General features: G+C 40.9%; 1 protein-coding gene and 1 pseudogene across 2 annotated transcripts; both read left to right on the top strand.

Annotated features, from left to right (window-relative positions):
• Positions 1-2,618: 2,618 nt before the first annotated feature.
• LOC100061490 (small ribosomal subunit protein uS5 pseudogene) lies at positions 2,619-4,508 on the top strand (annotated as a pseudogene).
• Positions 4,509-68,762: 64,254 nt separating this feature from the next.
• SNX31 (sorting nexin 31) lies at positions 68,763-136,120 on the top strand. Of its 2 annotated transcripts, none has more exons than XM_070222419.1 (14): positions 68,763-69,013; positions 69,115-69,189; positions 78,921-79,035; positions 82,330-82,394; positions 96,184-96,294; positions 100,122-100,212; positions 101,204-101,291; positions 104,358-104,427; positions 111,410-111,502; positions 115,087-115,290; positions 121,866-121,979; positions 125,185-125,262; positions 131,509-131,565; positions 134,844-136,120. In XM_070222419.1, exons 1-14 carry the CDS (start codon positions 68,954-68,956, stop codon positions 134,934-134,936), a joined length of 1,314 nt encoding a protein of 437 aa, XP_070078520.1. In that variant the 5' UTR covers positions 68,763-68,953; the 3' UTR covers positions 134,937-136,120. The 2 variants fall into 2 exon arrangements, with proteins under 2 accessions (XP_070078520.1, XP_070078522.1); XM_070222421.1 differs by lacking the exons at positions 68,763-69,013; positions 69,115-69,189 and adding exons at positions 72,978-73,074; positions 75,852-75,926 and having other exon boundaries at positions 115,018-115,290.
• Positions 136,121-137,382: the final 1,262 nt, after the last annotated feature.

Genomic DNA, 137,382 nt, shown 5'->3' with positions numbered 1-137,382 from the left:
AAATATAACCTATCTTCAGTTAGATGATCCAATTGGTTAGATTTAAGGGTTCTTAGTTAACACTTTGATACATCTCAGGTCTTGCCCTGTCTTGTCTCCCACCTACTCGCAAGTGCTACGTATATACATGGCAGAATTAGAGTGTAACCCAATTTCAAATTTTACGTGTCGTCTTACTTGGTGTTTTATCTGTCCACAGTCCTGGCAAATTTGGGGGAAAAAAGATTGTCTTATCTACAAAGGTAGAAAAACATGCAATTTACTTACTGACTTTGTTAACTGACAGTATCCCCAGAAACCTTGAAACGACATGGGATATTCAATAGCCTGAACTAACATTCTGTAGAGAAAAAGTTCTTCACATTGGAAGTCAAAGAAAGAATATTTGTATTTTTTGCAAGGTCCCCTCAAAACATAATAACTGCTAATAAAGGAAATGTTTGCTATTTCCAGGCAGTCCAAGATGCTCAGAAGGAAGGAAAATAATCTGTTTTACAATTTAAAGCTCAGCCTGTTTAAAGACTTCCTTTTTCTTCTAAATAATGACTTTCTCTTTCCCTTAGTTATCCGAGATGTCTTAGGTTGATTTTCCACCCTGGGGGGTGGGAGGTGCAATGACACAGGTCTATCAAAGTGCGTGATAGTAAGGCAAAACAGATATGAGTAGAGGGATTTATAGTTGGTGATGGAGTTTTGTTTCTATGTACCCACCCCCAAGTAAAGAAAATGTACTTGGAGTATTTTATGCTCATTTTCAAATTGCCAAGTAGATGTGCTAGCCTGGCATTCAAATGCACGTTTATCAGCCCCCAAATCTTAATATTTCCCAAACTACTGAAATCAATCTAAGACATTTTAACTATTTCTTAAGTAACAGCATAAAAAGTTAAGTAAAATGAGTCAGATGCTAAAATGTATGCTCAACACACGTTCTTGTTCAATAGATCCAGTTTTTTATAAGTAATCACAAATACTGGTCACTGTTATTTTCAATACCAGTTGTGATGTACTGATAATTTGGTGGCATCGTAATTATGGCCCGCAACAAATATTGTGAAAAGAAAACAATGAAATGCCTGCTTTTGAATCAATAATTGTAACCGCTAATATTGAGAATGTACTACATGTTTATCAAGTGAACTCTTTACATGCACTATCTCATTTAATTCTTATAACCACCGTATGAGATTGCTTCAGTAATATAGTTCCATTTTACAGATGAGGAAACTGAAGTTTCAGGAAGTTTAGTGACTTGCCCAAAGTCACATAGTCAGTGGTAGTGAAGCTGGATTCTAATCCAGACCTCCAGGCTCTGCAGTTCATGCTCTCAAGCTTCGTATAAACTGCCTTAAGCTACAAGAAAGCAAAGTTTCATAAAATCTCAGTACTTGGGCTACTTTCAGCTGGTGGGGCAGGAAGCGGAATGACACAGGTATATCCAAGCGCATGATAGTAAGCCAAAATATAAAGATACTTTGCTTTATGCTTTTCTGTTGTCACATTTTAGGGGAATCAAAAAACTAAGGGAAAGAGAAACTCATTATTTAGAAGAAAAAGGTCGTCTTTAAACAGGCTGAGCTTAAAATTGTAAAATAGAATATTTTCCTTCCTTCTGAGCATCTTGGACTGCCTGGAAATATCAAACATTTCCTTTAGCAACTGTGTGATCATTTTTCTGAGCTTGTTCATCTTCCCATTCTAGTCTCTTGGAATTGGTAAATGGACTTAACAAAAGCCTTTTAATTATCATACGTGTTTTTATAAAACCTGTAGAATTAACCTTCTGACCCTGTATTACACTTCTGTGCCAATTAGGGAGATGCCAACATTTTCTCAACAGTTATTAAGAAATATGTTAGATAAAATGTCAATTGCTGCTGCTAAAGAGGAAATTCCCAACAGATTAGGTATGTTTTTATTTAAGTAACATACTACTAGTTAGTGGCAAAACCAAATCTAGAACTCCAGGCTCTCTGACTCCAGAGTCTGTGCTATTTAACTTTTGTTTTAGTTAAGCTTTTGTTTCTCTTGCTAATCCTTTATGCTGAAAAAGTGTAACAGACAGGAATTCTTTGTATTTTCTTTACCAATTATATTAATGGATAATAACTTATAAAAGATTTTTTTTTTTTTTTTTGTCATTTAAACTTAGCATTCATCTGGTCTCAAAGATGACCAAAGTGACATCAGAATCATGGCAGTGTAAGTCATCCCACTTTTCTCTCCCCTTTTATAACAACTAACTAGACATCCACAACCGAGAAAAAAGGCCGCTGCATATTACACCAAGGGAAACATCAGCCACCTGTGCACCCAAAAATAAACAAACAGGTCTTATGTAAGACCTGCAGATCCAAGGGATTTAGTGAACCTGTCACACACCCACTCACTGTGACGGAAGGAAAAAGAGCCTGGAGAGTGCAAAACCAGGCAGATACCCACAAGCCAGAGAGGATTTGTGGAAGTCTGGCCTGCCTGAGGGGAGATTCCAGCAAGCCACCAAAGCAGGATAGAGATGGAGAGAGACAAGTTTGGATGCAGAGGAGAGGAAGGAACTCGCCAGGGTGACCCCCCTCCCCAGGGTGACATTGCAAGGGGCTGGGCTTTTCGTGGCAGCAATGGCAACCTCTATGACAGAGGAAGTGGAAAGCGGTGACCTCTTCCATGGAGGAGGTGGAAAGCGAAAGTGAGTAAATACCCAGCGACCACAGCTGTGCCGGTGTCTGCTGGAGGAACCCGTTTCTCTCCAGTAGCACCCAGATTTCTGAGAAGGCACCCCCATGATTTGGGGGAGGAAGAAGAAAGGGAAGGAAGTAGATAAGAATATCAAAGGGCATTAAAGAGACATGGTTCCTGCTGACAGCTTCAGGACTTCAACAGGAAGTCCACCCACAAAGCTCTGGGAGTATCCTACTGGAGGATCCCCCCCCCACCAGGCTGTGGACACCCTCAATGCTCCAAGTGCCAAATCCACACCTCCCCCAACTCTGCTGCTGGCTCCTTGTGCACAATCCTAAGTGTATCCCAAGTGCCAGCTCCAGAAGACACAGAATGCCCAGATAATAAGCCAAGCCTGATGGGCAAGGGAGAAACCATAAACAAGCTATAGTGCCACAATCTGGAATACAAAAGAAAGGTTTCCAATAGCCAGCCTATTGAATTGTAAGAACAAAAGAAGACATAAAACCTTAGCTAAGGTGTCTGCTACTTCAAATACAAAAGCAGAATTGCATACCTACAACACAATGAAATTTCAAGGAAATACAGTATCACAAAAAGAAACTGATAATTCTCCAGCAACCAAACACAAAAGCATAGAATGTTGCGATCTAAGTGATAAAGAATTCAAAATAGCTTTTATGAAGAAATTCAACAAGCTACAAGAAAACTCAGACAATTCAGTGAACTCAGGAATAAAATTAGTGAACAGAGGAGTTCTTCACCAAAGAGATTAAAATTATAAAAAAGAACCAAACAAATTGTAGGGCTAAAGAATTTGATAATTGAGATGAAGAAGGCAATATAGAGCATTGACAACAGGGCAAACTAGATTGAAGAAAGAATAAGTGACTTGGAGAATAGGAATATAAAAATAATTCAGGCTTCTCCAAGAAGGCACCAAACGGCGGGTGATGTGGGAGGGCCTGGAGGCCCTGGAATGGGAGGACATGGTGACTTGCAGAGGCTTCAGCAGTGGTGTCCAGGGCTGAGGCTGCAGCTTGGGTTGGGGCCAAGGCTGCAGAACTTGCAGAGGCAAGGACAAGGACAAGGAGTGGATCCTTGTCACCAAGCTGGGCTGCCTGGTCAAGGATGTGAAGATCAAGTCCCTGGAAGAGATCTCTTTTCTCCCTGCCCATCAAGGAATCTGAGAATATTGACTTTTTTTCTGGGGGCATCCCTCTAGGATGAGGTTTTGAAGATCATGCCTATACAAAAGCAGACCCATACTGGCCAGCGGACAAGGTTCAAGGCATTTGTTGCCATTGGGGATTACAATGGACATATCAGTCTGGGTGTTAAGTGCTCTAAGGAGGTAGCCACTGCCATCTGTGGGGCCATCATACTTGCAAAGCTCTTCATCATCCCCATGCTGCAAGGGTACTGGGGGAACAAGATCAGTTAGCCCCTTGCAAGGTGACTGGCCACTGTGGCTCTACTGTGGCTCTGTGCTGGTGTGCCTCATCCCTGCTTCCAGAGGCACTGGCATCATCTTAGCCCCTGTGGCCAAGAAGCTGCTGCTGATGGCCAGTATTGACGACTGCTACACCCCAGCCAGGGACTGCACTGCCACCATGGGCAACTTTGCCAAGGCCAGCTTTGATGCCATCTCCAAGATCTACAACTATCTCACCTCCGATCTCTGGAAAGAAAACATGTTCATCAAGTCTTTTTACCAGAAATTCACTGACCTTCCTGTAAAGACCCACACCAAAGTCTCTGTGTAGAGGACCCAGCTTCCAGCTTGTGGCTACCATATAGTTTTATACAAGAAAAACAGAGTGAATTAAGCCTGTTAAAAAGAAAGAAAGAAAGGAAAGAAAGGGAAGGGAAGGGAAGGGAGGAAGGAAGGAAGGAAAGAAGGAAAGAAGGATTCAGTTAGAAGAGGAGAGAGAACTAAGATCTAAAAAGAGTGAAGAAATCCTATGAGACCTATTAGATTCAATGAGAAAGGCAAATATAAGCATAACTGGTATACCAGAGGGAGAAGAGGGCAGATAGATTGAAAGATTATTTAAAGAAATAATAGCTGAGAACTTCCCAAGCCTGGGGAAGGACTTGGACATACATGTCCATGAACCTAATAGAACACTCTATTATCTCAATGCAAAAAGATCTTCTCCAAGACACATTCTAATGAAACTGTCAAAAATCAATGATAAAGAATCTTAAAGGCATCCAGGGACAAAAAGAAAGTAATCTACAAAGGAACTCCCATTAGACTAGCAGCAGATTTCTCAGCAGAAACTCTACAGGCCAGGAGAGAGTGGAATAACATATTCAAAGTGTTAAAGGATAAAAAATGCCAGCCAAGGATACTTTATCAGGGAAAGCTATCTTTCAGATATGAAGGAGAAATAAAGACTTTCGCAGACAAACAAAAGCTGAGAGAGTTTATCACCACAGCCTGCCTATCAGACCTACCTTGCAATAAATGCTGAAAGGAGTTCTTTAAGCTGAAGTGAAAATACACTAATCAGAGACATGAAAACATACGAAAGTATACAACACATTAGTGAGGGTAAAAAATAGAATTAGAAAACTGTAACTCTGTATTAGAATGGTGTTTACTACTTCACTATAGTATAAAGGTTAAAGAAAGAGAGTATTAAAAATAAATATAGCTATTATAATTTGTTAATGAATACACAGCATAAAAAGACGTAAATTGTGACATCAAAAATATAAAATGGGAGGAATAAAAGTGTGGAGACTTTATAGGTGAATGAAGATAAGTTGCTATCAGCATAAAACAGACTGTTTTATCCATGAGATGTTTTATGTAAGCCTCAAGGTAACCACAAAGCAAAAATTTAAAGTAGATTTGCAAAACAAAACAACAAATAAAGGAGAGACAAAGCATACCACCATGGAAAATCACCAGTTTACAAAAGTAGGCAGAAACAGATGGAAAAAGAAACACTGGAAATACAAAACAACCAGAAGTCAAACAATAAGATGGCACTAGTAAGCCCTTACATATCAATATTCACTCAAAATGTAAATGGATTGAATTCAGCAATCAAAAGGCATAAGTGACAGGATGGATAAAAAAACAAGAGCCAAATATATGCTGCCTAAAGGAGACTCATTTCAGCCCTAAAGACTCTCATAGGCTCAAAGTGAAGGGATGGAAGAAGACATTCCATGTAAATGGAAACCAAAAGAAAGCGGGGGTAACCATACTTATATCAGACAAAATAGACTTTAAGCCAAAAATGGTAAAAAGACCAGGAAGTTCATTATATAATGATAAATGGGGTCAATATATCAGGAAGATATAACAATTGTAAATACATATGCACCCGTCAGAGCACTTAAATATATTAAGCAAATACTTACAGATCTGAAGGGAGAAATAGAAAACAATACAATAATAAGGTAGGGACTTCAATACACCACTGTTAGCAACTGATACATCATCCAGACAAAAAACAAAGAAACATTAGAATTGAGCCATACTTTAGACCAAATGGACTTAACAGACACAGAGAACACTGCATCCAACAGCAGCAGAATACACATTCTTCTCAAATGTACATAGAACATACTCCAGGATAGATCATATGATAGGACACAAAACAAGGCTTAGAAAATTTAAGATTGAAATCATACCAGCTATCTTGTGAGACCACAGTGATATAAAACTAGAAATCAATAAGAAGAAAGCTGAAAACCAACAAATCTGTGGAAATTAACAACAAATTCCTGAACCAATGGGTCAAAAAAAAAGAAATCAAAGGGACATAAAAAATTATTTCAAAACAAATGAAAATGGAAACACAACAAATCAAATCCTATGGGATGTAACATTTGAAGCAATAAATGCATATACTAAGAAATTAGATTTCTAATAAACAACCTAACTTTATACTTCAAGGAACTAGAAAAAGAAGAACAAATTAAGCCCAAAATTAGCAGAAGGAAGGAGATAATAAATATCAGAGTGGAAAGTGAAAGAGAGACAAGAAAACAATAAAAGGATCACTGAAACTAAGATCTGATTTTTCAAAAAGATAAACAAAATTGACAAACTTTTATGTAGACAAAAAAACCAAAACACAAAAATCCACATGGAGTGAAGACTCAAATAAGTAAAATTAAAATGAAAGAGGAGACATTACAACTGATACTACAGAAATACATAGGATTTTAAGAGACTACTATGAACAATATATGCCCAAAATTAGATAACCTAGAAGAAATAAATTCCTAGAAACACACAATTCCTAGAAAAACACAAGCTACCAAGACTGAATCAGAAATAAATAGAAAATCTGAACAAACCAATAACATACTAAAGAGATTAAATCAGAATCAAAAATCTCCCCAAACAGGCCAACCCAGTGGTATAGCAGTTAAGTTCATGCATTCTGCATCAGCAACCTGGGGTTTACTGGTTTGGATCCCGGGTGTGAACCTACACACCACTTATATAGCCTTGCTGTAGCAGGCGTCCCACATATAAAGTAGAGGAAGGTGGGCACAGATGTTAGCTCAGAGCCAATCTTCCTCAGCAAAAAGAGGAGGATTTGGCAGCAGATGTTAGCTCAGGGCTAATCTTCCTTTAAAAAAAAAATCTCCCAACAAAGAAAACCCCAGTACCAGACAGCTTCACTGGTGAATTCAACCAAACATTTAAAGAAGAATTAATGCCAATCCTTCTCAAACTCTTCCAAAACATTCAAGAGGAGGGGACACTTCCAAATTCATTATATGAGGCCACCATTACTCTGATACCAAAGCCAGATAAGGACACTACAAGAAAAGAAAACTATAGATCAATACCCCTGATGAATATAAATGCAAAAATTCTCAACAAAATATTAGCAAACCAAATTCAAGAGCACAATGAAAAGATTATACAACACAAGCAAGTGCGGTTTATCACTGGGATGCAAAAATGGTTCAACATAGGCAAATCAATAAACGTAATGCATCATGTTAATAGAATGAAAGATGAAAATCACATGGTTATAACAATAGATGCAGAAAAATACTTGACAAAATACAACATCTCATCATGATAAAAACCCTCAAGAGATAAAAGTATAGAAGGCACATACCTCAACATAATAGAGGCCATATATGACAAGCCCACAGCTAACATCACACTCAGTGGTGAAAAATTGAAAGCTTTTCCTCTAAGATCAGAAAAAACACAAAGATGTCTACTCTTACCAGTTTTATTCAATATAATACTGGAAATCCTAGCTAGAGCAATTAGGCAAGACAAAGAAATAAAAGGCATCCAGATTGAAAAGGAAGAGGTAAAATTGTCATTATTTTCAGATGACTTGATTTCGTATACAGAAAATCCCAAAGACTCAACCAAAAAGTGGTGACACTAATCAATGAATGCAGTAAAGTTGCAGATATAAAATCAACCTACAAAAATCAGTTCCATTACAAATAGTGAGCAAGATGGTGGTGTAGGTGGACTCTGAACTCACCTCCTCCCACAAACACAACTAAGTTGCAACTATTCTTGGAACAACTATCCCTGAGAGAGAACTGGATAAAAAGAACCCCCACAACAAGGGACAGTTCTGACTGAGGTGGAAGAGGCAGGAATTCCTTCTGGAGAGAAAAAAGCCATTTTCACGAGCCATGGATCTTCATGGCTGGCTGGGAGCAATCCTAAGGTACACAGACTTCCTTGGATGAGCGGGGTACCTGTGTGGGTGAGCATTACCACTATAAGCATCCTTCGGACTCAGCACAATTTAGACGAGTGTGAAAATGTATGGCTATGCTGGCTATTAACTACAATGGGGAATACCCCTAAAAACGCTATCAGACGTAAGTGGAAAAAAGCCAGCTCTTAAAGGGTCCATGCACAAATTCACCCATTTCAGAAATCAACCTAAAATCACCAGAAAGAAAGGTATACAGTCCTATGGTGAAAAGAGACTCACCTGATAGGCTCTGGGTGCATCTCGGTTAAAGGTGAGACCTCTCCAGGGACTGAGACATTGGCTACTGTGACCTAGTACAGGCATGCTGACACAGACACTGACAGACGCCATTGGAGTTCTTCCCGCAGCCTGTTAGCCCAGGGTCTGCCCCACTCACTAGAGCACTGATTTTATCCAGCTCAGCTAGGGCAGGCAGCCTGCCCTAGGGACAGGCCCCACCCAACAGCAAGCCCTTAGGCAACTTGTCAGCCTGCATAGACTGGGTGCCTGGATCCTCTTCAGGCAAGCCAGTGGGTGCACCTCTGCAGGGCAGGGTGTGTGTGAGGAGCAGGGGGAATATGTGGGGCATTGGTGGAGTGTGTGGGGGCCTCTGCAGTGGGGTGACTGAGTCTGCTTCAGGGAGTCGGGACATGTGCATGGGCCAGGACAGTGTTGATGGTAAGTATGGACCTGTCGGTCATGGGGCTTATCAGTGGCAGAAGGCCTGTGCTTCTCAAACAGCCACATGGGGATTGGCCCCACCATCCAAACCCTGAAACAACTGGATTCTCCCATGCCTAGGGCCAGCCCCACTCAGCTGCAATCCTGAGAAAGCTGACAAGACCCTTGCAGGCCAGAGGCCTATAGCAAATGTAAGCCCCTGAACCTAGCAAACAGCCACATTAGGGGTCTACTCACTTAAAAGGAAAACTGCAACAGGAATGTGCTATTAGGCCTTGCAGCCAACTGTGCCGGGACACCCCACACCTGACAAAGTGACTGAAGGGTCCATAGCAACCATATGCAGCTGAGCATTACAACCAGCCTGCCAGGGGGACAGCCTAGCCTCCAAGGACACCTGCAGCAAGAGCAACCCTGCCACAACAGAAGGACGCATGTAGCCAACATAGGGTTGACTCCGAGAACATTTGGAACTGGTGAAGATAGGGAAGCACACCGCTGGGCCTCATAAGGGATCTCTTACATAAGGCTACTTCTCCAAGTTCAGGAGACATAGCTGACTCACCCAATACATAGATATAAGCACAGAGAAACAGACAAAATGAGGAGGCAAAGGAATACATTCCAAGCAAGGGAACAGGTCAAAACACCAGAAAAAGAACTACATGAACCAGAAATAAGCAATCCACCTGACAAAGAGTTCAAACAAAAAGTCATAAGGATGCTCACTGATCTTGAGAGAAGAATGGATGAACTCAGAGAGAACATCAACAAAGAACTGGAAAATATAAAAAAGAACCAATCAAAAATGAGGAATACAACACTGGAAATGAAAAATTCACTAGAGGGACTCAATAGATGAGTAGATGATACAGAAGAGTGGATCAGCGAGCTGGATGAAAGACTAGAGGAAATCACCCAAGCAGAACAGATAAAATAAAATAGAATTAAAAAGAACAAGAACAGTCTGAAGGAACTCTGGGACAACATCAACGGCACTAACATTTCTATTATAGGTGTCCCAGAAGGAGAAGAGAGAGACAAAGGGGCAGAGAATCTATTTGAAGAAATAATAGCTGAAAACTTTCCTAACCTAAGGAGGGAAACAGACATCCAGGTATAGGAAGCACAGAGAGCACCAAACAAGATAAACCCCAAGAGGCCCACACCAAGACACATAATTAAAATGTCCAAAATTAAAGATAAAGAGAGAATCCTAAAAGCTGCAAGAGAAAGGCAACAAGTGACATACAAAGGAAATCCCATAAGGCTATCAGCTGACTTCTCAGCAGAAACCTTACAGGCTAGAAGGGAGTGGCACAATATAGTTAAAGTGCTGAAAGGAAAAAACCTACAGCCAAGAATACTCTACCCAGCAAGGTTATCATTCAGAATAGAAGGAGAGACAGAGTTTCCCAGATGAGCAAAAATTAAAGGAGTTTATCACCAAGAAACCAGTTTTACAAGAAATGCAAAAGAGACTTATTTAAGTGTGAAAGAGAAGACCACAAATAGGAATAAGAAATTTTTTTAAAAAAAAAGGCAAAAAAATCACTGGTAAAGGCAAAAATACAGTAACAGTAGCATATCAACCACCTATGAAGATAATATGAAGGTCAAAAGACAAAAGTTCTAAAATTACCTATTTCAATGATAACAGGATAATGGATACACATACAAAAAATAAGAGGTTAGATATGACATCAAAAACATAAAACGTGGGAGAAGGGGAGTAAAAGAGTAGAGCTTTTAGAAAGAGGTCAAACTAAAGAAACCATCAACTCAATGTATATTCCTATAAACGTAGATTATTATATATGAACCTCATGGTAATCACCAACTAGAAGCCTATAATAAATACACAAATAATTAAGAGAAAGGAACCCAAACATAATATTAAAGAAAGCCATCCAAACACAAGGGAAGAGAGCAAGAGAAGAAGAAAGAAACAGAGAAGAACTACTAAAACACCCAGAAAAAATTAACAAAATGGCAATAAGTATATATTTATGAATAGCTACTTTTTTTTTTTTTCCGAAGATTGGCTCCTGAGCTAACATCTGTTGCCAATCTTCTTCTTTTTGTTTTTCTTTTCTTCTTCTTCTCTCCAAAGCTCCCCAGTACACAGTTGTATATTCTAGTTGTAGGTCCTTTTAGTTGTGGCATGTGTGATGTCACCTCAACATGGCCCAATAGTGGTGCCATGTCTGTGCCCAGGATCCAAACTGGTGAAACCCTAGGCCCCTGAAGCAGAGCATGTGAACTTAACCACTCGGCCACAGGGCTGGCCCTGAATAGCTACTTTAAATGTCAATGGACTAAATGTTCCAATCAAAAGGCACAGGGTGGCCAATTGGATAAAAACACAAGATGTATGTATTTGCATACAAGAGACACACTTCAGACCTAAAGACACTCACAAACTGAAAGTGAAGAGATGGAAAAAGATACTCCATGCAAATGGCAAAGAAAACAAAGCTGGGGCAGCAATACTTATATCAGACAAAATAGACTTTAAAACAACATCTGTAACAAGAGATAAAGAGGGACACTACATAATGATAAAGGAAACAATCCAACAAGAGAATATAACACTTGTAAATATCTATCCACCCAACATAGGAGCACATAAATATATAAAGCAATTATTAACTGACATAAAAGGAGAAATAGACAGTAACACAATAATAGTAGGGGACTTTAACACTCCACTTACACAATGGATAGATCATCCAAACAGAAGATCAATAAGGAACCATTAGCCTTAAACAATACACTAGACCAAATGGACTTAGTAGACATATACAGACCATTCCATCCAAAATTGCATAATACACATTCTTTTCAAATGCACCTGGAACATTCTCCAGAATTCATCACATCTTAGGCCACAAAACAAGTCTCAATAAATTTAAGAAGATGGAAATAATACCAAGCATCTTTTCTGATCACAAAGGTATGAAACCGGAAATCAGCTACAGGAAGAAAATCAGAAAAGCCTCAAATATGTGGAGATTAAACAAAATGCTACTGAACAATGAATGGGTCAATGAAGAAGTCAAAGGAGAAATCAAAAAACATGTGGAGACAAATGAAAATTAAAATGCAACGTGCCAGAATCTATGGGATACAGCAAAAGCAGTTCTAAGAGGGACATTTATAGCAATTCAGGCCTACCTTAACAAGAAAAATCCCAAATAAACAATCTTACAGGGCAGCTAAAGGAACTGGGAAAAGAAGGACAAACAAAGCCCAAAATCAGTAGAAGCAAGGAAATAATAAAAATCAGAGCAGAAATAAACGAAAGAGACTAAACACAAAATAGAAAAAAAATCAATGAAACCAAGTGCTGGTTCTTTGAAAAATTAAGGAAAATTGAGAAACCCTTACCTAGAGTCACCAAGAAAAAAAGAGAGAAGACTCAAAAAAATAAAATCAGAAATGAAAGAAGAGAAATTAGAACAGACACCTCAGATACAAAAAATTATAAGAGAATTCTACAGAAAGCTATACACCGACAAAGTGGATAATCTAGAAGAAATGGATAAATTCTTAGAATTATACAACCTTCCGAAACTGAATCAAGAAGAAGTAGAGAACTTAAATAGACCAGTCACCAGTAAGGAGATCGAAACAGTAATCAAAAACCTCCCCAAAAATGAAAGCCCAGGATCAGATGGCTTCCCTGGTGAATTCTACCAAACATTCAAAGAAGACAATACCTATCCTTCTCAAACTCTTCCAAAAAATTGAAGAGGAGGGGAAGCTTCCAAACTCACTCTACAAAGCCTACATTACCCTGATGCCAAAAACAGACAAGGACAACACAAAAAAAGAAAGTTACAGACAAGTATCACTGATGAACATCAATGCAAAATCCTCAACAAAATACCAGCTAATAGAATACAACAATAGATTGAAAAGCTCATACACCATGATCAAGTGGGATTTATTGCAGGAATGCAGGGATGGTTCAACATCCACAAATCAATCAACATGATACACCACATTAACAAAATGAAACATAAAAATCACATGATCATCTCAATAGATGCAGAGAAAGAATTTGACAAGATACAGCTTCCATTTATGCTAAAAAAAACCCCTCTGAATAAAATGAGCATAGAAGGAAAGTACCTCAACATAATAATGGCTATATATGACAAACTGACAGCTAATACATTCTCAATGGAGAAAAACAGAAAGCTATCCCTCTAAGAACAGGAACAAGACAAGGATGCCCACTTTCACCACTCTTATTAACATTGGAGTCTTAGAGCAATCAGGCAAAAAAAAAAAAAAAAAAAAAAAGAAATAAAAGGGATCCAAATTAGAAAGGAAGAAGTGAAACTGTCACTATTTGCAGATGACATGATTTTATATATAGAAAACCCTAAAGAAACTACTAAAAAACTTTTAGAAATAATAAATAAATATGGTGAAGTTGCAGCATACAAAATCAACATATGAAAACCAGCAGCATTTCTATACACTAACAACAAAGTAGCAGAAAGATAAATTAAGAATACAATCCCATTTACAATCTCAAAATCAGAATAAAATACCCAGGAATAAACTTAACCAAAGAGGTGAAAGATCTGTACACTGAAAACTATAAAACATTGTTGAAGGAAATCGAAGACACAAAGAAATGGAAAGATATTCTGTGCTCTTGGATTGGAAGAATTAACATAGTGAAAATGTCCATACTTCCTAAAGCAATCTACAGATTCAATACAATCCCTATCAAAGTTCCAACAACATTTTTCACAGAAATAAAGAATCCTAAAATTTATATGGAACAACAAAAGACCCCAAATAGCCAAAGGAGTCCTGAGAAAAAAGAATAAAGCTGAAGGAATCACACTCCCTGATTTCAAAATATACTACAAAGCTATAGTAACCCAAACAAAATGGTACTGGCATAAAAACAGACTCACAGATCAATGGAACAGAATCAAGAGCCCAGAAGTAAACCCACACATCTATGGACAGCTAATTTTCAACAAGGGAGCCAAGAACGTACAATGGAGAAAGGAAAGTCTCTTCAATAAATAGTCCTGGGAAAAGTGGACAGCCACATGCAAAAGAATGAAAGTAGACCATTATCTTAAACAATATACAAACATTAACTCAAAATGGATTAAAGACTTTAATTTAAGACTGGAGCCATTAAATTTCTAGAAGAAAACATAGGCAGTACACTCTTCAACATCATTCTTAGCAGCATATTTTCAAGTACCACGTCTGGCCAGGCAAGGGAAACAATAGAAAAAAATAAACAAATGAGACTACATCAAACTAAAAAGCTTCTGCACAGCAAAGGAAACCATCAACAAAATGAAAAGACAACCTAACAACTGGGAGAAGATACTTGCAAACCATATATCTAATAAGGGGTTAATATACAAAATATACAAAGAACTCACACATTTCAACAACAAAACAAACAACCTAATTAAAAAATGGGCAAACGATCTGAAGAGACATTTCTCCAAAGAGGATATACAGATGGCCAATAGGCACACAAAAAGATGTTCAGCCTCATTAACTATCAGGGAAATGCAAATCAAAACTACAATGAGATATCACCTTACTCCTGTCAGAATGGCCATAATTAACAAGACAGGAAACAATAAGTCTTGGAGAAAATGTGGAGAGAAGGGAAGCCTCATACACTGCTGGTGGGAGTGCAAACTGGTACAGCCACTATGGAAAACAGTATTGAGATTCCTCAAAAAAATTAAGAATAGATCTACCATATGATCTGCCTATTACACTGATGAGTATTTATCCAAAGAACATGAAAACATGAATGCATAAATATACTTGCACCCCTATGTTCATCGCAGCATTATTCACAATAGCCAAGACTTGGAAGCAACCCAGGTGCCCATCAAGGGATGAATGGATAAAGAAGATGTGGTATATATACACAATGGAATACTACTCAGCCATAAGAAATTATGAAACCTGGCCATTTGTGACAACATGGATGGACCTTGAGGGAATTACACTAAGTGAAAGAAGTGAGAGGGAGAAAGTCAAATACCATATGATCTCACTCATAAGTAGAAGATAAAACAACAAATACACACATAGAAACAGAGAGTGGATTGGTGGTCTCCTGAAGGGAAGGGGGGAGGCAGGGAGGAGAGGGAAAAGGGTGATTAGGCACATGTGTGTGGGGATGGATTATAATTAGTCTTTTGGTGGTGAACATGATGTAATCTACACAGAAAATGAAATATAACGATGTACACCTGAATTTACACAATGATACAAACCAATGTTATCACAATTTTTAAAAAGTCAGTTGCATTTCTATACACTCATAGTAAAACATCTGAAAAAGAAACAAAAGTATCCCATTTACAATATAACCAAAAACAATAAAATACTTAGGAATAAATTTAACCAAGGAAGTGAAAGATCTAACAAAAACTACAAGACTTTTGAAAGAAATTGAAAAGAACCAAACAAATCGACATCCCGTGTCCATGGATTGGAAGAATTAATATTGTTAAAATGTCCACACTACTCAAAGTTATCTACAAATTCAACTCAATCTCTAACAAAATTCTAACAGCATTCTTCACAGAAATCCTAAAATTCATATGGAACCACAAAAGATTCTGAATAGCCAAAGCAATCCTGAGGAAGCAGAACAAAGCTGGAGGTATCACACTTCCTGATTTCAAGCTATACTACAAAGCTATAGCAATTAAAACAGGATGGTATTGGCATAAAAATAGACACATAGCCCAATGGAATGGAATAAAGAGCCCAGAGTTAAACCCTTGCATAAACAGTCAACTAATATTCAATCAAGGAGCCAAGAACACTCAATGGAGAAAGGATAGTCTCTTCAATAAATGGTACTGGGAAAACTGGATAAACATGCAGAAAAATGAAATTGGACTCTATCTTGCACCACTCACAAAAATTAACTCAAAATGGATCAAAGACTTAAACATAAGACCTGATACCATAAAACTCCTAGAAGAAAACATTGGGAAGGGCCCCTTGACTTTGGTCTTGGCAATGATTTTTCAAATATGACACCAAAAGTGCAAACAACAAAACCAAAAATCAACAAATAGGACTATGCCAGACTTAAAAGCTTCTATACAGCAAAAGAAATAATCAACAAAATGAAAGGCAACCTATCAAATGGGAGAAAATTTTTACAAACCATATATTGGATAAGGGGTTAATATCCAAAATATGTAAAGAACTCATATAACTCAATAACAAACAAACAATCTGATTAAAAAATAGGCGGTCCAGCCCTGCTGGCCTAGTGGTTAAGTTCAGCATGCTCTGCTTGAGTAGCCTGAGTTCAGTTCCTGGGTGTGGACCTACACCGCTCTGTCAGTGGCCATGCTGTGTTGGCAGCCCACATACTGAAACATAGAGGAAGATTGGCACAGATGTTAGCTCAGGGTGAATCTTCCTCAGCAAAAAAAAAAAAAGGGGGGGGGGCGGTGGAATCAGATAAACATTTTCCCAAAGAAGACATCCAAATGACCAACAGGTACATGAAAAGATGCTTAACATCACTAATCATCAGAGCAATGCAAATCAAAACCACAATGAAATATCACCTCACACTTGTTCGAATGGCTACTATCAAGAAGACAAGAGGGGCTGGCCCTGTGGCACAGCAGTTAAGTTAATGCATTCTGCTTTGGTGGCCTGGGTTCGTCTGTTTGGATCCCAGGTGTGGACATGGCAGCACTTGGCAAGCCATGCTGTGGTAGGTGTCCCACATATAAAGTAGAGGAAGATGGGCACGGATGTTAGCTCAGGGCCAGGCTTCCTCAGCAAAAAGAGGAGGATTGGCAGCAGATGTTAGCTCAAGGCTAATCTTCCTCAAAAAAAAAAAAAAAAGAAGACAAGAGATAATAACTGTTGGTGAGGATATGGAGAAAAGGGAACCCTTGTACCCTGCTGGTCGGCATGAAATTGGTGCAACCACTATAAAAAACAATATGGTTGTTCCTCAAAAAGTTTAAAATAGATCTGCCATATGATCCAGCATTTCCATTTCTGGGTATATACCTAAGAAAAATGAAAACAGGATATGGAAAAGGTATAGGCACTTTCATGTTTATTCCAGCATTATTCACACTAGCTAAAATATGGAAACAACCTAGATGCCCATCAACAGATGAATGGATAAAGACAATGTGATATATACGGATTGTTTAGCCATGAGAAAGAAGGACATCCCACCATTTGCAACATGTATGGACCTTGGGGACATTAGGCTAAGTGAGATAAGTAAGACAGAGAAAGACAAATACTGTATGATATCACTTCTATGTGGAATCTACAGAAGCCATACTCGTGGGATTCCAGTTCAAGACGGTGATGTAGGAAGATCCTGAACCCACCTCCTCCCATGGACACATCAAATATACATACAGAATAATTTCCTCTGAAAAAAAAAAAAAACCCAAAAGTAGATGAGCAACTCCTACACAGGGGACAAAGAAGAAAAAACAGATCAAAGCAGGTGGGAGAGGCTGAGGCACCATCTTGCCCTAAACCACCTCCCTGGCATGGAGACTGAATTGGGAGGGAGCTCAAAATTCAGAGCTTCTCCCTGAGGAGCAAAGGGTTTGAACCCCACATCAGTCACCCCAGCTTTTAAGACCTGCACCTGAGAGACAAGCCCATAAAACATCTAGCTTTGAAAAACAATGAGGATCACAACCACAAGGATATATCGAACTGAAAAATGACTCCTAAAGGGCTCATGTGCTTGGAGTCACCCGCCCCAGGGACTACGGCAGAGGCAGCCAACTGAGATGCATCCAGACTTTCTGTGAAAGAGGCTTATTTGCTTATCTTAAAAAATTGGCTTAAGGGGCAGGCATCTAATTTAACACACATCTAGGGCCCTTCCAGGATACTTTCCAGGGATGGAGGCTGGTAGGTGCCATCTTTGCACTCTCCATTGCCTCACTCCAGCTCACCAGTATCTCCAGGAAAGGAGCTTGTACCCTTCTCTAATGCTCTGATTTTTGCGGCTGCCACCAGTGGACACCTCCAGATCACCAGGAGTTGGTGGCTGGCAGGGCTATGCTCGTGGGTCCCACAGGACTGTAACCAATGGATAGTGTTCTTTTCTTTTCTTTTCTTTTCTTTCTTAAAGATTGGCACCTGAGCTAACAACTGTCGTCAATCTTTTTTTTTTTTTTCCTGCTTTATTTCCCCCAAATCCCCCAAGGTACACAGCTGTATATCTTAGTTGCAGGTCCTTCTAGTTGTGGCATGTGGGATGCCGCCTCAACTTGGCCTGACAAGTGGTGCCATGTCTGCGCCCAGGATCCGAAGTGGCGAAACCCTTGGCTGCCGCAGTGGAGCGCATGAACTTAGCCACTTGGCCACGGGGCTGGCCCCTAGATAAAGTGTTCTTAACTGGCTACCACACCCAGGGCACAACAAGAGGCAAACTGAGGCATCAAGTCTTACTGTGAAAGAGGCCTATTAGCTTATCTTCACATTCGTGGCCTAAGGGGTAGGCTTCTAATTAAACATTCATGTGAGGGTCCACTGCAATCCTCTCCAGAGACCCCAAAGGTGGGTGCTATCTTTGCACTCTCCCTCTGCTGCACTCCAGAGTGCCATTATCTCCCAGAGAGGACCTTGTACATGTGTCTGGTGCTCAGTTTTTGCGGCTGCCTCCCAGAGGACACCACTTGATCACCTAGCTCTTGTGGCCAGCAGAGTTTGCATTCCTGGGTCCCATGGGACTGCAATAAATGGAGATACAGTTCTCAGTCAGCTACCACCTCCAGGGCACTGTGCAGACAGCAGACTGAAACACACCCCCACATTTTCTATGAAAGAGGCCTATTTGCTTGTCGTGGCGCTTCAGCCTGAGGGGCAGGATTCTGGTTTGGAACACATCTAGGAGCCTACCAAAGTACAATCTGGGGACGGAGGCCAGTGGATGCCATATTTCCACTCTCCTTCAACCTCACTCCAGGTCACCAGTATCTCCCAGAAAAGAGCTTCTACTCTCATCTGGAGTGTCAGATTTTGTGACTGCTGCCCAGGGGACACCTTCACATCACCTGGCTCTGGTGGCCAGTGGGACTTATGCTTGCAGTCCTACAGGACTGTATATACTGCATACCTTAAAAGCTGCTGCTTGAGGGTCAAGCTTCCAATCAGCCTGAATCTAGGTGCTGACTGAGATCCTCCCCTTTGGAACACTCTCTACTACTGGGAGCAGCTAAAAATAAAATAGGCTGCTTGGACAATCAGGAAAGATCTGAGACAACCAAGAGATAGGGCAGGGTTGAAATGAGAAGGTTCATCTCCTATGCAAGGCCACTTTTTTAAGACAGAGAGAGGTGCTGTTTTATCTAATACATAGAAACCAACACAGCGAATCAAGGAAAATGAAGAAACAAAGGGATATGTTCAAAAAGAAAGAACAAGATAAAACCTCAGAAAGAAGTCCTTAAGGAAACAAATATAAGTATTTACCTGATAAAGAGTTCAAAATAATGGTCATAAAGATGGTCACCAAATTCAGTAGAAGAATGGATAAACATAGTGAAAACATCAACAAAGAGATAGAAAATATCAGAAAGTACCAAATATAAGTGATAGGGCTGAAGAATACAATAAATGAACTGAAAAATACACTAAAGAGGTTCAACAACAGACTGGATGGATCAGAAGGAAGGATCAGTGAACTCACAGACAGCCCACAGTTGGACAGTGTAAGTTACCAAATCAGAGCACAAAAAGAAAAAAGAATGAAAAAAAAGTTAAGATAGCTTAAGGGACTTATAGGACATCAAGCAGACCAACATTCACATTATAGGAATCTCAGAAGAAAAAGAGAGAGAAAGGGGAAGAAAATTTATTTGAAGAAGTAATGGCTGAAAACTTCCCACATCTAGGGAAAGAAATAGGCATCCAGGTCGAGGAAGCCCCAAGAGTTCCAAAAAAGATAAACCCAAAGAGACCAACACCAAGTCACATTATAATTAAAGTGTCAAAAGTTAAAGATGAGAGAATCCTAAGAGCAACAAGAGAAAAACAACTTATTATGTACAAGGGAGGCCCCATAAGACTGTCAGAAGATTTTTTCAGCAGAAATTTTGCAGGCCAGAAGGGAGTGGCCAGATATAGTCAAGTGCTGAAAGAAAAAAAACTGCCAACCAAGAATACTCTACCTGGAAAAGTTGTCACTCAGAATTGAAGGAGAGATTAAAATTCTCCAAAAATGCAAAAGCTAAATAATTAGCTTCTTTAATAATCATCACTAGGCAGGCCTTACAAGAAATGTTAGAGGGACTTCTCTAAGATGAAAAGAAAGTGCACTAATTAATAACAGGAAAATACATGAAAGAATAAATCTCACTGGAAAAGGTAAATATATAGTAAAATTCAGAATAATCTAATGTTGAAAGGTGGTGCATTAACCACTTATAAAGCTAGTATGAAGATTAAAAGGAAAAAGTAACAAAAATAACTACACCTATGATAATTAAAGGAAACACAAGAAAAAAGATGTAAAATGTGATATCAAAAACACAAAACACTGTAGCAGGGAAGAATAAGAATGTAGAGCTTCAGAAAGTTTTCAAACTTAAGTTGTTATCAACTTAAAATAGGCTGTTATATATATGTTATTTGTAAGCCTCATAGTAACCACAAAACAAAAACCTATAGTAAATACACAAAAGATAAAGAGAAAGGAACCTAAGCATACCACTACAGAAAATCAGCAAATCACAAAGAAAGAGAACAAGAGAAGAAGAAAGGAACAGAGGAACTACAAAACAGCCAGAAAACAATTAACAAAATGGAAATAAGTACATACATATCAATAATTACTTTAAATACAGATGGACTAAATTTTCCAATCAAACGACACAGAGATGCTGAATGGATACAAAACAGACCCATCTATATGTTGCCTCCAGGAGACTCACTTCAGATGTAAGAGCACATGCAGACTGAAAGTGAAGGGAGGGGAAAAGATATTCTATGCAAATGGAAACCAAAAGAAAGCTGGGGAGCAATACTTACATCAGACAAAATAGCCTTTAAGACAAAGATTGTAATAAGAGACAAAGAAGCACATTACATAATTATAAAGGAACCAACTCAAAAAGAGGCTATAACATTTGTAAATACTTATGCACCCAACATAGAGGTACCTAAATATATAAAGCAAATATTAACAGTCCTGAAGGGAGAAATAAACAGCAACACAATAATAGTAAGAGACTTTAATACTCCTTTGATCAAAGGATAGATCATCCAGACAGAAAATCAATAAGGAAACATTGGTCATAAATGACACATTAGACCAGATGGACTTAACAGACATATACAGAACATTCCATCTAAAAGCAACAGAATATTTTCTTCTCAAGTGCACATGAAACATTCTCCAGGATAGATCATATGTTAGGCCACCAAACAAGTCTTAATAAATTTAAGAAGATTGAAATCATATCAAGCATCTTTTCTGACTACAATGTTATGAAACTAAAAAATCAAAGAAGAAAACTGGAAAATCCACAAACACGTAGAGATTAAACAACATGTTACTGAACAACCAGTAGGTCAAAAAAGAAATCAATAGAGAAATCAAAAAATACCTTAAGACAAATGAAAATGGAAATATGACATACCAAAACTTATCGGATAAGGCAAAAGCAATTCTAAAAGGCACATTCATAGCAATAAATGACTGCTTCAAGAAACAAAAGAAATCTCAAACAACCTAACTTTCCACATCAAGAAACCAGAAGAATAAACAATGCCCAAGGTTAGTGGAAAGAAGGAAACAAAGATCAGAATTGAAATAAAAGAAATAGAGACTAAAAAGGCAATGGAAATGATCAAGGAAACTAAGAGCTGGTTTTTTGAAAAGATAAACAAAATTGATAAACTTTTAGCTAGACTCACCTAGAAAAAAGAGAGGAGTCAAGTAAAATCAGAAATGAAAGAGGAGATGTTACATTTAATATCATAGAAATACAGAGGATCATGAGACTAACATGAACAACTATATGTCAACAAATTGGAGAGCCTAGAAGAAACGGATAAATTCCGAGAAACATACAACCTATCAAGACTGAATCATGAAGAAATAAAAAATCTGAACATATCAATTACTAATAATGAGATTGAATCATAATCAAAAACCTCCCAACAAACAAAAGTCCAAGACCAGATGGCTTCCCTGGTGAATTCTACCAAACATTTAAAAAAATAATACGAATCCTTCTCCAACTCTTCCAAAAAGTAGAAGAGAAGGGAACACTCCCAAACTCATTTTAAGAGGCCAGCATTACCCTGATAGCATTACAAGACAAGGATGCCACAGAAATGAAAATTACAGTCTAATATCCCTGATGAACATAAATGCAAAAATCTTCAACAAATAAACCAAATTCAACAATACATTAAAAGGATAATACACCATGATCAACTGGGATTTATTCCAGGGATGCAAAGACGGTTCAACATCTGCAAAAATCAATGTGATACATCACATTAACAAAATGAAAGATAAAAATCATATGATAATCTCAATAGATGCAGAAAATCATTTACAAAATTCAACATCCATTTATAATGAAAGCTCTCAAGAAAGTGGGTATCAAGGGAACATACCTCAATAATAAAGGCCATCTGTGACAAGCCCACAGCTAATATCCTACTTAACAGTGAAAAGCTGAAAAGTTTCCCTTTAATATCAGTAACAAGACAAGAATGCCCACTATCCTCATTTTTATTCAACATAGTATTGGAAATCCAAGTCAGAGCAATTAGGCAGGAAAAGGAAATAAAACGCATCTAAATTGGAAAGCAAGAAGCAAAATTGTCACTATTTGCAGATGACATGATATATATAAAACCCTAAAGACTCTACCAAAAAACTGTTAGAACTAATAAATTCAGTAAAGTTGCAGGATACAAAATCAATATACAAAAACTGTTGTATTTTTATATACTAATAATGAACTATGAGAAAGAGAAATTAAGAAAACAATTTACAATTATATCAAAAAGAATAAAATACCTAGGAATAAATTTAACTAAGGAAGTGAAAGACCTGTATACTGAAAACTATAAGACATTGATGAAAGAAATTGAAGACGACATAAATAAATGGAAAGACATTCCATACTCATGGATTGGAAGAATTTATATCATTAAAGTGTCCATATTACACAAAGCAATCTACAGATTCAATGCAATCTCTATCAAAATTCCAATGGCATTTTTTAACAGTAATAGAAAAAACAATCCTAAAATTTGTATGGAACCACAAAAGACCCCACATAGCCAAAGCAATCTTGAGAAAGAAGAACAAAGCTCAAGGCATCATGCTCTTTGATTTCAAACTATATTACAAAACTCTATAATCAAAATAGTATAGTATTGGCATAAAATTAGACTCATAGATGAGTGGAACAGACTAGAGAGCCCAGAAATATACCCATGTATTTATGGTTAATTTTTACGACAAAGGAGCCAAGAATATACAATGAGGAAAGGAGAGTCTCTTCAATAAATGGTGTTGAGAAAACTGGACAGCCATATGCAAAGGAATGAAACTGAACCATTATCTAACACCATACCCAATAATTAACTCAAAATGGGTTAAAGACTTGAATATAAAGCTTGAAACCATAAGACTCCTAGAAGAAAACATAAGTGGTAAACTCCTTGACATCAGCCTTGGTGATGAATTGTTGGATATGATACCAAAAGCAAAAGCAACAAAAGCAAAAATAAACAAGTGGGATTACATCCAACTAAAAAGCTTCTTTCAGCAAAGGAAACCATCAACAAAATGAAAAGGCAACTTACAGAATAGGAGAAAATATTTATAAATCATATATCTGATAAGGGGTTAATATCCAAAATATATAAAGAACTCATACAACTCAATAGCAAAAAAACTTGATCTGATTAATAAATGGGCAGAGGATCTGAATAGACATTTTTCCAGAGAAAACATACAGATAGCCAACAGGTACATGAAAAGGTATTCAATATCACCACCAGGGACATGAAAATCAAAACCACAAGTTATCATCCCACACCTGTTGGAATGGCTATTATCAAAAAGACAAAAAATAGCAAGTGTTGGTAAGAATGTGGAGAAAAGCAAAGCCTTATACACTATTGGTAGGAATATAAATTGGCATAGTCACTATTTAAAACAGTATGGAGGTTCCTTAAAAAATTAAAAATAGAACTACCATATGATCCAGCAATTCCACTTCCGGGTATTTATCCAAAGGAAATACTAACGCAAAAAGATGTATGCACCACCATGTTCACCGCAGCATTATTTACAATAGCTAAGACATGGAAGCAATCTAAGTCCATCAATAGATGAATGGATAAAGAAAATGTAGTATATACACAATGGAATATTATTCAGCCATAAAAAAGAAGGAAATCTTGCCAATTGCCAACAACATGGAGGGACCTTCAGCATGTTATGCCAAATGAAATAAGTCAGACAAAGACAAATACCATATGATCTAACTTATATGTGAAATTAAAAAAAAAAGACCCAAGCTCATAGATACAGAGAATATATTGGTGGTTGCCAGAGTCAAGGGTTTGGGGTGAGCAAAATGGATGAAGGGGATCAAAAGGTACAAATTTCTGGTTATAAAATAAATCAGTCCTGCAGATGTAATGTACAGCTTGTAACTGTAGTTAATAACACTGTACCACACATTTGAAAATTGCTAAGAGAATAGACCTTAAAAGTTCTCATCACAAGAAAAAATTTTTTGTAAGTTTGTATGGTGATCAATGTTAAAACGACTTATAGTGATTTTTTTGCAATGTATACAAATCTTGAATGATTAGGCTGTCCATGCAAAACTACTATATGTTATATGCCAATTATACTCAATATAAAAATAAATAATTTTTTAAAAAGCCAGTCTCTTAAAAACAGAGTAAAATGGTGGTTACCAGGGGCTGGGGGTATGGGACAGATATTATTTAAGGGCACAAACTTGCAACTAGTAGTAAATAAGTCCTAGAGATCTAATGCACAGTATAGTGAATATAGACAACAATATTGTGTTATAATCATCAGACTTGCTCAGAGACTAGAAGTTAATTATTCCATCCACTTAAAAGAAATGATAATTATGCAACATGATAGAGGTGATAATTATTGCTACAATGGCAATCATATTATCATATGCAAATATATCAAATTAACATGTGGTACATCTTAAATTTACACAATGTTATATGTCAAACATATTTCCATAAAAAGAGATGACTGATCTGTTTTGTGGCATTTGAGTGTAAACATAGATCCTGTACAAACACAGATTCCATCTCAGCTCTCCCTGTGAAGAAGCAAACCAGTGGACTTGTGGAGAGATGGTGTATTTATCATGTGTGAAGGCAGCTAGAAGACTTTTAGCATACCATCAACAAGCTTGATAGAGTATTTCCTTGGAGTATTTGCTTCTAATTACATCTTTGATACTTGGCAATTTGGGAACATCACACCCCTCGCTCTGCCTTGAGTTTGTTGTTGTTGTCGTTTTTACTACAACCAGATTTTAGTTTTACATGAATTCTCCTTAATTTTTTTTAAAGATTTTATTTTTCCTTTTTCTCCCCAAAGCCCCCCAGTACATAGTTGTGTATTTTTAGTCGTGGGTCCTTCTAGTTGTGGCATGTGGGACGCCACCTCAGCAGGTCTGATGAGCAGTGCCATGTCCCAGCCCAGGATTAGACCCTGCAAAACCCTGGGCCACCCAAGTGGAGTGTGCAAACCTAACCACTCAGCCACGGAGCCAGCCTCTCTACTCAATTTTTTTTAAATTAAGTATTTATATACAGCTGGGTGTAAGAATCTAAACAGTACAGCTTTATGATTTTTAGCCAATGTTTATAATCACCACCCAGATTAAGATATAGAACATTTTCAGCACTCTAGGAGGCTCCCTTGTGTCCCCACTCAGTTAATATTCACTCCCTCTCTCAAAGATAAACACTTTTCCTACCTCTATCACCATACATTTGTTAGCTGTTCTTGAACGTCATAAAAATGAATTCACACAAAAGGGACTCTTGTGTTTGACTTCTTTTGTCCAATATCATGCCTGTGAGATTTATCCATATTGTACTCTCTTTTTGTTGCTGTATAGTATTCCATCATATGAATATATCACAATTTATCCATTCTATAGTTCATAGAAACTTGGGTTGTCGGTCTTTGGCTGTTACGATAAAAGCAAGCTTGTGACTAGGTCTCTGAATCATAGAAAAGGTAGCAAGTAAGATATTATATGCTGTAGTTACAATTGCTCTGCCAAGGTCACCAGCAAACTACAACTTGATTTAGTGCATTGGAATAAGACAAAAACTCCAGAGATGATGTAACATTGATAAATTGCAGTGCAATCGACATTTTCATATTGATTCCCAAAGAAACAGAAAATGTCTTCAAAACCTTGGTAAATCAGAGCAAGTCTTAAAATGTGGACTATTATTGTATTAATATAGTGAAATGTCTTAAAGTGTATAGTATTACTTATGATATTCAAGCAAACCAATATTTAATTTCCTTTCTCTTTATTCACCTTTTCTCAAGTGCTACAAAGGACTTTTGCTATTTGAAGAAGTGGACTACAGTAACAACGATGACAACAAAAGTAATGATGACATTTCAGGGATTTGCACTGAAGTCCACCCCTAATGCTAGGATCCTAGATGAGGGTAACTTCAGCAAAGTGGAAAAAGCAGATAATAGAGTCAGACCTCTCTCTCCGCAAAGGCACTTAAGCGTAGGGTCCTGACTGAGTATTCTCTCTAGCTTTAGTGCTTGGCACATAGCAGGTATTCAGTTATATTTTTTGAATGAATAGTTCAAACATTGAATATTTTTTCTCAGGTTATGAATTTCTAAAATTAGAAACTAATTACTCGAAAGATGACATACTTTTGCTTTTTTTTTTTACCTTTCATTGAAACAATTCCTAATTTACAGAAAAGTTGCAAGAGTAGTATTGAGAATTTTCACATATTCTCCAAAATATAACATTTTCTTTTTTTAAAAGACTTTATTGTTTTGGAACAGTTTTAGGTTTATAACAAAATTGAGAGGAAGGTATGGAGATTTCTCATAAACTCCCTGCCCCAACACATGCATAGCCTCTCTCATCACCAGCATTATTCATTAGAATGGTAACTTTTTTTAAACAAGGAAGAACCTACACTGACACATTATAATGACCCAAAGTGCGCAATTTACCTCAGTATTCACATTGTACATTCTTAGGTTTATATTCAATGGGTTTGGACAAACGTGTAGTGACATATATCCATCATCATAATATCATACAGTATATTTTCACTGCCCTAAAAATCCCCTGTGCTCTGCCAATTCATCTCTCTCCCAAACACACACCCCTGGCAACCGCTGATCTTGTTACTGTCTCCATAGTGTCCTTTTCCAGAATGTCATATAGTTGGAATCACACAGGATGTGGCCTTCTCATATTGGCTTCTTTCATTTAGTAATATGCGTTTAAGTTTCCTCCATGTCTTTTTAAGGCTTGATAGCTCATTTCTTTTTAGTACTGAATAATACTCGATTGTCTGGATGTAACTGTTCCATTTACTTATTGAAGGACATCTTGGTTGCTTCCAAGTTTTGGCAATTATAAATAAAGCTGCTATAAACATCCATGTGCAGGTTTTAGTGTGGTCATAAATTTTCAGCTCATTTGGGTAAATACAAAGGAGCACGACTGCTGAATCACATGGTAAGAGTATGTTTAGTTTTGTAAGAAATCTCCAAACTCTTCCAAAGTGGCTGTACCATTTTGCACTCCCACCAGCAAGGTATGAGAGTTCCTGTTGTTCCACATCCTCATAAGCATTTGGTGGTGTTGGTGTTCTGGATTTTGGCAATTCTAATTGGTGTGTAGTGATATCTCATTGTTTGAATTTGCATTTCTATGATGATATATGATGTGGAGCATATATACTCACGTGTCATCTGTATATCTTCTTTGAAGTGTCCGCTAAGATCTTTGCCCATTTTTTAATCAAGTTGTTTTCTTATTGTTGAATTTTAAGAGTTCTTTGCATATTTTAGTAACAGTTCTTTATCAGATACGTCTTTTGCAAATATTTTCTCCCAGCGTGTGATTTGTCTTCTCATTCTGTCTTTAACTTTAATGAAGTCTAGCTTATCAATTATTTTCCATGGATCATGTCTTTGGTGTTGTATCTAAAAAGGCATCTTCATACTCAAAGTCATCCAGGTTTTCTCCTAGGATGGATTATCTTCTAGGAGTATTATAGTTTTGCATTTTACATTTAGGCCTATGATCCATTTTGAGTTAATTTTTGTGATGGGTGTAAGTTCTGTGTGTAAATTTTTTTTTTTGCAAGTAGATGTCCAGTTGTTCCAGCACCATTTGTTGAAGAGACTATCATTGCTCCATTGTATTATCTTTGCTCCTTTGTCAAGCATCAGTTGACTATATTTGTGGGAGTCTATTTCTTGGCTCTCTATTCTGTTCTGTTGATCAATTTGTCTTTTCTTTCACCAGTACCACACTATCTTGATGGCTGTCATTTTATAGTAAGTCTTGAAGTCAGGTAGCATTGGTCCTCCAACTTTGTTCTTCTTCTTCAATATTGAGTTGGTTATTCTGGGTCTTTTGCTTTCCATATAAACTTTACAATTGGTTTGTTGATATCCACAAAATTACTTGACAATCTCTTCCTATCCATGAACATGGAATTTCCATTTGTTTAGTTCTTTGATTTCCTTCATCAGAGTTTTGTAGTTTTCTTGTATGGATCTTGTACACTATTTGTTAGATTTATGTCTATTTCATTTTTTTTGGTGCCAATGTAAATGGTATTATGTTTTTAATTTCAAATTCCACTAGTTCATTGTTGGTATGTAGGAAAGCAATTGACTTTTGTATATTAACCTTGTATCCTCAACCTTGCTTTAATTGCTTATTAGTCCAGGAGGGGTTTTTTGTAAATTTTTTTTCCTACATAGATGGTCATGTCATCTGCAACCAGAGTTTTATGTCTTCCTTCCTTCCTTCTGTATACTTTTTATTTCCTTTCCTCGCCTTACTGCATTAGCAAGGATTTCCGTATGATGTTGAAAAGTAGTGGTGGGAAGGGACATCCTTGCCTTGTATCTTCTTAATGGGAAAGCTTCAAGATTTTCACTATTAAGTACGATATTAGCTGTAGGGTTTTTTTGTAAATAATCTTTATCGACTTGAGAAAGTTCCCCTCTATTCCTAGTTTGCTAAGAGTTTTTATTATGAATGGGTGTTGGATTTTGTCAAATGCTTTTTCTACATCTATTGATATGATCATGTGATTTTTCTTCTCTGACCTGTTGATATTATGGATTACCTTAACTGAATTTTTAAGAGTATCCTTTGATGCCTACATATTAACTATCTATGGTCAATTATCCTATTCTACCTCTTTTCTCTCTCTTCTCTCAATTTTCATATTTGGCATTTTTCCTTTTTTATTTTGGAAATTTGCACCTGTATACAAAAATAGAGAAAATAATGTAATAAATCCAATTTTCCCATCACTCATTTTCAACTATTGGCCTATTTTATGTATCTCCCCCAAATCCACATGCCCCCCACACTTTTTTTTTTTTTTTTTTTTTGGTGAGGAAGATTGGCCCTGAGCTAACATCTGTTGCCAATCTTCCTCTTTTGGCTTGAGGAAGAATGTCCCTGGGCTAACATCCTTGTGAATCTTCCTCTATTTTGTATGTGGGACTCCACCACAGCATGGCTTGATGAGCAGTGTGTATGTCCATGTCCAGGATCTAAACCCACGAACCCCGGGATGCTGAAGCAGAGCACATGAACTTAATAACCACTATGCCACTGGGCCAGCACCCCCCCAGACTATTTTGAAGCAAATTTCAAACAGCATGTTACTTTATTGGTAACTATTTCAGGAGGTATCTATAAAAGATAAGGACTGTTTTAAAACTATAACCACAATACCATCATTCTAGCTAAAAGAAATTAACAATAATTTATTAATACCATAAAATATCCAGTCATTGTTCATATATCTTCAATTATTTTAGAATTTTTTTCTACAGGTTGTTTGTCTGAATCGGGATTTAAATAAATTCAATTTCCTGGTATTGGTTGACATGTCTCTGATATGTCCCTTAAGCCTCTCTTAATTGAAAGATTTCTACTACTCACCACTAGTGATACTAGGCACTTTCTCCTTGCTTATTGGCCACTTGTATGTATATCTTATCCTGTAAAATACCTGTTCAAATCTTTTGCCCAATTTTTTAAAAATTGGGCTTTTTCTCCTTATTGCTAAGAAGTAGAAGTTCCTTATATGTTCTGAATACAAGTCTTTTGTTATATATATGTGTCTCAAATATTTTCTCCCAGTATGTGACTTGCCTATTCCTTCTCTTAATGATAACTGTTGATGAGCAGAGGTTTTAATTTTGATAAAGTCCAAAATATCAATTTTTTCTTATATGGTTCATGCTATTGGGGTCCTCTCTCAGTACTCAGTAATGTAAAGGTATTATGCTTAATATTGTCAAACTCCGGGGCAGGCCTGGTGGTGCAGCAGCTAAGTTTGCACGTTCTGCTTCTTGGCGGCCTGGGGTTCACTGGTTTGGATCCTGGGTGTGGACATGGCACTGCTTGGCAAAAGCAATGATATGGTAGGCGTCCCACATATAAAGTAGAGGAAGATGGGCACGGATGTTAGCTCAGGGCCAGTCTTCCTCAGCAAAAAGAGGAAGATTGGCAGTAGTTAGCTCAGGGCTAATCTTCCTCAAAAAAAATAAAAAAAAATAAAGTAATGACTTCTCTTAAAAACAAATTCAGAATAAAGCAGAAAGTAAAAGTACCTCATAACTTGGGGCAGTGGGGGGGATTGGGGATGGGGAGTTATGAAGCAAAACTCAGCAATGTCCATTACATCCTACAACAATGATTTTTACATTTTCAAACAAGAGATTCGGACATGGCCAAATTAAAATAATTATGTCTATGTCCATGGAGCAGCTGAATCGGTGTTCTGCCACACTGCTGAGCATGCTATTCTTTAAATCAAATTTAATTTTTTACTTTGAAACAATCACAAAATTATAGAAAAGTTGGAAATATAGCACAAAGAATTTTTTTATGACCATTTGAGAGTAAGTTGCCAATCTGATGTCCCTCACCCTGAACACTTCAGTGTTTATTTCCTATAACCAAGGACATTTTCCCATATAACCATAATATCACCATCCAAATCATAGATAAACTACTACCATCTACAGATCTCATTTAAGTTTCTGCAATTGTTTCAATAAGGATAGGATCTTATTTACAGCAAAAGTATCTAGTTTAATAGCATGTGTTATACTTAGTTGACGTGACTTTTTGTCTCCCTTAATTTGGAGCAATTTCTCAGTTCATTCTTAACTGTCATGACCTGGGCAGTTTTGAACATTATAGACCAGATATTCTGTAGAATGTCCCACAATTTTGGTTTGTCTAATGTTTCCCTATTTTAAGATTGAGATTATATATATTTTTGGTAGAAATATCACAGAATTGATGCTTTCTTCTCATCACATCCTGTCATGTGGCCCATAATTTCAGTTTATCCCATTACGAATGATGTCCATTTTGAATGCTTGATTAAGCTGGTATCTGACACTGTGAAGCTACTATTTTTCCCCTTGTAATTAATAAGTATTTTGTAGGGAGGTATTTTGAAACTATGTAAATATCCAGTTCCTCCTTGACATTCCATTTATGCATTGATTTATTTATATCTATATGTATTCATGGTTTCCTACTTTATTCAATGAGTTATCATCTGTTACTACTATTAATTATAGTGCTCAAATTGCCTCTGATGTGAGTAGTGGCAGTCCCTTCAAAGCTGGCTTCTGTGTCCTTTTTGACATGCTCCCATTATTTTTTGAGCACTGTCTTACTCCTGGAACAAGTTACAGATTTTTCTTATATTTTTTCTGCTCCAGCCCTACAATCAGCCATTTCTCCAAGCAGCCCTGGTTTCTTTTAGTGTAAATAAAAATAGCATTTATAAGTGAAGATCTGGGCATCAGGTGTGCTCGTATATATTAAGAGGATCGTTGCACCTAAGCTCTCTCAGTGAAAAGTGCTAGGGAATATGCCCAAGACCTACTGAATCAAGGTTGCATTTTTAACAACATCCCCAGGTGATTCACATGCACATTAAAGTTTGAGAAGCACTGCCCATCTATAGAGTAAATGACCTTAATATCCAAGCCAGATGTTGGAGCACCAGCTGTCACAGCTGCATCTAAAGCATCAGGAAAGAGAAAGGAGGCAAAAGAACTCACCTCCCTGTTGAATCAGCATCCTTTAATCCCGAAGACTCTCATAACAGTTCCGCTAACATCGCATTGCTTAGAACCTAGTCACATGGCTGCATACAAGGGAGTCAGGGAAATCTATTCTTTCAATTGAGCTCATTGCCACCTGGAATAAAATTAGCATTCTGTTTCTAAGGATAAAAGGGAATGATGAATATTGGGTAGGTTATAGGAAACTCTGCCCCTCTGGCCTTACTTAGTAATCCCTCTATGTCCTCTTAGCATGCTGGGAAGTTGTTGTTAGCAGCAGCCAAGATGAGCACAGCAACAAATCACCCATATGTGGACAGCAGGGAGGTCACCATAGTCATCCCAGAGATGAAGCACAAAGACAAAATCTGCCTTCCATACAGACTCTGTTACCATTATGCCCACCCACCCCACCTTCTGCCCAATGCCAGACTGGAGTGAGGGTCAGGATTCAAGGAGCAACAAGGTAGAAGAGAAACTGTGGAAGGCGCAGTTTAGCACAGAGGCTCAGCTGGTTGAGAAGACTCTAGAAGCAGACCCCTCCAGGTTCAAATCCCAGCACTGTCACTTACTAGCTGTAGGACTTTCAGCAAGTTAAGTTTGCACACTATGCCTCAATGTCTTCACGTCAAAATGAGGATGAGTATAGGGCTACCTCACAAGCTGTTGTAAAGATTTAATTGAAATAATCCATGCAAAGTTCTTGGAGCACTTGACCCAGAGTGACCTCTTCCTGAACATTATTATTACTGAGCAGAACTACCATGAGCAAAGATATAACCTCCCTGAAGATGGTTGCCAGCCCTGACGGTGAACTTGGGCCCATAGATCTGTTTCACAGGAAGTACAGAAACCACCAACTTGGATGTGCCATTGATTTACCTAATACTTCAAGTAAATATTCCCACCAGTTTAGAGAAGACTGCAACTAGTTCTGTTTACTATTTAGCACCCTTATGACAAATACCCAGGACTTTGCTGTTTGTTATTTTATGGCACAATATCTTTTCTTTCCCTGAATTTGGTTTCCTTTCTTGACTACTTGAACTACTTCCAACACATCTTTTTAAACAATACTTTAAAAAAGAAAAACAAACCGAAAAACCAACATGCTAGATATAGCACTTGACTTTGCACAACCCTCTTCATGATAAAGCCTGCAGCCATGACTGTCCCTTTACAAGGACTTAGTAAACCCTGGCAAATCCACATCTGTCACTGGATACACAAAAAGTGACAATCATTTTCATCAACATCCTGGGTAATTTGGCTTCTATTACTTTGTCATTAATATAACCGGTTTTCCTGAGTACCTTAGGGGACTGTGAAAGGCCAGTTCTTGTTATTTTAACTCTTCACTGGCTTATCATTCTGGTTTATAATTCTAACATATTTGCCAACGGCATCCACGTACCACTGAAAGAAATACCTAAGATAAACAAAGAACATTTTTTCTTCTCAAGATCTGTGTCTCCATGACATGCTAGGGAAAGATTTAAAGAATGCCAAAGATTGTGTGAGTGTGAGTGTCTCTGCAGGTGTTATGCAAAACCAGGACTAAATGTTCCTGTGCAGCACTACTTTAGTTCCTGCTGCCACTTCCCAATTTGGCTGAAACTTGGAATTAATCCCTCTGCTCTTTTAACCTCTGATTTAAGCTGGAGCCAAACAGAACATAGTTGGCCACCTCAGGGACCAGGGAGTGAGTGAGAGGAGTAACAGTGCCCCTGCAGTGTGTGCCTATGACAGTAAACCTGACAATGGGAAACCTTACCCAGAGGCCTCCTGAAGCAAGAGGACTGTGTCCCTTGGTATTGTGAAAATTAAGGAGACCTCAAATAAAATTGGAATCAGGAAAGCCTGTAGAGAAAGCTGTCAAGCTCTACCACTCATTGTCAATTACTCCAAACAGGAAGAGATGCACCTTACATCTCCCACAGGAAGTTGGCTGCTACTTTACTGCCCCAGAAGGAGGAAGAATTTTTCCTCCCAGCAACAAGCCCAGCCAATGGAGCCATCGCCACCCTGAACTCTCACTCTCCTCCAATGTTTCATTTAGAACAGCCCCTACCAACTCCCCATTTTCTCTATAAAAGCAAGCTCCCCTCCTTTGTTTTCTGGATTTGTCTATGGTCCACCATTGTTTCCATTTTCTGAACTTCAGTTTGTCTGGCTATTCTTGAATAAACTCATTTTGCTAGTAAGGTAACTGGCTATTTTATTTCAAAGTTGACATTACACGGTGTCAGAAGTGGGATCTGAGGGAGGTGACCCCCAAAAGATGGTAATCCCTGAAATTGAGCAAGTACCCCCATTGAGCCCCTTGTGTTCATTGCTTCCATGAGTCACCACCTACCTTCAGTTTGGTAAGTCTCCTCTTGAATTCTGAGCTCAGCATTCCTTGCTTTTTGAACTCTCCAACTTTATTCAGAATCATGAGAGGCTTTGTCCTTTCTGATTCAGGGCTTCATCCTTGGTGTCAAGGCTTTGTTGTTGGTGAGTGCTTGGTTATTTTCCTTTAGGAAGCATGCTGAAACTTCGGTAAGTTTCCTTTTGGAAGTGGGCTAGCTAGGAATTTTCTTTTGTCCTTGGGGAAATGTGAGAAATGGGATACCAGTCATCTAAATGTTTAAGGGCAGCCCTCCTTCAGGGACCCCAGCTAGTTTTGTGTTTAAAAACTATGGTCTCTATGGGTCAGCCTGGTGGCGCAGCGGTTAAGTTTGCATGTTCTGCTTCTTGGCAGCCTGGGGTTCGCTGGTTCGGATCCCAGGTGTGGACATGGCACCGCTTGGCAAAAGCCATGCTGTGGTGGGCATCCCACGTATAAAGTAGAGGAAGATGGGCATGGATGTTAGCTCAGGGCCAGTCTTCCTCAGAAAAAAGAGGAGGATTGGCAGTAGTTAGCTCAGGGCTAATCTTCCTCAAAAACAAAACAAAACTATGGTTCCTCTTCAGGTGAATTTTTAACTAAATGAACTGATTTAACCAAAAAAAATTTAGAACACCAATGGCCATCATAGGGAACTTTTGATCTCCCCAAACTTGCTTTTCTTAGAATTAAATTAGACAGTCATGGCTCTAAAATAAAACAAACTGAGTGGTACGCCTATTTAATTGGTACCTGGAGTCTTCCAAACATATCCAAGACTCCAGAATAGCCTCTTTGCCAGATGACAGTTCTAAATCAACCAAGATGAACAAACCATTGAAAGAAGTCAAAACGGCTTCTGAAGCCTCACGTTCCTCTCCCCTGACTTGTCTCAGGCTTCAGCTATGACACCATACATTTTTCTCTTCTGAAACTCCAGTCCTATTCATTATTAGGATGATATTTTTTAGAAAATATCATTCTGGATTTCTTTCTCTCAAAAGGGGTAAATAATTCTAGAATTCAACAGCACGCAAATAAGAATCTTGGTTTAAAAAACAACAACAAACTCTTTGGCCATCTGGGCAGGTAAGCTTAACTTAATCTATCTGCCAGAAATGCAATTTGGATCCAACTATTCTTTCGCGTTTTGTACCTGAGACATGGTTAAAAAATTTAAAACAAAAGCTATAAGAGCTCTGTTTATGTCTATGTGTCTATGGATGTATGATAGTTATGTGATTTTTTTAAACGTCTGGATGGTTTTACCAAAATTAATTTGTAAAAGAGCTCTACTCAATTGGCTTGAAATTAAGTGCTTATAAATTAAGTATTCCTAAATCTCAGAAATATAATAGAAATTAACCCAGATGCTTTTCAAGTTTATGTGATCTATGATTAATCTTTAGTAAATAAAAGCTATCTTAAGGTTGTTAGTTTAATCTAAACAGGCATGTCTTTAGAGTCATCAACACTCAGTAATGCAGACACACAACTTTCACTCTACCTGGGTTTATCAAGTTCATGTTACCTCTGTTGCAAAATTTGTCAGCAAGAAAAAATAAGATGATAGCTAATTGCTTTAATAGCACATGAAGTTTTGGTGAGTAATTTAAACATAATTGTCGGGAACAAAATTATTTAGACAGATGAAAATGAGAAGATTTTTTGGGTGCAATAATTATATTTTATGCTATGTGTGCTTGAAAAATAGCTTCCAAAATCTTTTTGATAACCTGAGTTGTGCTAAGTTAAATTAAATGATGGAATTTTATTGAATACTTGGATCACTTTCCTAACAAGATAAAATACTAAAACATTAATTACTGAACATAGATTTATCTACTTTTGGCTTCCTATTGCAAAGAAACCGAAGATAAATTTGGGTCTGTTATTAATCACGTCTTGTACCACACTGAAAGATTGCACTATTTAAAAGGGCATATACTTCTAGAAAATATATTTATAAATTTGCCAGTTCACAATTACTTTTTTCTTAGTTTTCACCAGAAGTTAAGGATTCTAAGGGTTAAGAATTCTAATATATGTATCTAAAGCTACCAGAAATTAAAAGGGAAACACTTTCATATGCAAGGAAAGTAGGATGTATGTTTTGGTTAAAGAAGGTATGAGGAATGAAAATGCATTTTGTTGAGGGAAAAGAAAGCACTTTTGTCTTAAAGAGAGGGTGGTTATTTCAGAATGGGAAAGAGGAAAGCATAGGACAAAATCTGAACATAAAAAGAAAATTGTAGAAGGTTTATGAAAAGGAATCTTGGGAAAGGAATTGTATGCACAGTCAGAGCTGGATAAGATTGGAATGAATGAGTTTTAATATCAAAAAAGCAAAATTGAAATTTGGCTTTCTTTTCTGCTAAAAATACAAGGTTTTCTTGGTCTGCTTTTGATAACAGATTGTGAAAGCTTCTTTACCTTTTAAGTAATATGCCTAGAAAGCAGATTTTTTGTTTTATCAGAATAATTTCCTGCATTGTTTTTATCAGTTCTTCTAACATTAAAGGAGTTCACTTTTGTGTACTACTATGCAGCCTTTTGTACTTGCCTTTGAAGTCCTTTGTTACTTTGGTCGAATGTCACTTTTTAAGGTGTATTCTCTCTTCCTGTACTTTTCAAGGCCTAAGATGTGCTCTGTATTTAATATTCTAAGGTGGATTGACAATAAAATGATGCAGATGGGAAAGAACTGAGGTATTTGATTAAAAGTTCTAAAAACAATGTAAACATTGAGACTTCTTGTTGCAATAGTCCACAGGGGGGCATTGCATGCCAATTCATGATTTGTGGAATTTTCCATTCTGTCATTAGACACCTGAAGTTCACAAACAACTCCTGCACACAGACAAATGACAACCCTGTTATTGTCTCACAGGGATCTTCTTTGATTTTTATTAATTCATACTCTTCTTCTGACTTCAGACTTCTCAAAGACAAGGGTTGATTTTTTAAAAAAAAAAAAGGTCAGTGGGGCCGGCCCAGTGGCGCAGCAGTTAAGTTTGCACGTTCAGCTTCGGTGGCCTGGGGTTCGCCAGTTTGGATCCCAGGTGCAGACATGGCACTGCTTGGCAAAGTCATGCTGTGGTAGGCGTCCCACATATAAAGTAGAGGAAGATGGGCACAGATGTTAGCTCAGGGCCAGTCTTCCTCAGCAAAAAGAGGAGGATTGGCAGCAGACGTTACCTCAGGGCTAATCTTCCTTAAAAAAAAAAAAAAAAAGGTCAGTAAAAGGCAACCAAAGCAAAAATAAACAAATGGGACTACATCAAAAGAAACCATCAACAAAATGAAAAGACACTTACTGAGTGGAAGAAATATTTGCAAATAATATATCCGAAAAGGGGTTAATAGTCAAAAGATATAAACAACTCATAAAATTCAACAGCAAAAAACCAAACAATCCAATTAAAAAATAGGCAGAGGATCTGAATAGACACTTTTCAAAAGAAGGCATACAGATGGCCAACAGGTACGTGAAAAGGTACTCAACATCACTAATCACCAGGGAAATGCAAATCAAAACCACAATGAGTTATCACCTCACACCTGTTAGAATGGCTATTATCAAAAAGACAACAAATAACCAGTGTTGGCGAAGATGCAGAGAAAAGGCAACCCTCGTGTACTGTTGGTGGGAATGTAAATTGGTGCAGCCACTATGGAAAACAGTACGAAGATTCCTCAAAAAATTAAAAATAGGATTACCAGATGATTCAGCAATTCCACTTCTGGGTATTTATCTGAAAAAAACCCAAAAACAGTAACTTGAAAACATCTGTCCCACCTCCACGTTCATTGCAGCATTATTTACAACAGCCAAGACATGGAAGCAAGCTAAGAGTCCATCAACAGATGAATGGATAAAGAAAATGTGGTGTGTGTGTGTGTGTGTATAATGCAATATTATTCAGCCATAAAAAAGAAGGAAATCTTGCTATTAGCAACAACACAGATGGACCTTAAGGGCATTATGCTAAGCGATATAAGTCAGGCAGAGAAAGACAAAAACTATGATCTCACTTATATGTGGAATCTAAAACCAAGCAAACAAAACAAAACAAAAACTTGAACTCAGGGATACAGAGAACAGATTGGTGGTTGCCAGAGGTGGGGATGGGAGGTGGTGGAAATGGGTGAAGGTGATCAAAAGGTACAAACTTCAGTTATAAGTTCTGGGGATGTAATGTACAGCATAGTGACTATAGTTAACAATACTGTGGGGTTTTTTTTATTTTTTTGAGGAATTTTAGCCCTGAACTGACTGCTGCCAATCCTCCTCTTTTTGCTGAGGAAGACTGGCCCTGAGCTAACATCTACGCCCACCTTCCTCTACCTTATATGTGGGATGCCCACCACAGCATGGCCCGCCAAGCGGTGCCAGGTCCGCACCTCGGATCCAAACCAGTGAACCCCAGGCCACCGAGAAGCAGAATGTGTGAACTTAACCACTGCACCCCTAGGCTGGCCCCCTGGGTTGTATATTTGAAAGTTGCTAAGAGAGCAGATCTTACAAGTTCTCATCACAAGAAAAAGGTTTTTATAACTATATATGGAGACAAATGTTAATTTGGCTTATTGTGGTGATCATTTCACAATACATACAAATACTGAATCACCATATTGTATGCCTGAAACTAATATAATGTTATATGTCAATTATATCTCAACAAAAATATACACTAACTTTAACAAGAACGTCTCAGTGGTTGGTAGAGATTCCCAAACACTGGACAGCCAGTCAGTTGCATCAGGATCACCTGGGGAGCGTCTGACTCATGCCTGATTCTCAGCACCTACCCCGTGGAGAACCTGATTCAAGAGATCTAGGGTAGGAAGTGAGCGAGAGGTGGCAGAGACTCCTTTTTTCTTGTTAACAGCTTTATTGAGACATAATTCACATACTATACAATTCACCCTTTTAAAGCATACAATCCAATGGTTTTTAGTATATTGACAGAGTTATACCATCACTCCCATAATCAATTTTAGAACATTCTTCATGACCCCCAAAAGAAACCCTGTGCCAATTAGTCATCAGTCCCCAATCTCCCCATCAACTCAGCCCTAGGCAACCATTAATTTACTTTCTGTCTCTATAGATTTACCTATTCTGGACATTTCATATAAATGGAATCGTATAGTTTATGGTCTTTTGTGACCAGCTTCTTTCACTTAGTGTTTCCAAGGTTCATCTATATTATAGTATGCATCAATATTCTATTCCTTTTTATAGCCAAGTAATAGTCCATTGTGTGGATATATCACATTTTATTTATCAATTTATCATTTTATTTATCAACTTATCGATGGACTTTTGGGTTGTTTCTAGCGTTAGGCTATTACGAACAATGCTGCTATGAACATTCGTGTGTAAGTGTTTGTGTGGACAAGACATTTTTAAAGTGTTCCCCTAGGTCACTGGTTCTCAATCAGGGGTGATTTGGAGATGTGGGGAGACATTTTTGGTTGTCACACCTGGAGGAGGTGTGCTCTTGGCATCGAGCGGATAGAGGCGAGGGATGCTGCTAAACATCCTATGATGCACAGGGCAGCCCCCACCAGAAAGAATTATCCATTCAAAAATGTCAGTAGTACTCACGCTGAGAACTCCTGCCCAAGGTGACTCAGGTGCACAGCAAGGAGGTTTGGGAATCACTGAGGATCCTCATTCTTCCTCCTTCTGATTGAACTACATCTGGACAATTTCAAACTTCTAAATCCCAGCCTTATTTTCAAAAACCCCTTCAAAGAAGGAGGCCCCACATTTCTTCAGAATGGTCTGAGATTTATCATTTATATGAGGTGTTCTTAACTTGGGATCCAGGGCCTCAGGGACTTTATGAGCCACCTGAAAATTGTCTACCAAATTGTATGCACACATCAAGTTTTCTGGAGAGAAGGTCTTGATTCTAAGTGGGCCTGTGAGCCACATCCTTCAGGTCTTTTAACCCAATTTCCTCCTATTCATTTCTCTGTGGCAACTCTTCACAGGCAGAAATTCTGTTATCTAATGTCAATTAATCAAGACTCAGAGCTGAAAGGGAGCCACTGCGCAGATAAGATGGGGACTGAGCTGCTTGTCCAAGGTAACTCTTGCCTTGGGGCAAAGACAAGCCCAGACCTTTCCTCTGTGCCACACAGCAAAGGAGGTTTTAATAAAATATTCCAGCAAGGTGGTTAAGAGCATAGGCCTTGGAGCCAGGTGGCCTGGAATTCCTGCTCCTCCACCACTGAAACCATTCTAAACGAAATATAACCTCCCTTTGACATGTCAGTATGAGGTTTCTTGCTGCTTTTGAAGGCACTTTTTGTGCTTAGAATTTAAAAAGTATATTCAATGAACTATTTAGTATATAATCTTCTGACAGTGATAACTGCTATGAAGAAAAATGAAGCAGCGCAAGGGGGATGGAGTGAAGGGTGGGAGGAGGGCATGGAGGGTTTGCATAGGATGGTCAGGGATGACATCTCTGGGGCCAGCCTAGTGGTTAAGTTCATATGCTCTGCTTCAGTGGCCCTGGGATCACAGGTTCAGATCCTGGGAGCAGACCTACACACCACATATTAAGCCATGCTGTGGTGGCATCCCACATACAGAGTGGAGGAAGATTGGCACAGATGTTAGCTCAGGGCCAATCTTCCTCACCACCACCCCCAACCCCCTGCGAAAAAAAAAAAAAAAGACATCTCTGAGAAGGTGACATTTTAGCAGAAGAAAGCAAGGGCTGGGCCATGTGGCCTTCTGGGAAAAGAAAACTTCTGGCAGGAGGAACAGCAAGTGCAAAGACCCTAGAGCAGGATGGGTACTTGGCTCAGCCATGAATCCAGAGGGAGCAAAGGAGAGGGCAGTAGGAGATGAGTCAGAAAAGCAAGAGCAGTGGATTGGAGTAAGTACCCTGAGGGAGAAAGGGAGCTGCTGGGAGGTTGGAGTAGGAGTGACATGAGCTGGCTTACAGGGGAGGATAGGGGTAGAAGGAGGGGGACCAGTTCGGAGCCTATTTTTTTAAAAATCCAGGTAAGAGGGGCCGACCTGGTGGCTCATTGGTTAAGTTCGCATGTTCAGCTTCTCAGTGGCCCGGGGTTCACTGGTTTGGATCCTGGGTGCAGACATGGCACCATTTGGCAAAAGCCACGCTGTCTTAGGCATCCCACATATAAAGTAGAGGAAGATGGGCAATTCAAAGATTATGTTCTAAAACTTCAGGACAATGTATCACACCTTTAAAAGTCTGCACAAAGCATTTAACAAAGGCCCTTTTTTCTAAGTGTACAATTTAACCCTAGACCAATCACCTTGGTGATTTAATATGCTGAATACTATATGATGCCATACTCTTAAACATTACAAACACTGTAAGTACTAATCAATAAATATTACATAGACCATTTCTAAACTTAACACAAAAATATTAGTACAGTGGATTTAACCTCATCATCTCTAAAACTAAATCTAAGACTTTCCAGCGTAGAGTCACACACTCAGCAAGGAAACAGTTATCACCTCTGGTGAACTGGAAGGGTACCTTCTCTTTGACTGGGCTGATCAATCAGATAGTGTTAGCCAGGACATAGGTTCTAAAGATGCAGAGATCCAGAGAGAAGTGTGTGTGTGTGTTTAATGATAAGGAGGAGCAAGTGCAGAAGGACTCCTTGCCCTCCCAGTAGGTTGTGGTGGGGTGGGAGTCTAACGGCCCAATATCCCCTAAACTCAAATTACTCATTGCTAATTCTTTTGTAATTTCCTTCTACTTTATCCTCAGATTTGAAGACAATATTTTATAACCTCCACTCCTGTTGCTTCACCGCTTGATCAGATTCAACCATGGGTGTGGTTCTCAAACTTGGCTGCACAATGGAATCAACTCTGGAGCTTTATCAACACTGAGGCCATGTCATGCAGAAGCCCTGATTTAATTGGTGTGGGGTGAGGCCCAAGCACCAGAGTTTAGCAGCTCCAAGGTGACTGCACTGTGCAGCCAGGGTTGAGATCTGTTGCTGGAAGGTGTGATGCTCATCAAATGAAAGTATTGGCCACAACTTCCCAAATACTTTTAAGTCTTGTGACAATTCAGAAACTCTTTAAAGTCTTGGAGTACTTGGGGACAAGGGCAAGAATACTCAGCATCATCATTCCTTCTTTCAGTGTTTGTTGAGTGCTTACTCTGTGCAAGTCATTCCTCAAGGCCCTGGAAGTACAGCAGTGGCTTAGACAAATCTCTGCCCTGTTGAAGCTTACATTCCAGAAGGGAGATAGGTGACAGTCAAAGAAGAAAACAGATCACTGATAATGTGGAGAGCAGCCATATAGCATAGTGGTTAAGAGTATGGACTTGAGCCGTCTAGAATTTAAAATCCCCACTTTGTGTGACTTTGGGCAAGTTACTTAACCTCTCTTGCCTCGGTTTCCTCATGTGTAAAAAGCAGATGATGATAGGAAGTTCAGTACCTACTTATAAGGTTGTTAGGAGAATGAAGAGAGTAAAATGCTCAGACCAATTTCAGATGAGTAGAAAATACTCAACAAAAATTAATTATTTTAACATCAGATACTGATAATATTATGAAGACAAATCAAACTGGGTTAGGAGATAAAAGATGTGAGAGTGAGACAGAATAAAAACATAGGAGGGAAAGGGACGATTGTTATTGTAGCTAAGGTGATCAGGAAAGGCCTCTCCAAGGAGGTGACATTTGTGCAGAGACCTGAATGAAGAGAGGGACAGAACCATCAAATATCTGGGGATGAGAGAATAGCAAAAAACAAGGTCCTAAGGTAGAAGACTGCTAGGTGGGTCGAGGAAGAGGCAGAGGGCTGAAATGCATGGAAGGAATGGGAAAATAGCCCATTGTGTTGCTCAGCACATCTGTTTGAGGACTGATCTCCCACTAGACTCTGAGTCTCTAGTGTTGTATCACTAGGTACTGTGCCAGGCCATGGAATGTGCTCTATAAATGTTTGTTGGATAAAGCAAAAAATTAGTTATTAACCATGCATAGCTCCTCCAGTAGCAAATTAGCATATCAATATTCTAGTCTCAATGTTCACTCCCTAGTTCCATGCAAAACCCAACTGGGAGTCATGACATTAATGGAGATCTCCTAAGGCTTTATTTTACCAAAAATATAGTCAGCAGCCCATGAGAAGGAATGTCAGATGGGCCACCAGTTGATAAGAACAATGCAAGTCTTTTCCTTGGTTCTTACAAGTGAGTGGATATAATTCCCTGGAGTGCCATTATGATGTACAACTGCTTACATGCAGTCAAGGGTTACCAAAGTTAGTGCTTTGCTAGTGTCTCCTAGGGACTGATTTAACGTTCAGCTGAGGCACCTGGCTGCCAAACCCTGCTCTTGGATGTTGCCATTTCCCACTGTGTATGTGCACAGCATAATCAGAATTCCTGCCAATTTTAGGTGAAAGCTTTTTTATTATTGCATCATTGATGTTGTTTAGAATGGATCATGGCTTTCTCTTGCAGTTTTTCTTACATTTTAATGATCTTTCTGTTTCTCTTCATCCTTAGTAATCTGGTTTGTTTTATAAGCACTGCAGGCTGTGGTAGGGAATGTGCCATCAACTCTTTTCTATTACTTAGGTTTTAAATCATGTGTGCATTAGTTTTTGTGAATAATTGTTGCTTTAGCCCATCCAGCTGCCCCTTCGTTTTTATGTAATAATAGCATCCCATTTTTACTTTTGGGACCCCCTCCCCAACTCCATGTGGCCTTGGTGGGGCTGTGTAACCTGGAATCTTGCCTCCCCTGCCTCCCCGTCCTTGCCCCTGCCCCAAGAGTGCTCAGCTAACTAGGTTAGCCAAGAAGTGCACTTCCTTCCTCTGGTCACAGTGAGCCCCAGCTTCACGGATAGGTTCTGATACACAGTCCTCACAATGAGTTGGCAAATTGATGCTCCTTAAGAGGGAGTGGACTGCCCTTTTCCTCTTGGACAGTGGTTCTTAAAACCAACACTTTTTTAAAAACAAATATTTTGTTTATTTGTTATTCCTTTAATATATCAAAAAGAAATTCATAGATAATACATAATTTTAAAAAATCAATGATTCCTAAGTCTCATACAAAAGAGAAATAAAAATAGCTTACAAAAAATAAAGATAGTTTATAATAAGATAATGCATCAATATGTAAATACAGGGGTATGTCTACAGTGGAAGACATAATAAGATAATCAGATGCTTGCCCCGAACATGTAGAATCATCATTAGCGTGACAGTGACCAATGGACAAACGTGCAGGTGAGCTGTATGATATCTCTAATACCATTAGTGACATTACCATTGATGATGTGATATCTGAAATAGTGAAATAGTGAACAGCCCTTGATAAAATTTCAAACAAAGAAAGTACAATTTTCCCTCATTTGACATGGTAATATTCATGGACAATTCAGTGTATAGTGACACTGTGCACAATACATCTGGGGTCTACTGAGGTGCTCTCTGGGGTCAGGGGCCAGGCAATGCCATCTTTGCACTCTCCCTCTGCATCGTGCCAGGTCACCAGTATCTCCTGGAAGAGAGTTTGTACATTCATCTGTCCCTTCGATTTCTGTGGCTGCCACCCAGAGGACACCTCTAGATTGCCTGGCTCTGGTGGCCAGGCGGGTTTATGCTTGCTGTCCCACAGGACTGTAACAAATGGAGAAAGAGTTCTCACCACTACTACTCCCAGGGATACTAGAGCAGCAGACAGGCAACAAACTGACAAGCTCAGTCGTTCTGTGAAAGAGGCCTATTAGCTATCTTCATAGCTACAGCCTGAGGGGCAGGCTTCTAATTAAACACATATTTAAGGCCATCTGTAATCCTCTCCCAAGATCTCAGAGGGTGGATGTTATCTTTGCACTCTCCTTTTGCCATGCTCCAGAGCACTGGTATCTCCCAGGGAGGAGCTTGTACATGCACTGGTACCCCAGTTTTTACATCTGGTGCCCTGGGTTTTGTGGCTGCCACCCAGGGGACACTCCTTGATTGCCTGTCTCTGGTGGCCAGCAGGGCTTGGGTTCACAAGTTCAACGGGATGATAGGAAAGAAAGAAACAGTTCTTAACTAGCTATCACCCCAGTGCAGAGGGAGCAGACAGAAACACCTATCTCTTAGCCTTCCCCTAAAAGACATATATTTGCATACTTTAAAAGCTGCTGTCTGAGGGTCTGCCTTCCAATCAGCCTGAATCTAGATGCTGAGATTCTCCCCTTTGGAACACTGACATGTCTTGGCACACCTTCAACTACTGGAAGCCACTCAAAACAATGTTGGCTGCTTGGACAATCATAGAGGTTTGAAAGACAACAAAGAGTTAGGGCAGGGTTGAACAATAAGGCTCATCTCCAACATGAGACCACTCCTTCAAGACTGGGACAGGCAGCCAGGCTATGTTATCTAATACATAGAAACCAACTCTGAGATTCAAGGAAAATGGAACAGAGGAATAAATTTCAAATGAAAAAACAAGATAAAACCTCAGAAAAAGACCTTAATGAGATGGAGACAAGTGATTTACCTGATAAAGAGTACAAAATGACAGTTATAAAGATGCTCATCGAGCTTCAAGCTTGGGAAAGAATAGATGAATAAAGTGAGAATTTCCAACAACAAGATAGAAAATATAAGAAAGTACCAAATAGAAGTCACAGAGCTGAAGAAAACAATAACTGAATTGAAAGATATACTAGAGGTGTTCAACATCAGATGAGATGAAGCAGAAGAAAGGATCTGTGAACTTGAAGACAGGACAGTGGAACTCACACAATCAGAAGAGCAAAAAGAAAAATGAATAAAAAAGAATAAAGCAAGCTTAAGAGACTTATGAGAAAACATCAAGCAGACTAGAATTCACATTATAAAGGTTCCCAGAAGGAGAAGAGAGAGAGAAAAGGGCAGAAAACTTATTTGAAGAAATAATGGCTGAAAACTTCACACACCTGAGGAAGGAAACAGACATCCAGATCCAGGGAGCCCATGAAGTCCCAAATAAGAGGAATCCAAAGAAACCTACACTAAGACACCTTATAATTAGTGTCAAAAGTTAAAGACAGGAAGAGAATCTTAAAAGTAGCAAGAGAAAAACAACTTGTTACATACAAGCGAACCTTCATTAGACTATCAGCAGATATCAGCAGATTTTTCAGCAGAAACTTTGCAAGCCAGAAGAGAGTGGCAGGATATATTCAAAATGATGAATGAAAGCTTCCAAACAAGAATATTCTGGCAAAACTGTCATTCAGAATTGAAGGAGAGATAAAGGGTTCTCCAAAAAGGCAAAAGCTAAAGGAGTTCATCAATATAGTCTGGCCTTACAAGAAATGTTAGAGGGACTTCTTTAAGCTAAAACCAAATAGTGCTAATCAGTAACAAGAAAACATACGAAAGTATAAATCTCACTGGTAAGGGTAAATACACAGTAAAATTCAGAATAATCTAATGCTGCAAAGGTGGTGTGTTAATCATTTATAAAGCTAGTATGAAGGTAAAGATGAAAAATAGTAAAAAATATAAGTACAATAATTTTTTCAGTGATATACAAGATAAAAAGATGTAAGTTGTGAAATCAAAAAACAAAAATGTAGAGCTTTAGAATGTATTCCAACTTAATTGTCATCAACTTAAAATAGGCTGTTATAAGTTGTTTTATATAAGCATCATGGTAACTGCAAAGTAAAAGCCTATAGTAAACACACAAAAGAGAAAGGAATCTGAGCATACCACTATAGAAAATCATCAAATTGCAAGAGAAGAAGAAAGGAACAGAAGAATTATAAAACAGCCAGAAGACAATTAACAAAATGGCAGTAAGTACATACCTATAAATAATTCCTTTATATGTAAACAGACTAAACTCTTCAATCAAAAGACAGAATGGCTGGATCAATTTTTTAAAAAACCAAAAACAAGACTCTATATGCTGCATACAAGAGACTCACTTCAGATGTAAGGACACTCACAAACTGAAAGTGAAGGGATGGAAAAAGATATTCCAGGCAAATGGAAACCAAAAGAAAGCTGAGGACCTATACTTATCTCAGACAAAATAGACTTTAAGACAAACACTATAACAAGAGATAAAAAAGGACATTACATGATGATAAAGTAATCAATTCAAAAAGAGGATATAACATTTGTAAATATTTATGCATCCAGCAAAAGAGAACCTAAATATATAAAATAAATATTAACATATCTGAAAGGAGAAATAGATAGCAATACAATAATAGTAGGGAAATTTCATACCCTACTTTTGTCAATGGATAGATCATCCAGACAGAAAGTCAATAAGGAAACACTGGCCAAAAATGATACATTAGACCAGGTGGACCTAACAGACATATACAGAAGATTCCATCTAAAAGCAACACAGTACACATTCTTCTAAAGCACACATGGAATATTCTCCAGGATGTTATCATATGTTAGATCACAAAATAAGATTTAACAAACTTAAGAAGACTGAAATCATATCAAGCATCTTTTCTGACCACAATGGTATGAAACTAGGAATTAGTTACAAGAAGAAAACATGAAAATTCACAAGTATATGGAGATTAAACAACACGCTACTGGGCAACCAATGGGTCAAGGAATAAATCAAAAGAGAAATCACACCTTCAGACAAATGAAAATGGAAATATAACATACCAAAACTGATGGGATGCAGAAAAAGCAGTTCTAAGACGGAAGTTCATAGCAATAAATGCCTACATCAAGAAACAAGAAAAATCTCAAAATAAACAACCTAACTTTACACCGCAGGGAACTAGAAAATGAAGAACAAACAAGTCCAAAGTTAATAGAAGGAAGGAAACAACAAGGGTCAGAGTGGAAATAAACGAAATAGAAACTAAAAGGACAATGGAAAAGATGAAACTAAGAGCTGTTTTTTTGAGAAGATAAAGAAAACTGACAAACCTTTAGCTAGATTCATCAAGAAAAAAAAGAGGACTCATAAATAAAATCAGAAGTAAAAGAGATGTTACTACAATACCACAGAAATACAAAGGATCATAAGAGACTATCATGAACAATTATACACCAACAAATTGGACAACCTAGAAGAAATTAATAAATTCCTAGAAACATATCACTTACCAAGACTGAATCATGAAGAAATAGAAAATCTGAATAGACCAATTAGTAGTAAGGATATTAAATCAGTAATCAAAACCTCCCCAACAAACAGAAGTCCAGGACCAGATGGTGAATTCTAACAAAGATTTAAAGAAGAATTAATACCAAGACTTCTAAAAGCTCTTCCAAAAACAGAAGAGGATGAAATACTTCCGAACTCATTTTATGAGGTCAGCATTACTCTGATACCAAAATAAGACAAGGACACCACAAGAAAAAAAAAATTACTGGTCAATATCTCTGATGAACATAGATGCAAAAATCCTCAACAAAATATTAGCAAACCAAATATACATTAAAAGATCATATATCATGACTAAGTGGGATTTATTCCAGGGATGCAAGAATGGTTCAACATCCACAAATCAATTAATGTGATACCACATTAACAAAATAAAGGATCAAAATCATGTGATTATCTCAATAGATGCAGAAAAAATATTTGAAAATTACCGCATCCATTTATGACAAAAACTCTCCACAAAATGGGTACAGAGGGAATGAACCTCAACATAATAAAGGCCATATATGATAAGGCCAGAACTAATATCATACTCACCAGTGAAAAGTTGAAAGCTTTTCCTCTAAGATCAGGAGAAAACAAGGATGCCCACTCTCACTATTTTTATTTGACATAATATTGGAAGTCCTAGCAGAACAATCAGGCAAGAAAAAGAAGTAAAAGCTTCCAAACTGGAAAAGAAGAAGTAAAACTGTCACTCTTTGCAGATGACATTATACACAGAAAACCTTAAAGATGCCACCAAAAAACTGTTAGAATTAACAAATTAGTAAAATTGCAGGATACAAAATCAATATACAAAAATCTGCTGCATTTTTATATAGAGTTTAATAACAAACTATCAGAAAGAGAAATTAAGAAAAAAATCTCATTTATAATTGCATCAAAAAGAATAAAATGTCTAAGAATAAATTTAACTAAGAAAATGAAAGAACCATATCCTGAAAACTAAAAGAAATTAAAGAAGACACAAATAAATGGAAAGATATTCTGTACTCATGGTTTGGAAGAATTAACATTGCTAAAATGTCCATTCTAGCCAAAGCAATCTTCAGATTCAATCCAATCCCTATCAAAATTCCAATGGCGGGGCCAACCCTGTGGCCGAGTGATTAAGTTTGCATGCTCTGCTTCGGTGGCCAAAGGTTTCGCCAGTTCAGATCCTGGGCGTGGACATGGCACCACTCATCAGGCCATGTTGAGGTGGTATCCTACATGCCACAACTAGAGGGACCCACAACTAAAATATACAACTATGTACTGGGGAGATTTGGGGAGAAAAAGGGAGAAAAAAAAAAGATTGGCAACAGTTGTTAGCTTGGCTGCCAATCTTTAAAAAAAAATTCCAGTGGCATTTTTTGCAGAAACAGACAGGAAAAAGAATCCTAAAATTTGTATGCAACCACAAAAGACCCCAAATAGCTAAAACAATCTTGAGAATGAAGAATAAAGCTGGAAGCATCATGCTCCCTGATTTTAAACTATTTTACAAAGCTATAGTAATCAAAACAGTGTAGTATTGGCATAAAACCAGACAAAGATCAATGGAACGGAATAGAGAGCCCAGATATAAACCTACACACAGAGGGCCAATTAACTAATGACAAAGAAGCCAAGAAGATACAATAGGAAAAGGACAGTCTTTTCAATAAATGGTGCTAGGAAAACTGGATAGCAACAAGCAAAAGAATAAAACTGGACCACTACCTTACACAATACCATACCCTCAAATTAATTCAAAATTATTAAAGACTTGAATGTAAGTCTTGAAACCATAAAACTCCTAGAAGAAAACATAGGTGGTGAGTTCCTTGATGTGGTCTTGGCAATGATTCTTTGGATTTGACACCAAAAAGCAAAGGCAATAAAAGCAAAAACAAACAAGTGGGACTACATCAAACTAAAAAGCTTCTGCGCAGCAAAAGAATCCATCAACAAAATGAAAAGGTAACTTACTGAATGGGAGAAAATGCTTGCAAATTATTTATCTGATAAGAGATTAATATCCAAAATATATAAACAACTCACACAACTCAATAGCAGAAAAACCAATTCAAATAAAAAATGGGCAGGGGATCTTCTTTTCCAAAGAAGACATACAGATGGTCAATAGGCACATGAAAAGATGCTCAACATCACCAATCAACAGGGAAATGCAAATCAAAACCACAGTGAGTTATCACCTCATCCCTGTTAGAACAGCTATTTTCAAAAAGACAGGAAATAAGCGTTGGCGAATACGTGTAGAAAAGGGAAGCCTTGTGCACTGTTGGTAGGAATGTAAATTGGTGCAGCCACTATGGAAAACAGTATGGAGATTCCTCCAAAAATTGGAAATGAAAACACTAACTTGAAAAGATATCTGTCCCACTCCCCACCCCCCCCCCCCCGGCCCCGTTCACTGCAGCATAATTTACAATAGCCAAGACATGGAAGCAACCTTAGTGTCCATTGCTGGATGAATGAATAAAGAAAATGTGATATGAATATACAATGGAATATTTTGGCCATAAAAAAGAAGGAAATCTTGTCATTTGCAGCAACATGGATGGACTTTGAGGGCATTACACCAAGTGAAATAAGTCAGACAGAGAAAGACAAATACCATATCATCTCACTTATATGTGGAATCTAAAAAAAAAAAAAAAGAACTCAGATACAGAGAAGAGAATGGTGGTTGCCATTGGTAGGGGGTTAGGGGTGGGGGAAATGGGTGAAGGTGGTCAAAAAGTACAAACTTCCAGTTATAAGTTCTTGGGATGTAATGTACAGCATAGTGACTATAGTTAGTAATACTATATTGTATATTTGAAATTTGGTAAGAGAGTAGATTTTGAAAGTTTTCATCATAAGAAAAAAATTGTAATTGTGTGGTGATGCATGTTAACTAGACTTATTGTGGTGATCATTTCACAATATATACAAGTATTGAATCGTTATGTTGTACACCTGAAACTAACAATGTTATGTCAATTATATCTCAATTGAAAAAAACTGTACAAGAATGACTTTATATATGAGTTTAACTCTAGGCTCAGTTAGTTATCAACAGGCTTTCCACCTACATGAATATCTGTTGGGATACTAGAAATTTATGTGGAACAGGAGACAATTCTTCTTTGTGTAGCAATGTCTCATGCTTTGCAGGATGTCTAGCATCATCATTGTGACAGCCCAAACTGTCCCCACAACTTTCCAAGATGCTCTCTAGGGGGCGCTGCCGCTCTCCCACTCCCCACGTTGAGAAGCGCTGTTCTGGGATCAGCAGCGCCAACCTAGAGCTGCTTGCAGCCATCTCTCCCAGCTTGGTGGAAGAAGCCACCTGTGGAAGAGAAGAATGAAGCCAACATGGAGAGGAGGGCAGAGCTGAGAGGCGGCAAGAGAGAAAGGCAGAGTCCTGAAGATGTTATTTGAGCTCCTGAATCCATGTATCCCTGAAATCAGATAACATCTGTATTTCCCAGTTTACATGAGCATTAAATTTCCTTTTTGTTCGAGTTACATTGAGTTTGGTTTCTGACACATGCAACCAGAAAAATTAAGTCTAATATATGGTTCAAAAGGCAGTTGTAGGTATAATTTAACCTTTTTTTTTCACTTGTTCAATGATACTTTATCATTACTCCTGACTTACTGTTTTCTTCTGCAAAGTAGAAATAGAAAGGGAAAGTGAACTCCAGGGTGTTATGTCGAAGTAGGTCAGACTTGTAAAGCCTATGAGCAAACGACTCCACCTTTTCTTTTTCTCACAGAGCTGATCTAAACTGACACACACACACACATACACATATACCCCCCACACACATACATGTAAGCCCTGGCAGGCATAGTCATATACTATGGGCACATTTTCTGGTCATAGCTGATTGGACCAGGGATGGACCAATAAAATTCTCTTTCCCACGAATTTCAACCCAGGGCCCAGTGGACTGAATCACTGTCTCTAGGGATGGAGCTGTTAAAGTTAACATGAGGGGGCTGGCCTGTGGCCAGGTGGTTAAGCTTGTGCACTCCGCTGTGGCAGCCCAGGGTTTTGCCAGTTGGCATCCTGGGTGTAGACATGGCACCACTCATCAAGCCATGCTGAGGTGGTGTCCCACATGCCACAACTAGAAGGACCCACAACTAAAAAGACACAACTGTGTACTGGGGGACTTTGGGAGAAAAAGGAAAAATAAAATCTTAAAAAAAAAAAAAAAGGTAACATGAACGCTAGATTTGGGGAGGAGGAGAGCTATAAGGTGCTATATTCTGCCAGGTGCTTAAGGGGTAGGGGGGAAACCCCAACTGATTAGCAGATGTTCAGAAAGAAGAAAAGAGGCACAAAGTTTCAGAAATTTTCCAGTTCCAAGACCCAACCCTTCCCAAGATCCAACCATATCCTGCCCTGCCTTGGGTTCTTCAAGAAGCCCTGTATCTTTAAGCAAATTTCCATTTTTTGTTTCTGTCTCCAGTGGGTTTCTTTACTTGCCTCTAAAGTAATACCTTATTCCTATAGGTATCCTAAATTCTCTCCTCACATCAAACCAGCTCACCAGGAAGCCACACAGTGTGCTGAGGGTAAGGGGGTGAGCTATCCCCTGCAGAACGACCTCCAGGGGCTGGGAGTGGGGGTGGGGAGGTAATGTGTTGCCCTTGGCTTTAATCAAAGGTCAACACAAGAAACAACCACAGGCTTTCATATTCAAATCAAGGCTTTGACCCTTGTCAGTTGTGTCTCTTGGGGTAAGTTACTTAACTTCCCTGATCTTTACCCTTAGGATAATAACAACCTACCTCCCAGGGATGCAATGACAGCTAAACAAAAGAAGACAGAAGTATGCTCAGCACAGCCTCTGGCTCTCCTCCAGGCTCAGTAAACGTTGTTTCTCCTACGCCCTCCCTTTTCCTCTTTGCCGCTTTGCTCTTCCTTAACTGTTAACCAGTTAACTAGTTCTGAGAATAGCAGCACAATAGGCAATACTTCTCTTGGATTTGAATTTTAATCAGAAATCCAGACAAAGCACAGAATCATGGAGAAGGATTTGGTCTTAGAAATTATCTAGTCCAACCCCACAACTGTCTCATTTATTTTAAATTTAAAAAAATTTTTGTCAAGGTTAGAGTTGCATATAGGTTAAAGAGTCAACTAATTCTATAAGGTTTATGAAGACAAACAGCAGTCTCTAGACCTCATCCATCACCTCCCCCAAACCCCCGGGCCACCAGAGGACGTCTTTCCCTGTATCTGGCTGGTAACCTCCATGCCACCGAACACCATGCTTGGAACACCGCTTATTCTGGGGGATTAGGCATTATCTATTGACCTCTCACTACAGAAAATGAGGATCTGCTCCCTGATTTCACAGATCAGGAAGCTGAAGTGGTTCAAGATCAGTGACTTTCCCAAGGCCCCACTGAGTCACATAATCCTGGGTTGAGGCCAGAGAACCTGCCTTTTTTTTTTTTTCTCCTTAAAGCTCCTTAGTATTTTCTCACACTCAACGCAAGTTTAGGAGCCACTGCCAAGGCACTGAAAGCTTTGGAGGTGGAACTTCAGCATTTAAGTCTTGGCACTGATACTTTCTGGCTACGTTATCTTGAGCAAATCTTTTCTGAGTCTCAGTTTCTTTATCTCTAAAATGGGCCATTTTTAAGGACTTATAGGAATAAAGAGGGACGATGTGGTGAAATGCTGTATGGAGATGAGTGATGATTGCGAGTTCCAGCTACAAAGGCTTAGGCACATTAATTCACTTCTCAGGGTCTCATTTTCCTCATTAGGAAATTTGGGGTCCCCTGGCCCTGCTTTCCTTCTGCTCCTCCACTCCAGTTCAATGGCCTTATTTCTGTTTCTCCAGGAGAACTTGAGGCTTTCTCACACTTCCTGTTTTTCTGCCTTAAACATTCCTCTTTCTAACCCTCTACCCAGACTCTTCATCTGGCTAATCCCAATTCCGACTTCAGGTCTCAGTTAAATGTCCCTAGTCCAGATAAGCCTTCCCTATGCCCCTGTAGGGGAGGAAGACATTTCCTCTACCCACTCTGGGTCCTTCTGGACAGACAACAAATTAAATTCACATGAGACAGAATAACAGGAGAAAATTAAACTAAGCTTTATAACATGTATACATGGGAGAGACCCAGAAAAACTGAGTAACTCACCCAAATGACGGAAGCTCTCACCTTAAATACCATCCTCAGCTAAAGACAAAGGAGGATGTTGGTGGTGGGGGGAGTCAGTTATGGGAGATTACCAGAAAAGCACAGTAAACAAGAGTAAGGTTAGTATGCAGATTTAAGGGCTTGCCTTCTGCATTGATGAGAGTTTCCAGAGGTAAGGTCATCCCGCCTTGTTCCTGGTACAGAGAGGGAGACATCTTTACAGATAGAGATTTCCTTTACAAATGTAAACGTCTCTTACAAAAGGTAACTTCTACTTTTCAGAGTTTCTCTTATGTCTGCAGTTTTTAAAAGTAACCAGCCCAAAATAATCCTCATGCTAAAGAGACATATCTTGGGGTGGCCAATTCCAGTCCCCCACACCTCCCACTCAGGGCTTCTCCCTCCACCTCCAGCCCCACGCATGCTCCTGCTCTGTGCTCTATGCTTGTTCTTCATAGGCTGGAGCACACTGAGGGTCTATTCCAATTGCGTTCTTTCTTGAAGGACGTCCGGCTTCCCCATGAGACTGTATGAACACAGGGACATCTGGCATGTCCACTATGGTACCCACAGCCCAGGCACAGGGCCAGACACAGTAGATATCCACTAAGCATTCTCGCCCATTTTGGCTGAATACCAGTCCACCTTGCTTGACCAGCTCACTGCTGCAACCACAAGCTCAACCTTACTCCTACAACTCCCTGACTAGACACGGAAAATCTAGTTGTCTTCAAGTTCATGTTTATTTAATGTAATCAAAGTGTGATAGCTGAATAGTAAGACAGGGTCAGCAGGAGGGACGTCCCCAGGCATGTTATTATTTACAGTGCATCCTGGCATGGCTGGTAATGCCCTTCCTTTATCCCCTGCCACAGAGCTGTGGCTCTCACTTCTGTTAAGAAACAAAATCTTCTTTTATATGAACCCTTAAACATTAGAGTTTCAAGCGGCAGGGAGAGCCCCACTCTGTTTCAGAGCTGTGGGGCATCACTGTAATTCACACGGTATCCTTGCAACTGAGGAAGAGGAGCCAAAAAGAATCAAAAGCAGAAACAAAACAACTTTTCTGAAAAGGCATTCCGCAAAAGCCCTGTGTACTCACAAAAGGGCTGGTTGGGTCATTTCCAGCTGTACTACCCAGAAAAGAGCTATTTCTCTTTCTTAACTCTCAAATACAAAAATACTGCTCAGTGACAATCGTATGTTTCTGATTTTCACAAGCCAAAAATATTCCTTTAAAAAAACAAAGCCAACTGTGTTGTTCCTCTATTGTTGGAACAGAAATTTCTAGTGCTGAAAGAATTCATACCTAGAAATGTTTTCCATGTGAACAGCTGGAATGGGTGTTGTAAGAAGACTTTAACAGGCAGTAGGACAGTTTAGATGACAAATGATGACAGTTATTAAGAGCTTGGGTACTGCAAATGCAAGGTACGACAGCCATCTCCCCAGCCCTGCCCACGACAGGCATTGCTGAGTGATCACAGCAGTTGCACACGACAGTTGAGAAAGTTGGCTGCAGAATTATACTGCTGGGTTTGAATCCTGACTCTGCCATCTGACAGCTGCATGACCTTGAGCTGTTTACTTGACCATGCATGCTTTCAGTCAGCTCATCGATAAAGAAGCGTACCTACCTTGTATCATGGGATTGGCTGAGTGACTAAATGATTCAAGATATATATATAAAGCACTTGAAAGAGTGTTTGGCCCAAAGTATGTACTCAAGAAATACTAAGTTTTTAAGCTAAAAACTATACATAACCCGAGTGCCCATCAACGAGCAAATAGATAAATTGTGGTATATACAAAGGAATACTACTCAGCAATGAAAAGAAAAAGCTATTAACATACACAGCAACCTGGATCTCCAAATAACTATGCTGAGCAAAAAAAGCTAGACCAAAAAAGCATATGATTCTATTTACATAAAACTCTTGAAAAGACAAACTAATCTACAGTGACAGAAAGCGCATCAGAGGTTATTTGGGAATTGGGAGGCAGGAAGAGGGGGATGCAAGGATTCCGAAGGGGCAGGAGGAGACTTTCATGGGTGATAGATATGTTTCCTATCTTGATTGTGGTGATGGTTTCACGAGTGTATATGTATGTCAAAACTCATCAAAGTATACACTTTAAATGTGTGATTAGTTGTATGTCAGTTATCTCTCAATAAAACTGTTTGAGAAAAAAAGAAATATCAGTCATTACCATTTCCCACTAATCCTATCCTTGTTAACACAGTGTCCTAGTGGTCACTACTAGATCAGAGTCAACACTTACTTCTAATCTTAATGGTTATCCCTGGTTTAGACGAATTTTTTTTTTTTTTTTTTTTTGAGGAAGATTAGCCCTGAGCTAACTACTGCCAGTCCTCCTCTTTTTTTGCTGAGGAAGCCTGGCCCTGAGCTAACATCCATGCTCATCTTCCTCCACTTTATAGTGTGGGACGCCTACCACAGCATGGCATGCCAAGCAGTGCCACGTCCGCACTCAGGATCTGAACTGGCAAACCCTGGGCCGCGGAGAAACGGAACATGCGAACTTAACCGCTGCGCCACCGGGCGGCCCTAGACGAACTTTTTGATTCTCTCTCACTTATGAGAATTTATGATTCTATAACTTATTAGTCCTCTGACCTTAGACAAGTCACTGAAACTCTCTGAGCCTCAATGTTTTCATCAGTAATATGGAAATTATAATATCTCCCTGCCTTTCCAGATTGTTGTGAAGGTCAAATGTGGAACTGTTCCAAGTGCTCCAGAACACTGTGCAGTGAGGCAGACAGACGGGTGAGGCGTGCTGCATGAGTCTAAACATTTGATGTTCGCCAGCACTCGAACTTGATACTAGGTATCTCCTGAAGCAGGTCTGTTGCAAATATTATTTGGATTTATGATTTTTCTATGAATACTTTTGTTAGCTCATTTTTATGGTTAATCATCAGGGCAGTAGAGAGAAGGGATTCACAGATGTCAAATTCTGAGGGACCCAAGCCAGGCCACTTGGAGAGGCCTGGTTAGTGTCAGCGGGGATTGCTGTGCACAGGAACTTTCCAGAGGAAAGTCTGCCGCCTATGGAATCTTCTTTCTTCTGGCCGGGGGCCTCCGCCCTTTGATGAGTTAAAGCCTGTGCTGGGTGTCATAGCTGGGCTTGATGTCCTGTGTAAAAACAATCGTTTACTATCACTCCAGAGAGCCTGCAGGGGTGTTTGCAGGAAACAGCATCTGTTAAAAGACCTCATTTTGGGGGTGGGAGGGAGTTGATAAACCCAGAGTAAAGAAGAATAGAAACATACAAACTAAAATTGTACCAAATGTGTGCCAAGAGGTACAAATCAAAACACTAACAGTGGTTACTTTTAGACTAGTGGTTGGGAAAGCTTCTACTTTCTTCTCTTGGCTTAGTGAATTTTCTAAATTTTCTACAATGAGTGGATATCGCTTTTGCAATAAGAAAACTTAAAAAAAAACCCCACAAAAACTTGAAGTATTTCTGGAATGGAATTGTTACCTTTGTTCAGAAAAGCAAGAAACATTCTTGTTACCCTCTAACCAGTAAAGATAACCATCAACTATAAACAGAGAATTAAAATGCCTCAGGCCTACGTATGGTCTGCCAGCTCAGGCTTGTCTCTGAGAGCTGGGCCACAGGGAAGTTTCAGGAAGGTCTGGTACCCCTTGATACCCAAATGAAAAGGACAGCCACCTTATGTCCTTTAACGCTAGATCTTGCTCTGTAACCAATACAGGAATCCAAATTCTTCTTGAATCAGCATGTTTTCTGCCTGTACAACTAAACTTGAAACTAAGTATATTGGGGCCAAAATCTCAACCTTCAGAATTCTAAGAGCTGTAGGGGGCTCTGACCATAACCTATCAGCCAGTGGGTCCAGACCAGTTCCCACCAAGAGTGAGGAAACAGCTGTTGCTGGGTCATGGCCCCCTCTGCTCAACAGAGACCTGGCCCCACTGCAAACAACCTTTTAAAAAGGTATGGTGATCCCCAGAAGCACACAAAGCCCACTCCGGCCATGCCCACCACTGTCCTATTGTCTTACATTTCACTGCGGAGCTCAAACAATCAAACATCAAATCTCAGCTGTGACATTTACCAGCTGTGCAACCTTGGGTGAGATACCTAACTTCTCTACATCTCAGTTTCCTCATCACTAAAATGGGCACAATAGTATCTATTTCACAGGGTTGTTGTGAGGACAAACTGAATTAATATTGCACAGAGCTCTGATAGTGCCCGGCCCAGAGTAAGTGCTCACTACATGTCAGCCAGTATTTTTATTACTGGCCAACGCCTCTGCTCAGCTTTTGAGCATCCATTCTCTGTGCCTCCGTAGGTTCCCAGCAGCATGTAAAACAAATCTTCATTCTGCAAAGGGATGAAAAAGACATTGAACAAACGCCCAGGCGATGTTTCAGACTTCAGTTTTATCCCAGGAAGCTACTTGGATGAAGTTCTGAATGCAGCTTCCTGGAGAGGCATTTTTCCAGGACTAGATCTCATTTCTTAAAGAGCAAGTTGGGGCCAAAATCTCAACCTTCAGAATTCTAAGAGCTGTAGGGGGCTCTGACCATAACGGGTTTTATTTACTCTCCAGCAGCTTTCACACATGAGCAGTTTTAAAAGGCTGATGCCCGGGCTATACCCCAAACCAATTAAACTGGGATCCCTGAAGGTGGAACCCTTCAGCATCAGGATGGCTTTAAAAGCTTCCCAGGTGATTCCAATGTGTAGTCAAGACTGAGAAGCATTGTCTAGGCCTTAACCAAATGTCATGGATTTGTAAATGTTTTCACAATGGTAATGGATCATAGGTGGTGGCTAATGTATGGTCATATTTAAAGATATAAGCAGATGTTAATAAACTGCCAAGTATGGGGCCAGAAAAGGCTCAGGAATGGGGCCCTTACGATGTCAAAGCTCCATAGTATCCTCTCACCTTTTTGAAAGACACTTGGTTTGGGGGATCCCCAAATAGCACTGCTTGTGTTCTCGTAATTTACAGGGATTTAAGGGAACAGTTCCTGCCTATTTGATAAACCCCATCCAGCTCTAAATAAGAACTGCTCGCATGAGTCCTCAGGCAGGGCTGGGCAAAAGCAGGCCTGAGCCTCAGTCTCTGAAGTGGTCCTGCCCTCGAGGCAGTCAGTGTCTCACTGAGGACAACTGATGAAGGGAAATAACCAACCCTCCAGCACCAGCTGAAGGTGAGCTGGGAAGCGGCGCCATGAAGCAGAGAAGGAAGCCATGGAGGGGCTCTGAAGACGTGGGGGCAGCCACTAGGGCGGGACGTGAGGTGTGTGTCCTTAAAAAAGTTCCTCGACCTCACTGTGCTTCTGTTCCTTCAAATGTCACATGGGGCTAACAGTACCTACCTCTGGGTCATGGTGAAGATTAAGTGGGTTAGTACAGTGTCTGTAGTAGACAGCGCTTGGTACTCAGAAAAGCTTTACAGGGTTAGTTGTACTTATTATTGTTGCTGTCAATATTATTATTAAGCAGCAACGGTTATTTAGACTCTTCTACAACCTATGAAATTTTCCTCAATAATATTCCCCTCACCTTTGAGAGGGCACAAACTCCTTTCCACTGTACCTTTGGGTAATGCTTCGGGTGCTCCTTCGATCTCTGATGCTCAAGGTCTGTGTTTATGTTATAATCTTGATTGACATCTACATGACCCATTATCTGACCTTCCACTTTAGATCCCATTTCTCTAAGGTCATTTCTTTTTTATCCTTCTCATTAAAACCACCTATCTTTCCCAAAAAAAGCTGTGCTGCCCTCAGAGACAGTTGCCAAAGTGGTGCTTGCTGCCTGTCCCCTGTGGGCCTCACACAGCATCACAGCAAGTGTCTCCTGCGGTCACCATGGGCCTGCCAGGGTACCTAGAATCGGTCAGGCTCACAGAGGACATACGAACCAGACTCACAGGACACTGATGTACCGGCCAGGCTCTGATTTATTGAACTACCGGGGGAGGGCACTTCTTGGTGACAGGATATTCCTGCCTGGGCTCTCCAGACTGTGCACCGCCCCCCCCCCCCAAACCCCCCGCCCCAGCTGGCCTCCTCAGAAACCCAAAGTACTAATCAGAAGGCTGGTGAGCGTCAAGTCAAAGCACGGGAAATTGGGTCTTCAGGGATATCTCCTCCTGGCCATACAAAGGCCTGATGAACATTCCCTGCCCCACAACTCTAGCAATTAGAATCTCCATAACTACGAGACATAGGAATTGCTTCTTCCCCTGGACAGAACTTGGAGGGGCAGGAGGAGGAGACCAGGCCTGTTGGCAGCCGTTTCCTAGACACTCCACCAACCAGTGGCCCTTGGGATTCCACATCCTTTTTCAGACTCTTGCAGTACAGTAAAATTAGCTAGGTTACAGCTCTAACTTCATTCATTCCAGAGGAAGTCTTCTAGTTGCCTTGACCACACCTGGCATGTTTTTACCAAGGTTCCATTGCTTGAGCTCTCTCCTCACCTTCTGTGCCTTAGCCAGTGACCACCTCTTCTCCTGCGACATTGACTTCCTCCTGTATTCCCATGATTCCCAGACACAGTCTCATCCCTCCACCCTAGGCTGGATATCTGAGCCTCTGATTGGATCTCCCTCCAGGACATTCAACTCAGCTCGCCCACACTCACCTTGGACTCCCCAGTCCCCTACCCGCTACTTCCCCAGATGGCAGACCCACTGTCAATCAGGCCTCTGCAGCCCAAACCCTGAGGCAGCCTTGGGTCTCCCTTACCTTCTTTTCCTCACCTCCCATGCCTGATCAATCCAAGTCCTGAATACCTTTCCCTCCTAAAGGTTTTTTTTTTTTTTTTAACAATTTAACATAGTATTACATATTGTAAGGTACAACGTACAGTGATGTGCCTTCCTTTTGTCTGCACGAGTTTCATTAGTGAGAGAGCAACTGTTGAATGTTTGTTCTTGCACCTTTATTTCTTCAAAATTCAATCCCTAGTTCACTTCTTCCTTACACTAGCTACCAGACCGGGACAGAGCAGGGTCACATCAGTGACCAGTTGTTAAAAGCAACCAGTACACATGAAGATGATCTAAGAGAAAGGAAATGAAAACCTACAAGTTCCTCCAAAATTTGGATCAAGTAAAGTAGCCAAACTTTGCAATACATTGTGAAAGGATTACAAAGCAGTTTAGGGTCAGATAAAAAGTTAAAAGTGCCTTAAGTGGTTGTTCCTTGGCTTCTTGAGGACAGGAGCCATTTCTAATTATATGATTTGTGCTATGCTGCTTAATATTTTTAATCTACCCCTTTCGCCACTGCCCTGTCTTCTGTTGCACAATGACAGCACTTCCCAGCACACTAGCTCCCTGCAGAGCAAACAGGTTCGACCCACGAGTTCCAGGTTTCCTTGCTGCAGACTTCTCAGAGCCCTCAACACACTAAAGTACTGTGTGAATGTCCAAGAGGGGACTGTCAAAACCACTGTCACCCAGAGCTCTTAGACCAGGGCACCTAGTTTTTGAGCAGCACCTTACAGCACTTCTGCTCTATAATCTCTTTCGGCAAAAGACTTCCTTGCAGGTCTGACTGCCTCTAGTCATGTAGTCACCAGAGTGACTCACCCAAAACGCACCCTGCCCACACAACCCCCCCATTTACAAACTCTTCTTCATCTACAGCGCAAACTCCGAGCTTCCTGGCCCAGCAGCTACAGCCCTTAAAATCTCACCTCCTCCTTCTCCAGCCTCATGATGTGCCTCTTTGGGCCTCACTTTTATTCCCTTATAACAACCAACTCCTTGTGTTTTGTTTTTGTTTGCTTGCTTGATTTGTTCTTTTAATCATCCTAGGCCTTTCCTGTTCTGCCTTCCTGAAATGCTCTTACTAGTTAACTTCTCATCCTGAAGGAGCCCTGTCAAACCTCACTTTCTCCAGAAAGCCTTCTCTGCCTCTCCCCCTCTCCAGGCTGGCTGGGCTCACATCCCTCCTTTGTGCTGTTGTTGCACATTGGACGTCACTCTGTCCTTGAAGTCACCATAATGCTGGTATTAGCTGTTTCTCTGTCTGCCTCCCCCAACTAGGCAGTGAGGCCTGGCAGTTAGTCCCATCCATCTTTCAACTCCCACCCCTATAGCTCTGCCCGCATGGATGGAACTGAGCTTCTCGGCAGCCCATTTCCAGGTGTCCTCGGAGGGGCTCACCCCTGCAATGCCTCGATCCCCAGCAGTTTCACTTCCATAGGGCAATCTCTTCCCGATGTCAGTGCCCAAACCTGGGGGCCCTCAATTTTCTTAAGTTGTTCCCATGAGCAAGTATGAACTGAAAAGTATTTTTGTTTGGAGAAGTGATTAGGAGCACAGCCCTGGAGCCAGACTACCTGCGTGTGAATCCCTACTCCCCTCTTAGAAGCTGCGAGATGTTGGACAAGTATTTAAACTCCCTCAGCTGTGCCTCCTGTAACAAGGGTGACAGCTGCATTGAGCTCATCTGGTTGCTGTGATGGCTGAATGGGTTTGTCTATGTAAACACCCACAACACCCACAGTGAACGTTGTCTAAGAGTTTGTCGATCTTACTATTTTCAGGACATTGTGCCTCCAATCACAGGTCTCCTTTCCTGTTGGCTGCTCTCTCTGTGTTATCTCCTCCCAGGCACACACATGGCCTGGAGGGCACAGCCCTCCACACTCTGGCATAAGGCCGACTGTGGGCACAGCGTCAGTGTATGAGATTCCTGGGGCTGCCATAACCAAGTACCATAAACTTGGTAGCTTCCAACATCAGAAATGTGTCCTCTCATGGTGCTGGAGGTTAGCAGTCTGAAACCAAGTTGTCAGCAGGGTCATGTTCCTTCTGAAGGCTCTAGGGGGAGAATCCTTCCATGCCTTTTCTGGTTTCTGGTGGCTACAGGCATTCCTCTACTTATGGCAGCGTAACTCCTATCTCTGCCTCTACCTTCACATGGTCTTCTCCTCTGTGTGTGTCTGTGTGTCCTCTTCTGTGCCTTATTAGACCCCCTCACTGGATTTAGAGCCACTCTAACCCAGAAGGATTTCATCTCAATCTTTATCTAAATTACATCTGCAAAGACCCTGTTTCCAAATAAGGTTACATTCTGATATTCCAGGTGTACATGAATTTTTGGAGGACACTATCCAACTGACTATAGTCAGTCTCTGGGTTGAGGTGTTCCAGACCAGAAAACTACCCAGGAACCAACGGACAATACAGAACTATACATTACTGGTGCAATTTTGCAGCTGTCTCATGTTTCCTATCATTTTGTATCTTCTCTCAAGTTCCAAAGGACCCTAAGGACTCAACATAGCCCAGGACAGGCTGAGTTGCAACAAAGACAGACACACAGCCCAAGCTCTTCAGACTTACCTTTCTGACACAACTGTCTGAACCTCAAAGGGAATAAAGAAGTTGCTGACAAATGAAGAAAGCTAAGACAGAGTGGGAAGATTTAACTCCACACCTCTCATCTTACGGCTCCTATGCCTTGATGTGTTTGCTCAAAAAAGCTGCCCAGCAACCAGAAAATTGCTCAGGTACCTTTCTTCATACAGTCCATGGCTCTGACTATTGGTGCGTGAAGACTAGGCGATCAGAAAAGAAGGAACAGGGGCCGGCCTGGTGGCATTAGTGGTTAAGTTCGTGAGCTCTGCTTTGGCGGCCTGTGGTTTGCAGGTTCAGATCCCAGTCATGTGTACTGGGGGGCTTTGGGGAGAAAAAGGAAAAATAAAAAATCTTTAAAAAAAAAAAAGACAAGGGGCCGGCTCCGTGGCCGAGTGGTTAAGCTCGCGCACTCCGCTGTGGCGGCCCAGGGTTCGGATCCTGGGCGCGGACATGGCGCTGCTTGCCAGGCCACGTTGAGGCGGCGTCCCACATCCCACAACTAGAAGGACCTGCAACTAAGATATACAACTATGTACAGGGGGGTTTGGGGAGATAAAGCAGAAAAAAAAAGAGAAAAAAAAAAAAAAAAAAAAAAAAAAAAAAGACAAATATCAAGTGTTGGTGAGGATGTGCAGAAAAGGAACACTTGTGCACTGTTGGTGGGAGTGTAAATTGGTGCAGCCACTATGGAAAACAGTATGGAGGTTTCTCAAAAAGTTAAAAACAGGACTACCATATGATTCAGCAATTCTACTTCTGGGAATGTATCCAGAGGAAATGAAATCATATCTCAAAGAGAAATTTGCACCCCTATGTTCATTGCAGCATTATTTACAATATTCAAGACATGGAAATAATTAAGTGTCCATGAACAGATGAATGAATAAAGAAAATGTGATATATATAGGTACAATGGAATGTTATTCACCCATAAAAAAGAAGGAAATCCTGTCTTTTTCAACAACATGGCTGAACCTTGAGGGGATTATGCTAAGAGAAATAAGTCAGAGAAAGACAAATACTATATGTTCTTACTTATACGTGGAATCTGCAAAATCTAAACTCATAGAAACAGAGAGTAGATTGGTGGTTACCAGGGGCTGGGTGTGGAGGAATGGGTGACAGTGGTCAAAGAGTACAAACTTCCATTATGAGATGAATAAGTTCTGGGGTCTAAGGTAAAGCATGGTGATTACAGTTAACAATACTATGTTGTACACTTGAGAGTGCTAAGAGAGTAGATCTTAAATGGTCACACACACACACACAAAGGTAACTATGTGAGAAGATATATGTGTTAACTAACCTTTTCATGGTAATCATTTCACAATATATAATTACCAAATCATCACATTCTACACCTTAAACTTACACAATGTTATATGTCAATTATATCTCAAAAAATTTCGACAAAAACCCAAAATACTCTGGAAAAAATTAATAATGTTCATTGTCGGAATGAGTGAGTAAGAGCTGACGGGCAGGAGCAGACATCAGAGATGGAGGACAGGGACTTGCCAGAGGCTGGTCTGGTTCCACTTCAGCTTCAGGGGGGGCGTTAGTGAAAGGAAGGAAATGGCTCTGTTTGAATAAGGTTATGAGGCTGAGCCAGGGCTCGAACAGGTAGAAGAAAGTTCCCAGGATAAGCTGAGCAGATGCTCTGCTTTGCTGCCCTGAAGATTGCGCCAGATCCCAGAGCCTACTTGATCAGTCTCTGCCCCAGGGGACAGTCAGGGACACCTCTGGCCTCGGTATAAGATGGCCCTCCAGATAAGAGATGGCCCATAGGCAGGGGGAAAACCCTAAAACCCATCTACCCTGAACTGAAAATCCCCTTGAAATGAGAGCAGTTATTCACATGGCTTCACGGAGGGGGAAAGCACAGTTTAAGAGTACACTAACCTGCCCCAAGACCCTCGCCTAGATGCCACTGAGCCGGGATCTGGATTCCTGTTACCACTCTCTTAGCCACTACATTATATTGCTTCCCTAAGTCTCAATTCCCTTGTCTGTAAAACTAGAGCTACCAATGATTCCCGGCTCACAGTTACTGGGGCGATTAAACGGCATGATGTACGTCAGAGCGGGGCGCACAGTAAGCATGCAGGAAGTAATGGGTGTCCCGCACGTGCTGCTTCTCCTTGCCTAGCCTCAGATTCCCATTTCAGGCACCAGCTCTCACTTGGTGATGACTTGCATTTTAAAGAGCTTTCAACGATTCCAATTGGAATAAACTACTCAGAAAGATGAAAAAAAAAGTATCTGTGACCTTGGAAAAAGTTGCCCTACTCTCTGGGGCTGTTCTGTCATTGGTGGGATGTTGCTCTTAACCTTGACCTGGAAGGGTTATGGGAGGATACAAGGACAGGAGGGAAGCATGAGCCAGCCCAGGGCCTGCCTTGTGACAGACACACGTCGCTGTTGCTTCCCTCCACCCCAGTGACTGTGGCAAGGTGGAGGAACCCTATCCTGATTTAACTAGAAGAAGAGAATTAGGAGAATTGCTTTCCACAGCAACTAAAAATGAGAGACTGTTGAACGAACTTGGGACGGTTAGTCCAGAGAACAAACGGTTTATATGAACCTAGCTACCTGAGTGCTGGCACCTTTGTGAAACCAGGTCTTCTTGGGAATCAAGAGCGGCCCAAAGGTGCTTTCATTTGATGAGGTTTCCGGTATGCTAAAAAAATAAATAAATAATTGCTTACGTTTCTGGTATATTAAGGGAAAATACAGAGTTTTTTCTTTTTTTTTTACTTTTGCCACTTTTCCTTGATTTGAATCTCATCTTTCACACTATTTTCTTTTTTTTCTTTCTTTTCTTTTTGTGAGGAAGATTGGCTCTGAGCTAACATCTGTTGCCAATCTTCCTGTTTTTGCTTGAGCAAGATGGTGGCTGAGCTAACATTCCTGCCACTCTTCCTCCACTTTGTACATGGGACACTGCCTCAGCATGGCTTGATGAGCAGTGTATAGGTGCACCCCTGGAACTGGAACAGGGAACACCGGCCATCAAAGCAGAGCTGGCGAACTTAACCACTACTGCCACTGGCCAGGCCCCAAAAAGGTATTTTTTTAAAAGGAAAAATATTTGGTATTTAAAAAATACTAACGTAAGGGTACAAATATTGTGGCATATCTTAAGTGTTACATTTAACAAATATTAACATAAAAAAACTGAACCTAATTGTGCTAGTCATAAGGTAGTTACTAGATTTATAAATATATATATATTCAAATATTTTTTCCCCTTTTTCTCCCCAAAGTCCTCGGGTACATAGTTGTATATTCTTAGTTGTGGGTCCTTCTAGTTGTGGCATGCAGGACGCTGCCTCAGCATGGCTTGATGAGCCATGCCATGTCCGCTCCGGGATCTGAACCCGCGAAACCCTGGGCTGCAGAAGCTGAGCTCACGAACTTAACCACTCAGCAGGCCCCCCAAAATCTTAATTCATAGCATACCACAGTCAGTGTCGGCAGGTCATGGAGCACAAACTTTTTCAACCCTGTCGGGGCCCCTACTTGGGGGAGATGTCAGCATTTTGAGCTTGAGGGTGGGTCCGAATGCGATCTATCTCTCCTGATACAGGAAGGGGAACTGGGCCTTCGGCAAGCCACAGAGATGAGGGTCTGGACGCCTGGAGGAGCCAGTTTCTCGTAGGCTGTGCACCCCCACTCCCTACCCTCACCCAGCAAGTAGCCCAACGCCATGTTGGGATGAGGTGAGGAGCAGTAAGCGAATGACTCCTTTAACACGAGTACAGGACATCTCCGCGCCTAGAGCAACGATTTTTAATTTTTGCGGATTCAAGGAACCCGTTGGAAAATCTGACGAAAAGCCTGGACCTTCTCCCCAGAAGAATTCCGCCACCCAACCCACCCACGCAGTTTCCCCCAGGAGTCCCCAGAGCGCCGGGTGAAACCCCGGGCCCAGGGAGGGCTCTGCGCTCCCTAGGGCCGCTCTCTCCCTGAGCTCCGTCCAGGCCCCACCGGCCCGGGAGCCCCGCCGCGGGCGCAGGCGGCTACAGGCGGCGACAGCGCTGGGCCTGGGGCCGCAGACGCTCGCCGCCTCCCACCGTCCGGGGACCCTGGCGCGCAGCCCGAGCAGGCCGGCGAGCAGGAGGCGGCACGGCCTGGCCCCTGGCCCCGCCTGCGGACGCCGGGACGACGGGGAGCCGGGAGCAGGGCCCCGCCCCGGGCGGCGTGGCCGACCCCGCTGCGCTCGCAGCCCCGGGGCTCGAGGCGAGGGCTGCGCCGCCACGGTCCGCCTCCCCAGCTGCAGCCCGAGCCTGAACTCGCAGACCGCGCTCCGCGGCCGCAGGTCAGGTTCCCCGCGCTGTTCTGGAGTCGCCGCCCGAGCCCTGAAGATGCACTTCTGTATCCCGGTGTCCCAGCAGCGGCCTGACGCGCTGGGGGGCCGCTACGTGGTGCGCCGGGGGCAGGGTCCGCGCGGGCAGGGAGGAGGCCGGTGACCTGGGGGGGGCTCACCTCGCTCGGCTAATCTGGGACGGGATGTCTCTGTTTGCAGCTGTACTCCGTGTACCTGGACGGGTTCCTCTTCTGCAGGGTGCGCTACAGCCAGCTGCATCGTTGGAACGAACAGGTGAGCGGGTCCGAGGCGGGTGAGGAAAAGCGCGCCCAGCGGGCTCTGGGCCCGTGACTCTAACAAAACACTGGGCCGTTTGAGGGCTTCAGGCTCCTAGTCTGTCAAACAGGGTCGTGGTAAGGATTGTGAATTGCTTGCCGTAGAGCTCAATGAATACGTGGTGCCGTTCTTAATCATCTGCAGCTGGGAGATGAGGGACCGGGCACACGCAGGTGATTCTCCCAACCCCTTCCGGCGCAGTGCTCCCACCGGCCCCACCTGGCACGGTGCTGGGCAGTGGTGCCCTCCGTTTCAGTGCCAGCTGTTCCCCACGACAATGTCCCCATTCGAAATGACCAAACCGAGTCTAGACCAAGGTGTAGTCTGAGGAAACTTGTACATGAGTATTTAATCTCTTTTCTCCCAGAGTTTAAGCTTACCCCCTTTAAAAAGGTGTCTATTTTTGTTTTCAAATGACTATATTCATAGGCTTCAAGTACTGGCAGGCTGGGAACCCAGGAGACAGATGACTTATCAAGACAGGAGGCCATTTCACACATGGTTTCTCACTCTGAGGTCCTGATGCCATTTTCTCTGCAGGCTGACTGATTTATTAGCCTCTTCTCATGGGCTTTATTGTCCTAATAAGGAAGGGCTGTGAGTCTTCAAAATGGGTGAGAGGAGTAAATGGAAGTTTGGAAATAAGCTTCACCTACCTCCACCGCCACACAGTTTGTTCTTTAAAATTTTTTTTAGATTTTGTATCCTGATTATAAAGAGCACATACTTAAAGTATAAGAAACAGAGAAAAGGAAAGAAACAAAGGAAAGGAAGTAACTTGCCCAGGCAACAGCTATTAACAATTCTGGGACAGTCTTTTCTGACAGTCTCTGGTTTGGAGTGAGTAGATGGACCACATTTCCTTAACCATCTTCTGTTGATGGCCAGCTCAGTTCCACTTTTCTACAACTGAAAACATGACTGCAGCGAGCCTTCTTGCTCGTACGTCATAGTGCATTGGAAAAGTCCATTTTCAAGGTATAATTAAGTTATCTTTGAAGTCAACAGAAAATAGTTGTAAAGTGGTTGTTAATTAATTTCTGTGGTGGTCTTTGAGTTGCTAGCACCTGGACAGTACCTGTGACCCAATAGGCCCGCAGGATTGATGGTCGGGTGACTGAATGAGGAAGGGCATGGATTCAGACTTCTGAAAGATGAGAAGCTGCTTGTGACGAGACATGTTTGGGGAGTTGGGAGGAGTGCAGAGGCGGGCAGATGAGGATCTGGAAGGAAGAGAAAGTGCAGGTGTTCCAGGCATTTGGAGGAGGAAGTTGAGTTCTCTCTCCCCCTCCTCTGTCTGCCTGTAATGTGAGGTGGGCCTGGGGAGGTAGCCATCAGAAGGTGAGAAGCAGAAGGGAGCAGGGAGATCAGTGGAAGTGACTGACCACTTCCTGGGTGGTCACCTCACCTCTTCTCTGACCTTCAATTTTCTCATCAGAAATAATGAGCAAATAGCTGGTTATGGATGTCAGCTCACAGGCTACTTGTGAAGACGGACCAGTTTCTCACAGAGCCTGGCACTTAGTACACACTCAGGAAAGATTTATTACCTCAGAGGTTGGAGGAATTCCTGAATCTGGCCCTCCTTAACCAACAGACTTACGAAAATGCTTTTTTCCAGAAAAACCCAGACCTGTCAAGTCCTAGCAGGTCCAGAAGCAGAGACGTAAAGTCAGTAAACATTTGTTCTCGATCTTCTGTGTTGGAAGCCAGGAACAAGAAACCGTTGGCTGTTCCCTATAGTGGACTCTGAAACATTGAACTGCCAAGCCCAGTGCCCTCTGTGGCACATGCAATAGATATTAATGAATACTTCACATTTGTCTCGGGTTTTTCCAAAATCCTAAAGTGGAGATTTCTTTATGCAGTTTCCAACTACCTTACACCTTGCACTTATCATTTTTCCCCTTTCTGTAGGAACAACTTCATTTTAGAGAAACTATTTAGATCTTAGATGGCTATTGGTATTTATTATTAATTTAAAACACTAACAGTTAAGCAGTTACTGTGTGCTAAGGTTGGTGCCAAGAGTTTTGCATAGGATAGCATCTTTAATTTTTACAACAGTCCTATGAGCTAGGATTATAATTAGCCCCATTTAACAGATGGGAAAACTGAGGCGCACCTTGCCCAAAGTCTTGCTGCTTAGTAAGTGTTGGAGCCTGCTCGGACCCATTACATTTTGTGGTTTCTTACTAAAGTTGACAAAATAAATTGTATCAGTAAATACAGTTAATTAAGTCTTAAAGTAACATGCTTTTACTCTGTTTTGGAATAACATAATAAAAGTCTCCAATTTTAGGTGTTCAGTGTGGTGAATTTCAGTCAGTGTATACGATTACTGCCACCATAATCAAGATAAAGAACAGTTCCCTTGTCCGCTTTGCCCTTGATCCCCTGCCTCTACCGCTGGCCCCAGACAACCAAAGTCTGCTTTCTGTCCTCAGAGTTCCAGGCACAGGATTTTATTCCAGGTGCCCAGCAAGCCCTTTAAGGTCAGTAGTGCAATTGTTGTTATTACTCCCATTTTATAAATCAAGAGTCTGAGTAAGTTTGCTAGATTTAGCAACCAGAAATACAGGATCCCCAGTTAAATGTGAATTTCAGAGAAACAGCTAACACTTTTTTAGTGTAAGTATGCCCCATGCAATGTTTGGGACCTAGGTAACTGAGCATCCTGTATTTGATCTGGCAACCTAAGTCTGAGACTGAAAGGTTGGCTGACCTCTCCCAGCCACTTCTCAGCATGTTTTTATTCTTCTCTTCCATGGAGATGTGAAATTGCTCGAGTTTGTACTCTGATTTTATACAAAGCACTATAAAATAGGAAACAATATAAAGGCCCCATCTGTGTATGTGTTTTCTGAGTATAAGTTAATTTCTACTTTATTCCCTGGGAAGTTCTGCACCTCAATAGAATAGACATTTCATGTTATAGAATTAACTGACTTATTCGTTTACTTAAATATTTACTAAGTTTTTATTACGTGCCATGTGCTGTTTTAAATTAAGTGAAGATCCTGACTTGAGTGCATTGTTGGCTTTAACAATTGTGTTTCCACTTTGTATATTGGATAACTCTGCGACTGAGGAGGAGCACCTGTCGCGGGTGAGGTGGCCCCTGCTCCTTCTCAGCCAAGCTCTGAGGAGGCTAATGTGTATAAGACTGAACTGCGGAGAGATGGTTGTGTTTCCCAGAGGTCGGTTGTGATCTGCACACTCAAGTCATGGCCTTCGGCCCCGTCCCCCACTGAGGCTCCCTCGAGGTCTGGCAGCTTGCCCCTCTGTTGCTGAATGCTGCCCATCTATCTCTGCTGTGTGAACTGCCTCACTTGACTTTTTTCTTTGCCTTTAGATGAATAAAACCAGTTTGATGTATGCCCCTGCCCTTCCCTACACCACCTCCTGCAAATAGACTTAAAGAAATCTGTGAAGGAAACATTTCGCTGGCTTATTTTGGCCAAGTGTTAAAGATGAGGCCATCTGTGTAAGTGATACTGGACTCTATGAAAAGGATGCTTGCCTCTTTGCAGACATTCTGCCAGCATCAGACACGGCAATGGGGACAAGCCGTGGAAGCTTGTAAAGGATCCTTCAGTGGGAGAGGAGGGCTGTGCGAGCCCATACACACTGGCTCAGTCTTCCTCCCTTCCAGGTGCTGACCCAGCCTGGCTCCTTCACCCTTTTCGCCTGATCTGCCCTCTTTCCCCACTCACACCCTTTGTATCAGGCTGGCTGATTCAGTGCCTCTGCCTGGCTCATTTCCCCCTCCTGCTTCCTGGCCCACTGGTCAGGGCCCAGCTCTCTCTCTCTCAAGGTCCACCTCAAGCCCTGCCTCCTCTGGTAAGTCTCCCTTGATTGCACGAGATGCCTTCTCTGATTCCTGTGCCGCTTTGTGTTTAGACTTTGTCGTATTCCTCTTTTTGTGTGCATATTTTGTCTCCTCTGATTACGTAGTTGCAAAAACAAATATTTAAATGAAGGAATGAATGAAGCCTGTAGGCATAGCATACCCAGCACAGAATCCTACTTTAATAGATGCTCAGTAGAGATTTGGTGAGGGACAAGGAGGAGGAGGAAGAGGGAAGGAAAATGAGGGAGAGGAGAAGGAAAAAGTAGTGAAAAGACTGTGTCCAAATTCTGCTGCTCGTTACCTTGTAGGACCTTTATTTAAGTCTCCTCATCATCCTGAGCTTCAGGTTACTCTTATTGTCAAGGTGGGAGGATGACAATGTCAATGGTGATGATGATCATCTGCCTCACAAGGATATTTTTAGGGGCAAATGGGATAATACACAAGCTCCATGCTAATGTTCTTTGGTACCAGATGCCCGGCCCAGATTGCTTTGAGCTGTGGCCCTTTACCTGGTAAATCTGGAGGTTTGATTATGAGGCATCTTGGAGAGGTGGGATGAGCGAGTCAACGTTAGAAACAGACTATAGAAAGGACACCGTTTGTGTCTGTAATTCCTCCTGACCCAGGTTGTCGCTCTGGGATAGCTACCGGGGGCTATGACTTATAGGGCCGGGAAGGAGGTGGTATTTTCAACTGGCCAGTAAAGTCCTCTTCATCTCTTCGTGTGAAAAGGCAGAACTGCACAATGGAGAAATCGGTGCAGGAGGTTGTGCTGGTGTTAAGGAAAATACGTTATCTGAACATGGTCTTTAAAAACAAAAAAGACCAAACAAATAAAAACACCTTATAAGAAAAGAACAGAAGAGAGATGTTTTCGTTTTGATCTCTTTAAACAATTTTTTGAAACAGTGATTGGTCTAAACTCTAATACCAGATAGTTCTCAGTATGCTAGTGATTTTAATGCTAAACTATGTGCTGAGACCAATAGATAAGGTTATATTTTGACGGGGTTGAAGAACTTGTGGAGTTGATTACTGACTTTTGGCAGACTTTACTTGATTTATTATATGTTTGTCTTCTCCCTAGACCAGTATTAGAAAAAGGAGGGGAAAGATTCTTGAGAAGTCAGCTCAGGTTGTAAAACCTGCTGGAAGAGTTTCTTTGCTGCTGTGATGGGTATTAGAACTGTAATCCTTGTTGACTTTTCCCCAATTCTTGGCCTTAGCATAGGGGCTTCCCCCAGGATGCTCTCCCGCAGGTGGCTAACCCAGGCAGATCTGGTGGCTCAAGGCTGTTGTGATTTGAAGCAAATTGGAAGCATCTGCGAAATTTATGAACGCATGCCAAGAAACACAATTGTCTTAAAAGATCACTTAATCAAGAAATAATTGCATGTAGAGAAGACAAATTTCTGCTTCTATTTAATGGAATTAGCAGAGATGGGGGTCCATAAATCCTTGGTTGTTTGAGCAGCGCTTCCTGGGATGATGCTCCAGCTGGGGTGCCTTTGGATGGTGTTTGGCATGGCAGGAAAATTTCCTTGAATTTAAAAGAAACGGAATTATTGCTATAATATTGATACTACTAGATTTAGAAGAAAGGTTGCAAACTTAAATGGTTGCAGGGGTCAGGCAGGTAATTTAACTGAGAGGCATGGGCCAGGTAAGAGGCAATGGGGAGTGGTGGGGACTGCTCAGGTCTCCTCTAAAGAGGACGGTGGCCAGGCGAGTGTGAACCCAGTGATTCTAGACTTTCTGATTTTTCAAGAGAAGCCAGAAATCAGAGGGTTTTTTTTTAATAAACTTTATTTTTGTAGACCAGTTTTAGATTTACAAAAAAATTTCAATTTTTCAGATAGTGCAGAGAATTCTCATGTCCCACACCCAGTTTCCCCATTGTTTTCCATTAGTATGGTACATTTGTTACAGTTAATGAACCAGTATTGACACGTTGTTATTAACTATAGTGCATAATTCATTTAGACTTCTTTAACGTTTACCTAGTGTCCTGTTTCTGTCCTATGATCTCATCCAGGATATCACATTATATTTAGTTGTTTTGTCTCCTTAGGCTCCTTTTAACTGTGAAGGTTTCTCAGGCTTTTCTTGTTTTTAATGACTTTGACCATTTTGAGGAGCACTGGTCAGCTATTTTGTGGAATGTCCCCCTATTGGAATCTGATGTTTTTCACATGACCAGACTGAGGTTATGGGTTTTTGGGAGGAAGACCGCAAAAGTCAAGTGCCATTCTAATCACATATTTTCAAGGTACCTATTATCAACATGACTTATCACTCTTGATGTTGACCTTGATCACCTGGCTGAGGTCATTTGTGTCAGGTTTCACCATTGTCAAGTTGCTCCTTTTCCTTACTTTCCATAGTCATAGTGTACTCTTTGGAAGGAAGTCATTGTACGCAGCCCACACTTAAAGAATGGGGTTTATGTTCCATCTCCTTGCAGATGAGTATCTACATAAATTATTTGGGATTCTTCTGCACAGGAGATTTGTTTCTTCTCTCCTACTTATTTATTCAATAAATTATATCTATATGGTTCCTGGATATTTATACTTAGGGTTATGCTTCAATACTGCCTTATTTTGTCATTTTAATTGTTCCAGCTTTGGCCCACGGGAGCTCTTTCAGTGTACTCCTGTGTCTCTGACATACACCTATTGTTGATTTTTTTGTTTTGAGCTCTGCCTTATTTTCTGGTGCTACAATATGCTCCTGACTCATATATTTCCTGCCTGTGTCCTAGAATCAACCCTTTCTCCATGGAGCCCTGGTTGCTTTTATTGGAGAACGATATTGGAAACCCAGACCTGGGCACTAGGTGTGTTCAATGCTATTGAAGTGTTGTTGCTTCTAAGTCCTCTCAGTTGACCAAGCAAGGAAAATATGTGTGTATGCTAATGTGGGTATATATGCGTGTCTATAAATAGTTCTGTATGTAACTATCTGTATCTATATTAAGCTAGACATGAGTTCAGACCAATACCTCCAACTATAATCCATTACTACAGGATTGTTCTAGCCTATTCCTCTTACTCACCTGAAAATTCCCACTCCAACAGTGAGAAACCTAACTCGCACCACCTGTCATCCATTTATTTAATTGTTAAATTTGTACACACATGTCGTATCAGAATTGTTTACCTGTACCCCCATGGGAAAAACTTCATCAGATAGAGTACAGTGCTTATGTACAGTTTCTTTTGCCTTTAGTTTTATAGACTCCACTCATTTCCAAAGCTACTTAGGTCAACACTGTTTTCCCTCACTCCTTTCAATGAAGTTGTTTCATACATTTGTAATATAGTTAGATTGTTTTGTCATATTTTGCATTCCATCCTGGGATTCCTCCAACCTCCTAAATGATTTTTTAAATATTTGCATACATTAAGGTTTTGTTGTAAAGTTCAGTGGGTTTGACAAATGCATAGTGTCATATATCCATAGTGACAGTAATCATACAGAGTAGTTTCACTGCCCTAAAAAATTCCAAGTCCTTTACCAATTCAGCACCACCTTACCCCAGACTCCTGGTGACCGTTGATATTTTTACTATCTCTATAATTTTGTGTTTTCCACAATGTCATATAATTGAAATCATACAGCATGTAGCTTTTTTTAGACTGGCTTCTTTCACTTATAAATATGCATTTAAGGTTCCTCCATGTCTTTTCATGGCTTGTTAGCTCATTTCTTTTTAGTGCTGGATAATATTCCATTGTATGGATGCACCACAGTTTGCTTACCTATTCACATATCGAAGGATCTTGGTTGCTTTCAGCTTTTGGTAGTTATGAATAAAGCAGCTATAAAGATTTGCATGCACATTTTTGTGGACATAGTTTTCAGATCTGTTGGGTAAGTACCAAGGAGCATGACTGCTGGATTATATAGCAGAACTATGTTTAGCTTTGTAAGAAATTGCCAAACTATCTTCCAAAGAGGCTATACTATTTTGTATTCCCTCCAAGGCATAACTTTAAAAATTTTGTAATTGCAAAAATAAGTGTTGGCATCAAATCCAAATTCTCTATATATCAGACAAACAACAACCTAGCAGACCAAACAAAACACATCAGGGAGCTGTATCTTACAGGCAGTTAATAACCTTTCTAGGTGTTAGACCAACACTGTCCAACAGAACGTTCTGTGCTAATAGAAATGCTCTATATCTTTGCCCAATTCAGTAGCAATTTGCTACATTTTGAGTGGCTATTGAGTATTTGAAATGTGAGTAGTATGACTGAGGAACTGAATTTTAAATTTTATTTTATTTTAATTTGAGTTTAAATTTAAATAGTCACAAGTGACTAATGGGCATCATATTGGATGGCACAGTTCTAGGGCGTTTTAAGGATTTTGGCTTTTACGTGACTGAGAGGGGAAGCCAGGAAGGATTTTGAGCAGGGCAGTGGAAAGATCTGACTGACATTTTTAAAGTATCACCTTAGATGCTCTATTAGGAATAGACTGAAGAGGGTAAAGGACAGACGCAGCAAGACCTATTGTAAAGCTACTACGATAAACTGGAACAGAGACAACAGTGGCTTGGACCAGAGTGATGGCAGTGAGGGTGGAGAGATGTGGTCAAATTCTTGATGTATTTTGAAGTTAGGGCTTATGGAAGGTAAATATTTGTCAAATACACACTATATTAGTGACAAAGGTCACGGAATTAAAACTCTTACCTGTTTGCACTCTCATTTCTCTTTGATCTGCTTTCATTTTCTGTAAGCCACTGACTGCAGTAATTGTGAGAGTTTCAGCCCTACTGCTCCAGAAGTACCAGGTTAAAACCTGACTGGGTTTCTGACTGGTTTTCTTTCTCCCATTTTAAAGAGAAGGATGCTATGCCTTATCTTTAAGCCACCACTCTGAGTTTGGGGCTGGAGTGAAGGAAGATGCACTTTTGGTTATTTGGTTAAAATAACCAAAAATTATTTTTGATGCATCTACTATCAGCTTTCATAAAAATAATTACTGCCGTAGTCTTGGGTCATACATGCGTAGTTAGGAGGGAAGGGCTTAACTGGGTTTCTGTTAGAATCATATGTCAGACGTATAGGAATTCTATAAACCAGCCCTGTCCAATAGAAATGTAATGTGATCCACATATATAATTTTAAATTTTCTGATAGCCACATTAAAAGTAAACAGAATTAATCTTAGTAATATTTTTTATTTAATCCAACATATCTAAAATTATTTCAACATATAGTCAGTATAAAAATTATTAGTGAGATATTTTATATTTCTCTTTTCTTTTTGCTAAGTCTTCACGGTCTGCAGTGTGTTTTCCACTTATAGCACATTGAAAATTCCAACCAGCCACATTTCCAGTGCTCCTTAGGCACAGGTGGCTAGTGGCTACTGCATTAGCTGACACAGCTGTAAATACCTGCTGTTGTGTTCGGATTTGGTGAAGGGGGGGTGGGGTGGGGGAATTAAATTTCTAACCATCCTCATTGGTATCACAGATACTACTGGGGTATGAGTTAAGGAAGTATTGTATGATGTGAGTGGTGGGAAGTCTCATAGAAACATATGAAAAATTAAAATTACCCCAAGTCTACCAAACTCAGACTGGAGTCATCCATCTGTGATACATCTAATAGTATCTCTAGAAACGCATACTGAAATAAATACCTCCTTAAGAAAATCAGAGTATCCCCTTTTCCTCCTTTTGGCCAACAGGAAGGGTTAATTTTAAATAAAGTGCTGGACTGAGACCTACTCTGAGAGGAGGCTTTGCTGTCTCACCAACCTTGAATTGGAGGCTCTTTGTCTGAAACTGTGTGTTTTCTGGATCTTTCAGCTGAGGCGGGTCTTTGGAAACTGCCTGCCACCCTTTCCACCGAAGTACTACTTGGCGATGACCACATCTATGGCTGATGCGAGGAGGGATCAGCTGGAACAGTACTTGCAAAATGGTATGTGTTTGTATTTTTTTACAGATTTATTGAGATACAGGTTACATACTATAAAATTTACCCATTTAAAGCTTACAATTCACTGGTTTTTAGTATATTTATAGGATTGTGCAACTGTAACTGTAATCTAATTTGGGAACATTTTTATCACCCCAAAAAGAGACCTCATAGCTATTATCAGTCACTCCCTATTCCTCCCCTCCACCAGTTCCTGTCACCCACTACACTAATTTCTGTCTATAGATTTGCCTATTCTGGACATTTCCTATGAATGGAATCATACAATACGTGGTCTTTGTATTTGGTTTTAAAAATGCTTTATGTTCATATTTGCCCCTGGGTGCTATCTGTTGGCTTTGATTGTAGAAGTCAAAGAGATATTACGTGGATTAAGACCGAACAAAGGATAAGATGAACTGTTTACACCCGAGCTCTCAGGAGCTATCGGAGAGGTGCACTGGCAGTGCCGGGGATGGCACCTCCCTCTCTGTCCTCCCCAGGAAGCTGAGCCAAGGCACCAGGGACACTTGGAGGTCTGCTCTGGCCCCAGGAGGCTTGCGGCACAACAGTCCTGGCCCATTGCCTGTGTCCTGAAAGTGCTGTGCACAGCAAAACTGTGGTCAGCAAGACTGAGCTCTCACAAAAAGCGGGAGTTGGGGAGAAATAGCAAACTTGGCGTTGAAATATTTAAGGGTTTTAAAAAGGGGAAACAGTATATACACAAAATGTTTTAAAAATATAACTTGTCCAAAGAGTGTACAATAAAAGGTACATTCCTTTCTACCCCAGAGCCCTAGGCGTCTAGAAGAAAATACTAGTACAAGCGGTTTGTGTATCCTCAGAAACTATCTGTGTGCCTACTAGTGTGTATGTGCATCCGTGTTTGTTAAACACAAATTGAAACTTACTCTACACACTTTTCTGTACCTGATTTTTAAAAACATTCATTCTGAATGAATTTCTGATTTACAGAAAAGTTGCAAAGATAATGCAAAGAATTTCTGTGTCCTCTTCACCCAGGTTTCCCAAATGTTAACATTTTACATTTGCTTTAGCATTCTCTCTCGCTTTTCTGTGTGTGTTATGAATATATGTAAATATACATTCATATTATATATGAATGTACATATATACGTACACATATATAATATATAATTTTTTGAGGTACTTGTGTTGCACACACAAGCCACTTAACCCTTAAATACTTTGTGTGTATTTCCTAAGATCAAGGACATTCTCTTCTATAACCACAGTCTAGTTATCAAAATCAGGCAATTAATATTGAGACAGTAATGTTATCTAATTTAGAGACCTGATTCAAACTTCACCAGCTACCCCACTGATGTCCTCATAGCAAAAGAGTAAAAGTTTTTACTTCGGTATGTCGATTTTTTCCTCTTAAAATATATTTTTTACATATCATTCTAGGCCAGCAATTGTAGATTTACCTCATTATTTCTCATGGCTGCACATTTTTTTAAAAACATAGTATGTAAAAATTCTAGAAGTCATCTATTCCCCATTTGTCTTTTGTAGTCGAGAATATACCTGTTGTAGACTTGTTAAATAAGCCTTTTCAAGCTCAAAATGTAATATGTTTTGAATTTTCATTGTCTCTTAGTTTGTTTTATCACGTCTCAGTAAGTATTGCTTTATGAACTGGCCTTTTCACAAATGATGGTGGTGCTTAAGGGGTCACTTTTCCAGGCCTGGTCTTTCGCGACATCATCAGGATGTCTTGTGCATCTTCTTCAGCAAGGTAAAGCAAGGAGACAGCATAGCTTAGTGTCGTGACGGAGAGCACAGTTCTAGAGACCTGGAGTGAAATTCCAGGTTTGCTCTTCGCTGTGTGACCTTGGGCCAGACACTTAACCTTCTCTGAGCCTCAATGTCTTTATCTGTAGGATGGAAATAATATTTACTTCAGGGTTTGTTGTGAAGATTAAACAGCTAAAATATACAAAGTGCTTAGCATAGTACCTGCTACTTAACAGTTGTACAGTTGGATGAACACTCTTTTTTTCTCTCTTTGGGTGTGAGGAAGATTGGCCCAGAGCCAACATCTATTGCCAATCTTCCTCTTTTTGCTTGAGGAAGAGTGTTGCTGAGCTAACATCTGTGCCAATCTTCCTTTATTTTATGTGGGATGCTGCCACAGCTTGGCCTAATGAGCAGTGTTAGGTCTGTGCCTGGGATCCAAATCCGTGAACCCCGGGCCACCAAAACAGAGTTTGCAAACTTAACCACTATGCCCCCAGGCCGGTCCTTGAACACTTTTTTCAATAGCTTTCCCCATCTCTGAGAATTCATGCAATGACTATAAAGTTAGTTTGCATATATAACACATGTTTTCCAGAAAATAAGACAAAGGCTTTTTCCCCCTAAAATTATACCCTCAGAAATACCCTTTTATAAAAAGTTTCTCGTGTTACAGAGACTCTGTCTTAGTTACTTTATTTTGAAAAGCATGGCTTTGTTTGAGAAAGGTACAACCTGAAATGACCTCAGTCAGTGCTGGTTTTGAATGCTGATAGAAGTTATTTGATGAAATCAGTAAAACAACAAGAGGAAGAAAAGAAAGAAGAAAGATATGTAATACAGATTTCTTAAGTACATAAGTCTAGCTAAGGAGCAGGTCCAGGAGAGGACTTGTGGGCAGGAAGACAGGCGATGCAGAGGTGGGCTGAGGAGCACCTCATGCATGAGCATGGAGTTCTCAGGGGAGGGTCTCTGCCCCGTCTGCACTGTCCCCAGCACCTGGGTATTGGTATCTGGAGTTTTAAAACTAAGGGGAAAATACTCTTATAAATATAGAAGAATGAAAGACTTTAAATCTCTCCAACACCCTTACAATTGCCCTTTTTTTGGGTAACTTCTTGAGAGTGCCCATCATTAAAAGAGGTGCTCTCGACTTAAAATTTTCAAATTACTAAGTGTCTTGCTAAAGTGGAGTCTAAGTCCAAGTTCTGAGATCTTTCACTTCTTCATATTAGCTTCATCATCATCCTGGTAGGGCAGCAAAGTGGATAGTGAGCGATGCAGGTATGCATTGCAGAAAGTGAGATCCCCGGAAGGAGTCAACCGAGATTGGTGGGGTGGGTCCTTGTTGTCGTCACAGCTGCTTGGAGTTGCAGACCGTGGATTTTCATGTATTTCAGAAGTCACAGGCTGCATGCCTTCAAGCAGGCAGCGCTGCACTGGCAAGGCCTGGAGGGCTTCCTGGAGGACAGAGCAGTCTAATAGAGACTTCCACCAAGCCCTGTGCTAACCTGGCTCGCTGTCCATGTTTTTCAGTAACTGTGGACCCAAAAATGCTGAGAAGTGATGTCTTCGTTGATTTTTTAAAACTGGTGCAGCTGGTAAGATTGCTCTTCTTTACTAAAGTCATTATTTCACTGCAGAACATGTCTCTTAGTTAACCACATGTGCATTTCTGGCCGTCTGCCCCACAGAGCCTGAACTCAGGTCAAATACATTCATTTGGAGTACGTTAGAAGATGGTTCCTATTTTGTTCTTTTAGAAATTTAGATTCTAGTTGGAAAATTAAGTGTGTCACTTGGCCTTTAGCTCATTTTAATTAAGAAGATACCTTTTTTCTGTAGCATTGTAACTCTCGAAATTAGCCTTGAAGAAGAGAAGCTTTATCATTAAGGGCCTCCATGACAATTCTGGGGCCCTGCTTGGGTAGCTGGGATTTCCAAGTGTGCCACGATGAAGCCATCAGGATAGGAGTAATAGCCATGCCAGCTATTTCTTATATATTCTCTGCTCCTAACTTTACTGTAAATGGATCATGGAGAAAATTCGGTCTGAACAGAATGACACAAAGCAACTCTCTTTCCTTTATAGGTCTAAAGAACCACTGGCTACTTGTCCCCTAGAGGCTAGAACTTTGCCAAGCACATTTATTAAGCACGTCACTCATTCTAATTGTACATATGGGGACATTTTTATGCCTGCATGTATGTTCTTGACTGAATGGAAAAGCTATGAAAGGACTGAAGCTGTACAATGATATGATGTTATTGAACTGGATCCCCAGCTAGGGGAAGAGTGATGCCTTGATCAGATTTGTAAAAAATGGGAGCACATTGCATTTGTTGAGTGGTTTGACTGTGTTGATATACTTCCTGGTCCACTCAACCCAAGAAAGGACCCTAGAGCACCCCGTTGTGTAGTCATTCATATTTTCACATATACTTGATGGTCAAAAAAATATATCCTTTTCTTTGAAAAGTTTTTTATTGAGGTGGTGGTGGTGGTAACATTCAAACAGCACAAAAGGGTATAGGGTCAAAGTAACGTCTGCAGCCGCCACAGACCCCCAGTGCCCCTCCTCAGAGACAGCTGCTGTCTGCAGTTTAACTGTGTTCTTTCCACATGTGTCTGTATGCATACAAGCATTCACATGAATGCATAGCCTGTTTTTTAATTTTTCTTTTCAAATAAACACATACTCTACCCACTTTCTGAACCTTGTTTTTTAAAATCTACAGCTTGCACATCATTCTGTGTCAGTACACAGAGGTACGTTTAGCCTTGGTTCTATCATCTTTTTTTGTGTGTATTGTGGTTTTTGCTTTTAATACTTTTTGAAATTCATTCAGGAGGTAGCAATGTTTTGGAGTTTTGTTTTGAGTGTCTTTTTTTTTCTGACAATTTAAAAGAGTTTGGCTTGATGTTAGCTCTCTTCTTATCTTACCTTTATCGCTTTATACAGAAGCCTCTCTGAATGCCCCAGCTCCGTTTGTAGTGTCTCTTCTTGCTTCTTCTGATGACATTTTCACTCGTGTAATGGCTTTGTTGTTCTTTTCCATTTCTCCCACGAACTTTGTCAACTTCCTTTTATATTCTTTTGTTGTCTTACCTCTCTTTTGAGGCCTTTATTCTTCTTTGGGGTCTTAGTTCAGACAAACCATATTTTTATTAATACATCCATTTTCATCTCCTTCGTGGCATCACTTTTGGGGTATATATTTTTTACCCTTACTTGGTCACATTTCTTTCCTCCCTTCTTGCAGGGTTTTTGCCTAGGTCCCTTGCCAGGATTCTTCTTAGGCATCACTCCGCTGTGAAAGGGGCTTTGCTCTGTGAGCCACCTCTTTGCCAACACAGGGTTGGGGAGGAGCTGGAGTTGAGTCATTTGACTGTCTGCTGTACTGCTGGATCTTGCCTCTTGTTTCTGAGCACTGTCTCACTCTGCCCTAAGACCCAAGCAGAGTGTCGAGCACTGAAGTCATACCCACAGTTCCTCATATCGTGATCTAGCATTTTAAACCCTTGTGTTGACTGAGCAGCCTCAGGACTGGCTTAGTGGGTAATTGTGCAGGCTCAGGAGTGCAGGCCAAGGTTCAAATTTTGGCTGCCCTGCTTTCGATTTGTGTGGCCTGGGACAATTTACTTAGCCTTTTTGTGTCTCAGTTTCCCCATCTGTAAAATGAGGAGAATAGCTCCTGTCTCAGAGGTGTGTTTTGAGGATTAAGTGAGCCTGTGCTTTTAAACCACTTAAATGTCGTCCGGCACATTAACACTTATGAAGTACTCGCTACTGTTATCAATGCCCATCCTGTTTTCCCTTTCCAGCCATGCTGAGAGATTGCTTTCAGCAAAGATGGCACATCTGCACATTTCTTAGGCTCCCTGCCCACTAGGTGGTGTCAAATGCACCCAGAGTTGTGCTCCCAGACTGCGGAGTCCCTCGAGATGAATTGCTTTAAGACAGCTTCTGCGTTGCTTGTAGCTTGAGTTCCGGCACCTTGTTACCTCTGCTTCCCCGCTCCCTGACCAGGTCCGATTTTCACTGTGCTTGGCAGCCTTCTGGAAACCTAGTTGTTCAGGCTGGGGACCATTTTCAACTTCATCAAACATGATTTTCTTTTCTTTTGTTTTCTCTTCATCTCCAAAAGGGAGGGAGAGCAGGATAGAGGTACTTTACTCCTGAAGGTGTTTATAAAGGAGATTTGCTTTACGGTTTTGAAAAGGAAATTGAGTTTAAATCAAGAAGGTTGTTCTACCTTCTTGTGCTCCTGTCCTGCTTTCCTTTATTGTTCATACGTTGAATGAATATGAATTGAACACTGCTCAGAGCCAACCCTCCTCTGGAAGTTGGGGAGATACCAGCAAACGACACCCAGTCCCTCTCATGGAGTTTAGTGTCTTGTAGGGGAGACAGAAAAGTCACTGGGCAAGTCACTAAATGTAATGATCACCATGATACAGGACCATGTACCATGACATGGGACTGCATATTATGATCTGTAAATAAGACTATGATACAGAACCATGCACTGTGATACAGGACTATGCATTGTGCACTGTGATACAGTACTGTGCATCGTGCACTGTGATGCAGGACCAAGCACGGGGATATAGGACACAGCACTGTGATACAGCACCATGTCCCAGGAGGGGATTAGGAGTATGTCAAGATTTCCATCCTCTCAGCCCAGGTACAGCATTGATGGGCCCTGCCACCTCTAGTGGCTCCGTGCCCACATACCCCAGTGTGCAGTACAAATAGTATCATTCTCTGTGTGTGCCCTGTGAGAAGAGGGCTGGGAGGCACTGCCACAGGATGAGTGTGTGTCTGGGAGATGTGGAGGGTACCTTGGTCAGGGAGACCTAGAGAGTGACATCTAAACTGGTATTTGAAGTTTTCTGGGCAGGGAGGGATGACTATAGGTTTTTTCCCCCACTGAGCCGGGGAAAATACCACAAACCACATAATATCAGGAGGTCTGGGAGACTCAGGACTGATATTAGTGAAAGGGAAAGCAGTAGCCACTTGTTATGGGGGTGGGGGTGGGGATGGGGAGTCTGTTCCAGCTGCCAGTAGACCCTTTCCCTGATCACTATCCAGGGCCAGTGGCTTATGGGCTGAAATGGATGCAATCAATGCAACTGGCTGGCTGAGCTTGCAATGAGATTGCTCCTGCAGGGCTGGTAGGAGCTCGGAGGACTGGCATGAGCAGTGGTGATGTGTAGATTTTCCAGACCATGAAGGGAGCCCAGGGAGCAGGGATTAGGCACTTTCCCCAACTCAGTAGTTTACAGACCCCACCTGGATATCTTCACTGCATCTGATAAGTGCTTGGCCTGCAGTTTCCAAGTGGTTATTGCCAGATAATCCTATGCTCACAGGCCTGGCTCGCCAAGGCTCAGCAAATACAAGAAGATCTTCCAGTCTCTGGGCGAGGACACACCATGTTAGAAACGTGAATACATGCGACCTCCCAGGAGCCCTTCTGTGGAAAGCCTCTCTGGAGGATGGCCAAAGGCAAGCTCCAGTAATCAGAGGGCCTTTAATGTGGGCTGGGCCCTGCTTTATGTGCAGTGTCTCATTAATCCTTCACAGCTTGTCGAGGGAGGTGCTATTGGTGTCTCTTTTTTAGGCTAAGTAACTTATCCAAGGATACATATCTTGTAAATGTCAGAGCTGGGGTCCGAGCCCAGGGAGCCTACATTCAGAGCCCTGCTCCACTGAGGTATTTCTAGGGCAGCGGTAGCCCACCCAGCCCTGCCCCACTGGGTGCTTTTTGTTTTGTGGGTCTAGACCCCTTAGTATGCTCTGTGCTTTTGCCCTGTGAGAGCCTTTTAGATGAAGGGACTTTTGAAAAGGCAAAACTGAAGTCTTTAGACTAAGATTCTTTATGCTCCCGGTTCTTAAACTGTAGTGTTCTATGGCCTCGTGTGAACAATGTATTTGAGAAAAAGAAGACTGAGAAGGTATTTGGAGTGGCTTTGGTGCAGCTGGGAAGTTAGGGGCAGTTCATGTATTGGAGAAGTTTTGCCCACTGTGGCTATGTTTGGAGGTTCTGGGAAGTGACTCTTTCCCCATTTCCTCGTAAGAATGTTTCCCATTTCCCTTGTAGTGAAATGGTTAGGGTCCATCATTAAGTGCAATGGAAATTTAGAGCTTGGTGAGTCCAAGAATGGATTCTCTTGGATAAGAAACCTCAGGAATAAGTACCCATGGCTATCAGACATTTCTGCCTCCGAACAGAATATCCATAAAGCACGTTGATTGATCTTTCTTTGAGAAATTAAAAAATTCCTCAGGTTGTTAAATTCTATTTGAAAAGAATTAGCACATATTTTAAAATGTGTTGTAGGGGAGGAAGACATTTCCTCTACCCTCTCTGGGTTCGTCTGGCCGGAGAACGAATTAAATTCACATGAGACAGAATAGCAGGAGAAAATTAAGCAAAGCTTTATAACATGTATACACGGGAGAGGCTCAGGCAAGCTGAGCAACTCGCCAAAATGGCTGAAGCCCCCACCTTAAATATCATCTTCAGCTAATGACAAAGGAGGATGTTGCGGGTGGAGGGGGAGTCGATCATGGGAGATTACCACACAAGTACAGTAAATAAATGCAGATTTAAGTTTTTGCCTTTGGCATTGATTAAGAGTTTCTAGAGATATGGTCATCCCCCCTTCTTCGTGGTACAAGGAGGGAGACAACTTTACAGATGGAAATTTCCTTTACAATGTAAATGTCTCTTAACAAAGGGTAAGTAAATTCTACTTTTCAGTTGCTTTCCTGTCTGCAGTTTATTAAAAGTAACTAGCCCCAAATAATCCTCGTGCCAAAGAGAAATATCTTGGGGTGGCCAATTCTAGGCCCCCACAGTGTTAAGGCAGCCCATGGTGTTGGAGGGTTTTGAGATTTCTTAAAGATAAATGCGTTCAATTTTCTAGTGTGAATTGTGCATTTTGATTCCTGATCCACTCTAGATCAAGATGACAGCTTAGTCAAGGCTTTGTTTTTCTACAATCCAAATCCACCAAGTTGGCTTTTTTCCCTCTAATTGTGTTTTTGTATGGCTCTTACATTTTCTTAATTATATACATTCTAGTAAAATTCAAATGTCACAAATAGAGCCAAATTCCTCCTTGATCACCACTCCAAACCTAGAATGTTTCACCTCTTGTGCACTTGCTTTTATACCATAATATAAATGTTTTTTGATGCCGTTATTTCTTCTCTTTACCATGTTGTTCTAAAATTATTTTTTTATCAAAGCTAAATGTGCTCATAGTTTTAAAATAAAATAGTGCTAGAAAGAATTATAACATAACCATCTCCTGCTCTGCAGAGGCAATGGCTTTCAAATCTTTTAGCTTTTTCTTCATATATTTAAAAATCTGGAGGGGCTGGCCCCGTGGCTGAGTGGTTAAGTTCACGCGCTCCGCTGCAGGTGGCCCAGTGTTTCGTTGGTTCGAATCCTGGGCGCGGACATGGCGCTGCTCATCAGACCACGCTGAGGCAGCGTCTCACATACCACAACTAGAAGGACCCACAACAAAGAATATACAACTATGTACCAGGGGGCTTTGGGGAGAAAAAGGAAAAAATAAAATCGTAAAAAAAAAAAAGAAAATCTGGAGAGTAATGATCTACATCTCTAACTTTCTCTTGCTGTTCGATGTGTAGACATTATCCACCGACTGACTGTTATGGGGGATGAAGATTTCAGCTTGCTTATATCACTTCCTCCATTCACCCCTTCTGCCCAATTTTATGTCCGAATTTTTAAAAATTAAATCCTTAGTCAATATTTTAATTATTATAATATGTAAATTTTTCTTATTACTTAGCCAAATAATGTTTGAGATTACCTTTACTCTCTTGAACAACTTTTATTTTTCTTAGAGTTAAAATGACATCTTTTAAAAGAAAAAAATATGCTTAGTTGTCATTAAGTATGACTCTTTTCCGTACCTATCACAGTGCTGAGGACAGAATTTTCCCTATGGTCAAACCAATCAGATTCTTTTCCTGGAGATGATCTACCCAGAGTCTCCGTCTTTCTGTTGTTTAAGAGGAAAGAGACTTGAGTAAGTTTGCCTGCTAGTGGGAAGGAGCCAATGGAGAAGGAGAGTTTGAAGATGGGAGTGGGTGGGATTGGCCTTGATAGTTACTAGCACCAAGTCCTTGAGGCCGGAGGATTAAACACAAGCTGGGACTGGGTGGAGGAAAGATCACTCTTAAACTGAATGTGAGACAAGGAGAAAGACTGGGTGAGGCTACAGGCGGTGGTGCAAGGTTTGTGAGTATAAGTAGAGTGAGTCCCCTCTCCGTGTTTCCTCTGTGGCTTAGAAGAGGTGAGGTCAACTGGTGGGGATGAGGAAAGAGGCAGATGTGGTTGGAGTCTTGGGGAAAGTGGAGAAGGTTGAAACAGAGTGCGAGTCAGAACTGCATTGGTGGAGGCAACCGGTGGGACATGCTGGGGAGGAGGAGGGAGGTCAAGGGCCAGTTGCGAACCAGTGTGTCCCATTCTCACCAATGGCAAAGAGTTGGGTGGTCCTTGAACCTTTTACCTCCCTTGATGTGGAGGTTACCCACTGAGAGAAGGTTGTCTCAACTGAAACCAGTGTTGCTGTGTCAAACAGAACATTGCAGACTTTAATCTTAATATTCTTTCCTAAAACATAGGTAGGGTAAATATGCAGTAGAGGGCTAGAGAGAGATGTATATAAACAATCGATTTTTAAGTGCTCCATTTTAGATGCCTCTTAGTTCTTTTTATCCTCTCACTTGGATTATTTTGAGAAATATGGCATCAAGATTATTCAAATACCCATTTATACAGGGCCCTGTTCAAAATAAATTTACTGCATAATCGCTGCTTTGAAGGAGCTTATCATCTAAGCAACCATCTAACCCAGCTTTAAACAAATTAAGTATAAAAAAGCCAAGAACATTCAACAAATAAACAGAGTAGGCAGGGTGGAACTCTACTTCCATATTAGTCAGCCCTTTTTCAATTGCAAGGGACAAAATCATAAATGGGAAATTTATTCATTTAAATGACAAGTTGGGGAAGTTTGGCTGGCGCTCTCGTCCCACTCCCTACTTCAAGCTTTGCTTTTCTGTATATTGACTTCATTCTCAGAGCCTCTCTCCATGCTGTGGGAAAAATAGCCATTTGCTTCAAGATTAGCAGCCCCAGCTGGAGGCGAGTGTCCTCACTGTCCTTCCTCTTCCTCGCTAATGAAGTCAGAACTCCATTGGATGGGGGAGCCCATAGGGTAATTCCTAGAGAGAAGGAGAAAGGAAAGTGAGGGGCAGTTGTCAACTGACTTGTCTCATCCCAACCATTGGCAAAGGGTTGGGTGTCTGTGACAGAATAAGAAATGTATGTTTTGTCTCTGAACCCGGTTCCTGATGCAGAGCTCCAAAAACCCATGTGATTTGCTGAGTGATGGGGTGATAGGCCTGTCTTACACAGAGCTTCTGAGACCCTTGGAATCTCTGGAGGGATGAGTGTCTTTTTGTTTGCTAATCAAATGACTAGTGGCTGGGGGCCCCTAGATGCTTCAGGATGGGAGCTGGTCAACAGCTTGATTAGAGAGTTGGAACTTCCAGCCCCAGCCCCTGGCCTCTGGGGAGAGAAGAAGGGCTGGAGATTAAGTTAATTGACCACGCCTACATAGCAAAGCCTCCATAAAAATCCCTAAACTGTGGTGTTCAGAGAGCTTTGGGGTTGGTGAACATGTAGGCAGTGCACCTGGGAGGGCTCTGTACACCTTTCCACATACCTTACCCTGTGCATCTCTTCCATTTGGGTATTCCTGAGTTGTATCCTTTATAATGGGTGATAGTAAATAGTTGTCCTGAGTTCTGTGAGCCATTCTAGGAAAGTATGAAACTCAGGGAAGGGGTTGTGTGAATCTGGGTTTGTAGTGGGTGGGTCAGAAGCATGGGAGGGCGCAACTTGTGATTGACATCTGAAGTGGGAGGGGGGCAGTCTTGTGGGACCAAGGCCTTGACCTGTGGGCTCTGTGCTAACACCAGGCAGTTAGTGTCAGAAGCGTTGATGTGAGTAGAGTAGAGAAAAACAGTGTTTTTCCGTTTTAGTGTCTCATGAGCAATGTAAGGACATTAGAGGGTTTTAAGCAAGAGAGGGACATTTTTAAGTTTACATTTTAAAAATGTCTCTGGCTGCTGTGTGGAGAGTGCTTTGTGGGAGGGGAAAGAATGGAAGTAAGAAGACCAGTATGGAGGCCGTTGCAGAAGTGTAGGGGAGAGATGTCAGTTGGGTTTGACGAAAATAATCCATATCCAATCTATAAATGAAAATTTGGGTGAGTTTATTCTGAGCTTAAATCTGAGAATTATAACCCGAGAGAGTCTTTCCACAAAGGAACAGAGCACTCCAAAGAGGTGGGGGGGTATACAGGGTTGTTATATACCCTCAAAGAGGATGTTTCACATATGATTGGAATGTCCCTTTTACAATAGTCGGGAGACCACTGTCGGCACAGCCGATTGATGGAAATAGCAGGTAGGTCTTCTGTCTCGGTGAACACAGCAGGGTGGGAGTCTGTTGTCTCCAGCTAGGTGGTCACAGGTGAGCTGGGAGGTGAGTGCAGCAATCAGTTCCTAGCCTAAGGAAAAATGCTAATGTTGGGGGGAAGTTGCATCTTTATCACAAGGGCCTTTGTTCTGGCCATAGGAAATGTCTAAGCAGATATGCAATGCGTGCTCAATAGCCAGTCAGGCCCTTTTGGAGGAAAAAAAAGAGAAGTCAGGCCGAATTAGGTTTATACCAAATGGCTTCCTCATATACTCCAATATATCCTATTGCTTGCCATTTTTATTTGTCAGGTTTAAGGTGCTGGCAGTGGAGATGAAGAGAGGTAGATGGATTCAAGAGATAGTTTAAGATGTAAAATATACAGGACTCAGAACCTGATTGGATATGAGCATTGAAAACGTCTTCCTAAACCTTTGACTTTTATTTCTTATCTGTTGCCACTGACTCAAAATAAAGATATAGACACTTCCTCCACATTCCTATTGCTAACAATAAAGCTGCCATTTGAGTGTTTGTAAGGAATGCTCTTCCATGTTCCATGTCTTAGCTCCTCGAGTCCTTGCCACAGCCTGATGATGAGGACACTATTACTTTTATTTTAAAGCAGAAGGAATGAGGTATACAGAGGGGAAGTAACCTGTCTGGATTTACACGGGTCACATGCAGTAAGTGACAGAGCTAGGCTTGGAACCCAAGCAGTCTGCTCTGTGGATTGTGCTTTTCTTAACCACACGGTCTAGCCCATCCCTCCGTCCCTCCATACCTCGCGTGGGGTTACTGCAGCCACCTCTCTTGAGTCTTCCTCATCCTCCCGTCTCTCCTCTAGTCTGTTTTCACCCCGCTGCCAGACAAATCTTTCTATAACTCCATTTCCATTCTTCCATTTCCCTGATCCAGAACCACCACGGTTTCTTTTTGCCTTTTTTTTTAATAAAATTTTTATTGAGTTAATAATAGGTTACAATCTTGTGAAATTTCAGTTGTACATTATTGTCTGTTAGTCATGCTGTAGGTGCAACCCTTCACACTGTGCCCACCCCCACACCCCCTTTCCCCTGGTAGCCACTAATCTGTTCTCTTTGTCCACATATTTAAATTCCTCATATGAGTGGAGTCATACAGAAATTGTCCTTCTCTATCTGGCTTATTTCACTTAACATAATTCCCTCAAGGTCCATTCATGTTGTTGCAAATAGGATGATTTTGTTCTTTTTTACAGCTGAGTAGTATTCCATTGTATATATACCACATCTTCTTTATCCAATCATCTGTTGATGGGCACTTAGGTTGCTTCCACGTCTTGGCTATTGTAAATAATGCTGCAATGAACATTGGGGTGCAAGGGACTTTTGGAATTGCTGACTTCAAGCTCTTTGGATAGATACCCAGTAGTGGGGTAGCTGGGTCATATGGTAGTTCTATTTTTAATTTTTTGAGGAATCTCCAGTCTGTTTTCCATAGTGGCTGCACCAGTTTGCATTCCCACCAGCAGTGTATGAGGGTTCTTTTTGCCTTTTTAATAAAATTCTCAAATGTCTGATTTCAGGGCCATCTATAATCTGATTCCCTGCACTAATCTAGTCTGCTCCCTCATTTTGCTTTTGCAGAAGAATTTAATAAAGATATGCATTTGTATCATTTTAATTGTTTATATAATTTAGATATCTTACTGGTCTGCAAGATAGCCTGAGTTTGGAGTTGCATTGAAGTAATATAAATTCATGCTAGGCTTTACTTTAGAATCTTATCAAAAAGCAGTGACATTCTTTCCATTCATTTTGTGAGTGTTTTTCCCCTCAGGTAGGAGATGTTTGTGATTATGGGCCAAAATCCTTTGAGAACCCAGGGCCTAGGCAAAGGCGTACCTTGAAAAGAACTATTCACAACAGTTGCCCTGGGGGAGCCCATTGTCTCTGAAACCTGTATCTCAGCTAAATGTGGGGTTCACCTCAATCAATTATCATAACTGCAGGGGAACTAGAAAAATCTTCTAAAACTCCCCTGGAAAGGTCAAGTGAAGAAAGCGTGGCCTGAGATTGTTTGGGGGAGCTCAGGGCCTGTTTTGTGGAGGAGGGAAACCTGTGGCCCTGACATTCTGGGGAAGGGCTTGGAGTGGTTCTCAAAGGATGCTGAGAAGTGGATTGTCCCAGCACTGGACGCCTGAAGGGAAAACCTGACAGGTGGTTCAATCTGTGCTCATTTTGAGGCCAGTACTGACTGGAGAAGCCACAGGACTGTTTGAAAAGTGACAAACACAGTGATCAATAAGTGGCAAATTCAAGTCAGGCAGACAGAAACCTATTGTATGTGGAGGGAGGCAGCATAACCTTATGCTGGTGTTATGCTGGTAACATGGCAGCCATATACCTTATCCAAACTTGGAAAATTTTGAGAGTGAAAGGAATGCTGTAATTATTCTGCTTGGGCTGCCATAAAAAAATATAGATTGAGTGGCTTAAAAAGCAGAAGTTCCGGGGCCGGCCCGGTGGGGCATCAGTTAAGTTCGCACGTTCCGCTTCTCGGCGGGCCAGGTTTTGCCGCCCCAGCGTTCGCCGCCCCAGATCCTGGGTGCGGACATGGCACTGCTTGTCAAATGCCCTGCTGTGGTAGGTGTCCCATGTATAAAGTAGAGGAAGATGGGCATGGATGTTAGCTCAGGGCCAGGCTTCCTCGGCAAAAAGAGGAGGAGTGGCAGTAGTTAGCTCAGGGCTAATCTTCCTCAAAAAAAAAAAAGCAGAAATTCCTAGATCTGTGAGAAATAAATTTCTTCTTCGTGCACACGTGGAGAGAGAGAAGCTCTCTGGGGTCTCTTCTTATGAGGGCACTAATCCTATCATGAGGAACATGACCTTACTAACTCTAGTCACCTCCCAAAGGCCCATCTCTAACACTATCACGTTGGAGGTTAGGGCTTCAACATATGAGTTTGAGGGGGACACAAACATTCAGTCCATAGCAAGGCTGGATGACAGGTTCATACTAGAACCTTCTTGGGCCAGCTGGGAGATATGTCCACCCTAGTTAGAGCCCAGGAGCCGTGTGGAACTGGCCTTGAATCCTGCCTCTGCCACCATCTAGAGGTGTATCCTTGTTATTTAGCTATTTAACCTTCGTGAACTTTTACTTCATCTGAAAAAGGGGGCTTACTAAGTGTCTATGCCTCAAGGAATTGTTATGAGAATTAAATGAAACAGGTGCACAGAGCACAATTATCAGTATCATGAACTTACAATATATTTGTATGTAATAAATATATAGATATTATGTTTGTTCATAAATGATGTGCTATATAAACGTGTTGCCTATATAACTGTGGCTATAAATACATTCGTGACTATATGTAGTTTTTTGGACCAACCCTTTGAATTTGGAAAACTGCAGATTTTCTCTCCTAAAGTGCTTAGGTTCAGAATCATAGACTTAGTAATTATAAGTATGTGGGGGTGGGGGGTTAAAATTTAAAGTCAGTGCTTGCCCTTTGATAACAAAATTAGGAAAAATAAGCCTGTCACTAATGTGATTGGCCTTTTGAGGTAACCAGACAATGCGACTAAGTTGTTGGGTCCCCTGGTTCCCTACAAAGCTTGATGCCTAACCTGTTGTGTCTGAATGTCGGGGCTGAGTGGGGGTGGGGGTGCGTCAGGAGGACTACAGAAAGGGGAGGTATAGCCTGTTGAAGGGAATGAGGCTCAGTTGGTCAGCTTGCCTGGGCCCCAACTCCATGATTCCCAACAACCTTCTGAATGGTCGTTTAGATCTTCCCTCCCCTAACCTGATACCAGGAAGGAGGTGACCTGGGCTGTATTACTAATATTCTAGTTTATATAGTAGGTTCAGAACACAGGAAATGATGTGAGTGACTCTTTCCTCAGTTCTCCCAAGGATGATTCATAACTAGTGTCATTCTAAATGCCTAGGAGAGAAGTTAACTCATTGTGTGCAGTGGATCCACTGGGGCGTTAGGGTTTAATCCTGTTGCAGAACCTGGGGTGAGAAAGGCTATGCCCCAAATCAGCCTCCCAGAGATGAGGCAGCTCTGTGGCCTGACAGGATCCCGTTCAGGAGGTGCTGAAAACAGCCCCACCCCCTCCCCCGGAGCAGCTGCTCTGTGAGGCACGCCTGGGCCGTCACTGGCCAGGCCTCCTCTTGGGGTCCCTTTCTCTATGGTAACTGAGCACCAATCTCAGCCTTACACCTTCCTAAACTCTGATGGCCTTCCAGTGTCTCTAGTGTGTTCTTGACATTCTAGAGCACCACTTCCCAGAACTTCACGGATCCCCAGATCTGTAGTTGCCTCTGGCGCACATGCCTCCCCTTGAGAAATGCATGAGCACGAGCAGACCTGTGCTGAGCTGGCGTCTTGGGCCCTCAGCTGGGTGCCCACTCACCAGAGAGCAACTGGCTTCTCCATAGAGGCCTCATAGTTGTCGTACTTCAGATGTTTGCTGTAGCAGAATCAGGAATTACTGCATATCATGGACTTTTAGGAATGCCCAGAAATATTCAAAATGGGAGAGTTAAATCTGAAACAATTAAGTGTCAAATGGATGATTTTATCAAAAGCTTTTTTCCTAAAGTGGGTACCTTGTTGTTTATTTGGAAATTATTCAAACTGTGTGTCATTACTTTGCCTTGGCCCCTCTCCACACCCCTCCCCGTCCCCCCATCCCCCCTACCCCCCAAATCTCATCCCCCAAATCACTTGGGTCTCTTGTGGGCACTGTATGCCCCCAGCACCAAGGGAGAGGAAGCTGCTGCCTGTACCTGCTGCGACGTGCCCCCTAAAGGGCCACGAAGCTTATCGAGCTTTGCTTTTGCCCACAGGACACATTTAGCATCACTACCAAGAAATCCTCTCTGGATGTGTTTCTGCCCGATGGAAGGAGTATCCAGGTTGAAATTCTAACCTCAGACACTGCCGAAAGAGTCTTAGAGGTAAACTGTCCAAACTCCAGCTCCAGACCTGAATTTAGCAATCATTCTGTTTGAAGGTAGGGACTAGGATACAGTTACCTTCCAGAAGCTTCCTGCCTATCATTTTACCCTGGATGGCTTATCTGTAGAAGTGATGGGATTTTCTGGGAGACTGATGGAGGAATCTGAGCTGCAACCAATCCTTGGGGCCTCTTTGGTTTTACTCCCCCTTGGGCGTCAACTTTCCAGGTCCTTCTTAAGGCAGCTGTCAGTTCCCTAGGACTCAGCCCGGGATGTGCCCTGGAAATATGCAGAATGCTTTGTTATGGGATGCCCCACAGTTGGGAGCAGGAAGGAGGGTAGGGCCCAGATGAGTCTGGAACAGCAGTACCCAGGGGAGCTAATGACAGGTTCTGGCAGAGAGGGATAGAGGATTTCTCAAAGGCTGAAAGAGTCGCCCCTCCTTCACACAGGGAAGACCCCTGAAACCAAGGCCCCAGCGGTCTAATTCTGGGTCCAGGGGCCAGACCTGAGCTTTAGTCAATTCTCTGAGGACTTTAAGGATGAGACCCAGAAAGCACCCTCTCTTTCAGATGTGGCCATCAGCTCTGCCCCTCAGGCCTTTCCTCCCCCTGAGCTGGGCTGCAGAGGGGACACTGTCTTCTCACACCCACGCATTGCTCCCGAAGGTCAGCTCCCGGGCCCCTTTCCTTTGGAGGGCTTTAGTTTTAATCCTCCAGAGAAACATACTAGGAAGAATAAAAAGTTATAAACAGGAGGAGGTCAGAAAGTTTCTAGGACCTTTTCAAGGACAGAAAATTCCTTCGCTGGGGTGGTGATATCTGACGCCTTCTAAGCTGGAAGCCAACGAAGTGCTCTCTGTGGGGCTCCCTGCTCTGGAGCCTGCCTTCACCTGAGGCCACGGGGAGGAGCTCCCTCCCTGCGTCCTGGCTCCTCTTCTCACCCTGGAGATTCAAGCCCTATGTGCCCTCCTGGCCTCAGAAGCAGCACCTGGATTAGGAAACGCCCCTTCTTTAGGTCTTGGCCTTGCCCAAGAATGATTATTTTTGACCTTTCTTCCTGGTGAACTCACTGCACACACCCCACCCTAACTTTTTCTTGGCTCCTGTGCTGCTGACCTGGTTGAATGGTATCAGCAGCCACCTAGTTGCTGAGGCCATTGAGAAGTTATCCTGGGCTCCTCCTCCTCCCCCCTCCTCCCAGTCCTACAGACACTGTATCCCAAGTCTCTCTCCTATCATCCCCTTCTCCCTATTTCCTCCTCTTCGTCCTCATTCCCCTAGTTCGAGCCCTCCTCATTTCCCAGCCAGATTTCTACAGCAGCCCCGAAACTAGTCTCTCTGCTTCCAATCTTCCTGTGCTGATTTCCAGAATGATCTTTCTCAAAAGCATCAAATGCCCTTGATGCTTAATGCTTGAGGGGATTTATACGAAAACAAAACACAAAAACATGGCTCCCTCACTTGCCCTCCTGGGACCTACAGAATAGGAGACAGTTACGTAAATGAAGGAGGGGACGGACAGGAAAAGTGAGGGAGGGGCTACAACTTGGGTATCTCTGGGTCCAGGCAAGTAACTCAGGGCTGCACCTTCTGGCTGTTAGGTAATTTGGAGATGGTTAGGCCTGTGAAGAACTGGAGGGCACCTGCCTGCCTGACGACATCATTATTGACATATTTTTCACACACTGGCTCACTGGCCAAGCTAGACATTTCTGCAGCTGAAGTTGGCTGCTGGTGAAGTTTGGGGCTCCTCTCTGCTGGGTTTAGGACAAGTCCTGGATTCAAGTGACAGCATTGCCATGTCATAGCTGTGTGAGTTTGGGTAAGTTATTTAACCTTTCAAGACAATGTCTAAGTAGTTATATAAGTAACTCATGTTCCATCAACAGTGGTGGTTATGGTTATTTATCCTTATTGGTGTTGGTATTGATACCAGAGGGAGTGCTGAATTGAGTAGGGCGGTAAGTCTAGGGTTCTTCAATACCATGTGTTTTGTGCAGGTCCCCTTGTAACTAACAGGATAAATTTAATGAGGTACATTTGTATCGTAGAAAAATGTACTTTCCCTCTTTCCCTCATTGGCTTGTGAGGAATTCAAACCCACAACACTGATATTGTTAGCATCAGCTAAGTGTACCTGGAGGTTCTACCCTCCAAGTGGTAGAGTTTCCGTAAGAGGTAAAGTGAGTACTTGGCCAGACAGAGACGTGAATTCCCTTCCAGGGGCTTGGAAATTCTCTAGCTTGCATAAAAATGTAATTTAAATTTTGTAATCAAAAATCATTGTATCTTCTCAAGCAACTCACCACCGCTCTCACTTTGCTTCTCTTGTCCACCTTACCCCCATCCTGCTGGGCTCTTTCAAGACAAGCAACAAGCCAAAATCTCTTCTTTGTTTTTTATAGATTTGTGCTAATGTAGTTTTATTGGTGGTGTTTGTGTTTGAAGCATCGTTAACATTTGCTAAGAATGAAATAGTATTGTGTCTTTCTCTCAAAAGAAGGTGTTTGTATTTGTGTCTTTGTAAATACAAAGGCTTCTCCTCCCTTGTCCGCCTCCTCTCTCTGCCTTGGCATGTAAGCTTGCTGTTTTCACAGAATAAGTCAGAGAAGAGAGAGATTGCATTTGAGTGGACACAGGTGATGTTTACTCTAGGAAAAGATGTCTCTACAATCTGTTCCCTACCACCACACACTCACCCACACCCACAGCCCTGTGTTTTGGTTTGGGGTTTTTTACAAGGGCATGGAGAGGAGAGTGAGGTAGAAAGAATGGGAATGGGGATAAGCATCGAATAAAAGTTGTGAAAAGTTCCCAGGCTCTTCTTTATTTTTAAAGCCATGCTGAGAATGCTCAACCATACCATCCACCTAATGAGACTGTTTCACGAGGTAATTTATAGCTCTCTGACAAGAAAAGTACTCCTTTGAGCCTGGTATTTGTACAACTGCTACCTTGAGACTTGAAGAGGTTATTAAAGTGCTGTAAAGGCGAATCCTCACGTGTGAACAGAGGTGATCTAGCGAATTCAGACCAGGCGTGCAAAGACATCACTCAGGAGCGCAGTCATAAAGAGGGGTTGGGCTGGGTGGTAGAGAGGGAGAGGGTCTGTGGTAGGTGGAAGTTCCTGCTAAGGAAAGGTGAATGGATACAAATGTTGTGAGGTTACAAGCTCATGACCCATTGGTAATAACAAAACCATTGGTGTTGAAATGAAAGCCATTTGGTGCAGAGCGCACAGAAGAACATGAAGTGAGAGCAGCCAGCGCTTGGGATCTGAAGTTTCCCTGAGCAAAAGCCAAATAAATTAGTCTTGATCGTCATAGGAGACATTAGAGAAGGCCTGGGAGGGTGGAAGGCGGACAGTAGCTCGTACACCTTTATGTGCCGGCCAAGCAGTGGGGAGTGTCCCTTTTCCCAATATCTGGTAATCCAGCCCAGAGGAAAGTAAATGAATATGTGGGCCCAGGGGCAGATTTACAGAAGGACGGATGTCCATGGAGAATGACTGCTGCCCTCCAGTGGACAATAAAGACCAAAATGATCGGGGAGGCACGTCCGCATCCAAGATGGGACAACCAGCCTCAGCTGAGGCCAGTTTATATCCACCGTGTTGGGACTGATTTTTTTCACTCTAATTTTTTTTAATTTCTAGATTTTCTAAAATGGGTATGTACTATTTTTAGATTTGGAAAACATTTAATGTCCACTAGCCCATTAAAGCACTTTTTACTGATGTTTATGGGCAATTTCAAATTCTGTATGTCACAGTAAGCATGGTAGACACTCCTAACTCCCACTCCTCCTTTTTGTCTTTGATTAAAGATGGTGTCACACGAAATTGGACTGTGTCGGGAGCTCCTGGGCTACTTCGGCCTATTTCTCATTCAGTTTTGCAAGGAAGGCAAGTTCTCTGGTAAGAAGGAGAGAAAGAACCTAGGGCAGCCAGGAGATGGGGTGGGCAGGTATGGGCAGGTGCTCAGCCCAGGAAATGCAGGAGTAACAGCTAGGGGGCTGGTCACCCCCCAGGGGAACTCCCTAGTGTGTGGTCCCTACTACTGTCCTCAGCAACTGGATCAAAAGTTCAGGGAATGCAGGTTGCGTCTGTGTTCAGGGTGAGCTGGGGGCGAGCAGCTCCAGAGAGGTGGCATGGTCAGGAGCAAGGCAGCAGGTCTTTCCAGTAACTGTGCTTCCTCTTGTGCGTGCACTAGTCCCAATCCTGATGTCCATCTCCCCTTTACCTTGTGCCCTGGCTGCTGACCACCAGCCATGCCCAACCCCCTGTGAATGGAGTGCTAGACTCCAGGCATCAGTACATCCCATTACAGCATCATGTCTCCTTGTTAAGGAATGTTTGCTATAAAATGTGGATGATATAAATAAGTTCTTAGATTCTTAAAAAGAAAAAGATATAATGAGATAGTGAAAGATGAAAGGTGAAAGTACACTTCACATAGCTTTTTTTCTCTACAGTGCATTTCTAGGTATTACAAGTTTTTTTAGTTGTGAAATGGTATCAATTATCTCAAAGTAGTTTACATATGTTCTTAAGAAGCTGTGGGGAGGTGGTTTTGAGTTGGAAGTTAAGGGGTTTGTGTGTTGACTTGGCCATTAGGAACTGTGGTATGCTGGTGAAGGTACTGGACCTCTCTGAACCTCAGTTTCTTCATCTGTATCACTCTGTAAAATATCCTCTACTCAAGTTGCTGGTGTTCTATGAGGATCAAATGCTATTTATTTTTTGAATGAACTTCAGAAAGTTAAAAATTACATACAAATGCAAGTGAATATTATTATTTTGATGTTATTCTTTCCAATAGTAATGCTTTATTTTCATTTTAAAGTCTCTGTACAAACCGCTATTTGTGCTGTTTCAAACAGTAAGACTCACTTTCCTCTTTCTCTAGTTGTGAAAAAATTGGCAGACTTTGAACTCCCTTATGTTAGTCTTCGAAGTTCTGAAGAGGCAAACTGTAAGGTTGGACTTAGGAAGTGGTGAGTTGCATTTATTGTGACAGTAGATATTTGAAGATATCTTACTGTTGCTGATCAGACCTTGACAGTCTCTCCATGTCTGACACACAGTCCGACAGCTAGAGAGAGATCAGGAGCTTCAGGGAGGTTAAGAGGAAAGCAATGAAGAAGAGATGGGGGGAGAATGAACCAGAATATTTGTCCTAAAGAAGAGGATGTTGAAGATGACTTTCACTGGTCTCAAGTAAATACTCATGGGACGTTATCATGAGGATGGTGACCATGAAAGTAAAGCTTGAAAAACAAGGTTTTGTCGGGGTTGGTGATGGAGATTGAAGCAGGTAGTGGTGAGGAATTACTGGCCATGGGTTTGCTTTGGAATGGATTTCTAATCTAGTAATTGAAGAAATTTGTTGATGATTACAAGCAAGTCTGATTCATCTGTTGAACTGTGGTATTCCCTAAAGGCAAAGAGTGGACTCAGCCAATTTGCAGAGAATTTGAATTCTCAGTATTTGGCTTCATTCCTAAGGACTCCAACAATAAATGCTTGTTTACCAGCGCCCACCATATTCCTAGATTGATAGGATACAAGGTCTCTGCAGAACATACTAGCATTTTCCCCCAGAAACAAGGGGCCCTTTGGGGAGCAAACAAACAGGAAATAACAAGAAGCAGGACATGCCCCCCGCCCCACCCCACCCATCCTATAGCCTGTAGTTCCCAGTGTTTATGACCATGGCTGTGTTGGATTGCTTCTTTGGTTCACTGCCTCCCAGCCCAGTTATTCTGTAATCTGAGCACAGGAGCTTAAAAGAAAAGGCATTTTGAAATCTAGGAATAGTCGTTATCTTGACCTGGTGATGCCTGGTTGGAGCTCCAGTCTGTAGCTTTGAATTTTGCGAGGATATTCCCAGCAAGCCTAGAAGTTCATGTACTGCTATTCAAAAGTATTCTGAGAAATGGTCAAAACCTGTGGCCTGGAATCCTGAGAAGGGAAGAGGACGCAGTTCTTTCTGAGAGTTTAGAGAGTAGCTGTTCTGGAAGCTGCTTAGTCTAACAAGTTGGCTAGGTGTGGTTGTTCTCCAGATCAGCGTATGTAAATCTAAGTCCCACCTCTCTCAGAGTTTAGCTAAAAACCTTACCTGAGTTATTCAAGCTCTCTAAGCCTCAGTTTCTTTATCTGTAAAGTAGGAATAATAATAATAGAGTCTCTCTCATAAAATTAGTGAGAGTTGAATAAAGTAATCCCATATGCTCAATAAATTTTGGTCATGTTTATTCTTGTTATATCAATTATAATAGTAACAACAGAAAAATTCTCTGGGGCTTAGACTGTTTTGCACATGAGCTCTCCAGAAAACTTGAGATCAAAGGGGAGATGAGGATTCTGTCCCTCATTTTGAAGCTTGACTTGGAAATTGGGCTTTGCCTATGTCTTCATTAAATAGATAAATTCTAGATCATAGGTGCAAGATAAAATGTCTACCCCATTACAAGCCAGCATCTCAGAGCCAGGCAGGTTGCCTTCACTCATGGGAACTGGGGAGAAAGGAAGTCCCACTTTGATTGCTAGAGCTGAAGATCAGGTCACCAGAAGAGGGGAGCCTGGAATAGGATCCCACAGGTGCCTAGTCCTCTTTCCAGAGTGAGGTCTTACTGGGTGGGAGCGGGGAGGCTAACTTGACTGTCAAGAGCTGTGGGCTTTCCAGTAGGTGAGGCCTTACAGTGAGTCCTAGTCGGAGTTTTAGGAATTTTCTGTCTGTGAATTCCCTGGTACATCTCTCTGATGATGATAAGGTTCCTTCCAGACCAGAGGGTGCCTGCCCTGGGGGCTGTCTAACTCTGATGTAACAGTTGCTATTCTTTGCAATACAGGGGCCCCTGGGGTCATGAATAAAATAGCTAAATGGAATGTAAATAGGAATGCATCAGTTGCCTCCCCCCCTGAAGTTGAACTTCAAGCTACAGTTTTATCCTTTTCCTAGTCTAAGCTAGTTCCATCAGTCTGTTAACCTTACACTTCTGAATGTAGTGATTCTGTGTACCTCTGCCTTCAGATGGGTAAGAGACAACCATAGGGCTCCCTTTCCTGACTGTTTCTGTCAATTCTTAGCTTATATAGTACTGTCCTTATATAGTAACTGTAATTTCCGTTCTTCCTAGTTATTCTGGATCTGTTAGACAGATATGGAGCCCTGCTATTTGCAAGTCGCTTTGCCAAGGCCCAGAGGGGCAACTCTGAATGGGACCCAGCCCCTGGGCTCAGGGGTCTTCACACCTGGTATCAAGGTCCACTCGATCAGAGCAGTGGGGAGGATAAACTCAGGTGCTAGGAAGCAGAGAGGATGGGCTGCTAACACAGCCTTGGGGAGGAGGGCCCAGAGGAGGGGACATGAGGATGAGGCTTGCAGGAGAGGTGGATAAGTCAGGGAAGGAGATGGTCTTCCAGGCAGAGGGGGAGGAGATAAAACATGGTTGGAATGTAGAGTATGGAGGAAGGAAGAGAGGTAAGAGATGGAACTGGAAATGAAAGCAGCGGTGTCCCATGAAGGGCCTGGGAAGTAAGCAGGGAAAGTGATCTAACTCCTGGACTACAAGAGTCTGAAAGGTTACTCGGGAAAAACCACTCTGGTTAGAACATTGGAATGTGGGATGGAGGGAACACGACTGAGACAGAAATCCTGGTGAGGAGGTTACTGGAGCAGCTCAGGCAAGAGGTGGGGGTGACTTGGGTATGGGGCAGATGAAAGTGCTAAGTATTGTGGGGTGGGGGAAGGGCATGCAGGGCTTGGTGACCAAGAGTGGGGCTGAGAGTGAACAGGGCTGCAGACCATTCCCCTAAAGCTTTATTTGTTTACATCTTGACTCTCAGAGCCCACCAGGCAAGAGCTTACGGTATAAAGAAAACAGGAAACAGAAGAGCTGGAGGGACAAATGGAAGGCTAGGCAAGTAGAGGAGTGTGACTTTGTTAGGAAAGGGGCCTTGATTCATAGCGTAGAGGGCCCCACTTCAGAGAGCACATGCTCACAGGTGTGCCATTAGCTGTGTCATGTGAATTAACTTAATGCTCCTGAATTACACAGGTACATGGATCCGTCCCTCGACTCCATGCTGATGGACTGCAGAGCAGCTGTAGATTTGATCTATATGCAGGTGAGGGTGACCAGGGACTATCGGAACACCGTATATTATAGGCCATTCGGGTTTGAAACTTTCAAAAAATTGGTCATAGTTAAGAATTCTACCTCCTTATCTAGAAGAGGCACATTGATAGGGACAGAAAGTAGAATAGAGGTTACTAGGGGCAGGAGGGCAGAGGAATTCTGTATAATGAGTACTGAATTTTTGCTAGGGGTGACGAAAAAGTCTTAGGCATAGATAGTGGTGATGGTTACACAACATTGTAAATGTTTTTACTGCTGCTGGATTGTACACTTAGGAATGGTTAAAATGATAAGTGTTATATATATTTTACCACAGTAAAAGAAATTTTAAAAGTAGAGGAGTTTAGAGGAAAAAAAAGCATTCTACCTCCATTTTAACAATCACTCTCTATATTTGCAGCTGACACTCCATCATCTAGCTTTACATGAGCCATCTAGTTTACATGAGCCTAGAAAGGATCTCTCTGATAACTTAAAGTCACACTTAGTCCCTAAATCTCATTTTAGCATAATTTTCTTTTTCCTTGAGCCAACAAGCAGCCTACCCGCCCCCAGGGCCACCGTCACTGGCAAGTGGCCTGTGCAGCTGCACTGGGGCCAGTGCTCAGAAGGGCCTAAGCCTTATTTAACGCTCTGCCATTGCATCTTGAAATTTTTAATAATTTTTGAACAAGGGACCCCACGTTTTCATTTTGCATTGACCCTGCAAATCATGTAGTTGGTCCTGTCTAGCCCTAGCCCCCACCCCCCATAAAAGTAAATTTAGAGTTTGGCCTCTTTTCCTTTCCCTATTCAGTGGTGAAGATTCTGGTAAGCAGTGGAGTGGTCTGCAGATGCCGCCTCCATGATACACCTCTAGTTACCTCCACCTCAGTTCTGCCTGCTTCACCAGCTCCCTGCCAGGGCTTACCCTCACAAGCCAGCCTTGTCGGAGGCCTGATCCTTTCCCAGGCCTGGCTTGACAGTTCTGGGAGGCAGAAAACTTCTTTGAAGGAATTTGCTGAGAATATCCCACAGTCTGTTCTCAAGCAACTGCAGAGTGGCAGGTCCGATCCTTGCCCTGTTCAAACCCTTCCAAGGCTGTCCATCTCGCTCAGACTAAACCCCAAATCCTGGTGCACTTGCTTTATTTTCTCCTTAACATTTCCACTGCTTGACATTATGTGTGTGTGTGCGTGCGCACGTGCGCATGTGTGTTTGTATATGGGTGTATATGTATTTTGAAAAATTTGTTTGCTTTCTCTCTCCATACTAGAATGATTTCTCCGTGGAAGCAGGTGTGTGTTTGTTCGCTGCTGTATCCCCAGAAACTAGAATTCTTCCTGACACAATGTTGCATTAAGTCCCGCGGTGGGCTTGACATTGTACTAATTGTTTTAAATGCATTGTTTAATTTAAACTTCATAATAACTCTGTAAGGCAGTTGGTACCATGCACACTTTTAAGAAGAAACAGAAAGTTTGCTGATAAAGGATCGAGTAGGCTTGGAGGTAGAAGATGTAGAAAGGGATTTAACAAAACTTATTACTGGTGGCTTTTAATGGAGTGTGATTCTAAGCTGCTACCCTCTGTAACTTTTCATAAACTGAGGGGAGGAATTGAAGAGAGGGGAGAAGTGTTGGGTCAGTCATTGCTTTTACTGGGCTTTTCAAGGGGCCAAGGAAACGTTAATAGAACCTGCTGTAGTACTGCAGGTGTAGCGAAAAGAAAAAGGATGGATTTTGATGGTTTGGCTTACTTATTTTTGTTTTTGTCTTAAGCAATTTCATTGCTTTAATTGTATTGTTTTAAGCAAGTCTTCGTTTTTGGAATGGTTTGCTATGCAGCACAGCAAACTGATACATAGCTGTTCCTATTGTTTTCTCTTTAGTTGAATTATGTGTGTTGTTAATATATTATGTGTGTTGAGTCTAATTATTATTAAAACGACTTGAGAAAGTGTACACTATGATTCTGCATGGAGCGGGAGTTAGTAACATGGAAAGGCAAAGACAGAGTAGCAGGGTTCCCTTTTATATTAGAAAAGCAAATGTTCGTCTTTGAAGAACTGACCACAGTTCCATATTTTCTTGCAAAGCAATAACCAGGTGTTTTATGTGCCTGGAGAGAGGAAACTGCTCTATTTTATACCAAGATATATGCAAAAGGTGCAGCTGGAGGCAGGAGAGATCGCCAAATGCCTCAGAAGAAATGAAAGCAATAACCAGCCGGGAGACACTGGCATGAGTGGTTCATGCACTGTATGGGACTGTCATGAGGCACTGTGTCATAATCGAATTAGCAATGTTTTTTCTTAGTGTCACACAAAATCATGGTATCTTAGAATCAATGATATCTTTACTTTGTCAAAATAGAGCATCATTTATACATGTATCTCCCCCATATACCACCAGCCCCACGAAGGGACCTTGGCTTTTTCAGCACAAGGCCGAGAACCTGGATGCATGACTGAGCAGACACAATGGGCTCCAGCAGCCAGATTGTCAGATGAGGAGTCACAACCTTAATGCCGTTTCCACCCTAGGGGACTCTTAAAGAGACCAAGACCATCTAATGTATCATGTCCACAAAGCTTTTCTAAATTCCAAGGAGGCAAATCAAAATGTCACTTCTTAAATGTTTAGTGTTCACTACCTTTATGGCTAGAATATAGTTTTGAGTTCATTTCGTATCATACTTTGATCCATGTATAATCGTGTTCAGTGTACTTACCCCTGTGTTATATGAGTTGGAACATAATATACCATTTTACACATTTGCTAAGGCTCACTGCAATCGTCTCCTTGCTGTTATGATACGTTAGTAGTTGTGTCTGGTTTATTTGATATCATATCCTTGATTGAGAATGCGTCCCTAATCCTAATATTGCTCCTGTGGGATATAGAGTCTTATGGCATGGTTTCCAGGTTATAGTGTGTTAAGAGGTAGGAACTGCCAGCATCATAATATGATTTCTATCTGTCTTCATTAAGGAGTTATAAACCAGAGAAAAATGGATGGTATTTCCTCTGCTTATAGCCGGAAAAAAGATGGCTTCATGGAAAGCACACTGAATTGCAGTTTCAGAAATGCATTCTGTCCCTTGCTGTGCCACTGGCTCACTCTCTGTGTAACTCGGGCCAGCCATTTCATCCTGGAACTACAACTACATGTCCCCCTGTTAAGCAATGAGGTTGGACAGTCTGTAAGTTTTCTCCCAGCTTTATAAACTGTTATTCAAGTCTTAGCTTTTTGCCTGGCAAAGTCTTCAAAAAATTGTACTTGATGTCATAATAATCTGTGCCACTATCATCATCAGCATCATCATTATTCCCTGAATCCAAGCAGAGGTGCCGAGAAGTCAAATGGGGGCTCAAGGTCAGCAGGAGGGTCAGGACCACAGTTGCTGCTTCCTTTGGGAAGCTTTCCTTGGCTCCCCCAAAAGAAAATGCCTCCCTCCCTCTCTGCTCCCATGGTATTTTTTTATACCCTCTGTTATGACACTTCTCACTCAGCATTGTAAATACTCATCTCCCTTACTATATTCAGAACAGCCAAAGGTAGACTGTGTCCTGGTGCTTAGGATATATGAGTGAGTGAGAAGCAGTCATCCTTTTATAAAGTTATTGCAAAAAGTTCTTATGGGTTCTTCTGATCAATAACAGTGCCATCATAATTAACTATTAGGGGAGACCCTTTTGATTTTTCTAAAGCACATGTGCCCAATGATATCCCAGGAGCCAAGTAGACTCCCACAGTGTGTTTCCTTTCTTCTTTAAAATTTGAGTGACATTAACAAAATGGAGGATCTCATGTTAAAATATAAATTTCTGGATTTTCTCAAAAATAATGAAGCTCTGTCACTTCTGGGCCTGCATTTCATCTGGGCCATGACTGGCCTGTATGGTTACTTTGTGAAAATTAGAAAAAGGTACCCTTCCTCCAGGTGGCTGTAGCCCCACGTCAGGGCCCGTGGCTTGGTGAGGGGAGCCTGGGCTGACCATTAGCCTCCTAATACCCCCATTCCCCAGTGCCCTTATGCAGGGAGCCCAGCCTGCTCACACAGGCCTGGCCTTGCTCAGCTGTGTCTCAGCTGGCTGGAGCTGAGTGGTCAATGCCTTGTTTAAAGAGTTCTCTCCATTTCTCACCGCTGTATCCTCTGCAGAGGGTGCCAGAGTATGTGTGATTGAAGCTCATGAAAACCATGGCTTATATGATTTCACTCCATTTTAAAAATTAGACTCTGCATAAGTCTCCATCAGCTAGTCTTCAGGGAACCATATAACTGAGTAGAGACGTTTGTCTAAACATGACTCTCTCATGGTCTGAAGCAACATATTGTATATAATGTATTTGAGTGGTGACTTGTGAACCCACAATCAGGGTCAAATCTTTTAAAAAGTAGTGAAACAAAAAGAGTTATGTTACCTCTGCTGCAGGACATTTAAATCTCTGTGTTTGAGAGCCCTGGATGTCCTAGTGATGAATGATGTGTTAGTTAGTAGTTACTGCCAGGATTGCTGTTTATCTTCCTTATTTGGCTATGCTTTCTCTTTGATATTGTTGCCCTGTGCTAACAGTCCTTACAGGACTCTAACATCACGTAGAATTCAGGAAGGAGAAAGGTGTTTAATTCCTCATGTCCATGTTGATTCCATTCTGGTATCTAGACAGACACTATCTGGTATAGTATCTAGATTCAATTTTGAGAACAGTTGGTGACCAGGAGAAAGTCTGGGGTGGGTAGCTGCCTACATGCTAAGAATTCAGTGGCTGGGGCGAGGGTAGGAGGGTTTGGTGTAGTGGTCAGATCCAGTTTTTAATCCAACTCTTGACAGTAACTTGCTGGGTTGTCTTGAAAGTCATAACTTCTCTGAGCTTCAATTTACCCATCCGTAAAATGGGGGTAATGTTCCTATCCCACAGAATAGTTTGGAAAAAGTCAGAGAAAACCTATCTAAAACAGGTTCTCAACAACTATTAGTTATTTTTCTTCTCTCTAAACCCATCTCCTTTTCACCCCATCTAAACAGCAATGTCAAAAATTTATTCTCCTCTTGGAGATAAGGCATAACCTGCTAATATCACTGAGGGATGTAACACATAGACTTACATTCAGACTAAGGTGTAAATAAGCGCCTGGTAATTGGCAGAATTATTGAGTATTTGCTGTATGTAAGACGTTGGACAAGATGCACTGAGGTGAAGGGCACAGGGCCAACGTTTGAGGGGTTAACAGTCTGACTAGGGACCAATGGGAAACTTGTTTAAAGCATGATAAATCGAAGTAGCACAGGCTAAGTGTATGCAGCTAATGAGATGGACAGCTAATGCCAGAGCCTCCCCTGGGGCCAGGCCAGACAAAGGGGAAGGAAGGCAGGGTGCCAGGAGGAGAAGGGAAGACACAGAAGAAGGAGCTTAGAGCTTGGGCCATCCAGGGGGCAGTTGTCCTCAGGTGATTTCTGCCTCTGAGCCCAGTGTTTTTCTGCTTAAACCTGCAGTGTGGAGTAGGAAACGAACTGAGAAACCCATTATGAATTTGGAGTTTGGGACCACTCGCTGGTAGCAGTTACCCAAACCTGAGCAGACAAGGCCCAACAATGTATTCACTCTTAATTTTTTTAAAAAATTGCAATATTTGTTTTCATCTTATAGAAAATTTGCAAATAGAGAAGAGCTCAAAAACAAAAGTAAATGTTACCCCAAATCTCAAATCAGTCATACATATAAATGCTTAACTTTTTTGGTGTGTTTATTTCTTATATTTTTCATTTCTATGCAGTCCACTTCCTTGATTCATAAGTATGCATGCAAAATTTTTTTGTGTTTTGTTTTATATGTTTTTTTATTTCACAAAAGTTGGGTCTACTACTATGCCCTTATTTTGTAACTTGAAATTTTTTTTATGTATCAAAACATCACAAAATTTTCCCATGTTAAATATTCTATATAATTTTTAATGATAGCCTAACCTATTATTTGGTTGTACCCAAACTCAATCACCTAATTAGGGGCATTTCATAATAGCACCTATTTCATAGGGTAGCTGTTAGGATTGACTTTTGTTTTAGAGCAATTAGAACATTGCCTGACACATAGTAAGCACTATACCTGTGTTTTGCCACTATTAAGAGTTTAAATTTTTCAATATTACAAACAATAGTAGTAATAGCCTTATCAATACATTTCCCCACGTCTATGTTTATCATTCCTTTGGGTTGTTTTAGATCTGTATTGCCAAACCACCTGCATAAAGTTGTACCAATTTAAACCCCATCAGTTCAATATGGAACTTTCCATTCCACTAAACCCTTGCCAACTCTGAATGTTATATATTTTTTAGTCTTTGCCAAGTTGAGTGGCAAAATTTTTTTTTTAACTACTAGTGAGGTTCAACATATATTTTTCATTTGGAATTCCTTTCTGTCAGTTGCCAATACATACCCTTCATCCATTTTCCTATGAGTGATGTTTACAGTTTTCCTCTTGCTTTACATAAATATTAATTCTTTGTTTCATATGATGCACTCATTTTCCCTGCTTTGCCATTTGCTTCTTAGTTTTTTCTTGGTGGTTTTATGTACAGAAGTTTTATGTTTTCATGTAATTGTATATTCCTTTATGTGACATTTTGTCTTTGTAAAAAGATATTCCCTACTTCAAGATCAGATAAAAATATTCATCTATATTTTCTTCTGATTCTTTTATGGCATTTTACTTTTAAATCTTTTTAAAATTTTACTTTTAAATATTTGATTGGGTGGGATGGGGAAAGAGCACCTTGATTTTCTTTCCTAAGTGCTGCCAGTTGTCCCCAAACCATTAAACAATGTCTTTCTACACCCACTAATTTAAAAAGTAACCTTCATAACGTGCTAAATTCTTATGTATGTCTATGTAGGTCTGTATAGCCTTTCATACAGAAGTGTTCTTTTGTCAGATTAATTCATTTCTGCTAAGTTTGTCAATTTTACAGTGTATGTTGTTTTAAGGCAATACAGGACATTGAAAAGGGATGGACCAAACCCACACCTGCGCAGAGGCAGAAATTAGAGGCTCTCCAGAAAGAAGACAGCCAGACACAGGTGAGTCAAATGTTGCACCAAGAGGAATCCCTTGGGAGGGAGTTAAACATAGTGGAATTGAGCTGTTTCTATAATTTATAAACCCACCAAGCACTAAAAATGGGGCTCTTTTTAAAAATGAGAATACCTTCATTGATTTTTCTGGTTATAAAATTAATAACGACTTATTGTTTAAAGATTTAAAAAAATACAGATAACGTAATGTGAGTTCTTTGCCAAGTCAATTAATATAGACCCTCAGTATTATTTTTAATGACCACAGAGTATTCTATTTTATGATTGTCATTTAGCTAACCAATTTTCTATTATTGGAGGTCAGATTGTTCCAGCTTTTGCTGCTATAAATCACTTTGGCAGCGAGCACCGTGAGGCCCAGGACTGTGTCTAATTTATACAAACCCTGTGTGTTCCCAACACCTGGTACGGTTCCTGGTTGCAGGTCCCTGAACACTGCAGCCAATATCTTCTGTCTTTGAGTACGTGTTCTATTGTTCTTTAGGATTTGGTATTTCTAAATTGCCCATTTTTAAAGCTTCTGTAAAGGTGGTACCAACTCACACACACCCTGTCCCTAAGCAGTGTATGTGAGTCTGACAAGCAAGACATACTTAAACGGAAGAAATGGCCTCTGCTTCATTGTGTTGTCTTTTTTTGTTCTTTAAACTTTGCCAGTGTTCACCACTAACTCATTGATTTTGAGGAAATAGCTAACAAAATTTAGAGGACTTGTTTATACTTAGGTTGATATAGAAAGTAATTCTTCAAAGTCTGTGATCTTTTGAGAATTTTATTGATGAGCTACAACAAAAGAAAAGAAAAAACAAAGAAAAAGGAAAAAGCATGTACTGCTATGATTTAGTATTTTTCCTCCTTGGTTATTCTGCCATAGCTTTTTTTTTTGGTGAGGAAGATTTGTTGCCAATCTTACTCTTTTTGCTTGAGGATGATTGTCGCTGAGCTAACATCTGTGCCAGTCTTCCTCCACTCTGTATGTGAGATGCTGCCACAGCATGGCTTGATGAGCGGTGTGTAGGTCCTTGCCCGGGATCTGAACCCACAAGCCCCAGACCACTGAAGCAGAGCGCATAAACCTAACTGCTATGCCCTCAGGCCAGCCCCACTGCCACAGCTTTGTCACATAAATTTTGGAGCTCAGTTTCTCTGTATATTTGTAAATTTTGATAATTATATCTTCTATTTTGATAGAATATTGCTGGTACTTTAGATACAATTACAAATTCCAACTATATTTCTGCTCTATAAACTTCTTAATTTAATAACTTAGTAAGAATATTGTTATTACCATGCGCTATGCTCTACCAACATTTGAATTTGTATTTTTTCCAAAAAACAAATTTTATTTTCTATGATGAATATTTTACCTGATTTTATCATACTATTTGTCATAGTAGTCTTGAGTGTATGAATTAGATGAAAAAATTTGAACCATTATTCAATTTAACTGATTTTCTCTTGAAGCATCTAAGAATTCTGATGTAAAACGAGCATTATTTCAGTGTTTGTGAAGTTCTTCTCCTGCTACTGGAACCAGCATATTAACAACTGTTGCTTTACTTTACGTTCATGTCCAAGAAAACTTGGAATTGGAGATGAGTGAAATTAATTTAAAGGAGCAGTCATTTGATCTCAATCAGAGATAGGCTAACTATAACCCATGGGCCACTCTTTTTACAAATAAAGTTTTATTGGTACACAGCCATGCTTATTCATTTATGTATTGTCTAAGGCAGCTTTTGTGCTTGAGCGGTAGAAGTGAGTAATTCTAATAGAGATTATATGTCTGCAAAATCGAAAATATTTGCTATATGGCTTTTACAGAAAAGTTTGCTAACCACTGATCTAAATGAAAGTATATAAACATGCCTTCTTCAGTTAAACATGTTAAATTATTGTTTATAGTCTTCTTAAAAGAACTAATTTTCAGATAGACAATCCTTGCAGATTTCTGTCTCCTGGTTTTCATGTAGTCAGTAACGTCACTACACCCCCTTGTTGAATGACAAATGCCATCAAGCATTTTGCGCGTCACATTTGTCACCAACTTTCTTGAGAAATGGAGCTTAACTTTTAATTAAACAAATATTTTCATCTCTTTTAGAGCATTGCAGCCCAAACTTATTACACTTTTCTTAAAGTTTTACTAAATAATAAAATAAACAATTAAAGATTTATACCATATACTTATTTATTATAATAAGAAACTTTTGTAGCAAGATCATGAAACTACTCTGTATACTCTGTGGTAAGATTACTCAGCCCCTGCCCCCACCCCCACACAGGTAGCATCTGCTCACAGCCTGTCATTTCTGATGTTTCCCACGGACCCAACAGAAGGCATTAAAGCATCTCCTAAGTTGAACGTATGGGCCGCAGTACAATGAACTGGTACAACATGTGGCTGGGAGGGACAGTAACCTGGAACACCTCTGCCACCATGTACCAACAATCCGCTGTCGCTCATCCCGTATGTCTCAGCACTTTTTACTTTATCAGAGAGCGCTTCATGTGGTGCCTGAAAGGAAGGTCTGAGTCACCTTGCTGCAGGAAAGAAAGAGCCTGGTTGTCACTGGGTGGTCTTCTTTCAGATTTAACCATGTGTTAAAGTGAGAACTCCCTTTCCTGCGCACACATCTCACACACCATCAGGCAGGACCACGGTGAAACAACTGTCCTCTATTCTTTTTTAAAGATTGGTACCTGAGCTAACAACTGTGGCCAATCTTCTTTTTTTTTTTCTTTCTGCTTTTTCTCCCCAAATGCCCCCCCGTATATAGTTGTATATTTTAGTTGTGGATCCTTCTAGTTGTGGTTACCTGGGACGCCGCCTCACCGTGGCCTGATGAGTGGTACCATGTCTGCGCCCAGGATCTGAACCAGCAAAACCCTGGGACACCGTAGTGGAGCACGCAAACTTAACCACTTGGCCACGGGGCCGGCCCCTGTCCTCTGTTCTTAAGTCACGTCAGAAGCAGAGGGAAAAGCTAAACCTTAAACATCACATAAAAGTGTGCCTTGGCACTTTGAGACTGTCTTGGGGCTCTACTTAAAAAGCAGACTCACTCTTACTCTCATTTCACTGCCATTTCCAAAATCTCTTTCTCTGACAATTAATACCACCATCATATAAAGCAGTCTATAAAAATGAACTACTTTCCTCTTATGGAGATCTCAGCTTAATTTTTTAAGAGACAGCATTCTAAGTGTATACATTTTATTTTGCTGTTATCTGTTGTGATAGAATCAGATCTACTCATTCATTTGATTCACTCTGCTCTTTTCTTCATTCATCATTCACGCATCAAATATTTTCATTCCCATTATGTACCAAGCCTTGTAGCAGGAGCAAGGACACAATGGTGAATGGGGTGGAAATGGTCCCTGCCCTGGCAGGACACACCGTGAACTTCCCCAGGCCTTATTGTCAGAGAACACAAGGGCCGTTGTCTTCATTCATAGTGACCACTTTCACTGTAACTCAATTCCCTGTGTTCTAGAATGGCAGTGACTTCTGCCATGAGATTGTCATCTGCTGTAAGTGGTCTTTGCCTCCTCCTTTGGAGCAGTTTTTGGAGCTGTCCCGGGACGTACAGCACTATGGATATGTGCAGCTGGATCCTTGTACCTGTGACTACCTAGAACCGGGCTGTGGGGCCATTGTTTCCGTTGGCAATGATGAGATCAGCTGCTGCATAACCCTGCCTGATAACCAGACCCAGGATGTCATTTTCCAGATGAACAGAGTGAAGTCCTGGCAGATCACTTTCCTTGTGAGTATCTTGGCACTGCCTTACCCATGATTTAAAGTCTCCATCCATGATTTAAAAGTCCCGTTGTTCTTGGGGCTGGCCCCGTGGCCGAGTGGTTAAGTTCGCGTGCTCCGCTGCAGGCGGCCCAGTGTTTCGTTGGTTCGAATCCTGGGCGCGGACATGGCACTGCTCATCAGACCACGCTGAGGCAGCATCTCACATGCCACAACTAGAAGGACCCACAACGAAGAATATACAACTATGTACCGGGGGGCCAGGGGGAGAAAAAGGAAAAAAAATAAAATCTTTAAAAAAAAAAAAAAAAAATCCCGTTGTTCTTGGGTGACAAAGCTGGCAGTAGAGAGACAAATCTGCCATTTGAATCAGTACCTTGAGAGGACTAGCATGTGAGCCACAGTAAGTATCATCTAGTGGTAAAACCTATTTGTTATCTGATACAGGTTCTCCACTCATAGCAGTAAAGACACCAATGTTCCCACGTTCCAACAACAGGCTTCTCTAGGGCTTGAAGGGTGGCCATAGTGAAACAGCATATAGAAATAGCTACCATTTATTGAGCACTTAATGTGTACTCTGTACTGACAAGATCTCCACCCTTGGAAACTGGATGCTGACAGCAGAGCTGTACTTAAGGATCCCTGGCATCATACCTAAACTGCTGTCTCCTCCTAAGAGAAACCCTTATGACCAGATTTATTGAGTGCTTACTTTGCACCAAGTGCTGTGCAAGGCACTGCCATATGTATTATTTAATTCTCAGAATAACTCAGTGAGCTAAGTTGGGATTATCCCCTTTACACGGGAAACTGAGGTTAATTAGTAGAGGACAAACACTATGAGAGCAACTGTGACACCCCATTAAATCCATGGAATCCATGGGGATGTTTTACCCAGCTTAGTAAGAGACTTCTCTGGCATTTGATGCTGTCAACCATTTCTTCCTTCTCAGAACTCCCTCTGCTTCCTCCCCTGTTTTTGTGGGCTGCTTCTCCCTCTGACCACTCCTGAAATGCTGGTGTTTCCTCTACATATTCTCTGAAATCAATTACCTAGATCCTTTTCAAAAGGTCCAGTATCTCTTACTGCCTTCTGGACATCTTCCCAGGTTACTCACAGACATCTTAAACTCAACCTTTCCCCCAACCAGACTCATCTTTTCTCTCTCGTGCCCATCCTAGGGTTCTTCCTCCTGGGATCCCTATCCTGGTAAATGGGACTTCCACCCCGCCCCCCCAATTGACAAACTGTAATCTTGAAATTATCTCTGACTTTTCTCTCTTTCCCTGCGTGTTTAATTGCTGAGGAGGACTCCTCCATTCCAGAACTCTGCTGTCTCTCAAAACTCTCCCTTTGTCTTCACCCTCACAGCTTGTCTCAACATTACCTGCCTGGATGAAATCCAGTAGCCTCATAACCCTTCTCCCTGCTCCACTCTTTGCCCCTTGGGGTCGGATAAAATACATCATATGATTTCAGTCCTTTTAAACTTATGGGAATTTGTTTTATGGCCCCAAATTTGGTCTCTCTTGGTAAATGTTCCATGTGTACTTGTAAAGAATGTGTATTCTGCCACTATTAGTGGAGTATTCTGTAAATGTCAATTACATCAAGCAGTTGATAGTGTTCAAATCTCCTATATCCTTATATATTTTCTCTCTTTTGTTCTATCAGTTATTGAGAGAAGAGGAACATTATGACAGTCAAATATAACTGGATTTGTCTGTTTCTTTGAGTTTTCTCAGTTTTTCCCCTCTTTTCCTGCCTTCTTTTGATTAACTATTTTATGATTCCATTCATTTGCACCATTGTTTTTTGGTTTTTAGCTATACCTATTTTATTTATTCATGGTTACTTTAGAGTTTTTAATACACATCTTTAATTTATTGCAGTCTACTTTAGAAAATTATACCACTTCACAAAAAGTGTCAAAACCTTACAACAGTGTTTTTCTATTTGCCCTTTCTGTCTTTTGTGATATTTGTTGCCATACTTTGTTTCTACATATATATAAGCCTCATGTTACATTATAATTATTTTTACTTTAAATAGTTAATTATTTTCTAACTTTTTATTTTGATATAATTGCAGATCCACTTGCAGTTGTAAAAAATGGTACAGAAATCCTGTGTACTCTTTTCCCACTTTCTCCAATTGTTACATCTTGCAAAAACTGTAATATAATATCACCACCAGCAAGAGTCACATTTCCATCACCACAAGGACCCCTTGTGCTTGCTTTTTATAGCTAAACCCACTTTCTCCTGCCTCAGCCATCCTTAACTCCTTGCAACCGCTAATCTGTTTGCCGTTTCTGCAATTGTGTCATTTCAGGAATGTTATATAAAACTTTTGGAGGTGATGGGTCTATTTATTACCTCTATTGTGGTGATGCTTTCATGGATGTATCCAAACTCTTCAAATTGTATACATCAAATATGTGCAGTTTTTTGTATATCAATTATGCCTCAATAAAACTTTTAAAAAAACCAGAAACACACATAAAACAAGATTGTGTATTGATCAGTTGATGAAAATGTTGTGACTAGAGTTTTAAAGGAACTTAACCCTGTATTTCCCTTGGGGAAATGATTCCATATTCAGTAATGCAGTGTTTATGGTGATTTTATAGACCATGACTACTGTGAATAATAAGAATCAACCATATTTAGGAGATAAAAATGTAAATAAAAGCAAAGAATTAATTACCTTAAAAAATGTTACATAAATAGAATCATACTGTATGTAACCTTTTGGAATTGGCTTTTCTTTGCTGAGCATAATTCTTTGGAAATTCATCCAGATTGTTGTGTGTATCAGTAGTTTGTTTCTTTTTATTGCTAAGCAGTATTCCACGGTATGGAATAGCCAAAATATGTGTAACCATTCACTCAATGAAAGATTTCCGGTTGTTTCCAGTTTTTTAGCTATTATGAATAAAGCTCCTATAAATATTCATATGTAGATTTTTTAGTACAAATCCTTATTTCTCTGGGATAAATGCCCACGAGTGTCATTGCTGGGTCATATGGAAGCGCATGTTTATTAAGAAACTGCCAAACTGTTTTCAAGAGTGGCTGTACCAGTTTACATTCTCACCAATGACACGTGAGTGACCCAGTTTCTCTGCATCCTCGTCAGCATTTGGTGTGGTCGCTATTTTTTATTTTAGTCATTCTGATAAATCTATAATGGTATTTCATGGTGATTTTAATTTGCATTTCCCTCGTGGCTAATGATGTTGACTATCTTTTCATGTGCTTATTTACCATCTGTATATCTTCTTTGGTGAAATGTCTTTTCATATCTTTTGCCCATTTTCTAATGGATCACTTTCTTATTGTTGAGTTTTGAGAATACTTAATATATTCTAGATACTAGTCCTTTGTTGGATATGTGGTTTGCAAATATTTTCTCTCGCTCTGTGGTTTTTCATCCTCTTAACAGGGTCTTTTGCAGAGCAAAAGTTTTTAATTTTGATGAAGTCTTAATTCATCCATTTTCCTTTTATAGATGTGCGATAATGTTAAGTCTAAGCGTTCTTTACCAAACCTTTATTCTGAAGAAATTTTCTAAGGGTTTTTTCCTAAGAGTCTCTAGTTATATGTTATACATTTAAGTCCCTGATGCATTTTGAGTTAATTTTCATATATGATGTGAAACTTAGAACAAGGTTCCATTTTTTGGCTGTGGAGTCCAATTACTCCAGCACCATTTGTTGAAAAGGCACTTTTTCCTCAATTGAATTGCTTTTGCACATTTGTGGCATATCAGTTGGGCATATTTGTATGGATCTATTTCTATATTCTCTCTTCTGTTCCACTGATCTATGTATCTGTCCCTCTGCCAATACCACACAATCATTTTCTTCCTTTGTAACAGCTTTATGGAGATATAATTCACATACCATACAATTCACCCATATAAAGTGCCCAATTTAATGACATTTACTATATTCACAGAGTTATGCAACCATCACCATGATCAATTTTAGAATACTTTCATCACCCAAAAAGAAGCCCCATGCCCTTTAGCTGTCACCTCTCTATTCTCCCATTCCCACTAGCTCTAAGAAACCACTAATTTGCTTTCTGTCTCTATAGATTTGCCTATTCTGAACATTTCATATTAATGGAATCTTGTGTGGTCTTTGTGACTGGCTTCTTTTACTTAGCATAGTATTTCCAAGGTTCATCCTTGTTGTAGCATGTATCAGTACTTTATTCCTTTTCATAGTCAAGTAATATTCCATTGTGTGGATATATCAAAATTTGTTTATCCATTTATTCAGTGATGGACATTTGGGTTGTTTCTACCTTTTAGCTGTTAGGAATTATACTGTCGTGAACATTCGTATACAAGTTTTTGTGTGGACATAGGTTTTCATTTCTCTTGGGTAAATATCTAGGAGTGGAATTTCTGGTAACTCTACTATAGTGGTAACTCTATTCAACTTTGTGAGGAACTTCTGGGCTATTTTCCAAAGTGTCTGCTCCTTTTTGCATCTCCATCAGCAGTGTGTGAGGTTTCTGATTTCTCCACATCCTTGCCAGTACTTTTTATTATCTGATTGTTAAAAAAATTACAGCCATCCTAGTGGATGTGAAGTGGTATTTCATTGTGGTTTTATTTATTTCAGTATTTTTTCTCTCTGTACTTCATTTTGGGTAGTTTCTGTTGCTATGATTTCAAGTTCATCAGTCTTTTCTTCTGTCGTGTCTAATATGTTGTGTCTTCCATCCAGTGTATTTTTATTTCTAGTATTGCATTATTCATCTCTAGAAGTTCCATTTTGGTCCATCATCTCTGTCATTTCTGGGTCTGTTTCTATTGATTATTTTTCTCCTGTTTGCACAGCATGATTTTCTCCTCCTTTGCATACCAGGTAACTTTTTATGATATGCTGAACATTGTGAATTTTACATTGTTGAATACTATTCTTTTAAAGAGTAGTAGACTTTGTTCTGGCGTGCAATTAAGTTACTTGGGATTGGTTTTAATTCTTTAGGCTTGCTTTTAAGCTTTCTTAAGGCAGGTCTTTAGTGTTAATTTAGTCCTTTACTCATTAGATGCCATTCTTAGGACTCTCCCAATGTCTTGTTTATAATGGTCTCTCTACTCTGGTTGATAGAAACACAGGCTTTTTCCGGCCTGGTTTGTGAGCTCCTGGAAGTGTTCAACCTACTGCTTTTTAGTGGTTCTTTCCCCAGCCTCACATGCACAGATCGTTATTCAGCCAAAGATTTGAAAGGAGCTGTCTGAAGCTTTCTCTGTATAAAGCCCTCACCTTTAGTCTTCTGCTCCACAAATTCTAACCTCAACTTCTTCAGACTTTTATCTCTTTCTCCTCAACTCAGCAAGTCCTCTGGGCTCCGTTTGGGATCCCCCCTCTATGCAGCATCCTGGAAACTCCTCCAGGCAGTAAGCTGGGTAATTGTAGGACTCACCTCATTTGTTTTCCTTCTCTCTGGGCTGACAATCATCTGTTTCATGTCTGAAAGCAACTGTTTCCCTTTTTGTTTTTTACATGGATGCTGTGAGACCAGTATTTCTAAAATATAAATCTAATTGTGTTATTATCCAGCTTTTAAAATCTTTTAATGAATGCCTATTTCCCTCAAGATAAAGTCTAGACTCCTTAACTTAGCTTATAGAACCTGTAACAGTTAGGGCTCTTTGGTGGCAAGCAATAGAAACCAACACTTCTGGCTCTAGTGAAAAAAGGGATTTTTTTGGAGGGATATGGAATAACCCACTTATTTAAAGGAGAAGCTGAAGCAGAGGCTTAGGAAGTTCAGGAACCAAAGGAGCTCAAGGTTTCTAGGAAACAGGAATTCTTTTTCAGGATTTGTTCCTTCAGTCTCCCTGCTCTGGAATCACATGAGAGAGACAGAGAGTGTTTGTCCCCTTGGCCTGAGCTTGGGTTTGCACCCTCCCCCAGGGCAGAGTTCCCTGATAGTCTTGCCTAGGTAGCCACAGTGGAAGAGGGAGGGTTTTCCCAAGGGAATTTGGACTCCATTACTAGGAGAACAAGGGATAGGTGCTGTCTAGCAAAACCACAGGTGTTCCTACCAGGCTTTCAGGACCTGGCCCCACCCTGCTTCTCTAAGCCTCTCCTCTCACCACTCCGCGTGCCTTGCAGCCTGTGCTACACTCCATCCCTTGCCACATCTCCAACATGTCGGGTTCCCTCATGCCTCAGTGCCTTTGCGCTTGTTATTTCTTTTACCAGGAACCACTTGTCACCTCCTCCCCCTAGTTAACCCCCCAAAAAAACCCCACAAGACCACCACAACAAACTTGGCTAGTTTCTTCTTCTGCTCAGGCACCCGCTCCAGGAAGCCTCCCTTTACCTTCCTCGTCTGGGTTAGGTGCCCATCCTGTTTACTTCCATAGACCTGTGTTTGCTTCCCTTACAACACTTAATATATCAAACTCTGGTGATTACTTTTATGACTCCTCATAGACTGGTAGCTTCTTGGGAATAGGGACAGTCTGACTTGTTTTGATATTTTGCCCAGCACATAATAGCCACTTGAATTTCTGTTGAGTATCAAATAATATCTTTTCCTCTATAGGGGACTCTGCTGGATATGGATGGGCCCCAGCGAACTCTCAACCAGAACTTAGAGCTCAGAGTTCAGTATAGCAAGGATAGTCGCTCGCAGTGGTTTGTTATTTACACCAAACAGGTGAGTTCTCAGGGCAGAGCATGAAAACCTTCTGTGCTGAAATCTGTCTTGCTGCTGGGGTGGACAAAGTGCATTCTGCTGACCCAGGCAGAGCAGGGCACTTGAGTATGCTATGCACTCTCCTTTTGGCCTATAATAGCTCTTATTTTTTTTGTTTTCTGTTTCATTTCATTTTACTAGTCACTATGGCCTTCGTATCAGTTAGAAATGAATTTAGTTACCACATAACAGAAGACTCAACTAACAGTGGCTTGGACCAGGGGCTAGATCAGGGGTCGGTTAACTTTTTCTCAAAGGGCCAGATAGAAAATATTTTAGGTTTTGAGGTCAACGCGGTCTCTGTCACAACTGCTCACCTCCATTGTAGCACAAAAGCAGCCACAGACAATACGTAAACAGGTGGGTACAGCTGTGCTCCAATAAAACTTTATTTATAAAAACAGGTTAGGTGCTAGATTTGTTTGCCAACCCCTTTGGCAATACAGGTTTTTATCATCTCACTTAGTAAGAATATTGGAGATGATTGGCATCCCAATCATTGTCTTGATCTTTTCCAAGCAGATAAAAGCTATTTCTTTTATCTGGAAAGGAAAAGCTTTATCCTAGAAGCTTCCCAGTAGACTTTCCATTATGTCTCATTGGCCAGAACTGGGTCACATGACCACTCCTATCTGCAAGGGAGTCTGGGAATCAAGTATTTAGCAAAGAGGATCAGGATTCATGATCAGCTTAGAGTGAGCATGAGTCTTTGCCTGGAGCTGGGCACTTTGTCATCCCAAACAAAATCAGGGTTCTGTTAGGAGGGAGGAAAGGATGTTGGGTAGCAAACTATCCACAGCTGCCACAGGCTTACAACTGAAATTGGAATAAAAATCCTAAAAAAATCTAATTTTCTAAAACCAAATTCAGTTGAAAAATTCTTTTTACTGAACTAACTTAAGCTATTTCAAATTGGAATCAAAACTACAAATGTTCTAAAATGAAATAAAAATAACAAAGTAATATTTGCATCAATGTTACATTCAACTTGAGTCCCTGGTGATCATATTAAGTTCCATGGATATTCTGGTTTCAGGGACCAAAGCTCCCTTTCAAATCTCTACTTCTAGGACAGTTATGATCATGAGATAATAGATATCAGAGTCCCCTGAAAAAGACGAAGTACGAAACCAAAATCCTAGGTTAAAGAAAGGGCTCCTCAGCTTCACCTTAAATAGGAAACATCCTTAGGGAAGTGGTCAGCTGGTTTGCTGAAGCAAGATTTGCAGTCACTTGGAGAGACACAGAGAGATTTTGGCATTGAACCCCCTAGCCCTCAATGCTAAGTGCAGTAGTTAAATTTTATTATGGTCTTTTAATCTAGTCTGTAGCAAATGAGTTTAAGCCACTATAGAGAGGTGCAATAAATGTTCTCTTAAAGGATTCCTAGTAAAGTCTTATTTCCTTTGGAGTGTGGGTTTATTGACATGCACCCAAGTGTACTTCTGTAAAAGGCAGAAATGTGGCTTGTGTGCCTTGCAAATACAAATGAGGGTTTGGGTCTAAATCTTTTCTAGGCTCTTTAAACAGAAGCTTAGTCCCTTTATATTTAATAAACCTTGCCTGGTTTGTAGCAGAATCTTAACCTACATATCTATGTACGTTGTATAGGCATATGGAGTCAGTCTGCACCTTGTGAGATACCATTAAACCTCCTTCCGAGTTGCCTCAGCTCAGGGTTTGTTGTCTATTTCAGACCCTGGTTTGTGTAGTTTACCCATATGCACAGATAAACAGGGTTAGTTCTTAGCAAAACCAGGGAGGCAAAGTTCGTCTTCGTGTATAAACCACACATCTATTACTCTTTTCCTTATTAGGGGCAGCACCTCTCTTCTCTCTTCCCTTAAATAAAATGAATTCCTATCATGCTTCACAGTCCTGCAGGACTTTGAGATGTAGCCCACTCTCCGTCTAATTCTACTGTCTCTGTCCTATCCTCCAAGGGTTTTCTACTTTGGCTGCCACCCCAGTCTGGTTCTCTCTGTCTCTCCGCTCCTCCTCTCCATCATCCACCCCAGTGCAGTGACCATCCTTGAGCACAAACTTAGACCAAGGTCCTATAGCCTCAAGTTTTCGGCTTCAGTTGTCTCCAATCTTAGTGGGGCTGGAAGAAGAAAGAGCAAGCCAAGAATTGAGAACAGGACAAGAGAGAAAAAGGATTCATGGGGAGGAAGCAAATCCCATAGATTTCCCTATGGGAAATCATAGAGAATCTCAAATTTGGCAAATTGGGATGAAGATCCTGGAACAAGGAAGCCATTGTTGTGTAGCACACATTTATGTGTGTCTTGGCACTAACAAAGATGAGCCAACAATAAGCCACAGGTGATGTTGGGGGCAACTGTCAGTCTTGAATGATTAAAGATACCAGAAAAATAAGAAAGTGAAGAAAAACAACTAATTTTTTTAGTTCCATAGAAGTCATAAGGTGCTAATATATTCTTTCAAACAGACAGATTACTATTTATGCCTAATGATAGGTCTCTCAGTAATTATGCTTACAATTAAATATGATTGACCATCATCAGTTTATTTGGTTACAATAAGCAGTTTTTATTATTTTGTGCTCTTAAAATATGAGCTGCTTATATAGTGATAGAAAAAAATGGAATGTGAGGACTTTTTGTTGTTGTTTTGGGGTTTTTTTCAGGAAGATTATCCCTGAGCTAACATCCACTGCCAATCCTCCTCTTTTTGCTGAGGAAGACTGGCCCTGGGCTAACATCTGTGCCCATCTTCCTGTATTTCATATGTGGGATGCCTGCCACAGCATGTCTTGATAAGTGGTGCTAGATTCGTGCTGGGATCCCAACCAGCAAACCCCAGGTCGCCGAAGCAGAGCCCACCAGCTTAACCACAACGCCACTGGGCCAGCCCCAAGGGGGTAGTTTTAAGAGGGAAACAGATTAGTAATGAAATCCTGGCCATTTTTCATCTTTCTTTTAAAAATTTACCATAAATATATTCCTGTAATTGAGAAAATTTATGATTACATGCTAATTACATCTTATGCAAATTTATGGAAATTAAAGAAGAAATCTAAATACTTGACAGTGTACTGTTGGAGAGAGAGCAGAGCTCAAAATCTGCTTTGTGGTGTAAGGAGGGAAGGAAGATAATGAAGATCTCTTCAGCTGAGAGCGTTCTTTATTTCTGGATTTCTTAGGCTTTCTTGCTGAGCAGCTGCTTGAAAAAGATGATCTCAGAAAAGATGGTAAAGCTAGTTGCAGAGAATCCAGAAATGGTAAGTGCTGCAATCTATGTATGTTTTTCACTTTAAATTCCCAAAATTCCTACCAGCAGCTGACACTAAACTACACTGATGAATTCCCTGGGCCAGCAAGTCTGGACCTCAGGTGAGGAATCCTGCCTCCCTGCCTACCCCAGGAGTGAGCTCCTCTGCCCTTGAGCTCAGTCTAGAATTCAAGCCCTTTTTCCACTGGGAAGTTGTCCTTGGATTGCTGAGCACTCTCTAACCCTCTACTCTGTATCCTTGTGTTTCTGCATTACCCCCAATGGAGGATTCTGGATTTACCATAAAAGCTTCTGGATTTGTCATAAAGTCAGGATCTTGAGAGGTCTTTAACACAGCAACAATGATCTTAAATAAGCTTTACAGTTTTGCCTCCAGAAAGAACTTGCAGCCTCTTGATACTTCGACTGTGCCAAATTAAAATGCCTTTAGCTATTGGGAGAAGCCATTGATTAAAAGAAGCTCTCGGGCAGCCTGGTAGCATAGTGTTAGGTTCTGCACACTTTACTTTGGCAGCCTGGGTTCATGAGTTTGGACCCCAGGCGTTGACCTTCACTGCTCGTCAAGCCATGCTGTGGCAGGCGTCCCACATACAAAATAGAGGAAGATGGGTACAGATGTTAACTCAGGGCCACTCTTCCTCAAACGAAGAGAGGAAGATTGGCAACAGGTGTTAGCTGAGGGCCAGTCTTCCTTACCAAAAAAGAATGAAAGTCTCAAGGCTATCGTTTTTCTCAATGTGAAATTAAACTTTGTTTTTCTAGTCTGCATCTTCAGTAAAGGCCAGTAACTCATTGAAAGAATTGATGGCAGGCTATATAAAAGAGTTACTGAGATTTTTTCTTTTCTTTTTTTTTTTTGAGGAAGATTATCCCTGAGCTAACTGCTGCCAATCCTGCTCTTTTTGCTGAAGAAGACTGGCCCTGAGCTAACATCCATGCCCATCTTCCTCTACTTTATATGTGGGACGCCTACCACAGCATGCCTTGCCAAGAGGTGCCATGTCCGCACCCAGGATCCAAACCGGCAAATCCCAGGCCACCAAAGCAGAACATGCACACTTAACCACTGCACCACCAGGCTTGCCCCCGTTACTGAGATTTTAAACTTTTCTACTTGCCATCATCATGATATCAGCATGTCCCAAATGAGACAGTACAGTTTGATTTTTTTAAATGATTACAAATACTAATGCCTGGTTGACATTTATAAACATAATGCAGAATATTACACTGATCTTTAAAAAATACAAGAGAAAACATTTGGAAACTTTCTCTAATGTTTTCATTTAAATTTAGTCCTTTGTAAGAGGATAGATGACATCTCTAACATTGATTTTTACTTGATTTTGCAGCTTTTTACCAAGAAAATAGTTGCATTTCTCTTTCTTCTAGAACTGAAAATATTTTCCCAGGGAAAAGAAAATTCTTTGGTGTTCCAACAATTCAAAATGTACTAGAGAGTAGCCAAATCAAAGCAATAAAAGAATCAAGGATGCTCTTTTTAAAAGAGTAATAAAATCTAACCTCTTAGGCAGCATGGAGCCCCTTAGGCTCCAATTATTATATGTATAAAAAGAAGAAGAAGAAAGAGAAAAGTAATTAACTGAAGTAGCCTCATGAAAAGGGAGAAGAGCCCTCAAATGTGTTGAATAAAATGTAAGCTACTTGATGCAGGAAATGCTTGGACAATGAATAGCTAAAGGGTTTGCTCAGTGTTAGGCGAAGGTGCTGATTTATTTAAAGTTTTCAAGAAAAACAACCACACTAACTACATTTCTTATATTTGCAGACAAATTGAAATCTATAGTTTATCCCTGTGGCTGGTACCAAAATCAGCATGTTAGCCAGTACTTGTATTGCTTTATCCAAACACATTACAAGTTTTATTTCCACAAACTATTTTATTTCTTTACTTATTTTGGTTCTTGAAAAGACAAGTTAAGACCCTTGAAAACTCCGTTTTCAAGAGGATGTTGTAGGGACGGTCACATTTCAGTCAGGAATTTCATCTACAAACCTCTGGGTACCCTAGAAGGTAAAAAACAGACAGACCAGCTGTTTGAACTTCAGCTGAGATCTGGGCCTCCTCACAAAGTAAAGTTGACTAGAACAAGTCATCTTGTGGAGCTTAAAGTGCCCTGTAAATGTATGACTGTGACCTTCACTCATTTTCTAGGTAAACACATAAAGGCTGAGTTGATGTCGCTTATAGGCTTATATGGGCCAAGATACAGAGGTCTCTATTTTGCTAGGCAGAATAGATTTCAAGATTTTATAATCATGAAGAATCTGGGGAGGGGGAGAGAAAGTGAGGAAACTGTAACCAAATGAGCCCCATAAATAAAGCAGATGGCCCCTAGAAGCAGATTAAATAGTATGGTTTATGCTAGTTATAAGGAAGGAGTGAAAGAAAACATTTATCTCTCACTTAATAAGCTTGGTTAGCTTTAGGCAATCCTTTCAAAGGTAGGAGTTAGGGAGCCGGCCCCCTGGCAGAGTGGTTAAGTTCATGTATCCTGCAATGGCGGTCTGGAGTTTGCCAGTTTGGATCCTGGGTGCGGACCTAGTACCACTCATCAAGCCATGCTGTGGCAGTGTCCCACATAGAAGAACTAGAATGACTTACAACTAGGATATACAACTATGTACTGGGGCTCTGCGGAGAAGAAGGAAAAAGAGGAAGATTGGCAACAGATGTTGGCTCAGGACCAGTCTTCCTCACCAAAAAGCATACCTTTAATAGAACAAAAAATGTAGAAGTTAAACCGTTAATGAAGAGATCATTAAAATTTGAAGTCAAACAAGTGTACTAAAGGAAAACGTAAACACACAACAGAAAAATCATGTTAAATTTTTAAAGGCAGTATTAACTGCAAACTGGAAGAGGAAAAAAAGTGTAACATTCTACTTAGAGCTATACTCCTACACAAAAGCCTAAATTAGTTTTGTTAGTAATTGCTACTTTTAACTAGTAAAGTGTATTAGTTAGGAGTAGATTTGGCTGCATATAACAAAAACAAAACAAGACAAAAATAAGTGTCTTAGACAAAATAGAAGTTTGTTTCTTTCTCATCTAAAAGAAGCCCAGAGGTAAGCAGTCTAGGGCTGGGATGATGGCTCCATGATGTCACCAGAGATCTTTCACCTCTGCCATCTTCATTGTGTGGCTTTTACCTCATGCCCAAGATGGCTGCTGGAGCTCCAGTCGTTACATCCACATTCTAGGCAGCAAGTATGAACAAAGTATGAAGAAGGGATCACGCCTTTTTTCTTTAAGGAGGGGTCTCAGAAGTCCCACATAGAATTTCTGCTTACAGCTCATTGGCCAAAAGTTAATCACACAACAGGTCCACATCTAGCTGCAAGGGAGTCCGGTAAATATATTCTTTTTGCAGGGTATGTTATCTCTTCAAATAAATTTGGACATTATTACTAAGAAGGGCAGAATGGATAATGGAGTAGGCTACCAGCAATCTGTGCCATGTAAAGAAATCTAAAAGATATCAAAAAAAAGAAAGCAGATGTATTTTATGTAGTAAATGTGTCCCTAAGGAATTTCTGAAAGTGTATCATTTTGTTATTATTTTGTATATTGAACCATAATCTGAATGCATGAGAAGTATCAGGAATATGCTGGTGAATAATTTTCTGAATTGAAAAACACTTTGTATTTTTAATACTCCATACCTAGTTTTCTGTTGTTTGTTTTTTTCTGCTTTTTCTCCCCAAATCCCCCCAGTACATAGTTGCATATTTCAGTTGTGGGTCCTTCTAGTTGTGGCATGTGGGACACTGCCTCAGCATGGCCTGATGAGTGCTGCCGTATCCATGCCCAGGATCTGAACCGGTGAACCCTGGGCTGCCTAAATGGAGTGCGTGAACTTAACCACTCGGCCACAAGGCTGGCCCCAACTCCATACCTAGTATGATTGTTTTATTAGTTTGTATATTGTTTCCTTAGGTTTACTTAAAATTGGGTCTGAATCTGTAAATTGGTTTTCTGAAAAATGGCAAAGAACAAGAAGGCTTCCTGATTGTGACCTGACTCATGCCTCTCACCCCCATCCCCAACCACCATCACCATCTGTATTTTTCTCTCCACTCCTCTTTCACTTTGGGTAAGATTAGACTATGTAAAAGGCCACTGGGCTCAGAGATGGGAGCTTTGAAGTGTGTTCCTGTTACGTGGTGAGGAGAGGACACACCGCGGCAGTGCTATGTAAGGTCCCAGGAACGTCAGCCTTTGAGTTGCTGGTTCAGTTCAGAAAACAGAAGTACAGACGTATTACAGCCGTCACCAGAATGGCCTGAGCATAGCGGGAGGACAGACTTTGAGAGAGCCAGGGGGAAATTACTGTGCAGGAAGAAATGGTTAGATTATTAACAGAAACTACTCAACTGATGAAAGAGAGAGTGCAGGAATACTGCCTTATGAAAAAGGATTAGCTTTTCCTCCAACTTTATTCCCTCTGGTATATAAAATATTTAAAGCCTTATTGAAATAAGTCAAACAGATTGTATCAGAAATTGCTTAACATTTATAGTGGGTTCTATTTTATTTATTTTGACATAGGGAGGGGGAGGGAAAGGAGACTAGGAGAGAGAAAAATTCCAAGACTTTTCCTCCAATGTCTGTATTTCATTGCACAATACTTATAAACTATAATGTATTATAATATTACAATATAATAATAACTATATGTAAATATAATTCTCTGTAAACAATTATTTAAAATAATAGCAAAATATGTAAGACATTGGCGCATTAATTTTTCATTTACCGTGACTTAACTGACTTTTTAAAATTATTTAGATAGATCTCAAATATATGAACTTTTCTATTAAGAATACTAACCTAAGAACCTAAGGGAAGTCCTATGCATACTTTAAAGCAATATATTTTACAACAAAATTACGTTAAACGTAGTTCAAAGATAATGCTCTGTTGCAGTGTCATATGATTTATCCCTCTTATTTGAAATGTCCCACTGTATATTCTCATGAATAATAAGCCATAGTAAACAACTTAATTAATTCACCCCTTCATTCTCTCATTTACCAATGCCTACATTTACCATTCAATGGCTAGAAACTGAGGCTCCAGCATCAAGGGGTTTATTTGCTGGAGGAGAAAGGCAATTAGCAGAGACATTTACAGTTACTGAGTGGTAAGAGACATGCACATAGTGCATGGTTGTTAATAGTCGTTATTTTCCTATGAGAAGTCTAAGAACCTTTCTCCCAAATGCTCCCTAGGTCACCTTTACAGGGTGTGCCTGACACACTCTTTGCCTCTCCAGATTCACTCTCCACTCTCCTGTACCCTGCCCTGTGCCCTGGAGACTGACTTTTGTGTGCTGCGACCTTGCCCTGTGACCTCCAGCCTTTGACCAGGCTCATTGATGGGGAAACTCAGCAAAATTGGAGGTTGGGAGAAAAGTGAGATTGGGGCATTTATTTCTCCAACTCTGCCCCTACTGCGTCTCTGTGGCTGGCACAGCCCTGTATGGAGGGCCACCCTCCTGTAGGTGGCCTCTCCTCCCTGCAGCTACCGCTTCTCTCATTCCAGTACCAGCTGCTACCCTTGTCCCTTGCGGCCTAGAGGTGGTAAGAATTACCCCCACCCCTCCCAGCCCCTACTGCTAGCCCCTGGGGCTCCAGCATCCATTCATGGATTCACTTGAATCCTACCTACACTTCCATTAAATAGTTCCTTTAAAAAGTCCTCCTCAGTTACCCCGGGAGTGCGCCATCTGTTTTCTGCCGGGACCCTGACTGTTGTAAAGTTCACCTTATGTACGTGAGGTACATTCAAGTCTCTTGAACTTCCGTTTGATTCTTCACTTGATTAATGATGCCTTTTCATTAATGAAAGCGCCATTTGGCTTTGATTCAGCAGATGGATTGGAGCTCTGTGGATTATTTAAGGATTTAGGAGTTCATTTCATTCTGTGTGAAGTCCTTTTCAAAGCTGTGTTAAATCACAAAATCCATAGGCAACCACCAGTGTTAAACATTAAGCTTCCCTTCACTTTTGGGGACTCAGTTTCTGTAACACTGAGACTCTTGCAAATGAAGGGGGACTGTGCAGATGACAAGCAGGTGTACCTGCCGCCTGGCAGCCTTCGGGACCATTAAGAGGATTATTGTGGGAGGGAAATGTGCTAGTTAAACAGATTATTTGTGTGCTTGCTTCTCCGGGTTGTGCTGACTGACATTTTACTAATCCATTTAGCAGATTGAAGTTCCGGAACAAGCCAAAAGTAAAAAGTACCACATTCAACAAAGCCAGGTCTGTGAGTAAAATTATGTAATTGATACATTATAATTTTGATAAACTTTCCTTTTTTCCCCTTTAAGTAACCAAAGTCATTCTACTTTCAAGAATAAGCCAGAATTCTCTTTCTCAGAAGCTCCTCCGTGTTGGTTGGGCCAATTGGAAGACCATCAGAGAAGTGTAGTATTTTTTTTTTTTCAACTGTAGCACCAATAGGGCTGGGAGAAATGCTCCCCTGAATTTTTACATAGAAAATTTCCAAGAACACAAAATTCTTCAGTGATTTTCTTCTACACCCTGCGCAATTTTGGAAAATCCTCTTTCTGGTTTGTCTATTTTAGTGTCACGGATTTTCTGCAGTGAACTCTGTACAAGACAACTTTTAAGTTGATGAAATACTTTTTCGAGCATTTAGGTTGAGCATTTAGGTGCAGATAACAAAAACAGTAAAAATCATAATAGAGAGCATATTGACATTCAGTATTGCCAGGCACTGATCTAAGCACTTTTATGTGGATTAACACATTTACCCTCACCATAAACATATGAAGCAGTTGAGGAAACTGGGGCACAGAGAGGTTAAGTGATGTGCCAGGTTGCACAGTCATCAGTGGTGGAAGGAAGCAGGCAGTCTGACTCCAGAGCCGTGCCCTTGACTACCTTTGCTAACTCTTCCTTGCTAGGCCCAAATCCCAGTGGAGGTGAGTGAAACAAAGGTGTCCTCTAAGTAGCATTTGCATGAAATTTGTTATTCGTCCAGCTTCTGTCACAGGGTCTGCTGTGTATATAAAGGTCCTTAGCATTATGGGGGGGGAGACAAATCCTCTATCCTCTAGATCTTTTGGGCTGGTCTATGAATTGAATTGACATGAGACCGAATAAGAGGAGAAAAACAAAGCTTTATAACATGTGTACATGGGAGAAACCCAGGAAAGCTGAGTAACTGGCTAAAATGGCGGAGGCTGTTCCCTTGGATACCAACTTCAGCTAAAGGCAGAGGAGGGTGCTGGGGGGGTGGTTTGGGACTTCAAAGAGGAGGAAGGCAATTCACCTAGAAATGGAAGAGCAAATGTTTGGTAGATAAGAATGGGCTTAGCAAGGACCCTCACATCTAGGATACCAGGTTATCTATGGTGATGTCCTGTCCTGGGAACAAGCCTTTATTTTACATTTCTTTTAAGCATTTGGGGAAAGGTTAAAGTTTCTTTCATAGTCTTTTGTTCTTAAAAATAAGGCAATGCAAAGAGACACATTTTGAGGTGACCAATTCTGATGTCCCATGGTATATAAATACAATATTTATAAATATGTAAGCATGTAAGGGCGTTTCTGAGTGGATACGCTCAGAAAAAAAATTAAAAATAGAGTAAATGCAAAGCTTTCCATCTTTCATAATAACGGCATTTCTGGCTGCTTAGATCAGAGACAGGAGATGAGAACTCTACCATTTAATGGCTCTGGGTCTTCAGGCAGATCAAAACACTAAGTGTGTATAAGGGACTCCTGGGGTGCTTATTAAAATGCAGATTCCTAGGGGCTTGGCCCCCTGGCCGAGTGATTAATTTTGGCACTCCGCTTCGGCTGCCCGAGTTCATGGGTTCAGATCCCAGGTGCAGACCTATACCACTCATCAGCCATGCTGTGGTAGTGACCCACATACAAAATCGAGGAAGATTGGCACAGATGTTAGCTCAGGGCTAATCTTCCTTAAGCAAAAAAAGAGGAAGATTCGCAACAGATGTTAGTTTAGGGCACATCTACCACAGCAAAAAAATGCAGATTCCTGGTCCTCACCCCCAAAAGATTGATCCAGTAGATCTGAGTTGGAGGTCCTGAATCAGTACTTATAACAAGCACCCCAATGGCAAACACTGCACCAAGCTTCAATTTCTTTTCCTGTAAAATGTAGGTAGTAATCAATCCATTCAGACGGGTCCATTTCAGCAACATGATGATGGCATAGAGCTGTGGTTCTCAACCTTGGCTGCACGTTGGAATCACCTGGGGAGCACTGAAAACTAATGATGGCTGGGGCCTGGCAACAGAATTTTTAGAACTCCCCAGGTAGTCTAATGTACAGCCAGCACTGGAACTATTTCCTAGAACAGTGGTTCTCAAAGTGTGGTCTCTAGACCAGCAGCATCAGCATCTCTTGGGAACTTAATAGAAATTCAAATTCTCAGGCCACAAACCAGAAACTCAGAAACTCTAGAGGTAGGGGCCAGCAACCTGTGTTTAGGAAGTCCTCCAGATGAGTCTGATGCATGTCCAAGTTTGAGAGCCCTGTCCTAGAACAACAGACAACACAAGACACAGCTCAGCTGCAATCTACAGTGACGCTAATTCAGCTGTCCTCTCGGATGAGCAGCAAGGCAAAACCAGGCAAACCTCCCTCATGCTCTGCAGGACCGGCTTGTCCGAAATGGGCCTGGTGTCCGGTTAGATTGAATTCCAACTTATTTTAGCAAGCCTTTATATAGAGCTTATCCTGAGCCAGGCACTGTTATAATTGCTTTCCATATATAACTCATTTAATCCTCATAACAGCCCAGGTATTATTATTATCCTTGGTTTACAGCCAAGGGAACTGAAAACACAGAAAGGTTAACTAACTTGCCCAGGGTCACACAGCTAGTAAACGACAGAGCCAGTATCTAAACCCAAGCAGTCTTTATTTGTTGTTTAACAAAGTTCATTTCTTCCTTTAACCACTTTGCCATAGGGCCTCTCTATCAAGACAAATCCCTCGTAAAAAAATTTTTTTAGCTGATCTGCCCATTGAGATGCCCCACCTTTATTTCACCAGAGCCAAAGCCCACTCTCCGTGGCCTGTCTTTGAGATTTCATAAATACCGAAAGCCACTTATTCACTCACTGAGGGTTTGTAGCAATCATAACCATTAAAAATATTTTAGAATACCTATAATACTTGTTGAAAATTTGTATTTGTGTGGAGTGGGCACTAAAGATTTTGGGTAAAATTGAAAGTCCCATGGCTTTCAGAGAGAGGAAAAGGACAAGAGTGGCCAAGTTCAAGTGTGACCTGGAACAGTGTTCTGGACATGTCTACCTCGGCACACCAGCAGGGGGTGCTCTCCCCCATAACAGATGTACACCTCCCCCAAAATGAAGATTCTACAGGATAGGCCATTTAAAATAATCGTTGCTTAAACAAATATAACTTTCTGTTGCCTTTTTAATAGTAACATCCTTGACTTTTTTATTGTTGTTGTCATTATGGAAATTAGCTCCTCTTGAATGCATTTCTGACCCCTCTGTTTACTTCACAACAGAAAGACTGTTCTAGTTTTCTACCAAGAAAAAGCAAGATCAAAGTAGAGAAAGTTGACTGTGTTTTTGGGACCATAAAGGAAGAAGATCTTTGAAGAGAAAGTCAGCGTCCTCCAAGGCTGTCCCTACACTGAAAGAGCCTGAGGGTTGAAAGTGGGCTTCCTACCATCAGTGGAAGAAATTTGACCTCTTCCCATTTTTTTCACATTAAGATGGACCATATTGATCTAGACTACTTCAGAACTCTGTTAATCTCAAGATTAAAAAGAAATACAAACCAAAGTTACATAGTTTGTTTTCAGTGATTCATAAATGACAATTGGCAAATCCAAATCAATTAGTATGAAGCTCATTCTTTTGTATTTTCCTAAAGTAGATGTTTGCCTAGCTTCATGAAGTTTTTTTATATGTTCTAGTATTACATGACTGAAAGGCTTAGTATAAAACACTATAAATCCATTTGGGGTTAAGTTCTGAAGATCTGATGACTCATCAGCTGAGGAGAATGTGGCTCTGTCTAAGAAATGAAATCATCGAAAGAGAAATCTGGGCTTCACTGATCCATCGACAGCACCAGAGCAAGAAGCTGAAGAACTGCTGATTTGTTTCCCTGTGTAATTCGGAGCCTGTCAATGTGGATGTACTAAAAGAATTAGGCTGCTCATTCTGTTTCTCCCCTCTTCTGATTGCATTCTGTCTTTAAAATACTGAATTCAGCTCAATAACCATCATGCTATTTTGAATATTTTTATTTTGGAAAGCAAAGGGGCCCTGCACTTGATATCAGAGACACTATGTCTCTGAGCTTTAAAAATATGTATACTTTTTCACTAGATTATTCCTTATCCAGTTTCAGTTTATCATGATAATTAATGTAATTATATAGAGAATTAAGGCATCATAAGGGAGAGGGACAGAAGAATCTATGTAATGTAATTAGATAAAGTGCAATATTCTAATGTTCTTTGCTAACTGGGTTGTGTAACTAATTATATAATAAATATGAAATATATTCTACTGAATACAGAATTTACTGATGAAAATTCTGTGAATAATCTTTTTGAAGTGTAGAATCTATTAAAGCCCTATAATATTTATAAAGCAATGCCTCTAGCCATAACTTCTGGTGCCATAAAGTTTTAAATTTATATTTTAGGCTGTAGTAGAAAATTTTGGCAGCAGGGAATCATAAGCATCCCAAATCATCTGTAGTGAGTGTATTAATGGATTAAGAATGCATTTTCAGATTAAAATGGAAGCTTATCTACTATTTTCCCAACTTAAGAATGGTCGAGTCTATTTCTTTTTAATAGCAAACACCTACACTGTGTAAAGGACTATTGTAGACACAAGAATGCAAAGAGGTTTTGTATTTGGGGTAAGAAGATGCGTATTATTAGGTTGAACCATATGCAGTTGCTGTCATCTAGGTAAAAAATAGTTGAATGTTGTCAGTTCGATATATTTCAACCAGATACATAAGGGCTAGTAGTCCCAGACAGCATGTAGTACGTGTCCAATGTGTAGTGTGGACCTGTGTGTCAGAGGAAGTTGGGGGGTCCGGTCAGGAAGGCCCGAGGGGAAGAGGGACTTTGAAGAAAGAGGAACTCTCTGAAGAAAGAGTAGAGCCAAGTGGGGACAGAGATGGGGGCAGCTGAAAGGAAAGGATAGACACTAATGGGAGAATGGGAACAGTGTTTGGGAAAGGATGAGCACACCCACCCTGTGTTAGCAAAGGTTTAGGTTAAGGAAGCAGTTAGGAGAGAAAGCTGAGGGAAGAGGGATCAGTATATATGTGTATACAAATGCAGCATCCCTATAATATAAGCAGAGCAGTTTGTCCTTTATATGAGGATGGCAAAAACAGAAGCATTGTATTTATTAGTTTTTTCCCAAGACATTGAGATTATCATCAATATCAGAATAGGAGAAAAAAAATACACGTGATGAAGTACATTACACAGTATATACCAAAGGAACTGGGATAGTAGAAAACAAAATTCAAAACTTACTTTGTAAAATGACATACTTCTTACCGCTTAGAGAAGAAGGGGTAATGAGCCCCTTTGGGGATTACTAAGCCTATCTTGATCTAGAAGGAGTTTGGAGGTTTGAATTACTTCTGCATCAACACACTTCATCATTGGGTAAAAAATCTGAACTCCAACTGCTAGAGTGGCCTTCCCTGCTGCAGGCCTTGGGAGAAGATCCCTCATCACTTCTGGGGGTGATGACCTCACTCTTCAAGAGGTGCTGCTGGGGTGGGACCTTCCCAGCAGCACAGCCGCCCAGCACAGGAGAGGACATCAGCAGCGCATGACCTTTATAAATGTAGGCCACTGTTAATATGCTTCACGTAACTCCTAAGGAGTGTGGCCTGGCTTGGGAAATTCCCAGCATATGCTTTAATGTATAGATTCACTCCTTGTATACCTGTAAAGAGAGTCCCCAGTCAGCCAAATTTTCTCCCAATACAGCTACATTCACCAACATCACTTCTCTCCCCTTCTAGACATGCATATTTGTTTCTACTGTTGTTCA

This window comes from Equus caballus, chromosome 9 (genome assembly GCF_041296265.1).
Source record: "Equus caballus isolate H_3958 breed thoroughbred chromosome 9, TB-T2T, whole genome shotgun sequence".
In the NCBI taxonomy this organism is placed as follows: Eukaryota; Metazoa; Chordata; class Mammalia; order Perissodactyla; family Equidae; genus Equus; species Equus caballus.
This window is presented reverse-complemented; position numbering and strand designations above follow the sequence as displayed.

Bases quoted from the DNA above. Each gene is read 5' to 3' on its own strand.
- SNX31 (XM_070222419.1), top strand. From the start codon at position 68,954: ATGCACTTCTGTATCCCGGTGTCCCAGCAGCGGCCTGACGCGCTGGGG. The intron at 96,295-100,121 runs GTAAACTGTCCA...CTTTGATTAAAG, and splicing joins CTGCCGAAAGAGTCTTAGAG to ATGGTGTCACACGAAATTGG. The intron at 115,291-121,865 runs GTGAGTATCTTG...TTTCCTCTATAG, and splicing joins CCTGGCAGATCACTTTCCTT to GGGACTCTGCTGGATATGGA.